At 45.2% G+C, this 144,179-nt stretch overlaps 1 protein-coding gene across 2 annotated transcripts; it reads left to right on the top strand.

Moving 5' to 3' along the window:
- The first annotated feature begins 47,557 nt into the window (after positions 1-47,557).
- LOC137304514 (adhesion G protein-coupled receptor E2-like) lies at positions 47,558-122,403 on the top strand. 2 transcript variants are annotated; one of them, XM_067973148.1, is made up of 20 exons: positions 47,558-47,627; positions 75,750-75,839; positions 77,434-77,580; positions 79,920-80,066; positions 81,593-81,739; positions 85,399-85,548; positions 87,399-87,539; positions 89,054-89,121; positions 92,326-92,460; positions 94,192-94,369; positions 96,198-96,317; positions 98,250-98,425; positions 100,744-100,914; positions 104,416-104,619; positions 105,952-106,172; positions 114,472-114,538; positions 116,997-117,088; positions 117,209-117,377; positions 119,645-119,773; positions 121,514-122,403. In XM_067973148.1, the coding sequence occupies exons 1-20, from the start codon at positions 47,603-47,605 to the stop codon at positions 121,544-121,546; spliced, it is 2,610 nt and encodes an 869-aa protein (XP_067829249.1). In that variant the 5' UTR covers positions 47,558-47,602; the 3' UTR covers positions 121,547-122,403. The 2 variants fall into 2 exon arrangements, with proteins under 2 accessions (XP_067829249.1, XP_067829250.1); XM_067973149.1 differs by lacking the exon at positions 77,434-77,580.
- The last annotated feature ends 21,776 nt before the right edge of the window (positions 122,404-144,179 follow it).

Raw genomic sequence — 144,179 nt, 5'->3', positions numbered from 1 at the left:
TGATATCCCCATCATCGCAGAAGTCAGTCTTCAGCCAATTCGATTCACTCCATGTGATATCAAGAAACGGCTGAGTGCACTGGATACAGCAAAGACTATGGGCCCTGACAACATCCCAGCTGTAGTGCTGAAGACTTGAGCTCCAGAACTAGCCGCGCCTCTAGCCAAGCTCTTCCAGTACAGCTACAACACTGGCATCTACCCGACAATGTGAAAAATTGCCCAGGTATGTCCTGTCCACAAAAAGCAGGACAAATCCAACCGAGCCAATTACCGCCCCATCAGTTTACTCTCAATCATCAGCAAAGTGATGGAAGTTGTCGTCGACAGTGCTATCAAGCAGCACTTACTCACCAATAACCTGCTCACCGATGCTCAGTTTGGGTTCCGCCAGGACCACTCGGCTCCAGATCTCATTACAGCCTTGGTCCAAACGTGGACAAAAGAGCTGAATTCCAGAGGTGAGGTGAGAGTGACTGCCCTTGACATCAAGGCAGCATTTGACCGAGTGTGGCACTAAGGAGCCCGAGTAAAATTGAAGTCAATGGGAATCAGGGGGAAAACTCTCCAGTGGCTGGATTCGTACCTAGCACAAAGGAAGATGGTAGTGGTTGTTGGAGGCCAATCATCTCAGCCCCAGGACATTGCTGCAGGAGTTCCTCAGGGCAGTGTCCTTGGCCCAACCATCTGCAGCTGCTTCATCAATGACCTTCCCTCCATCATAAGGTCAGAAATGGGGATGTTCGCTGATGATTGCACAGTGTTCAGTTCCATTTGCAACCCCTCAGATAATGAAGCAGTCCATGCCTGCATACAGCAAGACCTGGACAACATCCAGGCTTGGGCAGATAAGTGGCAAGTAACAATCGCGCCAGACAAGTGCCAGGCAATGACCATCGCCAACAAGAGAGAGTCTAACCACCTCCCCTTGACATTCAATGGCATTACCATCGCTGAATCCCCCACCATCAACTTCCTGGGGGTCACCATTGACCAGAAACATAACTGGACCAGCCATATAAATACTGTGGCTACAAGAGCAGGTCAGAGGCTGGGTATTCTGTGGCGAGTGACTCACCTCCTGACTCCCCAAAGCCTTTCCACCATCTACAAGGCACAAGTCAGGAGTGTGATGGAATACTCTCCACTTGCCTGGATGAGCGCAGCTCCAACAACACTCAAGAAGCTCAACGCCATCCAGGACAAAGCAGCCCGCTTGATTGGCACCCCATCCACCACCCACAGGATGCACTGCAGCAACTCACCAAGGCTTCTTCGACAGCACCTCCCAAACCCACGATCTCTACCACCTAGAAGGACAAGGGGAGCAGGCACATGGGAACAACACCACCTGCATGTTCCCCTCCAAGTCACACACCATCCCGACTTGGAAATATATCGCCGTTCCTTCATCGTCGCTGGGTCAAAATCCTGGAACTCCCTTCCTAACAGCACTGTGGGAGAACCTTCACCACACGGACTGCAGTGGTTCAAGAAGGCGGCTCACCACCACCTTCTCAAGGGCAATTAGGGATGGGCAATAAATGCTGGCCTCGCCAGCGACACCCCCATCCCATGAACGAATAAAAAAAAAGTTCCGGCCAATATTTATCCCGAAATCAACATCACTAAAACAGATTATCTGGTCATTATCACATTACTGTTTGTGGGATCTTGCTGTGTGTAAATTGGCTGTCCTGTTTCCTACAGCAGTGACTGCACTTCAAAAGTACTTCATTGGCTATAAAGTGCTTTGGGACGTCCTGCGGCCATGAAAGGCGCTATCGAAATGCAAGTCTTTATTTTCCTTCTTATTTGTGGTTTATTTTTCCCTTGTTGTATCCTCACCGTGTTGAAATTAAGACAGACTCTTACGTTAACTCATTATTCTTTCTACCTTCAACCTTTCCTTCTGCTATCAATCGACAGGCTTATAAACTCTCCCAGTCACTACTTCATGGTTTAACTTGCATTCCCTCTACCTTCAAGTCTGTTGGTGTGCCGCAAAATAACACTGATCCAATCTATTTGGTTGAGTGAGTAATGAATACCATATCTGTACACTCTATAACTGGTGAACCCCCTTTAATATATTAAAATCTTATGTCTGCGCTCACTTACTGTCTATAACAACCTCACTTCTGGTTGTCAAGTGTCAAAATTTTGTGTCAGCTTTTTCCATGATAAATTGCGATGCCCATATTTGGAATGGGATCTTCCTCTGCAAACTTGCCATGCTGTAATTGTAACCTCCTGCCAGTGGTGGCACTGTAGCGCTTCCGTTTTGCGTCTCCCTTCCCTTCAGCTCGTACAGCGGTGAACCCCCAATGCGCCAATCGACTGATTCCCAAATTGCCCAAAGCTTTGCCATTTATTATAAAACCAAAGTGTTATATAACAACAAGGGCAGAATGTAAGATTTTAAAAATGGGGAATGAATTCACCTGCACTCCTTTAGATTCATCAACTCACAGAAAGGTTACAGCATGGAAGGTGGCCATTCGGCCCATTGAGTCCATGCCGGCTCTATGCAAGAGCAATCCAGCCAGTCCCACTCCCCCGCCCTATCCCCGTAGCCTTGTAAATTTTTTCCTTTCAAGTACTTATCCAGTTCCCTTTTGGAAGCCATGATTGAATCTGCCTCCACCACCCCCTCGGGCAGTGCATTCCAGATCCTAATCACTCGCTGTGTGAAAAAGTTTTCCCTCATGTCACCTTTGGTTCTTTTGCCAATCACCTTAAATCTATGTCCTCTGGTCTTGACCCTTCCACCAATGGGAACAGTTTCTCTCTATCTATTCTGTCGAGACCCTTCATGATTTTAAATACCTCCAGCAAATCTCCTCGCAATCGTCTCTGTTCCAAGAAGAACAATCCCAGCTTCTCCAGTCTATCCACATAACTAAAGTCTCTCATCCCTGGAACCATTCAAGTAAATCTTTTCTGCACCCTCTCTAAGGTCTTCACATCTTTCCTAAAGTGCGGTGCCCAGAACTGGACACGACACTCCAGTTGCGGTCGAACCAACGGTTTAACCCTTCTTCACTGAAAACTACACTTATTCCTGACTCCCCATGCACCAAGCCAGGGGAGATCGACTAGTAACCGAGTTAAAACGAAGGCTCTTTTTGCTATTTACAAGATTGTGGGTCCACTGCCCACCAAGAAGGCAGATACTTATCAAAACACTGAACTGCGAGCACTTTCTCTGTGCATGTTGGCCTGCGTAATTGGTTCTGTTAATGTGCCATTTAATGTTGCAAGGCCTGCTGATTATCGCTGTATTTCTGTGGTGGTATAGGGTAATAAATGTATCTTATGGTTCTCAGAAGTGGTGATGTTATGAAGACTATTGATGGCTATCAGCTTGCAGGCTGCAAACAGCCACCTAGAGCTGTACTATGAGAGCTGAGCTACGCCCTGGGGAGAGGAAGGGTTTGCAGAAGGAATCTCTCCGTCAGGCCACTCGTTGGTGAGGGAGTCTCTCCATCCTGACCCTAATTGTAGAGGAATCTCTCGATTAGACCACAGGTTAGAGAAAGAGTGTCTCCATCAGGACCCCAATTACAGAGGGGATCTCTTGATCAAAACCCACAATTACAGAGGGAGTCTCTCCATCTAAATCCTTATTAACATATGTAGCGATACGGTCAGTAACCTAGGGTGCTGTCTGGGCTGTTTTTCTGAGCCTGACAGTGTGTGGGAGCTTGGTCAACATCCGTTAAGATATAGTTTGTAACACCGGGTAATTTGCTGATTGCATCATTTTTCCTGTGTACACTAGTTCAACTTTTCTGCACTGACACACTCAGTGTCAGTAACTTCCCACCACATTCGCACTGTACTGATGATCAGTGATTAATTACACTGCCTGTGCAGGAAGCAGAGCCCAGGACCAGGAGACATCTCCCTATGTTTGAGACGGATCATTTTAGGGATTCACAGGCCCTGAGTCAGGATATCTTGCCCATTGCTCATGAAGTCAGGATGCACGGCAGCTCCCCAGGGATGCAGCTGGGCATCAGAAATTGTTTCAAGTTCTCTCTGGACAGTCTCCAGGATTTGGGAATGATTAATGAGCCTGTTAAACTGAGAGGGTTAGAAACATCTTAGTACAGTCTGTGATCAAATATCTATCGATCAATCCATCTATCATCTACATATCAATCTACCTATACATTGATCCATTTGTCTGTTTGTCTTTCTATCTATCAATCTATCTATATCTATCTATCATAAAAGATTATTGCTCAAGATAAAGAATCACTGGATTGGGGGTAATATTCTGGCATGGGTGGAGGATTGGTTATCCAACAGGAAGCAGAGAGTTGGGATAAATGGTTCATTCTCGGACTGGCAACCAGTAGCCAGTGGTGTTCCGCAGGGGTCGGTGCTGGGTCCCCAACTCTTTACAATCTACATTAACGATTTGGAGGAGGGGACCGAGTGTAACATATCAAAGTTTGCAGATGATACAAAGATGGGAGGGAAAGTAGAGAGTGAGGAGGACATAAAAAACCTGCAGGGGGATATAGACAGGCTGGGTGAGTGGGCGGAGATTTGGCGGATGCAATACAATATTGGAAAATGTGAGGTTATGCACTTTGGCAGGAAAAACCAGAGAGCAAGTTATTATCTTGATGGCAAGAGACTGGAAAATACTGCAGTACAAAGGGATCTGGGGGTCACAGTGCAAGAAAATCAAAAAGTTAGTATGCATGTGCAGCAGGTGATTAAGAAGGCCAACAGAATGTTGGCGTTTATTGCTAGGGGGATAGAATATAAAAACAGGGAGGTATTGCTGCAGTTATATAAAAGGTATTGGTGAGACCGCACCTGGAATACTGCATACAGTTTTGGTCTCCATACTTAAGAAAAGACATACTTGCTCTCGAGGCAGTACAAAGAAGGTTCACTCGGCTAATCTCGGGGATGAGGGGGCGGACATATGAGGAGAGGTTGAGTAGATTGGGACTCTACTCATTGGAGTTCAGAAGAATGAGAGGCGATCTTATTGAAACATATAAGATTGTGAAGGGGCTTGATCGGGTGGATGCGGTAAGGATGTTCCCAAGGATGGGTGAAACTAGAACTAGGGGGCATAATCTTAGAATAAGGGGCTGCTCTTTCAAAACTGAGATAAGGGGAAACTTCTTCACTCAGAGGGTGGTAGGTCTGTGGAATTTGCTGCCCCAGGAAGCTGTGGAAGCTACATCATTGAATAAATTCAAAGCAGAAATAGACAGTTTCCTAGAAGTAAAGGGAATTAGGGGTTACGGGGAGCAGGCAGGAAATTGGACATGAATTTAGATTTGAGGTTAGAATCAGATCAGCCATGATCTTATTGAATGGCGGAGCAGGCTCGAGGGGCCGATTGGCCTACTCCTGCTCCTATTTCTTATGTTCTTATGTTCTTATGTTATCATCTACCTATCAATTCACCTATCTATCTATCTATCTATTAGGAACATAGGAAGATAGGAACAGGAGTAGGCCATTTAGCCCCTCGAGCCTCAGTGAAATCATGGCTGACCTGTGTCCTAACTCCATTTAGCCTCCTTAACCCTATATCCCTTAATACCTTTGGTTAACAAAAATCTATCAATCTCAGATTTAAAATTAACAATTGAGCTAGCATTGACTGCCGTTTGCGGAAGAGAGTTCCAAACTTCTACCACCCTTTGCGTGTAGAAGTGTTTCCTAACTTCACTTCTGAAAGACCTAATTTTTAGGCTATGTCCCCTAGTCCTACACTCCCCAACCAGCAGAAATAGTTTCTCTCTATCGACCCTATCAGTTCCCCTTAATATCTTGAAAACTTTGATCAAATCACCCCTTAATCTTCTAAATTCCCATGAATACAACCCTAGTTTGTGTAATCGCTCCTCGTAATTTAGCCCTTGGAGTTCAGGTATCATTCTAGTAAATCTGTGCTGCACTCCCTCCAAGGCCAATATACCCTTCTTAAGGATCATCTATCTATCTATCTCTCTATCAATCTATCTATCTATCTCTCTATCAATCTATCTATCTATCTATCATCCATATCATTAAAAATCTTACATCAGCTTGCACTGCAGAGAAACTGTTGCTCCACCTGACTTAACTTCTCTGCTGCGTAAATTGCTGTAAGCTTTAACCGTAAATAATAATATACAATCAAAGTATTATAGAAAAATAAGGACAAAAATGTAGGAATTTAAAATGGGACTGAATGACATTTGCACTCCCTGGTCTAATTATCCTCTAACCCTGCTTTGCCTGAAGACTACATCGATTTTGACATCTCATGTCCAATGCCTCAAGAGATTGACCAGTATTATATTAAATGTGCTATGGATAGTAAGTATTAATTCCTGCAAATTAGTACTTAGCCGTTTCCTCCCATTTATTGCACTTTCTCTGTCACATATTTTCTGTCACCTATTAACCTTAATTATTTAACTTTTATTGAGTCTTCCCAACTGTGTTCCGAGGTAGGTGGTATCTGGGGCGGGGGGGGTGGTAAGAATCATGACTGACACCCAAGGCAAAGACCCTGACCTTTCCGCCGCCTATCCGCACTCTCTGTCCTCATGTTTCCACTTTCCCAGAGAGCCAATCTGCCACTTCCTGGTCTTCCATGCTGCCACTTTCGCCACTATCAGGGCTCTCACTCAACCGTGCCCGCCTCCACTCATTGCCATCAATGCCAGTCCGTCAGTTGGACCTTCCTCGGCCTGATGGGCCTCGCTGCCACCCACTGCCACCAGCACCTTCACCTCAGACGGCTGCCCCATCTCGGATCACCAATATCGGACCTCTAGCCCCATCGGACACAGATGCCAGTTTAGCACTGAGTGGGGAAGTGGCCGTTCATTGTTTTAAGAACTAATACTGTATTTGCTGACTTTTTAAAAATTCATTCTCGGACGTCGCTGACAAGGCCGGCATTTATTGCCCATCCCTAGTTGCCCCTTGAGAAGGTGGTGGTGAGCCGCCTTCTTGAACCACTGCAGTCCGTGTGGTGAAGGTTCTCCCACAGTGCTGTTAGGGAGGGAGTTCCAGGATTTTGACCCAGTGACAATGAAGGGTTGGTGATATATGTCCAAGTCGGGATGGCGTATGACTTGGAGGGGATCTTGGAGGTCATGGTGTTTCCCATGCGCCTGCTGCCCTTGTCCTTCTAGGTGGCAGAGGTCACGGGTTTGGGAGTTGTTGGTAAATGCAGTATAAGCACTCTCAACAAGTAATATAACAACTGGATCCCAGTTCAATGCTGGAAAAGTGGAATTCCAAATCATTTCCAGTGCTCCTAGACTCTCTTTTCCAGTGTTCCCAGACCGTGTAGGTCCCCTCACAGTTTCCCAGCTGAAAGGTTGCTCCTCCCCCTGCTCTCAGACCTCAGGATCCCCGTCCCAGCATTGGCCCAGCGACCCCTCCCTCCCCAGTACTCATCCCTCTGTGAAGTGTCTCTAGACATTTTACTACATTAAAGTTGCTGTAAAAGTGCAAGTTGTTGTTGTAGTTCAGGACATCATTAACAATCTTAGAACATTCCATCCATCACAATCTTTGGTCACGCTTTTATATCAACATTCAACACTGAAACTGCCTATGTAAACATTTAGAATGGAGATCCTGCATGTAAACAGTTGCCTGTAACAGCGCCATTACAGGCTCTGGTCCTGGGGAGCAAATTTTTGAAGTTTACCTCCCAACTCTGTCACCAAATACAATCATGGAATCACAGAATGGTTACAGCACAGAAGGAGGCCATTTGGCCCATCGAGCCCATGCCGGCTCTTTGTAAGAGCAATCCAGTTAGTCCCATTCCCGTGCTCTCTCGCCGTAGCCCTGCAATTTTTGTTCCCTTTGTATTTATCCAATTCCTTTTTGAAAGCCACAATTGAATCTGCTTCCACCTCCCTTTCAGGCAGTGCATTCCAGATCATAACTACTCGCTGCGTAAAAAAGTTTTTCCTCATGTCGCCTTTGGTTCTTTTGCCAATCACCTTAAATCTGTCTCCTTTGGTTCTCGACCCTTCTGCCAATGGGAACAGTTTCTCTTTATTTACTTTATCTAAACCCTTCATGTGAACACTTCTATCAAATCTCCTCTTAACCTTCTCTGCTCTAAGGAGAACAACCCCAGCTTCTCCAGTCTATCCACGGAACTGAAGTCCCTCATCACTGGAATCATTCTAGCAAATCTTTTCTACACCCTCTCTAAGGCCTTCACATCCTTCCTAAAGTGCGGTGTCCAGAATTGGACACAATACTCCAGTTGTGGTCGAGCCAGTGTTTTATAAAGGTTCAACATAACTTCCTTGTTTTTGTACTCTATGCCTTTATTTATAAAGCCCAGGATCCCGTATGCTTTTTTAACTGTTTTCTCAACCTGTCCTGCCACCTTCAAAGATTTGTGCACATATACCCCCAGGTCTCTCTGTTCCTGCACCCCCTTTAGAATTGTACCATTTAGTTTATATTGTCTCTCTTCGTTCTTCCTGCCAAAATGTATCACTTCGCACTTCTCTGCATTAAATTTCATCTGCCATGTGTCCCCCCATTCCACCAGCCTGTCTATGTCACCTTGAAGTCTATCATTATCCTCCTCACTGTTTACTACACTTCCAAGTTTTGTGTCATCTGCAAATTTTGAAATTGTGCCCTGTACACCCAAGTCCAAGTCATTAATATATATCAAGAAAAGCAATGGTCCCAGTACTGACCCCTGGGGAACACCACTGTATACCTCCCCCCAGTCTGAAAAACAACCGTTCACACTACTCTCTGTTTCCTGTCACTTAGCCAATTTTGTATCCGTGCTGCCACTGCCCCTTTTATTCCATGGGCTTCAATTTTGCTGACAAGCCTATTATGCGGCACTTTATCAAACGCCTTTTGAAAGTCCATATACACCACATCAACCGCATTGCCCTCTCTGTTACCTCATCAAAAAACTCAATCAAGTTAGTTAAACATGATTTGCCTTTAACAAATCCATGCTGGCTTTCCTTTATTAATCCACACTTGTCCGAGTGACTATTAATTCTGTCCTGGATTATCGTTTCTAAAAGCTTCCCCACCACTGAGGTTAAACTGACTGGCCTGCGGTTTATCCTTACACCCTTTTTTGAACAAGGGTGTAACATTTGCAATTCTCCAGTCCTCTGGCACCACCCCCGTATCTAAGGAGGACATATTTAAAATTCTATATTTGTTAATTGATTGTGATCAACACTATGGACAGTTGACTTGCAGATTTTTTGATGTCCAGTGTACATTCTAGAAATTGCTCAAAAACGCATTTTAAAATCGGATTCTCTAGTCATAACTAGAAACTAATACCCACTACAAACAGAATCTGACAGAAAGAAAAGATAATTTACATTTATATAGCACCTTTCACCATCTCAGGTGTTCCAATGTGTTTCACAGCCAATGGGGTACTTTTGAACTGTAGACACTGTTGTAATGTCAGAAACACACCAGCCAATTTGCACACAGCAAGATCCCACAAAAAGCATTGTAATAATGACCTGATAAGGTATTTTTTAGTGATGTTGGTTGAGGGACAAATATCAGCCAGGACACCAGGGAGAACTCCCCTGCTCTTCTTCAAAATAGTACCTTGGCATCTTTTCCATCCAATTAAGAGGGCAGGTTTAACACCAGAGCTTAGGGCCTAGGCAGCTGAAGGCATGGTGGCTGCCAATGATGGAGCGATGAAAATCAGGGGATGCGCAAGAGGCCAGAATTGGAGGGGCGCAGAGATCTCGGAGGGTTGTAGGAGGTTACAGAGATAGGGAGGGGGCGAGGCCGTGGAGGGATTTGAAAACAAGGATGAGAATTTTAAAACTGGGCCGGGAGGTCACAGCACAAAGCAGCTGGCCGGGAATGGAATTAGTGGTCATGAGATGACACCTCCAACAGTGCAGCACTCCCTCAGTACTGCACAGCCTAGACTTTAATGCACAAGTTCCTGGAGTGGGGTTTGAACTGACAACCTTCAGACTTAGAAAGCTAGTGTGCTACTCACTGAACCATGACTTTAATTGGCTTATAAGCACTGTCAACAAGGTGCAAGTTGTTGCAATGTTGGATGTGTAGTAGCACACACCAGAAAGTCTTATCTTTCACACATTAACGCCTGTCTATTGGTGTTCAGATAGGGTTAATATTGTTTTGATGAACACTCGAAATTCAGTTCAAATGCACCAACGTTACCATTTTGCAACATTGAGGTAACGTCAAGATTAGTCGGGGGGGGGTGGGGTAGAGATGATCAACGCAAGGAGACATGTTCTGGAGTGGAGGTAAAACTCAGTCCAAGTAGGAAATGGGAGAAAAAAAACTGGTGACAGGAACCAGGAGAAAGAGACAAGCAAAATGTCACACTTCTCTCCTGCGAGTGGGGAGATGACTGTCTGAGGTGAGTGAGGGCAATGCTAACAATTTGGAGGTTAAATGTGGTGTTAGCTTTTTTTTCTATGTGGGTAAGAATGAGGCTTGGTTAATGTAATCTGCCTGGAATGACGAAAGATTGTAGTTTGAGATGTGGCCTAGTTTTCAATGTCAGAAACAGATATTTCTTTCTTCCCCCCTTCAGTTTTTCTTCCTTCTGATTTTCTCCTCCTTCTCCCGCCCTCCTGAAGACGTCAGCTCACTCTGGGGTACATTTCCACAGACGGAATAACGGGGATGGGGAGGGGGTGGGAGGGGCCTTCCAGTATTCTGCATGTACGTCCATTCCTGAACAGACCATGCTTGATACTGGGGATTGTTTTCCCCGCGGAGTTATTGATATATGGAACATATTCAGTAACAAAAACTTGCATTTATATAGCGCCTTTAACGTCCCAAGGCGCTTCACAGGAGCGATTATCAAATAAAATTTGACACCGAGCCACATATGTAGACATTAGGAAAGCTTGATCAAAGAGGTAGGTTTTAAGGAGCATCTTAAAGGAGGAGAGAGAGGTAGAGAGGCGGAGAGGTTTAGGGAGGGAATTCCAGAGCTTGGGGCCTAGGCAGCTGAAGGCACGGCCGCCAATGATGGAGCGAAGAAAATCGGGGATGCGCAAGAGGCCAGAATTGGAGAAGCGTAGAGGTCTCGGAGGGTTGTAGGGCTGGAGGAGGTTACAGAGATAGGGAGGGGCGAGGCCGTGGAGGGATTTGAAAACAAGGATGAGAATTTTAAAACCGAGGCATTGCTGGACCGGGAGGTCACAGCAAAAGCTTCAAAAAGGAGCTGGACAAATATCTGGTTGGGAACGGGAATTAGTGGTCATAAGAATAGGCATAGTCTTAGATAATCATTCATACTTTGAGCTTGATGGCACCTGGATTGCTAGGCAGGAGGAAGGCAGCAGGCCTTGGAGATGGGAGAATGAATGGATTGTCTCAAGTATTTCTGCGGAATTTACCCTCAGAAGATTAGTTAGGTGTGGTAGAGTTTGTGATGGGGTCGATTGTACAGTGGCCTATGGAAGGCCTTTGGTGGGTTAGCAATGGGTTTGGAAGAACACCTTCAGGAGGGCTTTTCTGGAAGAAATTTAGCACTAGGCCCCAAAAACTCCTGGCTTCCTGTGTACATTGCAAATATAGAGGTAGCACCAAGCAGGCTCTATTACTCTGCTGCTTGAAACTGTGTCACCTCTTATCAGGCCTTTTTTTCTGAAACACAATCAGGAAGGGTATTGAGATCTCCTAGAGTTGATTGCCTCCCCTATGACTACAATGGTCATTGGCGGTCATCTTATGAAGTGAACTGAAATTGCAGGAAGGCAGGCTGTGTACGAGAAGTTTTAATCGCAGCTTGGGGAGATAGTGTGAGATAATGCCGCCTGCTCAGTGAAGGCCTTTCTCCCTTGTCGCAAAAAACAGGATTCTCTAACATTGCTGCAGTACTGAGAAACATAAATGGCATTTTTATAGCGCCTTGCACAACCTCAAGACGTCCAAAGCGCTTTACGGCCAATGAAGTACTTTTTGACATGTAGTCACTGGTGTAATGTAGGAGACACAGCAGTTGCGTACAGCAAGGACCAAATAATTGGTTTTAGTGGGATTAAAGGATTGGGAGAGAAAGATAGCACTAGAATAAGAAATAGTATCGTATTGGGTGGGATCAGACTAAGACAGAGTACAAGAAAATCTAAGATTGGTTTACAGTTCATGTAAACGCACAAAGTGTGTTAAATAAGGTTGGTGAGCTGCAGGCGCAAATAGCCACATGGGAATACGATGTCATGGCGATAACGGAGACCTGGTTCATAAAAGGGCAGGATTGGGTACTAAATATTCCTGGATACAAGGTGTTCAGGGAAGACAGGGAAGGAAAGAAAGGAGGGAGGGTGGGTGGCAGTATTGATTAAGGAGGATATTGCAGTGCTGGAGAGAGAGGATGTCCTGGAGGGGTCAAGGACAGAATCTATTTGGTTAGAGTTAAGAAACAATAGAGGTGCCATTACACTACTGGGTGTATTCTATAGGCCACCAACTTGTGGGAAGAAGATAGAGGAGCAAATTTGCAGGGAAATTACAGAGAGGTGCAAAAGCCATAGAGTAGTGATAATGGGGGACTTCAATTATCTAATATAGACTGGGGTAGTAACAATATAAGGGGCAAAGAGGGGGAGAAATTTTTGAAGTGTGTTCAAGAGAACTTTCTTGACCAGTATGTTTTCAGCCCAACAAGGAAGGAGGCATTGCTGGATTTGGATCTGGGGAATGAGATGGGCTAAGTGGAGCAAGTGTCAGTGGGGGAACATTTAGGGAACAGCGATCATAATATCATAAGGTTTAGAATAGCTATGGAAAAGGACATGGCCCACTCTAAAGTAAAAATACTCAATTGGAGGAGGGCCAATTTCAGTGGGATGAGAACAGATCTGGCCCGGGTAAATTGGAATCAAAGATTGGCAGGCAAAACCGTATTTCAACGGTGGGCGGCCTTTAAGGAGCAGATTGTTCGGGTACAGTCTAGGTACATTCCCACAAGGGAGAAAGGTAGGGCAACTAAAGCCAGAGCTCCCTGGATGACAAAAGAGATAGCGAGTAAGATGAAGCAGAAAAAAGGGGTCAGGTTGATAACACAAGTGAGAACCAGGCTGACTATAGAAAGTTGAGAGGGGAAGTGATAAAGGAAATGAGGGGCAAAGACAGAGTAGGAGAGTTGACTGGTGGCAAACAAAAAAGGGAATTCAAAAGTCTTCTACAGGCATATAAACTGGAAACAGGTAGTAAGAGGAGGGTGGGGCCGATTAGGGACCAAAAAGGAGATCTACTCATGGAGGCAGAGGGGCTGGCCGAGATACTAAATGAATACTTTGCATCTGTCTTTACAAAGGAAGAAGATGCTGCCAAAGTCACAGTAAAGGAAGATGTAGATGAGATACTGGATGGGCTAAAAATTGATAAAGAGGAGGTACTAGAAAGGCTAGTAGTACTTAAAATAAATAAGTCACCCGGTCCAGATGGGATGCATCCTAGGTTGCTGAGGGAAGTAAGGGTGGAAATTGAGGAGGTACTGGCCATAATTTTCCAAACATCCTTAGATACGGGGGGTGGTACCAGAGGACTGGAGACTGGGTCGGTGCTGGGACCACTGCTTTTCTTGATATTTATTAATGACTTGGACTTGGGTGTACAGGGCACAATTTTCAGATTTGCTGATGACACAAAACTTGAAAGGGTAGTGAACAGTGAGGAGGATAGTGATAGACTTCAAGAGGATATAGACAGGCTGGTGGAATGGGCGGACATGTGGCAGGTGAAATGTAAAGCAGAAAAAAGCGAAGTAATACATTTCGGTAGGAAGAATAAGGTGAGGTAATATAAACTAAAGGGAACAACTCTAAAAGGGGTACAGGAACAGAGAGATCTGGAGGGTATATGTACACAAATCGTTGAAGGTGGCTGGGCAGGTTGAGAAAGCAGTTAAAAAAGCATATGGGATCCAGGGCTTTATAAATAGAGGCACAGAGTACAAAAGTAAGGAAGTCATGATGAACCTTTATAAAACACTGGTTCGACCACAACAGGAGTATTGTGTCCAGTTCTGGGCACCGCATTTAGGAAAGATGTGAAGGCCTTAGAGAGGGCGCAGAAGAGATTTACTAGAATGTTTCCTGGGATGAGGGAGTTTAGATATGTGGATAGACTAGAGAAGCTGGGGTTGTTCTCCTTGGAACAGAGACGGTTGCGAGGAGATTTGATAGAGGTATTCAAAATCATGAAGGGTCCAGGCAGAGTCAATAGAGAGAAACTGTTCCCATTCGCAGAAGGGTCAAGAACCAGAGGGCATAGATTTAAGGTGATTGGCAAAAGAACCAAAGGTGACATGAGGAAAAACATTTTTACACAGTGAGTGGTTAGGATCTGGAATGCACTGCCTGAGGGGGTGGTGGAGGCAGATTCAATCATGGCCTTCAAAGGGGAACAAGATAAGTACTTGAAAAGAAAAAAATTGCAGGGCTATGGGGATAGGGCGGGGGAGTGGGACTAGCTGGATTGCTCTTGCATAGAGCCGGCACGGACTCGATGGGCCGAATGGCTTCCCTCTGTGCTGTAACCTTTCTATGATTCTAGTGATGTTGGTCGAGGGATAAACCTTGGTCAGGACAGTGTGAGCTCCCCTGCTCTTCTTCAAAATAGTACCATGGGATTTTTTATACATCCACCTGAGAGGACAAACAGGAATTATAGTCCAATTTTCAGATTCAGAGGCGTAATTGTTATGCATTGAGCTGTAGCTGACACCTAGGTAAAGAACTGGGAAACATCATGCAGGACACCAGCGAGGTTGGAAAGAGTAGGAAAGAAAGTGAGGTCAATCAGCCCGCAGGCTGAAGGAGGAAAGGAAAATCCAAGAGAGGTGAAGATTTCTACAGTCTTGAGGCCCAGGGGATGAATCAGCTGGAATGGGAGATGATGCGACGACTCTCGATTTCTATACAGGGAAAATAGAGAGGGTTAAGAAAAAGTGGCACAAATAAAGATACATACAGAGGATAGAAGAGTCAGAAGAAAGGCAGAGAAACCAGGGATAGGGTAAGTGTCTGCAGGCTCACAGAGATGGGATGGGCGTGTATGGAACTGTTTTTGCAGTATTTTCAGTAGGGGAACACTAAACGAATAAACCATATAATATTTAAGAGTTCAGTAAACCCCACACACAACAATTTTTAAACACATGTCACGGCTGTAAATCTTGGTCTCTGAAGAAGGGGTGAACTTTTTGGACCTTTTACTTTTAGCTTTCTCTTGTTCGCAATTCGATCTTTCGATCGTCAATATTTGACACCAGCGGGAACCCATGCTAGTGTTAAAATGGCTGATTGGAATGTCTGGGAGCTTTTATTCCATGTCTTACATAGAATTTACAACACAGAAACAAGCCATTCAGCCCATCTAGTTCATGCTCCACACCAGCCTCCATCCACCCCTCTTCATCTAACCCTATTAACTTATGCCTTAAAAAATAATCTTTCAGAAAAAGGATTTAACTATCTTTGAATATTTTTCAGGCTATGTAACCTTAAAAGTTGGTTTGCAATAGATTGGTATTTCAACTCCAAACCTCAAGTGCCCCTAACGGCCTTTGCGCACAAAGCCAGGCCTTGGACACTTCAATTGGGCCTGAACAATTCTTCAATGAGATACTTTACTGTTATTTGGAAGGATCTTGGTGTCAACTTTGGCTCAGTGATAACTCTTTCATCTCTGAGCCCCGATGGTCATGGATTCAAGTCCCACTCTAGAGACTTGAGCAATAAATCTAGGCTGACACTCCAGTGCAGTACTGAGGGAGTGCTGCACTGTAGAAGGTGCCGTCCTTCACAGGAGATGCTAAACTGAGGCCCCGTCTGCCTTCTCAGTTGGACTTAAAAGATCCCATAGCACTATTTCGAAGAAGAGCAGGGGAGTTCTCCCCAGTGTCCTGGCCAAGATTTATCCCTCAACCAACATCACTAAAACAGATTATCTGGTCATTATCTCGTTGCTGTTTGTGGGATCTTGCTGTGCGTAATTTGGCTGCTGCGTTTCCCCAGTGTCCTGGCCAAGATTTATCCTTCAACCAACATCAACAAAACAGATTATCTGGTCATTATCTCATTGTTGTTTGTGGGATCTTGCTGTGCGCAAATTAACTGATGCGCTTCCTCCATTACAACAGTGACTACACATCAAAATACTTCATTGGCTGTAAACTGCTTTGGGACATCCTAAGATCGTGAAAGGCGCTATATAAATGCAAGTCTTTCTTTCTTTCTATTAATTGGGTAAAGACCACTAATAGCTGGCTATATCTGTGCTTGACTGGCCCTGTCTGGATTTTTTTAATAGTAGTTTTAATGTAACCAGGGCACTTGCGTAGCTGTGGGGAAAAGGGTAGGGAGCAGAGGGAGCAAAATAATGTCCAAAATGAGTTTTAAAGTAGTCAGAAAACATGAGGAATATTGCAAAGCACCTAACGGTGTTGCTCTATTCCTATATGCCTTGTTCCTCCAGGGGAAGCAGGTGAGATGTTGGCTGTCCAGAGCCAGTAATACTGAAAGCATTCATTCAGTATTTCAACTGTGATTTCACACATGGGCCTTCACCGATAGCCATATGCAGGAGGAAACTTTTAAAAAATGAGTACTTTTTGAGCATATTACAAAATGCCAGATCTGTTAACCAGAGACATGTCAAAATTATATGGTTATCACCAAGGCAATATAGCTCATACGACAGAGACCCAGAGTTCACTGGCCATTTATCAGGATATATAAGTATATATATATATATCGATCTGTATGAAGAGACCAATTGCAATGGATCAGGGAAAACCAGTATCTTTCTCAGGGCAGAATTAACTAAATAAAAACATTGAAACTGCATAATGGAAAAACAGAGCATATTGGATTGTAACTGAGCGTAATTGAGAAACATCAAAACCGCATCTGGTTGCATCAGTTCTGTCTCAATGGTATTAATTCTCCATTGCTCTTCATTCTGCTTGTTCTTTGCATTATATCTTCCTACTGTAGCACTTTTCAGCTCTGTTCTTTGACTTTGGAAACACACAGAGGGAACAGTAACAATCAGAAACGGGCAGGGAGAGGAAACAGTAACAATTGGGCAGGGAGAAGGAATAGTAACAATTGGGCAGAGAGAAGGAACAGTAACAATTGGGCAGGGAGAAGGAACAGTAACAATTGGGCAGGGAGAAGGAACAGTAACAATTGGGCAGGGAGAAGGAACAGTAACAATTGGGCAGGGAGAAGGAACAGTAACAATTGGGCAGGGAGAAGGAACAGTAACAATTGGGCAGAGAGAAGGAACAGTAACAATTGGGCAGGGAGAAGGAACAGTAACAATTGGGCAGGGAGAAGGAACAGTAACAATTGGGCAGGAAGAAGGAACAGTAACAATTGGGCAGAGAGAAGGAACAGTAACAATTGGACAGAGAGAAGGAACAGTAACAATTGGGCAGGGAGAAGGAACAGTAACAATTGGGCAGGGAGAAGGAACAGTAACAATTGGACAGAGAGAAGGAATAGTAACAATTGGGCTGGGAGAGGGAACAGTAACAATTGGGCAGGGAGAAGGAATAGTAACAATTGGACAGAGAGAAGGAACAGTAACAATTGGGCAGGGAGAAGGAACAGTAACAATTGGGCAGGGAGAAGGAACAGTAACAATTGGGCAGAGAGAAGGAACAGTAACAATTGGGCAGGGAGAGGGAACAGTAACAATTGGGCAGGGAGAAGGAATAGTAACAATTGGACAGAGAGAAGGAACAGTAACAATTGGGCAGGGAGAAGGAACAGTAACAATTGGGCAGGGAGAAGGAACAGTAACAATTGGACAGAGAGAAGGAATAGTAACAATTGGGCAGAGAGAAGGAACAGTAACAATTGGGCAGGGAGAAGGAACAGTAACAATTGGGCAGGGAGAAGGAACAGTAACAATTGGGCAGGGAGAAGGAACAGTAACAATTGGGCAGGGAGAAGGAACAGTAACAATTGGACAGAGAGAAGGAATAGTAACAATTGGGCAGAGAGAAGGAACAGTAACAATTGGGCAGGGAGAAGGAACAGTAACAATTGGCAGAGAGAAGGAACAGTAACAATTGGGCAGGGAGAAGGAACAGTAACAATTGGGCAGGGAGAAGGAACAGTAACAATTGGACAGAGAGAAGGAATAGTAACAATTGGGCAGAGAGAAGGAACAGTAACAATTGGGCAGGGTGAAGGAACAGTAACAATTGGGCAGGGAGAAGGAACAGTAACAATTGGGCAGGGAGAAGGAACAGTAACAATTGGGCAGGGAGAGGGAACAGTAACAATTGGGCAGGGAGAAGGAACAGTAACAATTGGGCAGGGAGAAGGAACAGTAACAATTGGGCAGGGAGAAGGAACAGTAACAATTGGGCTGGGAGAGGGAACAGTAACAATTGGGCAGGGAGAAGGAATAGTAACAATTGGACAGAGAGAAGGAACAGTAACAATTGGGCAGAGAGAAGGAACAGTAACAATTGGGCAGGGAGAAGGAACAGTAACAATTGGGCAGGGAGAAGGAACAGTAACAATTGGACAGAGAGAAGGAATAGTAACAATTGGGCAGAGAGAAGGAACAGTAACAATTGGGCAGGGAGAAGGAACAGTAACAATTGGGCAGGGAGAAGGAATAGTAACAATTGGACAGAGAGAAGGAACAGTAACAATTGGGCAGGGAGAAGGAATAGTAACAATTGGGCAGAGAGAAGGAATAGTAACAATTGGGCAGGGAGAGGGAACAGTAACAAATGGGCAGGGAGAGGGAACAGTAACAAATGGACAGAGAGAAGGAATAGTAACAATTGGGCAGGGAGAAGGAATAGTAACAATTGGGCAGAGAGAAGGAACAGTAACAATTGGACAGAGAGAAGGAATAGTAACATTTGGGCAGGGAGAAGGAATAGTAACAATTGGACAGAGAGAAGGAATAGTAACAAATGGGCAGAGAGAAGGAATAGTAACAATTGGACAGAGAAAAGGAATAGTAACAATTGGGCAGGGAGAAGGAATAGTAACAATTGGACAGAGAGAAGGAACAGTAACAATTGGACAGAGAGAAGGAATAGTAACAATTGGGCAGGGAGAAGGAATAGTAACAATTGGACAGAGAGAAGGAATAGTAACAAATGGGCAGAGAGAAGGAATAGTAACAATTGGACAGAGAGAAGGAATAGTAACAATTGGGCAGGGAGAAGGAATAGTAACAATTGGACAGAGGGAAGGAACAGTAACAATTGGACAGAGAGAAGGAATAGTAACAATTGGGCAGGGAGAAGGAACAGTAACAAATGGACAGAGAGAAGGAACAGTAACATTTGGACAGAGAGAAGGAACAGTAACAATTGGACAGAGAGAAGGAACAGTAACAATTGGACAGAGAGAAGGAACAGTAACAATTGGATAGAGAAAAGCAATCACACCAATCAGGGACTCAGATAAGGAGAGGGGATGGCAACAATCGTATAAAGTCAGGTGTTGAAGAGGTAACGCCAATCAGAGACCAGGAAATGGAGATATTGGAAATCGCCCATGTACCTGTGTGTGGACTGAGTGACTCAGTAAGAGGAAGGGAGCATCTCGAACTAAAACTCTTTGACAGAATTGGATAGAATCAGGAAATATATCAATAGAAACCCCGGAATCCTATGGAATAAAAATAGAATTTGACTTATTTAAGTCATCGTGAACCAATGATCCTCGCCAGCTGTTGGTGCCAAAAAGGTCTGATGAATCCTTGCTCGCCCTGTAACTGGGATGGAATGGGCTGACACAGCTGCTAAAATAAGACTATTGGACAAGGTCAAACACCCGCATCATCAACAGAACCGCGCTAGGTGTGAAAGACACCCATGGTAATGAAAAAATTGATAAGAAACTACAAATGTTATTGACAGTAGCTGCAGGACGTGCGAAACACACCTTGGGCTGGGTGTATCTACAACACAATCTGATTAATGCTTACACTTTATGTTTTTGATTGGCTGGCAAAGGGTTTTTGAAAGACTACCTTTCACAACCTCACGATGTTCCATAAGTGCTTTACAGCCAATGAAGTACTTTTCAAGTGTAGTCACTGTTATAATGGAGGAAACAATTTGCGTGCAGCAAGGTCCCGCAAGCAACAATGTGATAATGACCAGATAATCTGTTTTAGTGATATTGTTTGAGGGATAAATTTTGACCAGTACACTGGGGAGAACTGCCCTGCCCTTCTTCGAAATAGTGACATCACGTCCACCTGCGAGGGCAGACGGGGCCTGCGGTTTAGCATTTCATCCAAAAGATGGCACCTCCGGCAGTGCAGCACTCTTTTAATACTGCGCTGGGAATGTCAGTCCAGATTATGTGCTCAAGTCTCTGGAGTGGGACTTGAACCGTCTAACTCAGAGGCAAGAGTGCTGCTAATTGAACTATGGCTGACACCGAGAGTAGGGTGTTATGCTAAGTAGTAGTACCAGGGACCCTAATTTATCAGCATTGGGGATGACCCAGGGATCATTGGGAAGGGGTCCATGGGTAGTGGGACTACATAAGAACATAAGAAATAGGAGCAGGAGTAGGCCAATCGGCCCCTCGAGCCTGCTCCGCCATTCAATAAGATCATGGCTGATCTGATCCTAACCTCAAATCTAAATTCATGTCCAATTTCCTGCCCGCTCCCCGTAACCCCTAATTCCCTTTACTTCTAGGAAACTGTCTATTTCTGTTTTAAATTTATTTAATGATGTAGCTTCCACAGCTTCCTGGGGCAGCAAATTCCACAGACCCTCTGAGTGAAGAAGTTTCTCCTCATCTCAGTTTTGAAAGAGCAGCCCCTTATTCTAAGATTATGCCCCCTAGTTCTAGTTTCACCCATCCTTGGGAACATCCTTACCGCATCCACCCGATCAAGCCCCTTCACAATCTTATATGTTTCAATAAGATCGCCTCTCATTCTTCTGAACTCCAATGAGTAGAGTCCCAATCTACTCAACCTCTCCTCATATGTCCGCCCCCTCATCCCCGGGATTAACCGAGTGAACCTTCTTTGTACTGCCTCGAGAGCAAGTATGTCTTTTCTTAAGTATGGACACCAAAACTGTATGCAGTATTCCAGGTGCGGTCTCACCAATACCTTATATAACTGCAGCAATACCTCCCTGTTTTTATATTCTATCTGGGAGTGGGGTCTCAGGGTCTCGCTGTATTTAGGAGATATGTTCACATCTTCAGCACCTGAAATGAAAGAGAGGGACAAGGGTTAACTATTGGTGTAAAGGGAGAGCAGAGAGAGAAGTAGCTGGTGAAAGCCTATGCAGTTTGTCGTGCAGAGTGAGATCGAAGTTGTAAGTGGAATTGCAAGTTGTGACAGATGTTGGGAAGGTGAGTGAGCATGGTAGAGGAACTGACTGAGGCGATCCAAGGGGTGACACACTGCGGAGATGGAGGGGTTACTTCTTCTGATCACAGGACCTGCAACTGCATGGCTTGCGATTCTGAATGTTTAGTTCTATTTTTGGTGAGCTGAATGTGTGACTTCGCAGAAATACGGTGCGCGAGAGGCTCCAAACTAAATTAGTGAGAAATCCACACTGTTTGCCTGGTGTAGTGTGCACTATAGTCCCAGAAAAACGATGGTGATTGTAAAGTATGTGAATATCTAACTGTAGCGACAGCTGTCGGTGGTTTGCTGAGAGTCTCCCTGCAGATATTAAGGCAGTGCCCCTTGCACTGTGTGCTCAGTAAGCCTGCCAATATCATCGCCTGCACTTAATGTTTATGCAGTTTTCTTCTAAATAAACAGAAGGTCAAAAAGAAAATTAACAACAGAGGCGTAAGTGATGAACACAACTTATTCTATCTGCTCCGAATATTAAAAAACAGGTCAGCAACAGAGGAAGAGTTCAGGGTCCCTTTGAAGAGTCTTCTTGTGTCAGCTCTGGCTCAGTTGGTAGCACTCTCACCTCTAAGGCTACAAGTCCCACTCCAGAGACTTGAGCACAAAATCCAGGCTGGCACTCCCAGTGTAGTGTTTCACTGGGGGAGGCTCCGTCTTTTGGAAGAGCGTTAAACCGAAACCCCGTCTGCCCTTTCAGGTCGACGTCAAAGATCCCATGGCACTATCTCAAAGAACAGCAGGGGAGGTTTCCCTGGTGTCCTGGCCAATATCTATCCCTCAACCAACATCACTAAAACAGGCTACGTCTTTCTTCTTTGGCAGTCCCTCAGGGTCGAGGATGACTCGCTTCCACTCCGGGAGGGCGGGCTCTGCGGTGGCTGAATAGTCCAATCCTGGAGCCGCAGACTCTGCCACAGGCGGGGCAGGTAGTGTTTAATAAGGCGGGGGGGGGGGTGAGGCGCTCTGGATTCTGCCCGCTCTTTCCGCTGCTTCGGCTTGGCCTCCGCGTGCTCCACTCGGTGACGCTCGAGGTGACTGGCGCCTCCGCGGATGCTTCTTCTCCAGTTTGGGCGTTCCAGAGGCAAGCGATTCCCACGTGTCGGTGGGGATGTTGCATTTTTTTAGGGTGGCTTTGAGCGTGTCCTTATAGCGTTTCCTCTGCCTTCCTAGCGATCGCCTGCCATTGCGGAGCTCGGAGTAGAGCACTTGTTTAGGGAATCTTGTTTCGGGCATGCGGACAATATGGCCCGCCCATCGCAGCTGGTTGAGCGTGACCAGTGCCTCGCTACTGGGGATGTTAACTTGGGAGAGAACGCTCACGTTGGTATGCCGATCCTGCCAGTGGATTGGCAGGATTTTGCGGAGGCAATGTTGGTGATATCTCTCCAGGGATTTGAGATGTCTGCTGTACATTGACCATAGGCTATGTGGTCATTATCTCATTGTTGTTTATGGGACCTTGTTGTGCGTAAATTGGCTGCTGCATTTCCTACATTACAACAGTGACTACACTTAGAAAGTACTTCATTGGCTGTAAAGTACTTTGGGACGTCCTGTCGCTAAATAAATACAAGTTCTTTCTTTTTTTAAAAATCCTTATGTTTATTGCTTTCATGCCAAAGGGATTTAAATGTTTCATCCTACAGAGCAATAATACTTGATAGATGATCCCTCCCTCAGCTTCAGGCTCCAACCTCTCTCTTTCCCCTTCATGCCTTTTCTCATCTCTGTCTATTTTATCAATACTAGTCACAACCATATATATAAAGAAACAGGAGCGGTCAACAGGGCCAATTCCAGGACTTTAAACAAAGGACCGAGAGGGACACAATCTATGCCAAAACAATGTTAGGACATGTCCCCCCTAATCCATCCATATGTAGTCCACGCTACCCTCATCTCTTGTTGCTTTTAAGCGTAAGACGCACCATCTCCCACGCACTTCTGCCTCCCTGCACAATCACTGCGTTGCAATTCAGACTGACCACACCATCTTCAATCTAACATATTCTTTCTGAGGAACTTAAAATTGTGGTATTTCTTATCTCCCTGTCTTTCCTTCCTCCTCCAACCTACAAGCTTTTAAATGTCAACCTTGGGAGTTACCGAACCATTCGTTCCCGACATAATTCAACTTCTCTCTCAACTCTTTCCAATTTTGTTAGAAATCTGGCTCTTGGCCCTCTCCAAGGCCCCTCAGTAAAGGAAGAAAAGAACAATTTGCATTCATAGCTTGTCCAAACTTTCTGTACGGCCAATTAATTACTTTTGAAGTGCAGTCACTGTCGTTATGTGCCCAAACACGGCAATCAATTTGTGCATAGCAAGATCCCACAAAAACCAATAAGTAGATAATCAGTTATTTGACGGGGGGGGGGAGGAATGTCAGCTGGGACATGCCCGCCTTTTAGGCACACAGGAGTGGCAGTAGGCCATTCAGCCCCTTGAGCCCATTCAGCCATTCTATTAGATCTTAGCTAATCTGTACTCTCACCTCCATTTACCCATCAAAGAAAGAAATAAAGACTTGAATTTATATAGCGCCTTTCACGACCTCAAGATGTCCCAAAGTGCTTTATAACCAATGAAGCGCACTCACTGTTGTGATATGGGAAACATGACAGCCAACTTACATACAGCAAGCTCCCACAAATAGCAATGTGATAATGACCAAATAATCTGTTTTTTAGTGATGTTGGTTGAGAAATAAATATTGGGCAGGACACCAGGGAGAACTCCCATGCTCTTCTTCAAAATGGAATCTTTTATATCCACCTGAGAGGGTTTGGTTTAACATCTCCTCCAACCAACACTCCCTCAATACTACACTGTGGTGTCTAGAGCCCACGACCTTTAATGTTAGAGGTGAGCACACCAGCCACTGAGCCACAGCTGACATATTATATTCTCACTATCTCATGCTACTCTCACTTAACGAAAAGTTTACCGACCTATGTCTCAAAAATTGCAATTAACCCCGCATCCACAGCCCTTTCTTTGAAAAAGTGCCATGGGATTTTGACCTCCAGCTAAAGAGGTAGACGAGGCCTCAGTTTAACATCTCATCCGAAAGACAGCACCGCCGACAATGCAGCACACCCTCTGCATTGCTCTGAAGCGTCAGCCTCGTTTTGATGCTCGGGTCTGAGGAGTGGGGATTGCCAAAAGGCCTTCTGACTCAGAGATAAGGGTGTCACCACTGAGCCAAGCTGGAGGACTAAAGACAATAAGATGTTAATGGCTTGTGATTCATCCACTTCTATTGGAATTACTGGCACAACTGGGAACAAAAAGAGAGACTGTTTGAATAAAGATGGTTATTTTTAGACACGCTCGTTGTGTCTCGTTGAGTGTTGCTCTGACTGCCCCATCACTTGGATTAACTGCCGGCTGTTGGTAAAAATACAGAAACATTATTGTTGAGCTTCCTTTCTTCCCAGGGTTGGATCAAAATTAATAACATGTCTCTATATTCAGTGTGGCAACCTCCCTCTCCCTGATTGTGTGTTCGCCACAGATACGGACTATTTGGCACTGGGTGGTGAAAGGATCGAGGGTATATCAGAGAGTGTTACAGTGAGAGGTGTGGGGTATATCAGAGAGTGTTACAGTGAGGGGTGTGGGGTATATCAGAGAGTGTTACAGTGAGGGGTGTGGGGTGTATCAGAGAGTGTTACAGTGAGGGGTGTGGGGTATATCAGGGAGTGTTACAGTGAGGGGTGTGGGGTATATCAGAGAGTGTTACAGTGAGGGGTGTGGGGTATATCAGAGAGTGTTACAGTGAGGGGTGTGGGGTATATCAGAGAGTGTTACAGTGAGGGGTGTGGGGTATATCAGAGAGTGTTACAGTGAGGGGTGTGGGGTATATCAGAGAGTGTTACAGTGAGGGGTGTGGGGTATATCAGAGAGTGTTACAGTGAGGGGTGTGGGGTATATCAGAGAGTGTTACAGTGAGGGGTGTGGGGTGTATCAGAGAGTGTTACAGTGAGGGGTGTGGGGTATATCAGAGAGTGTTACAGTGAGGGGTGTGGGGTATATCAGAGAGTGTTACAGTGAGGGGTGTGGGGTATATCAGAGAGTGTTACAGTGAGGGGTGTGGGGTGTATCAGAGAGTGTTACAGTGAGGGGTGTGGGGTATATCAGAGAGTGTTACAGTGAGGGGTGTGGGGTATATCAGAGAGTGTTACAGTGAGGGGTGTGGGGTATATCAGAGAGTGTTACAGTGAGGGGCGTGGGGTATATCAGAGAGTGTTACAGTGAGGGGTGTGGGGTATATCAGAGAGTGTTACAGTGAGGGGTGTGGGGTATATCAGAGAGTGTTACAGTGAGGGGTGTGGGGTATATCAGAGTGTTACAGTGAGGGGTGTGGGGTATATCAGAGAGTGTTACAGTGAGGGGTGTGGGGTATATCAGAGAGTGTTACAGTGAGGGTGTGGGGTATATCAGAGAGTGTTACAGTGAGGGGTGTGGGGTATATCAGAGAGTGTTACAGTGAGGGGTGTGGGGTATATCAGAGAGTGTTACAGTGAGGGGTGTGGGGTATATCAGAGAGTGTTACAGTGAGGGGTGTGGGGTATATCAGAGAGTGTTACAGTGAGGGGTGTGGGGTATATCAGAGAGTGTTACAGTGAGGGGTGTGGGGTATATCAGAGAGTGTTACAGTGAGGGGTGTGGGGTGTATCAGAGAGTGTTACAGTGAGGGGTGTGGGGTATATCAGAGAGTGTTACAGTGAGGGGTGTGGGGTATATCAGAGAGTGTTACAGTGAGGGGTGTGGGGTATATCAGAGAGTGTTACAGTGAGGGGCGTGGGGTATATCAGAGAGTGTTACAGTGAGGGGTGTGGGGTATATCAGAGAGTGTTACAATGAGGGGTGTGGGGTATATCAGAGAGTGTTACAGTGAGGGGTGTGGGGTATATCAGAGTGTTACAGTGAGGGGTGTGGGGTATATCAGAGAGTGTTACAGTGAGGAGTGTGGGGTATATCAGAGAGTGTTAGTGAGGGGTGTGGGGTATATCAGAGAGTGTTACAGTGAGGAGTGTGGGGTATATCAGAGAGTGTTAGTGAGGGGTGTGGGGTGTATCAGAGAGTGTTACAGTGAGGGGTGTGGGGTATATCAGAGAGTGTTAGTGAGGGGTGTGGGGTATATCAGAGAGTGTTACAGTGAGGAGTGTGGGGTATATCAGAGAGTGTTACAGTGAGGGGTGTGGGGTATATCAGAGAGTGTTACAGTGAGGGGTGTGGGGTATATCAGAGTGTTACAGTGAGGGGTGTGGGGTATATCAGAGAGTGTTACAGTGAGGAGTGTGGGGTATATCAGAGAGTGTTAGTGAGGGGTGTGGGGTATATCAGAGAGTGTTACAGTGAGGAGTGTGGGGTATATCAGAGAGTGTTACAGTGAGGGGTGTGGGGTATATCAGAGAGTGTTACAGTGAGGGGTGTGGGGTATATCAGAGAGTGTTACAGTGAGGGGTGTGGGGTATATCAGAGAGTGTTACAGTGAGGGCTGTGGGGTATATCAGAGAGTGTTACAGTGAGGGGTGTGGGGTATATCAGAGAGTGTTACAGTGAGGGGTGTGGGGTATATCAGAGAGTGTTACAGTGAGGGGTGTGGGGTATATCAGAGTGTGTTACAGTGAGGGGTGTGGGGTATATCAGAGAGTGTTACAGTGAGGGGTGTGGGGTGTATCAGAGAGTGTTACAGTGAGGGGTGTGGGGTATATCAGAGTGTGTTACAGTGAGGGTGTGGGGTATATCAGAGAGTGTTACAGTGAGGGGTGTGGGGTGTATCAGAGAGTGTTACAGTGAGGGGTGTGGGGTATATCAGAGAGTGTTACAGTGAGGGGTGTGGGGTATATCAGAGAGTGTTACAGTGAGGGGTGTGGGGTATATCAGAGTGTGTTACAGTGAGGGTGTGGGGTATATCAGAGTGTTACAGTGAGGGGTGTGGGGTATATCAGAGAGTGTTACAGTGAGGGGTGTGGGATATATCAGAGTGTTACAGTGAGGGGTGTGGGGTATATCAGAGAGTGTTACAGTGAGGGTGTGGGGTATATCAGAGAGTGTTACAGTGAGGGGTGTGGGGTATATCAGAGAGTGTTACAGTGAGGGGTGTGGGGTATATCAGAGAGTGTTACAGTGAGGGGTGTGGGGTATATCAGTGAGTGTTACAGTGAGGGGTGTGGGGTATATCAGAGAGTGTTACAGTGAGGGTGTGGGGTATATCAGAGAGTGTTACAGTGAGGGGTGTGGGGTATATCAGAGAGTGTTACAGTGAGGGGTGTGGGGTATATCAGAGAGTGTTACAGTGAGGGGTGTGGGGTATATCAGAGAGTGTTACAGTGAGGGTATGGGGTATATCAGAGTGTGATACAGTGAGGGGTGTGGGGTATATCAGAGTGTGTTACAGTGAGGGTATGGGGTATATCAGAGTGTGATACAGTGAGGGGTGTGGGGTATATCAGAGAGTGTTACAGTGAGGGGTGTGGGGTATATCAGAGAGTGTTACAGTGAGGGGTGTGGGGTATATCGGAGAGTGTTACAGTGAGGGTGTGGGGTATATCAGAGAGTGTTACAGTGAGGGGTGTGGGGTATATCAGAGAGTGTTACAGTGAGGGGTGTGGGGTATATTAGAGAGTGTTAGTGAGGGGTGTGGGGTATATCAGAGAGTGTTACAGTGAGGGGTGTGGGGTATATTAGAGAGTGATACAGTGAGGGGTGTGGGGTATATCAGAGAGTGTTACAGTGAGGGGTGTGGGGTATATCAGAGAGTGTTACAGTGAGGGTATGGGGTATATCAGAGTGTGATACAGTGAGGGGTGTGGGGTATATCAGAGAGTGTTACAGTGAGGGGTGTGGGGTATATCAGAGTGTGATACAGTGAGGGGTGTGGGGTATATCAGAGAGTGTTACAGTGAGGGGTGTGGGATATATCAGAGTGTTACAGTGAGGGGTGTGGGGTATATCAGAGAGTGTTACAGTGAGGGGTGTGGGGTATATCAGAGAGTGTTTCAGTGAGGGTGTGGGGTTTATCAGAGAGTGTTACAGTCCGTAGTAAGCTGATGATACAAAAATTGGTAGGGTGGTAAATAGCGAGGAGGATAACCTCAGTCTGCAGGACGATATAGATGGGTTGGTCAGATGGGCGGAACAGTGGCAAATGGAATTTAACCCGGAAAAGTGCGAGGTGATGCACTTTGGAGGGACTAACAAGGCAAGGGAATACACAATGAATGGGAAGACCCTAGGCAAGACAGAGGGTCAGAGGGATCTTGGTGTGCAAGTTCACAGATCCCTGAAGGCGGCGGAACAGGTAGAAAAGGTGGTAAAGAAGGCATATGGGATACTTGCCTTTATTAGCCGAGGCATAGAATATAAGAGCAAGGAGGTTATGATGGAGCTGTATAAAACACTGGTTAGGCCACAGCTGGAGTACTGTGTGCAGTTCTGGTCGCCGCACTACAGGAAGGATGTGATCGCTTTGGAGAGGGTGCAGAGGAGATTCACCAGGATGTTACCAGGGCTGGAGCGCTTCAGCTATGAAGAGAGACTGGGAAGATTGGGTTTGTTTTCCTTGGAGCAGAGGAGGCTGAGGGGGGACATGATTGAGGTGTACAAAATTATGAGGGGCACAGATAGGATGGATACTAAGGAGCTTTTTCCCTTCGTTGAGGGTTCTATAACAAGGGGGCATAGATTCAAGGTAAAAGGCGGGAGGTTTAGAGGGGATTTGAGAAAGAACTTTTTCACCCAGAGGGTGGTTGGAGTCTGGAACTCACTGCCTGAGAGGGTTGTGGAGGCAGGAACCCTCACAACATTCAAGAAGCATTTGGATGAGCACTTGAAATGCCATAGCATACAAGGCTACGGACCAAATGCTGGAATATGGGATTAGATTAGACTGGGCTTGATGGCCGGCGTGGACACGATGGGCCGAAGGGCCTCTATCCGTGCTGTATAACTCTATGACTCTATGACTCTATGAGTGTGGGGTATATCAGAGGGTTTTACAGTGAAGGGTGTGGGTTTTATCAGAGAGTGTTACAGTGAGGGGTGTGGGGTATATCAGAGAGTGTTACAGTGAGGGGTGTGGGGTATATCAGAGGGTTTTACAGTGAAGGGTGTGGGGTATATCAGAGTGTTACAGCGAGGGTGTGGGGTATATCAGAGAGTGTTACAGTGAGGGGTGTGGGGTATATCAGAGAGTGTTACAGTGAGGGGTGTGGGGTATATCAGAGAGTGTTACAGCGAGGGTGTGGGGTATATCAGAGAGTGTTACAGTGAGGGGTGTGGGGTATATCAGGGAGTGTTACAGTGAGGAGTGTGGGGTATATCAGAGAGTGTTACAGTGAGGGGTGTGGGGTATATCAGAGTGTTACAGCGAGGGTGTGGGGTATATCAGGGAGTGTTACAGTGAGGAGTGTGGGGTATATCAGAGAGTGTTACAGTGAGGGGTGTGGGGTATATCAGAGAGTGTTACAGTGAGGGGTGTGGGGTATATCAGGGAGTGTTACAGTGAGGAGTGTGGGGTATATCAGAGAGTGTTACAGTGAGGGGTGTGGGGTATATCAGAGTGTTACAGCGAGGGTGTGGGGTATATCAGGGAGTGTTACAGTGAGGAGTGTGGGGTATATCAGAGAGTGTTACAGTGAGGGGTGTGGGTTTTATCAGAGAGTGTTACAGTGAGGGGTGTGGGGTATATCAGAGGGTTTTCCAGTGAAGGGTGTGGGTTTTATCAGAGAGTGTTACAGCGAGGGTGTGGGGTATATCAGGGAGTGTTACAGTGAGGAGTGTGGGGTATATCAGAGAGTGTTACAGTGAGGAGTGTGGGGTATATCAGAGAGTGTTACAGTGAGGGGTGTGGGGTATATCAGAGAGTGTTACAGTGAGGGGTGTGGGGTATATCAGAGAGTGTTACAGTGAGGGGTGTGGGGTATATCAGAGAGTGTTACAGTGAGGGGTGTGGGGTATATCAGGGAGTGTTACAGTGAGGGGTGTGGGGTATATCAGGGAGTGTTACAGTGAGGGGTGTGGGTTATATGTGAAATTGTAACAGTGAGGGACGTGGGTATGTTGGAGTGCGGGGTCTGGAGTAGATCAGTGTCTTGTCGTGACCGCTGTGGTATTTTTTAAAGACTGTGCAGTGCAGCATATGGCAGAAAATTATATGCTTGCCATTTCAGTAAATGCGGCTGGCATCTGTTCTTTGATTCTGTACCCAACACAGAAAGCCAATGATTTCCTTAAAATCCTTACCTACAGCCTAATGCAGCCACAAAAACTCCAGCAATTGCTCTTACCAAGGTTGAGTGTGATCAGAAATAAAGCTGAACAGAAATTGTGAGCGCAGAGATTGGGGAGGGTGAGAAGGAAGAAGTGTAAAAAAAAGAAGCAAGAGAGAGAAGGAGAGAGAAAAGACAGAGAAGGGGAAGGAGAAGGATTTTTTCCCTCCCTGTGGTCAGGATTCAGCATACTTTCTGTCCAAATTATGTTCAGCTAACTCGAGTCACTGAATTTCAGTATTACACACATTACACATGATGTGACATTCTCGTGGTGCAGACCTAGGGCGTTTCAAAGAATTTAATATCATCTTTCAGTAATGTATCACTGGAGGCAGTTACCTCCTCAGTAATGCAAGGAGTGTTTGACCAGACGTGCAGGTAAGGTAGCGCAGTGGTTATATCATTGGGCTTGAAATCCAGTGAAAATTAGTTTAAATCCCACTGTGACAGTTTAGGAATTTAAATTCAGTTAAAAAAAATTCTGGAAATGAAAATCCCAGTAAAAGCGATCATGTTGGATTGTTGTTAAAAAAAAAAGGGTTCTTTAATGTTGCTCGGGAAGGCCTGGTCTATATTTGACTCTTGTCCCACACCCAATGTGGTTGACTCTTTACTGCCCTCTGAAGTGGCCGAGCAAGCCATTCAGTTGTATCCAGAGATGGGTGATAAATGCTGGCCTTCCCAGTGACGTCAGCATCCTGGTTATTTAATTCACTGCTGTTTGTGGGATCTTGCTGTGCGCAAATTGGCTGCCGTGTCTCCTGCATTACAACAATGACTACACTTTAAAATTAATTGGCTGTGAGATGCTTTAGGATATCCTGAGGTGCAATTTAATGGTAGTTCTTTCCACCTTGCTTTGAATTTGGGACAATTTGCGGTAGAACCATCCCCCTTTTTATCCGGGTTGGATTGTAACCTAGAAATGAAAGGCCAATATATAACTCACACTCAATCTTCCCTTACCAAAAAAGAGGAAGCAGTCTGTCTGAAAATGGTTCTTCCTTCACTTTTCATCCCTCGTGAGATCTGTGCGCTTGGTATTTTTATTTATTACATGAAACCAAGAGAAGAAGGAACTTTGGATTGGCCACAGGCCTAAGTTAACCTCAAGCATTCTACTGAAGAGGAGTCAAATCCAGAGATACCAAGAAAACAACCGCCAAACAAGGTTCAGTGAATTTTGTAAAGGCACGGAAAAAATACAGGGGAAGGACCAAGGAAGTGCAGGGAAATATCATTCGTCTGGAGGAGAAATCCGATCTATATACAGCAGCGCTTGTGATACGAGGGTGTTCTGTTGAAATAAGACAGCCACGACCATTCCCCCTCCCACCCTGACCACACTGAATCACCGAGTCTTCACTGTGTTGAGAATTTACTTCTGCAAAAAGCTGAATGTGACTCTGTACTTTTGCTTTGTGACTCCTGCACACCTCCGAAATGATTCTCTAGCCACAAAGATAAGAACATGTGAGGGAGGCCATTGGGCCAATCTAAGGAGTAGGCCATTCAGCCCCCCTCCCCTCCGAGCCTGCTCCGCCATTCAATTAGATGATCTGCATCTCAACTCCATTTACCCTCCTTAGCTTCATATCCCTCGATACCCCTACCCAACAAAAATCCATCGACCTCAGTCTCGAAAGCTCCAATTGTCCCCCAGCGTCCACCGTCTTTTGGGGAGAGAATTTCAGATTTTTACCCCCCTTTGTGTGAAAAAGTGCTTCCTGATTTCCCTCCTAAATGGCCTGGCTCTAATTTTAAGGTTATATGCCCTTGTTCTTGATTCCCCCACCAGAGGAAACAATGCCTCCTTCCACAGAAACCCAAAGCGCTTTACAGCCAATGAATAATTTTGAAGTGCAGTCACTGTTGTGATGTAGGAAACGCAGCAGCCAATTTGCGCACAGCAAGATCCCACAAACAGCAATGAGATAAATGATCAGGTCATCTGTTTTGGCGATGTTGGTAGGGGGATAAACATTGGCCCAGGATACCAGGGAGAACTCCCCCGCTCTTCTTCAGATTAGTGCCTTGGGACCTTTTACGCCCACCTGAGAGGGCAGGCAGAATCTAGGTTTAATGGCTCATCCAAAAGACAGCACCTCAGACAGTGCAGCACACCCTCAGTACTGCACTGGAAGCTTCAGCCTGGATTTTATGGTCAAGTCTCTAGAGTGGGACTTGAGCCTGTAGTCCATCTAACATCAGAGGCAAGCGTGCTACCAACTGAGCCACAGCTGACTCACAAGGGGGTTGGTGTTGTGATCCTTCTCTGCATGGCTACCAGGAGACTGACTTTTCTCCCTTCTGGAACTGGACAATGTATACAAGGTGCAACCTGACCGGACGACCCTGCGGTTTCAGCGATGACAGCGTTAGACGTAGGGATGGAATTACTCAGACCCTGCAGCACCGATGGGGCCTCAGACGCAGCGCGCAGTTTATCGGAAAACTGCCTCGGAGATTTTCTACAAGCCATTCCTGCTCGTGAGGCCTGGCCAGGGGCCTGGGGCCTGAGAAAGTTTGCCCTTTGAACTCTACCGGTTTGGCAATGTGGCTCATCATGCTCTTTGCTTTGTTGATTGCTGCTGTTCTGCAATGACAGAACGTGGTAAGTTTGGGGTGGGGTGGATTTGACCAATTTCCATTGGTTTTCCGAAATTGCAACGATTCAATCAGAGAGCTGGAGGACCTCTTCTACGTCACTTGAGGAAAATAGGTACGATTAAAATGAACATGCTCCCCACACTGAATACCCTCCAGCGGGCGATAAAGTGTTTTATTTTGTCTGATCTTCCATTTTAATTCACTGTGATTGTTCTTCAGGGCCATTTTCATGCATTTGTATGTGCGTAGTGGGCAGTGTACGAGACCCCGCACTGTTGGGGTGTGTGGACGGAGCAGGAGCCTGATTCTGGAGGGAGAGCTGCACTGTTGGAGTGCAGGATTCTGTTGGCTTTTGGTTGCACCGCCGCTGACTATGGGTTTACCACTGATGGGTAGAGTTAAATCAGGACTGTGGTCAGATGGCAGTGTGGGCGTTCCGAGATTGTGAGCTATCCGGTTGGGTTAGTAAGCAGGTGAAATCAGTGGGAAAGTAGAAGCTTCTCGCTCCACTTTGCAATAGTTTCTTTTCTGCTGGGCTCGTCTTTCATTCTTACTCAGTCCCTACAACGTTGAGCTTTCTTTTCGTTCTACGAAAGGCGGGAGTCTCACACATTCAGGCAAACCACGGTCATATTACAATAGGACCGCACCACAATCTCCACACTGAGGTAAATGGGGTTCCCAGGGAGGCAACTGAAACCTGGTCAGCCGACCAAAGTCTCAAACTTTCCATTGTGTGGCCAGGAGGGGACAGAAGGTTGTGGAGGTAGGAACCCTCACAACATTCAAGAAGCATTTGGATGAGCACTTGAAATGCCATAATATACAAGGCTACGGACCAAATGCTGGAATATGGGATTAGAGTGGACAGGGCTGATGGCTGGCGCGGACACGATGGGCCGAAGGGCCTCTATCCGTGCTGTATAACTCTATGACTCTATGACTCTATGACTCCTCTGGGCCCCACAAGGAAAGAATAGGCCTCCCCTGCCCGGACTTCATTTATCTATTGCCCATCCCTAATTGCCCTGAGAAGGTGGTGGGGGCCGTCTTCTTAAAGCCCTGCAACTGGTTGATACAACGGAATGGTTTGCTAGATCACTTCACAGACAACTACGTTGGTGTGGGAACTTGAGTCACATATAGGCCAGACCGGGTAAGGACGGCAGGTTTCCTTCCCCTAAAGGACATTAGTGAACCAGTTGGGTTTTTAACGACAATCCAACATCATGGTCACTTTTACTGATAACATCTTTTTATTCCCAGATTTTTTAACCTGAATTGAATTATCAAATTGCCCTGGTGGGTTTTGAACTCACGTTGTCAGGATTACCAGTCCAGTAATACATAACAGTGACGGCCCTTCAGAATAATTTGCTTGTAAGTGTAAACAATTTTACAACACCAAGTTATAGTCCAGCAATTTTATTTTAAATTCACAAGCTTTCGGAGGCTACCTCCTTCGTCAGGTGAACGATGTGTAAACTTCACCTGACGAAGGAGGTAGCCTCCGAAAGCTTGTGAATTTAAAATAAAATTGCTGGACTATAACTTGGTGTTGTAAAATTGTTTACAATTGTCAACCCCAGTCCATCACCGGCATCTCCACATCATGCTTGTAAGTGAAGTGAGACTCGATAAGACACTGGATGAATGCGCTCTATTTCTTAGTCAAGTACAGAGCACATCAGAGCAGAGCATGGACCCGTCCTCACCGTGGAGAGGTGGGAACCCAAGCTGACCAGCTCAGTACAGAGGCTTTTTGTTTTATTCGTTCACTGGATGTGGGCGTTGCTGGCAAGGCCAGCATTTATTGCCCATCCCTAATTGCCCTTGAGAAGGTGGTGGTGAGCCGCCTTCTTGAACCGCTGCAGTCCGCGTGGTGCAGCCTTACGATGGCAGCACCCTACTGCCATTGTGTCTGAGAACACAAAGTGGGAATCGAACCTGGGATCTTCCCATCCTGTATTGGCGATGTTAAGTGTAAACCTCTCTCTCTCTCGACTGATTTGTGCTGTCGATACAAATCCGTCTTCAAGCTGCCTGTTTAGGAGGGAACGCAAGTGGCTGACAGGCCAGCGACCAGCCAGCTTATTGAAAGCACGAATGGGGTGAATTTCCTCAGACCTCTGCTGCTGATTCATCAACTTAATTTCGAGGGAAACTCCATTTACTGCAGTTACAGCACTGGAGGAAATTCACATCTTAAAAGTTACTTATATTCTTAAAGGAAGAAAAACTTACATTTATATAGCGCCTTTCACAACCTCAGGACATCCCAAAGTGCTTTACAGCCAATGAAGTACTTTTGAAGTGAAGTCACTGTTGTAATGTAGGAAACGCAGCAGCCAATTTGCGCACAGCAAGATCCCACAAACAGCAATGTGATAAGGACGAGATTATCTGTTTTAGTGATGTTGGTTGAGGGATAAATATCGACCAGGACACCTGGGAGAACTCCCCTCCTCTTCTATCAAATAGTGCCATGCGATCTTTTAGATCCAACTGAGAGGGTAGAGGGGGCCTTGGTTTAACATCTCATCTAAAGGCGGCACACTCTGACAGTGCAGCACTCCCTCAGTATTGCACTGGAGTGTCAGCTTAGATTATGTGCTCAAGTCTCTTGAGTGGGACTATGAACCCAAAACCTTCTGACTCAGAGATGAGACTGCACCCACTGAGCCACATTCTTAGTACCATAAAAACAGGTTCAGGCCGGAGAAGACTGTTGGTCCATATCATGGTCCATATCATGGGAACTTAGAATCTTGCAGCACAGAAGGAGGCCTTACAGCCCGTCGTGCCTCGTTGACAAAAGGCTCGAGAGGAGGAAACCTGACTAGCTTTGGGCCAACTTGCCTTGTGGGGGGTGAGCTAACCACAATGCTGAGTGTGGCACAGGACCACTAGGCATGACTGAGATCTCACACTATTACTGTGACTCCATGTCTGCCACATGCTGTCGAACACAAGGTGGGGAGAATTCTCACGGGGGCTCTCCCCGATCTGCCGCTGTTTGTGCCAAAGTTGTGGCCGAGAGCTCGGGCGAGCCCCCTCACAGAAGTTAGAGGCGTAGCTCTCGTAAGATGTGCCATGATGATTAACAAGAGTCAGCCTTCTCTCTGCTTGCCTTCGGCTGTCAAAACACTCTCGATTGCAACACCTCCAACTCCCTGACACTGACTCAGAAATCTCATTCTATTTTAACCTTGAGTGTGATTTTCAGGCTCTCATTGTCTCTCATTGTGCATCAATGCCTCATCCATTCCAGTCACTTAACAGCCTGATTTCCTCACATTGCAATCTCACTGCCATTATCTGATTTGATTTATTAGTCATAATTTTAACATGACTTTACATTTCACTGTAATGTCTGTTTGAACAAATTGATACAAGGCAAAATGCCTTTGATGTTACCCAAGTAACTCAATCAGCAAGGGACACGGTCCCATATGGAGTTATTGCTCTTATTCAAAATAATGCCATGAGATCTTCTAGAAGATGGGGCCTCAGTTTAACACCTCATCTGAAAGGCTGCACCTCCAACAGTACAGCACTCCCTCAGTATTGCACTGGAGTGTCAGCCTAGATTTTACACTCAAATCTCGGAGTGAGCCGTGAACTCACGACCTTCTTGAACTTAGAAGCAAGCGTGTTACCCAATGAGCCACGGCTGACACTTAAAAAAGCGCACATGTGTGGACAGTTGGGGGAGAACACGATCGGGCTGGAGTGTGATGCCCTCCACAGTTGAATGGCCTGATGACATTCACATTCAAAGCTTGGATGTGGGTTACTGGTGCTTTAGAATTCTACCTCAGTAAGTCAATCCCTTCAGGAGAAGAGGGGGAAAAGCAGAAAAGCACTGTTTACCCTCTCTTAATTAAAATGCTTCTGATTTCACGACAGCTCAACTCTAAAAATTCTAAGGCAAGATAATGCAACAGTGTTAGGTTTAATTAGAGCAACGGATATGTTTTTCTCTAGCTTGACACTTAGGAGGTGTTAAGATTTATCAGTATGATATCAACAATAGCTCACACCCAAATTGAAGTACGATTAAAGTAGTTCAATCGCCCCAGCTCGCTAGAAAAGAGCTGTGGGTCAGGACAATTCCAGTGTTCTCACTGACATCCTGTTTTGAGGTGCAGGCCGCATTGCTCTTTGCTCCATTTTTCACCAGTTTTCAGATGAGACGTTAAACCGAGGCCCCGTCTGCCCTCTCAGGTGGACATAAAAGATCCCATGCGCTATTCGAAGAAGAGCAGGGGAGTTCTCCCCGGTGTCCTGGCCAATATTTATCCCTCAATCAACATCATTAAATCAGATTATCTGGTCATTCATCTCATCGTTATTTGTTGGCAAATCAACTGCTGTGTTTCCTACATTACAACAGTTACTATACTTCATTGGTTGTAAAGCACTTTGGGACGTCCTGAGGACGTGAAAGGTGCTATATAAATGCAAATTCTTTCTTCTTTCTTTACCTGTTACCTTCCTAACCTGTATCATCCAATTTCTTTCTCTCCATCGCTACCTATTTGATCAATATTGCAGTCAATGCTCCTTTGAATATAAGAACATAAGAAATAGGAGCAGGAGTAGGCCATACGGCCCCTTGAGCCTGCTCCGCCATTCAATCAGATCATGGCTGATCTTCGACCTCAACTCCACTTTCCCGCCTGATCCCCATATCCCTTGATTCCCTTGGAGTCCAAAAATCTATCAATCTCAGCCTTGAATATACTTAATGATTCAGCATCCACAGCCCTCTGGGGTAGAGAATTCCAAAGAGTCATAATCTTCTGTGTAAAGAAATTCTTCCTCATCTCAGTCTTGAATGGCCGACCCCGTATCCTGCGACCATGCCCCCTAGTTCTAGACTCTCTAGCCAGTGGAAACAACCTCTCAGCATCAACCCTGTCAAGCCCCCTCATAATCTTATATGTTTCAATGAGATCACCTCTCATTCTTCTAAACTCCAGAGAGTATAGGCCCATTCTACTCAACCCCTCTTCATAGGACAACCCTCTCATCCCAGGAAGTAACCTAGTGAACCTTTGTTGCACCACCTCTAAGGATAAGGAGAATAAAGTTGTACTCAGTACTCCAGGTGTGGTCTCACTAAAGCCCTGTACAACTGTAGTAAGACTTCCTTACTCTTATACTCCAACCCCCTTGCAATAAAGGCCAACATGCCATTTGCTTTCCTAATTGCCTGCTGTACCTGCATATTAACTTTTTGTGTTTCTTGTACGAGGACACCCAAGTCTCTCTGAACACCAACATTTAATCATTTCTCACCATTTAAAAAATATTCTGCTTTTCTATTCTTCCTACCAAAGTGAATAATCTCACATTTCTCTATATTATATTCCATCTGCCACGTTCTTGGCCACTCACTTAATCTGTCTACATCCCTTTGCAGACTCTCTGTGTCCTCCTCACAGCTTACTTTCCCACCTTGTTTTGTATCATCAGCAAACTTGGATACATTACACTCGGTCCCTTCATCCAAGTCATTAATATAGATTGTAAATAGCTGAGACCCCAGCACTGATCCTTGCAGCACTCCACTAGTTACAACCTGCCAACCTGAGAATGACCCGTTTATCCCTACTCTCTGTTTTCTGTCCTTTAACCAATCCTCTATCCATGCTAATATATTACCCCCAACCCCATGAGCCCTTATCTTGTGTAACAACCTTTTATGTGGCACCTTATCGAATGCCTTTTGAAAATCCAAATAAACTACATCCACTGGTTCCCCTTTATCTACCCTGCTAGATACATCCTCAAAAAACTCTAATAAGTTTGTCAAACATGATTACCTTTCATAAAAATCCATGTTGACTCTGCCTAATCCTATTATGATTTTCTAAGTGCCCAGTTACCAATTCCTTAATAATGGATTCCAGCATTTTCCCGACGACCGATGTCAGGCTAACTGGCCTGATAGTTCCCTGTTTTCTCTCTCCCTCCCTTCTTGAATAGCGGGATTACATTTGCTACCCTCCAATCCGCTGGGACTGTTCCAGAATCTAGAGAATTTTGGAAGATCACAACCAATGCATCCACTGTCTCTGCAGCCACCTTTTTTAGAACCCTCGGGTGTAGGCCATCAGGTCCAGGGGATTTGTCGGCTTTTAGTCCATTCTTGTCCAACTTTTCATTCTTGTTTCTTCTAATACCTATCTTGCTCCCTTTATCCTCACTTATTCTGAAATCAGGGCTCTTTGCCCTGTGTCTAAGTTTTAAAAATTCACACCTAACCACAACATCTAAATTTATTTCATTTTCTCTTTTATTCATTTCAATCTTACCAGCATCCTGCTCTAAGGGCCTTGGCCATTCTCCAAAAATATTTAACCATCAAGAGCATGAAGACGGAATCCGTTTTTACTGGATAACTTTCAGTGCCAATTGAAGAAATTACCAATATAATTTGAGCCATTCATCCAGTTGGAACCAACGTAAAGCATTCGATGGCCATCAGCTCATTGAAAGCAGCTTTGGCACCGTTTGAGAGATGTGGGCGAGGCCAATTTTGGGGGCAGCCTCCTTTGGAACCACCACCTCCCGTCTGTTGGGTAAAATCCATGAGAGGAAGCCCTTCCCCCATCCACGATTCCACCCTTCCCCCCAACCCCCCCCCCCCCCCCAACCTCTCTCCAACCCTGGAACCACTGACTCTCACGAGGTGATGGTCCTATAGATGCTGACAAAATTGGAAGAAAAGAAAGTGGGAAAAAGACAAATGGGAAGAGGCTCAACTATGATGGAGCCTCATCCCTGGCTTGGGCGAGGAGTTGGAGGGTGACCAGACCCAGTTTTTCCGTACCCCAGCAAGAGTCAACACCACCAGAAGAGAAGGACAGAAGAAAATTGGAACGACGAAAGAAATAGAGGTGATTATCTTCAGGATTTCTGACGCAGATTACAGTTACAAAAGAGACACAGAGCTTTAAAGAGACGTCTCCCAGATCGGACACTCAGTGTAACAGTATGCCGGGCCAGCAGTTCACTGTTATCTCTCCCCTTCATCCTTCGTCATTGAGTTTTCATCCCGTCTGTGAGATTTTCTCCTTAATCATTCCAGCTTTTTTTTTTGCTTGTGGAGTCCTCATCCTCTTCCTGTCTGGGTTCTATTTATTTAATTAGCTGGAGCGATCGTCATCTCTGTTCCTGGCACTGGGCCAGCAAAGCCGACCAGATGGCTTGAATCATCGGCGTCCAGTTCTGGCCACCGAGAGACACAAGGGTGACATTCAGGCCCAGGGGGCCGTGCAGTGAAGAGCCATAAGCAATCTAGAACATGGGAGGCCATCATCTGAAAATTGGAACTGTCAATCTCACTCAGAGACGCCCACAGGATAGATGGGGTAAATCTTCACCTTCACCCCTTGGGCAGTTATCTGGAGGGGCGGGTCGCCTGTCCGTTGTATAACCCGCCCGATTTTCATCCTATTCGTTGGGTAGATTACTGCCCAGCTGTAAATAACTCCCATGTGGTGGGAAATGGGAAAAATGCCACACTGCAGCTGTAGAGGTTGGCGCTGGGATTGTCGGGACAGATTATAGGGTGGTTAATTTGTATCTAACCCGTGGTATACCTGACCTGGGAGTATTTGATGGGACAGTGTAGAGGGAGCTTTACTCTGTATCTAACCCGTGCTGTACCTGAGCTGGGAGTGTTTGATGGGGCAGTGTTGAGGGAGCTTTACTCTGTATCTAACCCGTGGTATACCTGCCCTGGGAGTGTTTGATGGGACATTGTAGGGGGAGCTTTACTCTGTATCTAACCCATACTGTACCTGCCCTGGGTATGTTTGATGGGATGGTGTAGAGGGAGATTCACTCTGTATCAACCCGTGCTGCACCTGCCCTGGGAGTGTTTGATGGGACAGTGTTGAGGGAGCTTTACTCTGTACCTGCCCTGGGAGTGTTTGATGGGGCAGTGTTGAGGGAGATTTACTCTGTACCTGCCCTGGGAGTGTTTGATGGGGCAGTGTAGAGGGAGCTTCACTCTGTACCTGCCCTGGGAGTGTTTGATGGGACGGTGTAGAGGGAGCTTCACTCTGTATCTAACCCGTGGTATACCTGCCCTGGGAGTGTTTGATGGGGCAGTGTAGAGGGAGCTTTACTCTGTACCTGCCCTGGGAGTGCTGGTGCTTGAAATGGAAACTATTCAATTCCCCAAAAATCCTCACATTGATGAACATAGTGATTCACCGATTCTTCTTTTAACGAAGAGCATTTTTGATGGTTGTGGAAATATACGAATCAAATATCTTTTTACCCTGAAAGCTTTGTCAGAGTATTGGAGAAACAATATCCAAACAGAGTATCACATGACGATTATACACTGTCTGACATGTCTCACTTCTCCACAGTAAAGTGGTGGGAAGGGAACAGACTGGCTTCTGAATGCTCCGAGCATCAGGGAAGATCCAAAATCGGGGGCGAGGAATGGTTCAGCAGCCTTTCCTCCATATCCTGTCCTTAGCATGGAGGCTTTCTCTCACCTATTTTCACTCCTGCGCGGCTACTTGCCGGGATACAGATCCCATGGCACCAGTTGCCACCCAGTTTCCCATCCCAATTGTCACGGTTCACACACGAGCCTTGGTGGTGAGCATCGGCAGGCTATTCTCCCATGGGGGCGGCATCGGAGCCAAGCCCGACCCTATCCTCACTCGCCGTTGGTCCTTGTGCTATCCAGCAGGTGTCATGGGGTTAGTGAGCAGTAGCAGGATCCCTGGCTAGTATTAGCCCATCCCCAAGGGGGCTGAGGCTCACTGTAGCTGTCACCGTGGTTGAGAACATCACAGACCAGGGGTCAAACATATGTCCATACAATAAACTCATTGAACCATCCTCAGTATTTCAGCTACCTCCCAGCCTCCGTCCCTGCTGCTGAAACCCTCATCCGTTACCTCCAGACTTGACTATTCCAATGCTCTCTTGGCCGGCCTCCCACCTCCCACCCTCCATAAACTTCAGCTCATCCAAAACTCCACTGCCCGTATCCTAACTCACACCAAGTCCTGTTCCCCCCTGTGCTCGCTGACCTACATTGGCTCCCTGTCCGGCAATGCCTCGATTTTAACATTCTTTCCTCCCTGGCCTCACCCCTCCCTATCTCTGGAACCTTCTCCTGCCTGACAACCCTCCGAGATCTCTGCACTCTCCAATTCTGGCATCTTGGACATCCCCGATTATAATCATTTCACCATTGGCGACCTTGCTTTCAGCTGCCTAGGCCCTAAGCTCTGGAATTCCCTCCCTAAACCTCTCCGCTTCTCTACCTCTCTCTGCTCCTTTAAGACGCTCCTTAAAACCTATTGTCCTAATATCTCCTTCTGTGGCTCGGTGTCTGACTACGCTCCTGTGAAGTGCCTTGGGACGTTTTACTACGTTAAAGGCGCTATATAAATGCAAGTTGCTGTTGCGCTTTTGAGGTTGAATATTTGGTACTGAGAAACACAGACTTGATCAGAGTCCGGCCAGCCACATGAAAGACCTTATGAAAAATTGGCGTCTTAGGGGTTAAGCTGGATTCTGGTTTGCCTCAACTAGGGCGGTGACAGCTCGCTGGAAACCACAGCTGACAGAGATCCTAATCAGAATCTGAAAGTTAGAAGAGTAGGGTTTAAGTGCTTTTTGAATACATTGAATTGATTTGAAGGCCTAAGCAAGGACAACATGATCTAAGATAAGCTGAACTCCTTCTTTTCCTGAGCTTAGTGTTACATTTAATAACGGACCAGTGTAAGAAGAAACACAGCCATCTGCGTTTAGAATTACATAGGAACATAGGAATATAGGAACAGGAGTTGGCCATTCAGCCCCTCGTGCCTGCTCCGCCAATTGATAAGATCATGGCTGATCTGTGATCTAACTCCATATACCTGCCTTTGGCCCATATCCCTTAATACCTTTGGTTGCCAAAAAGCTATCTATCTCACATTTAAATTTAGCAATTGAGCTAGTATCAATTAATTAAAAAATAAGAATTAAAACACTCAGCTTCATGAGACTAACTGTGATTGTTCTATTTTTTACGAGAATTCAAAAGTTTTATTTATTCACTGGGCCAAAGATGCTCATCCCTTTTTTTAAAAGAAACTCCACTACCCCCATCTTATCACTATATCCCACAATCCCTCTTTTCAGTTCAGTTGAACCTAATTGAAAATAAATGCATAGTTTGGTGGTAGCACTCTCGCCTCTGAGTCAAAAGTTTGTGGGTTGAAGTCCAATTTCAGAGTCTTGAGCACAAAATCTAGGCTGACACTCCCAGTGCAGTGCTGAGGGAGTGCTACATTGTCGGAGGTGCTGTCTTTTGAGAGAAGTGTTAAACCGAAACCCCATCTGCCCTCTCAGGTGGACTTGAAAAATCCTATGGTACTACTGGAAGAAGAGCAGGGGAGTTCTCCCTGGTGTCCTGGCCAACATTTATCCCTCAACCAACATCATTGAAACAGATTATCTGGCCTTTATCACTTTGCTGTTTGTGGGACCTTGCTGTGCGCAAACTGGTTGCTGTGTTTCCTACATTACAACAGTGACTACCCTTCAAAAAAGTACTTCATTGGCTGTAAAGCGCTTTGGGACATGCTGAGGTCGTATAAGGTGCTATATAAATGTTGGTCTTTCTTTCTAGATGTCTTGGTAACTCTTTGAGGAGAGGTCCTACTGAGTATGATGGATCTAGAACAGATCTTATCTACCATGCGGGTCTTCACTCTAATTATATTTGGGTGGAGTTTTCAGACTATTTTCCCATTCACGATGGAATACATTTGGCCTGTCCCCTTTCAGAAGCATAAGTTTAGTTGGCTCAAGTGGGGTCTATGATTTTGGGCATAAACATTTGCTCGGTCTCTGAGACCACTGTGTTGGACAATGGAAATAAAGAACTTACATTTACATTGAGCCTTTCACGACCTCAGGATGTCCCAAAGCGCTTTACAGCCAATGAAGTACTTTTTTGAAGTGTAGTCACTGTTGTAATGTAGGAAACACAGCAGCCAATTTGTGCACAGCAGGATCCCACAAACATCAATGTGATAATGTGTTTTGTGGGGGATAAATATTGGCTAGGACATCAGAAGAAATCCCCTGCTCGTCTTTAAATAGCGCCTTGGGATCTTTTATATCCACCCGAGAGGGCAGATCGGCCCTCAATTTAACACCTCATCTGAAAGACAACACCTCCAACAGTGCAGCACTCCCTCAGTGCTACACTGACATGACTGTCTAAGTTGTGCGGCCAAACCTATGGCTTGAGCTGACAATCTTCTGACTCAGAGGCGTGAGTGCTATAATTGAGTCATGGCCGACACCTAAAATACAATTGTATTCCTATTCTGAAGTTGTAGTTTAACACCACATCAGCGACTTTTCTCTTGCCTCATTACTGGCTTAAATCTGTTGTGTTCAGGCATTTTACCTCAGTCGAACTTCACATGTGTCCCACTCAACTGGACTGAAACAGAAGGAGTGACTCTTCCTTCAGTGGGCACTGGGCAGATTGTAAGATCATTTGAACTGTTTGTGTTTTATGCAAGAGACAGAGAAATAACCACACTGGCAGACTTGGGAACAAGAAGGCATTGTTTGGGGCACAGAAGATCCATCATCCGGAGATGGGTTCCGAGGTGGTGGGCGATCACCGTTGGAAGTAATACAAAGCTTTCTCGAAATGAAAGGGAAGGGAGGCAATGCCCCCCTTAATAATTAGTCTTTGGTAAATGAACACACGCATCACCCACATATGTTTTGCGACATATGAAATTGCTGTGGTTCACACCACGTTTGGGAGTCATTGGGATGAGTGACTTTAGAACTTAATACTGTAAACAATTACAAACCATCCGCACTGACAAGGTAAAAGGAAGAATAATATACATCCTAATTGGAAATTGGTCTGTGCCCAGTTACTTTTGTGATTTATGTGACAAGACATCAAACATCTTGGCATCAATATTAACCCCCCACCCCGCCCCATGACGGGTGAGAGGAGGTCAGGGGGGTCAAACCCTAAAAAAATGGGGAACACGCCCCCAACCCACTGCGTACGTGCCCGTAAAAATCACCATTTTTACGGTGATGGGTGTCCTGCAATTAGCCCGGCTTGGAGAGGCGGGACACTTCATTAACATATTCAAATCAGGCTCCTCCCGCAGTCCAATTGGGAGCCTGATTTAAATCTAACAGCTGCCGGCCGGGTTTCCCAGGGCTCGGAAAACTCGGCAGCGAGCTGGAGGCGAGGGCTGCCGGCCCCAGTAGCTAAGTGCCTTTTACAGCACTCCTTGTGGGCCAGGAGGAGCAGGAGTGTCCTGGGCCCTCAATTAAACCTTCGGCACCCCCCCTTCTGCCGATTGCGGTCTCTCTCTAGCCCCGCCGCGATCGGGAATAACGGGAACTATGTGTGGAATTTGGTCATACTATAATTACACCCTCCCCCCACTGGAGGATATGCACAAAGGTTCACAATCAGCCAGGGTTCACTAATCCTGAACACTCTCCAATGATTCCTGCTGGAAGTGCCAGTATGGAAGGCAGGAGGGGGCAGGGTTTCTCCCTGCCAATCCCTCATCGTCTAGGCTCATGAGAAAAGAAAGACTAGTACTAATATCATGCCTTTCACGACTTCAGGATGTCCCAAAGCGCTTTACAGCCAATTAAGTACTTTTCAAGTGTAGTCACTGTTATAATGTAGGAAACATGGCAGCCAATTTACGCACAGCAAGCTCCCACAAACAGCAATGAGATAAATGATCCGATAATCTGTTGTTTTAGAGATTTTGTTTGAGGGATAAATATTGGCCAGGACTCCAGGGAGAACTCCCCTGCTCTTCTTTGAAATAGTGGCCATGGGATCTTTTATGTCCACCTGAGAGGGCAGACGGGTCCTCAGTTTAATGTCTCATCCAAAAGACGGCACCTCCGACAGTGCAGCACTCCCTCAGTACCGCACTGGGAGTGTCAGCCTGACTTTACACTGCGTGCAATGCTCAGCAGAAGTGTAGTAAGACTTCGTCCTCCAACAAGAGTCAGCCCGCCAGTTCAGGGTTTACACTGCAAATTTAGTGTCGATGCAAGGCATAACATCTTGTGCCTGTCCTGTGAGTAACAAAATGACATGTCATACAAGAGTTTCCTGCTCTGACTGGATATGTGCATTGTGGAAACAACTTTGCACCAATACATAAAGTGTAATTTTAACCTAACTCTCTGGGAGGGAGAACATAAGAACATAAGAAATAGGAGCAGGAGTCGGCCATACGGCCCCTCGAGCCTGCTCCGCCATTCAATCAGATCATGGCTGATCTTCGACCTCAAACTCCACTTTCCCGCCCAATGCCCATATCCTTAATTTTGAATCTTTAGAGTCCAAAAATCTACCAATCTCAGCCTTGAATATACTCAACGACTCAGCATCCGCAGCCCTTTGGGGTCGAGAATTCCAAAGAGTCACAACCCTCTGAGTGAAGAAATTCCTTCTCATCCCAGTCTTAAATGGTCGACCTTTTATCCTGCGATTATGCCCCCTAGACTCTCCAGCCATTGGAAACAGCCTCTCAGCATCTACCCTGTCAAACCCCCTCAGAATCTTATATGTTTCAATGAGATCACCTCTCATTCTTCTAAACTGCAGAAAGTGTAGGGCCATTCTCCTCAATCGCACCTAAAGCCCGGGACTGACACCAATGGAGAGTAAAATCGGACGGAATGTAAAACCAACGTTGCACTCCGGTTTCTGACGGGCGAATTAGGTTAAAATAGCCCCCATAATGTAAGTGCTTCCTTCGGTAATTGGTTAGTGAAGAAAGTCATTCTGCAAAGCAGAATTTTGTAAGCTGCTGGACAGCTGTTGAATGCGAAGTTGTTTAAAGGTGCAATAAATCCAATCGTCATTCCTCACTACAATTACACATTAAAAGGTCGATCCTTTCCTCAAAAAATTCGATTGACGTTTGGAGTGGGTGGTCAGGATATTTAATGAACCCAATGCATATACAGTCCAAGCCTGAAGACCTTTTCATCTAATCTTCCATGCTGATCGCTTCGCGGCAGAGATTTAATCCCACTGCTTATTCATGATTCAATCACAATCCAAGACATGATTCAAAGGAAGATTTTTTTTAAAAAAATATTTCAAGCTCCGACCTTGCCTTCAGCAGCTTCCTGACTTTGACGTGGTTATAATCAGCGGATGTGGCTCGCTATATTCTCACTCAGCACAGTTTCAGACCCTGCATATTAACTCTGTCCACACTGTGAGTAACATGGCACTCAGGAGACACTTACTGGGTAAGTACGCTATGGTGGAATTTGTTTGACTAACCATGAGATTTACTGTAATCCAATGCCCCAGATGACTGTCTATTGGGTTATACCTTTCAGTTCTCATTTTATCAATGCGTATTCCATTGAAGTTTTCAGAATTAATTCTTTTCCCGTTCCTCTTTCTTATTCATTGTTTTTTTTCAATGTTACACGGCCTCTGTAATGACTGCAATTTGCTTCTCGATCAGACTGTTAAAAATTATGAAGTGTTTTGATAGAGTACATAGGGAGAAACTGTTTTTCCACTGGCAGGAGGGTCGGTAACCAGAGGACACAGATTTAAGATAATTGGCAAAAGAAGCAGAGGGGAGATGAGGAGAATTTTTTTTTTAAACGCAGCGAGTTGATACAATCTGGAATGCACTGCCTGAAAGGGCGGTGGAAGCAGATTCAAAAGTAACTTTCAAAAGTGAATCGGATAAATACTTAAAAAGGAAAAAAAAATCCCGGGCTATGGAGAAAGAGCAGGGAGAGTGGGACTAATTGGATGGCTTTCTCAAAGAGCCGGCACAGGCACGATGGGCTGAATGGCCTCCTTCTGTGCTGTATTATTCTATGATAATCACGTTTTCCACAGGCTCTTTGTGCTCTCTATTTGAATGTGTCCTCCGATAGATGGAAGAGCAGTCTTTAGAGTGATATCAATGAGCTGTGTTTTAACCGATAAGCTGCATTGTAGTTGAGTCTGATTTGGGATTTTTAAAGTAAGGCTATTTTGTACTTTGCTAAGTTTTAATACAAGTATTACACTCCTGATAATTAAGTCATCTTTCGTGCTTAAAATAGATGAATTAACCAATAATTTGAATTAAACATAAATAACGTAGAGGCAAATTAGTGCTAAAAAACTGAATTATCAATATTCTTAGAGTTAAGCAGCTTTACATTAAGAGAAGCAGCCTGTATGCACACCATTCTGAGTCAGACAACGATGAGGTGCTGATCTGACCAAGGTACTTAGTGTATTGACATTGTGGTTAGATTTATTCTGGTTTACTAGTGGTGCTTTACCAGTAGTTCATTGGAATACACCTGATAGTTAGTGAGTACTGGTCACTGTGGTACTGAGCCACAAAAAAACTAGGAAGATCTCAGGTTTGATCCCTGCTCTGTTGCTGAGGTTTGCGGGCAAGCGTGTAAATAGAATTGGGCGGCTGCTGTAAGTATCATAGTATGTACAGCACAGAAGGAGGCCGTTCGGCCCATCGTGCCTGTGCCGGCTCTTTGAAAGAGCTGTCCAATTTAGTTCCACTCACCCTGCTCTTTCCCCGTAGCCCTGTAAATATTTTACCTTCGAGTATTTATCCAATTCCCTTTTGAAAGTTACTATTGAATCTGCTTCCACCACCCTTTCAAGCAGTGTATTGCAGATCGTAACAACTCGCTGCATGTTTCCTCATGTCGCCTCTGGTTCTTTTGCCAATCACCTTAAATCTGTGTCCTCTGGTTACCGACCCTTCTGACACTAGAAACAGTTTCTCCTTATTCGCTCTATCAAAACCGTTCATGATTTTGAACACCTCTATCAAATCTCCCCTGAACCTTCTCTGCTCTAAGGAGAACAATCTCCAATCTCCACCTTGGCTTGACACACACAGACGGCCTGATTGGAAGCTGGGTAATTATTTCAGTACTTCATGGAGATGAAGTTGTTAATAAAATGACGGGGTTGGGGGGTGAAGGGGAGAGAGTTCCTGTAAGAGACGATGGTGAGAGTTGAGCTAAAGTGCCTCAGTCCCCGCGGTGTCCTTAGACAAAGTGAAGAGAGCCCACATAAATATCTTAAGACTGTTGTGAGCTGATGGATTGTTGGTTGTGTAAACATACATTGGAACGTGGTACTAAACCACAAGAAAGTCCCGAATTCAATCTCCAGCCTGTTCTGGGTTAGCTGATCTCAAACGGGGCAGGGGTTAGATCATTGCAATTGGTTTCGGACCCGCCCTGGGCTAGGGAAGGCTCTATCTGCCCGAGGGGGTGGTGGAGGCAGATTCGATCATGGCCTTCAAAAGGGAACTGAATAAATACTTGAAACGAAAAACGTGCATGGCTACGGGGATAGGGCAGGGCAGTGGGACTAGCTGGATTGCTCATGCATGGATCCGGCGCGGACTCGATGGGCCGAATGGCCTCCTTCCGTGCTGTAACCTTTCTATGATTCTATCAGACAGAACTTCTGCTTGCTATCCAGTAACTATGCAGAAAGAGCTCATGGTGAGGGCACAACGAGGCTCGACTCCAATGGTTTAAACAATCAACAAAGTCTAGGTGCTACTTTGGCCAAAGGAATCTCAACCCCAGCATGAGTCAGCACCTTCAGGAGGTGAGGGGGGCGATAGCTGGGGAGTGGGGGGGTGGAAGGAAGAGAGAAAAAAGATTGTTTGAATAACAACGATCAGATATGTAGATTTTGTTGGTCCCATCTCGCTTCGGTTTGTATCAGATTACACTGTTGGTATGTAACGTCTTTGTTGGATTCAGGCGCCGCACACTGGCTAAAACTGTAATTGACTGTATCGAGGCTGATTGGGGCTCTTGCTAGACAGGGACCAGAAATTACATTTAAGAACACAACGTAAAGGGGCAATTTTCTGCTTCCTTTTAAACCCATGTTTGATTTAATGGGGGTAATTTTGACTTTTGCCGATAATGTAAAAATCGGTCGCGATCGAATCAGCTCCCCCCATTGTACATCTCACCTGAAGTTCCATCCCATTGAAGTCATCGGAGATGAAAATGGGGAGAGATGTATAATGGGGGCTGAATCATTAGTGCCCATTTTACACTATCGCCCAAAGTCAAAATTACCCCCAATATTTTAGGGGCTCCAGACTCTAGTTATCATTCACAAAATTAAATGATGCAACTAAATGAGCCACTTGGTGCCAGTCCAAAATCTCTGAATTTATAAATAACTGGCATTGTTTTTTGGGGGTAAGTTAAATCGGTCGAGGAGAGATGGGCGGCATCTAAACAGGGAGATTAAAGTAGGAGTATTGAGAACCATTATGGGGGTGAAGAGCTGCGGGTAAGAGCTCGGAGGCTGGTCAAGAAAGATGAGAAGGTAACAGAAGAGAAAGTAAACAGATGCAAAGAGACCAAACAAACTAAGAAAGAATTAAAGATAATTGTATTCCTATATCTTAATGCTAAAAGCACTGAGAATGTGATAGTTCAATCAGAGGCACATGTTGCTAGGATACTGGGGAATGAGTTAGGATACCGGAGGGATTGGTTGCGGGACTGGGGAGATGGACTAGGGTGCTGGGAATAAGCTGGAACATTGGGGGATGAGCAGGGGTATTAGAGGGGTGAGCTGGTGTATTGGGGGATGAACTTGGATATTAGGGGATGAGCTGGGGTACTGGGGGATGAGCTGGGGTATTGGGGGATGAGCTGGGGTATTGGGGGATGAGCTGGGGTATTGGGGGATGAGCTGGAGTATTGGGAGATGAGCTGGGGTATTGGGGGATGAGCTGGGGTATTGGGGGATGAGCTGGGGTATTGGGGATGAGCTGGGGTATTGGGGGATGAGCTGGAGTATTGGGAGATGAGCTGGGGTATTGGGGGATGAGCTGGAGTATTGGGGGATGAGCTGGGGTATTGGGGATGAGCTGGAGTATTGGGAGATGAGCTGGGATATTGGGAGATGAGCTGGGGTATTGGGGGATGAGCTGGGATATTGGGGGATGAGCTGGGGTATTGGGGGATGAGCTGGGGTATTGGGAGATGAGCTGGGGTATTGGGGGATGAGCTGGGGTATTGGGGGATGAGCTGGGATATTGGGGGATGAGCTGGGGTATTGGGGGATGAGCTGGAGTATTGGGGGTTGAGCAGGGGTATTGGGGGATGAGCTGGGATATTGGGGGATGAGCTGGGGTATTGGGGGATGAGCTGGGGTATTGGGAGATGAGCTGGGGTATTGGACGATGAGCTGGGGTATTGGACGATGAGCTGGGGTATTGGGAGATGAGCTGGGGTATTGGGGGATGAGCTGGGGTATTGGTGGATGAGCTGGGGTATTGGGGGATGAGCTGGGGTATTGGACGATGAGCTGGGGTATTGGGAGATGAGCTGGGGTATTGGGGGATGAGCTGGGGTATTGGGGGATGAACTGGGGTATTGGGGGATGAACTGGGGTATTGCGGGGTGAGCTGGAGTATTGGGGGATGAGCTGGGGTATTGGGGGATGAGCTGGTGTATTGAGGGATGAGCTGATGTATTGGGGGATGAGCTGGTGTATTGAGGGATGAGCTGGGGTATTGGGGGATGAGCTGGGGTATTGGGAGATGAGCTGGGGTATTGGGGGATGAGCTGGTGTATTGCGGAATGAACTGGTGTATTGGGGGATGAGCTGGGGTATTGGGGGATGAGCTGGGGTATTGGTGGATGAGCTGGGGTATTGGGGGATGAGCTGGGGTATTGGGGGATGAGCTGGGGTATTGGGGGATGAGCTGGGGTATTGGGGGATGAGCTGGGGTGTTGGGGAATGAGCTGGGGTATTGGGGGATGAGCTGGGGTATTGGGGGATGAGCTGGGGTATTGCGGAATGAACTGGTGTATTGGGGGATGAGCTGGGGTATTGGGGGATGAGCTGGGGTATTGGGGGATGAGCTGGGGTATTGGGGGATGAGCTGGGGTATTGGGGGATGAGCTGGGGTATCGGTAGACTAGAGCAAGGAGATGGCCGCAGCAACGAGTGATATTGGAGACCGACAACGGAGGAAATCCTTGCCTGGCAATGAAGAGCAAAAAGACGAGTGAATTTCAGGATGGGAGACAATTGGTTTTGTACACAAGATTTTGATATTTCTGACTGGCAGTTTAATTTTTTTCAATGCACAGTGTTGCCACATTGACAAATCCTGGAAGTTTGGAAGTATTTTGTTTGAATATTTGAATCAAACAAAACGTTTAAAACTTGGTTTCCTACATTTTTAATTTTTGCCTGTGAACCGCGAACATTAAAAAAGTAAAATAAAATCCCTAGGATCATAGGATTTGATGGGAGGATCACGAGCATTTGCAACGCTAAGTCATAAGTGTATCAAAGAACAAAAGTATAAGATGTCAAGTTATCCACTGTTGATTGCTGAATCATCTGCAGCCCAGTCACTGGTGTGCCTCGACCCCCTTCTGCTAAAGGTTGGAACCGCCTGCCCTAGGGTATAGGAGGGATGTAGTGAGGTACAAAAGGAATCATCGATGGGTGTCCAAGATACGCCCCTGCTAGTTCCTCCCATCACTGACTGCTTATCGGCAGAACTTTGGGAAATTGGAGTTGAGGTGGTAGATCAGCCATGATCTTACTGAATGGCAGTAAGATGGGCTGAATGGCCAACTCCTGCTCCTATTTCTTGTGTTCTTTTGTTCTTAACTGGAGTCATTCTTTTCTCAGTTTGAGGTCTTTGGTCACAGGCTTGAAGGGCTGGAAAAGGTCACTCACTGATTGGCACATTTCGACCAATCGGGGAGCAGCCTTCTGAGGCCAATCAGGAATCAGCCTTTACCGGTCCCCCAGGACCGGAAGGTTTGAGCAGCTCAAGCTGAAGCTCCCATTTTGACTGCAGATTATTAAAAGTATCCAAGAGGGGTAATAAACTCTGGGCCGCCCATAGCGAGGTGCTAAAGTGTCCATCGCCTCACCTTCCCCTCCAATGAAGATTGAAAACCAGGCAATGCCTAGTGTTCAATCTTCATAGGAGGGGAAGGTGAGGTGATGGACACTTTATGTTGTCATGACTTCATGATATTCCGTACCAACTGTAATCACAAATACAGAGCAAAATACAACTAGTCTGTAAAACAGCACATAATGTAAAACAGAACAGGTAAAGGGATGATTAGGTTGTAACCTCATCTAATCATCAGCATCAACAAATCCCTCAGAGTGAGAGTGTTGGAGTGATCAATACTGGATTGGGAGAGTATTAGAGTGATCAATACTGGACTGTGAGAGTTGGAGTGATCAATACTGGACTGGGAGAGTTGGAGTGATCAATACTGGACTGGGAGAATGTTGGAGTGATCAATACTGGACTGGGAGAGTGTTGGAGTGATCAATACTGGACTGGGAGAGTGTTGGAGTGATCAATACTGGACTGGGAGAGTGTTGGAGTGATCAATACTGGACTGGGAGAGTTGGAGTGATCAATACTGGACTGTGAGAGTTGGAGTGATCAGTACTGGACTGGAAGAGTGTTGGAGTGATCAATACTGGACTGTGAGATGCTGGAGTGATCAATACTGGACTGGGAGAGTTGGAGTGATCAATACTGGACTGGGAGAGTTGGAGTGATCAATACTGGACTGGGAGAGTTGGAGTGATCAATACTGGACTGGGAGAGTTGGAGTGATCAGTACTGGACTGGGAGAGTGTTGGAGTGATCAATACTGGACTGGGAGAGTTGGAGTGATCAATACTGGACTGTGAGAGTGTTGGAGTGATCAATACTGGACTGTGAGAGTTGGAGTGATCAATACTGGGCTGGGAGAGTTGGAGTGATCAATACTGGACTGTGAGAGTGTTGGAGTGATCAATTCTGGACTGGGAGAGTTGGAGTGATCAATACTGGACTGGGAGAGTTGGAGTGATCAATACTGGACTGGGAGAGTGTTGGAGTGATCAATACTGGACTGGGAGAGTGTTGGAGTGATCAATACTGGACTGGGAGAGTTGGAGTGATCAATACTGGACTGTGAGAGTTGGAGTGATCAGTACTGGACTGGAAGAGTGTTGGAGTGATCAATACTGGACTGTGAGATGCTGGAGTGATCAATACTGGACTGGGAGAGTTGGAGTGATCAATACTGGACTGGGAGAGTTGGAGTGATCAATACTGGACTGGGAGAGTTGGAGTGATCAATACTGGACTGGGAGAGTTGGAGTGATCAGTACTGGACTGGGAGAGTGTTGGAGTGATCAATACTGGACTGGGAGAGTTGGAGTGATCAATACTGGACTGTGAGAGTGTTGGAGTGATCAATACTGGACTGTGAGAGTTGGAGTGATCAGTACTGGACTGGGAGAGTGTTGGAGTGATCAATACTGGACTGTGAGAGTGTTGGAGTGATCAATTCTGGACTGGGAGAGTTGGAGTGATCAATACTGGACTGGGAGAGTTGGAGTGATCAATACTGGACTGTGAGAGTGTTGGAGTGATCAATTCTGGACTGGGAGAGTTGGAGTGATCAATACTGGACTGGGAGAGTTGGAGTGATCAATACTGGACTGTGAGAGTGTTGGAGTGATCAATACTGGACTGGGAGAGTTGGAGTGATCAATACTGGGCTGTGAGAGTTGGAGTGATCAATACTGGACTGGGAGAGTTGGACTTGTCAACTAGCTCCGTCAGAGTACCCACTCCTAATCATTATGCCATTAGAAAGCACCATTGGTAGTTTTGTGAGGGTCTGACAGTGCCCAGCAATGATGCTGCCTCCAGTCAGTCTCCGCACTCTCTAAGCCCATACTCAGAAATGAAGAATGGTCACTTATTAATGCGGGAGTTGGGAGAGATGCTGAAGCATAGCTCCAGCAAGAGCCAGAAACAAGTGGCACCATGTTGCAGGATACACTGGGCTGAGCAGTACGCTATCCTGGTCACTGCTCACCTCCTCGTTCACTCTCCCAGTTGACTTGTTTCCCATTTGGCTGGTGTCTCTGTTGATCACGTCACTGTTTACAGGGCTGGCGCTCAGCATGCAACGTGCTCTCAATTCTCAGCAAGTCGTTTAGTCCCTAGAGCTCGTTTGGAGACGAATGTTTATTTTCTCACGCTGTCCATAAAGGTACTCCTCTCCTCATGAGTCCCGCCTCCCCACAATCACACAAATGTGCCTACGTAACACCACTCCCAATGCTCCATTAACTGAAGTCGCTATCTATGAAAATTTCCCCTGTGCAATGTGAGATTTAAGAAAGGGCTCATTTACAATTGCAGCGCAAATATCACCCAGAGGAAATCTGCTTCCTTGATTAACTTTGCTCTGGAGAGAGTGCAGAGAAGATTTACAAGAATGTTGCCAGGGCTTGAAAATTGCAGCTACGAGGAGAGATTGGATAGGCTGGGGTTGTTTTCCTTGGAGCAGAGGAGGCTGAGGGGAGACTTGATTGAGGTGTACAAAATTATGAGGGGCCCAGATAGAGTAGACAGCAAGTACCTGTTTCCCCTAGTGGAGAGTTCAAGAACTAGAGGACACAGATTTAAGCTGATTGGCGGAAGGATTAGAGGGGACATGAGGAAAAGCTTTTTTACCCAGAGGGTGGTGGGTGTATGGAATTCGCTGCCCAAATTGGTGGTAGAGGCAGGGACCCTCAACTCTTTAAAAAGTACCTGGACCTGCACCTAAAGTGCTGTAAGCTGCAGGGCTACGGACCGGGTGCTGGAAGGTGGGATTAGAGTGGGCACCTGGTTGTTCTTCGAGCCGGCACGGACACGACGGGCCGAATGGCCCCCTTCTGTGCTGTATCTTTTCTATGGTTCTATGGTTCTAACTTTCTCTGAAGGTTTTTAGTGTTTATACTGCAATGTGAAGGCCTGGAGTGTTGTGAGCAGAGTGTAGTGGAGGATATGCTCGGGTATACTTATCTTTATCAACACACCTTCCAGTTGTATACTGTCTTAGTCAGACCCCGTCTGAAGTATTGCGTTCTGATTTGGGCACCGCACCTCAGGAAGGATGTATTGGCCTTTAAGGGGGTGCAGCGGAATGATACCAGGGTATAGATGGTTAAATTATGAGAACAGATTGCATAAACTTGGCTTGTATTCCCTCGAGTATACAAATTCGAGGGGTGATCTGATTGAGCTGCGTAAAATGTTAAAAAGATTCGATAGGGTGGATACGGAGAAACTATTTCCTCTGGTGGGGGAATCAAGAACGTAATTTTAAAATTAGAGCTAGGCCATTTAGGAAGGAAATCAGGAAACAATTTTTCACACACATAGTCGTAGAAATCAGGAACTCTCTTCCCCAAAAGGCTGTGGATGCTGGGGTACAATTGAAGCTTTTGAAGACTGAGATCGATAAATGTTTGTTTGGTAGCGGTATCAAGGGATGTGGAGCAAAGGCAGGTAAATGGATTTGAGGTACAGATCAGCTATGATCTAATTGAATGGCGGAACAGGCTCGAGGGGCTGAATGGCCTCCTCCTGTTCCAATGTTCCTCATTTGATGCTTAATGTTCATTCATATATAGTTCCTATTTTGACAAAATTTCTCCTCATCATAAAATCAAATATTAATGCGAGCTCTTAAGAAATCCCTAGACCCTCCGATAAATTGAATCCAATATATAATGTGCAGTAACACCCACTTCTAAAATTGTCTCCGCACGCATTAGTTGTTATAAACAGCAGCGCACCAAGAAACCAATGGTTCATTATACTGGAAGGGAGCAAGGAGCCCATACAGAGTGTGCCTTGTGTCAGCCGTGACTCAGCGAGTAGCACTCTCGCTTCTGAGTCCAAAGGTTATGGGCTCAAGTCCCACTCCAGAGACTTGAACACATAATCTAGACTGATACTCCAGCGTAGTATTGAAGGAATGCTGCACTGTCAGAGGTGCCGTTCTCCAGGTGAGACACTTAAGTAGGGCCCCGTCAGCCCTCTCAGATAGATGTAAAACATCCCATGGCACTATTTTGAAGAAGAGCAAGGGGAGTTCTCCCCGGTGTCCTGGCCGATATTTACCCCTCAATCAACATCACTAAAAGTAAAGATTATCTTGTCATTATCACATTGCTGTTTGTGGGATCTTGCTGTGCACAAATTGACTGCTGCGTTTCCTATATTCCAACAATGACTACACTTCATTGGCTGTAAAGTTTCATGAGGTCATGAAAGGTGCTATATAAATGGAAGTCTTTTTTCTTTCTCTGGAGGCAATGGCCACTCTATTGTTGGCTCTGTTGCTTGCTTTTCCCATTTGTCTTTACATTGCTCACCTTCCCTCGAGCCAGTGCTGACTCACGCCGGGATACAGTTACAATACGCCAATCGGGAAATCTAGGCTCGAGTCTCAGTAGGATTTTGGACAGTAGTAGGCTCCATAGCTGAACCCGGGCTCTTCTCTGCCCAATGTCCACACACACGCGCACCCCAGCAGGGATCAGGGACAGGAACGGGAACTCTGACTTAGATGTGACCAATTTTAGAACGCAAAACGCTGCCCCAGTTAAGAACAGCGAACGCAGGCAGGCCAGGAATTGAGCCTGAGGCCTTCTGAGAATGGCTTAGAACCATATTTAACCATTGAGTTACCATGGAAACTAGCTGTATCCTTGTAACAATGCTCCGTGCTGAATTTTACCCTGAATGCAGCGAAAGCATTGCTGGAAGGGCATTAAAATGGAACAAGGCTGTGGTTGAATCGTCTGCAGGAAAGTTAGTGAAATGTCAATCATTGGCAACAAAAGGGCATGCTAAAAAAAGAAAGAACTTGCATTTATATAGCGCCTTTCACGACCTCAGATCATCCTAAAGTGCTTTACAGCCATTTAAGTACTTTTTTTTAAAGTGTAGTCACTTGTAATGTGGGAAACTGTGGCAGCCAATTTACGCACAGCAAGATCCCACAAACAGCAAGAGATAAATGTTCAGATAACCTGTTTTCTTCACTGATGCTGTTTGAGGGATTAAATATTGGCCAGGACACCAGGGAACTCCCCTGCTCTTCTTCGGAATGGTACCATGGGATCTTTTATATCCACCTGAGGGGGCAGACGGGGCCTCGGTTTAATGTTTCATCCAAAAGACAGCACCTCTGACAGTGCAGCACTCCCTCAGTGCTTCACGGGGAGCGTTGGTCTAGATTATTTGTTCAAGTCTCTGGAGTGGGACTTGAACCCATATCCTTCTGATATGAGAGACAAGAATGCTACCCACTGAGCCAGGGGTGACACCTAAAACTCTTAAATAAAGGGGAGGTCAGACAAAGTCTAGAGTTTTTGGCTCAAGCACAGTTTAAGACTTTGATAAACATAACTCAATATAAAAAGTGTCCGACATCCTTCCTGCTTACACTGGACTGGGTCCAGGAACCTTGGTGGCTGCTGATCATGTTGTTCTATTGGATGCACTTTTCCTCTTTCACAATCCCTGCCTCTTGAGGATTTTGTCCCTTGCAAGCCATAAATTACTCCAAATCTACGGCCAATGAGCTGGGGATTGAATTAAAAAAGGCAAAATAAAAATAGAATGTGCTGGAGATGACGGCAGGTCTGACATAGGAGCTCAAGAAAAGGGGATGTGGGTCAGCAGTGCTGTTGACCCAACGGGTATGAGGAAGGATAAGATCACTCATACATGGACCCAAAAAGCAGTGTGTGTAATATCCTGCAAACAAACAGCCCAACCAAACCCCAAATCATGGCCATTCCCAAAGTACGACAGGTTTGAGATGTTAAACCGAGGCCCCCGTCTGCCCTCTCAGGTGGACACAAAAGATCCCACGGCACTATTTCGAAGAATAGCAGGAGAGCTTTCCTGGTGCGCTGGGCAATCTTTAAGACAGATTCAGTCTGAATTTTTCTAGCTTCTAAAGAAAGAACTTTCATTGATATAGCACCTCATCACATCCTCGGGACTCCTCAAAGTGCTTCACCACTAATGGATTACTTTTGAAGTGCAGTCACTGTTGTTATGTAGGTACAAATGACATCGAGCTTCAGCACAGCAAGATTCCACAAACAGCAATGAGATGAATGACCAGTTAATCTATTTTTTGATCGCGGTTGAGGGATAAATATTGGCCAGGACACCAAGGGAAGTCTTCGAATAGTGCCATGGGATTTCTTTCATCTATCTGAGCAGGCAGATATGGTCTTGAGTATAGCTTCTTCTCCAAAGGAGTTATCTCCTTCCCTAAACCAATTTCTAATTCTTTGTTGATACTGGAACCTCAAATCTCCTTTCCTCTGTTTTACTTGCTGTCCTACCTCAGCCCCGGGATCTTTAGAAGATTGAGGGATAATCTGATCAAGTTGTTTAAAATGTTAAAAGGATTCGATAGGGTAGATACGGAGAAACTATTTCCTCTGGTGAGGGAAATCAAGAACGAGGGGACATAACCTTAAAATTAGAGCCAGGCCATTTAGGAGCAAAATCAGGAAGCACTTCTTCACACAAAGGGTAGTGGAAATCTGAGATTCTCTCCCCCAAAAGGCTGTGGATACTGCAGGACAATTGGAGCTTTCAAAACTGAGATCGATAGATTTTTGTTGGGTAAGGGTATCAAGGTGATATGGAGCTAAGGCAGGAAAATGGAGTTGAGATACAGATCACCTTTAACCTAATTGAATGGTGGAACAGGCTCAAGGGGCTGAATGGCCTCCTCCTGTTCCAATCTACCTTGCAGTAAATTTCTTTCCCCAGCTGCCTTGTGTTGGTGCTGTGTTAAGTAAGGGGTTCTCCTAAAAGCCAAAAGAGCAGCGGACAAATAACAAGGAACTGAAAATGATGCCATCAGACAGGAAGTAAGTGAACACAAAGAAAATAGAAACAACAGAGGAGCTGGTGTATAAAGAACTTTATATAAAGAATGTTAAGGAATGAGTGCAGCAAATCATGTATAGGATTGACTGTAGTATCAAAGATGGCTGACTGCTCGGGGGAGGGGTCACAGAGTAGGAGTAAAGTAATAAGCTGGAGGTCACAGAGTGAGAGAAGAGGGGATCTCACTCAATATATTGATGACTTCCGATCTCAACTGGGCCATTTCTTGGGCAGGAGCAATCTTAAATCCCTCACATCAGCTCCTATCGTTGTAGCAAACCTCCTTACTGCACTGGCCCATTGCTCTGTTTGACTCGGTGCAGTCGGGAGCTTTTCCTGTGAAGATGCGAGTTGGGAACGGACACAGGTAATTCCCAATTCCCGCGGGAAGCTTGTGAAGTATGAGGAGGAATGTCGAGTCAAGTCAAGGATATTCAGGCGAAGGGAGTCACTGAATAATGATGGGGAGCGGGAATCCAGTTTGATATTTTCACTCCGTCCTCTAACTCAGGGCACTGAGAAAAATTGTAGAACCCAAGCATCACGCTGACTGAGATCACAGGTACCTCGGCACTGACCGAGAATCAAACTCAGGACCTTCTAGCCTGAATGGGTTACTGCTCTTGAGACCGTTGAAGATAATGCTTGCTACACACATTGCCTGTAACTCAAAAAGTTATCTGCCTTTAATGTCCACGTGGACCCAGTAATTTCAATGGGACCATATTTTGGGAAGAGGGCTCCACCAGCCCATCCTACACTCTGTCTTTGTGATAATAAAATTGAACTTCATCGTGCCAGTAGGATGTGTGATGGACAACAGCTTCCACTATTCAAATCTATCTTTCTATGTGGACTTTCATGTCTACGAGGCCCATTGTTGCAGGATCCAAATTGATCCAACAATAACATCGATAACAACCCTGGCAAACTGTTTCCCCTTTCTGAACAGTTCAAACACCAGAGGACACAAGTCAAGAAATCAATAAGTTAGAAGTAATAAGATATGTCATATTAAGTAGCAACTTGGTTCAGTTGTTGCCTGTGAGTCAGAAGGTTGTGAGTCCAAGCTATACTCCAAGACTTGAACACATAATCCAGGCTGACACTTCACAGCAAGGGAGTGTTGCTTTATTGGCAATGCCACCTTTCCCACATTGAACATTATCTAATGGGGAACCAGTGATTATCTAATGGGGAATCAGTGATTATCTAATGGGGAATCAGTGATTATCTAATGGGGAATCAGTGATTATCTAATGGGGAACCAGTGATTATCTAATAGGGAATCAATGATTATCGAATGGGGAATCAATGATTATCTAATAGCGAATCAGTGATTATCTAATAGGGAATCAATGATTATCTAATGGGGATTCAGTGATTATCTAATAGGGAATCAGTGATTATCTAATAGGGAATCAATGATTATCGAATGGGGAATCAATGATTATCTAATAGGGAATCAGTGATTATCTAATAGGGAATCAATGATTATCGAATGGGGAATCAGTGATTATCTAATGGGGAATCAGTGATTATCTAATAGGGAATCAGTGATTATCTAATGGGGATTCAGTGATTATCTAATAGGGAATCAGTGATTATCTAATAGGGAATCAGTGATTATCTAATGGGGAATCAGTGATTATCTAATAGGGAATCAATGATTATCTAATAGGAATCCAGTGATTATCTGATGGGGAATCCAGTGATTATCTAATAGGAATCCAGTGATTATCTAATGGGGAATCAATGATTATCTAATAGGAATCCAGCGATTATCTGATGGGGAATCCAGTGATTATCTAATAGGAATCCAGTGATTATCTATTTGGGAATCATTGATTATCTAATGGGGAATCGAGTGATTATCTAATAGGAATCCAGTGATTATCTAATGGGGAATCAGTGATTATCTAATGGGGAATCCAGTGATTATCCAATAGGAATCCAGCGATTATCTATTGGGGAATCATTGATTATCTAATAGGAATCCAGTGATTATCTATTGGGGAATCATTGATTATCTAATAGGAATCCAGTGATTATCTATTGGGGAATCATTGATTATCTAATGGGGAATCAATGATTATCTAATGGGGATTCAGTGATTATCTAATGGGGAATCAATGATTATCTAATGGGGATTCAGTGATTATCTAATGGGGAATCAGTGATTATCTAATGGGGATTCAATGATTATCTAATAGGGAAGCAGTGATTATCTAATAGGGAATCAGTGATTATCTAATAGGGAATCAATGATTATCTAATAGGGAATCAGTGATTATCTAATAGGGAATCAATGATTATCTAATGGGGAATCAATGATTATCTAATAGGGAATCAGTGATTATCTAATGGGGAATCAGTGATTATCTAATCGGGAATTAGTGATTATCTAATGGGGAATCAGTGATTATCTAATAGGGAATCAATGATTATCTAATGGGGATTCAGTGATTATCTAATGGGGATTCAGTGATTATCTAATGGGGAATCAATGATTATCTAATGGGGATTCAATGATTATCTAATGGGGAATCAGTGATTATCTAATAGGGAATCAGTGATTATCTAATAGGGAATCAGTGATTATATAATAGGGAATCAATGATTATCTAATAGGGAATCAGTGATTATCTAATAGGGAATCAGTGATTATCTAATAGGGAATCAGTGATTATCTAATGGGGATTCAGTGATTATCTAATAGGGATTCAGTGATTATCTAATAGGGAATCAATGATTATCTAATGGGGAATCAATGATTATCTAATAGGAATCCAGTGATTATCTGATAGGAACCCAGTGATTATCTAATGGGGAATCAGTGATTATCTAATAGGAATCCAGTGATTATCTAATAGGAATCCAGTGATTATCTAATGGGGAATCAGTGATTATCTAATGGGGAATCAATGATTATCTAATGGGGATTCAGTGATTATCTAATGGGGAATCAGTGATTATCTAATAGGGAATCAATGATTATCTAATGGGGAATCAGTGATTATCTAATGGGGAATCAGTGATTATCTAATAGGGAATCAATGATTATCTAATGGGGAATCAGTGATTATCTAATGGGGAATCAATGATTATCTAATGGGGAATCAGTGATTATCTAATGGGGAATCAATGATTATCTAATGGGGAATCAATGATTATCTAATAGGGAATCAGTGATTATCTAATAGGGAATCAATGATTATCTAATAGGGAATCAATGATTATCTAATAGGGAATCAGTGATTATCTAATAGGGAATCAGTGATTATCTAATAGGGAATCAGTGATTATCTAATGGGGAATCAGTGATTATCTAATAGGAATCCAGTGATTATCTAATAGGGAATCAATGATTATCTAATGGGGAATCAATGATTATCTAATAGGAATCCAGTGATTATCTGATAGGAACCCAGTGATTATCTAATGGGGAATCAGTGATTATCTAATAGGAATCCAGTGATTATCTAATAGGAATCCAGTGATTATCTAATGGGGAATCAGTGATTATCTAATGGGGAATCAATGATTATCTAATGGGGATTCAGTGATTATCTAATGGGGAATCAGTGATTATCTAATAGGGAATCAATGATTATCTAATGGGGAATCAGTGATTATCTAATGGGGAATCAGTGATTATCTAATAGGGAATCAATGATTATCTAATGGGGAATCAGTGATTATCTAATGGGGAATCAATGATTATCTAATGGGGAATCAGTGATTATCTAATGGGGAATCAATGATTATCTAATGGGGAATCAATGATTATCTAATAGGGAATCAGTGATTATCTAATAGGGAATCAATGATTATCTAATAGGGAATCAATGATTATCTAATAGGGAATCAATGATTATCTAATGGGGAATCAATGATTATCTAATAGGGAATCAGTGGTTATCTAATAGGGAATCAATGATTATCTAATAGGAATCAGTGATTATCTAATGGGGAATCAGTGATTATCTAATGGGGAATCAATGATTATCTAATGGGGAATCAATGATTATCTAATGGGGAATCAATGATTATCTAATAGGGAATCAGTGATTATCTAATGGGGAATCAATGATTATCTAATGGGGAATCAATGATTATCTAATGGGGAATCAATGATTATCGAATAGGGAATCAGTGATTATCTAATGGGGAATCAGTGATTATCTAATAGGGAATCAGTGATTATCTAATAGGAATCCAGTGATTATCTAATAGGGAATCAATGATTATCTAATGGGGAATCAATGATTATCTAATAGGAATCCAGTGATTATCTGATAGGAACCCAGTGATTATCTAATGGGGAATCAGTGATTATCTAATGGGAATCCAGTGATTATCTAATAGGAATCCAGTGATTATCTAATGGGGAATCAGTGATTATCTAATAGGAATCCAGTGATTATCTAATAGGAATCCAGTGATTATCTAATGGGGAATCAGTGATTATCTAATGGGGAATCAATGATTATCTAATGGGGATTCAGTGATTATCTAATGGGGAATCAGTGATTATCTAATAGGGAATCAATGATTATCTAATGGGGAATCAGTGATTATCTAATGGGGAATCAGTGATTATCTAATAGGGAATCAATGATTATCTAATGGGGAATCAGTGATTATCTAATGGGGAATCAATGATTATCTAATGGGGAATCAGTGATTATCTAATGGGGAATCAATGATTATCTAATGGGGAATCAATGATTATCTAATAGGGAATCAGTGATTATCTAATAGGGAATCAATGATTATCTAATAGGGAATCAATGATTATCTAATAGGGAATCAATGATTATCTAATCGGGAATCAATGATTATCTAATGGGGAATCAATGATTATCTAATAGGGAATCAGTGATTATCTAATAGGGAATCAGTGATTATCTAATAGGAATCAGTGATTATCTAATGGGGAATCAGTGATTATCTAATGGGGAATCAGTGATTATCTAATGGGGAATCAATGATTATCTAATGGGGAATCAATGATTATCTAATGGGGAATCAATGATTATCTAATAGGGAATCAGTGATTATCTAATGGGGAATCAATGATTATCTAATGGGGAATCAATGATTATCTAATGGGGAATCAATGATTATCTAATGGGGATTCAGTGATTATCTAATTGGGAATCAATGATTATCTAATGGGGAACCAGTGCTCACTTTTATTCCTGCAAAGCTCATAAAGCTCAGTACAGGCCTGAGTCAGTGTGGGTATTGGAGTTTATTGTTCAACTGTATTGTTCTACTGGAAAGTAGTGGTCTAAACATATTAATTAATGAGAAGCTGAGTCAGATGTGCCCAACTGGGGAAGGGAACATTTGCCTTGTCATTTGCTTGTGGGATTTCTAGCAGTTGTAATAGTCGATGGTAAGCCTTTGGCCAATCAGTGATTGCTTACCAGAATTCCAAAGATCACTGTTAAGGTCGCAGAGCTCTGAGATATATATGACATGCACTCTTTGGCCAATTTAATGTACACAGCTGATACCTTGTCATGAGCCTCTAGTGCAGACTGTCTGAATTCCAGTAATGAAGTAACAGCATTGTACCTCGAGGAGCAGCACCAGTGTTTTTTTTTATTCATTCATGGGATGTGGGCGTTGCTGGCGAAGCCGGCATTTATTGCCCATCCCTAATTGCCCTTGAGAAGGTGGTGGTGAGCCGCCTTCTTGACCCACTGCAGTCCGTGTGGTGAAGGTTCTCCCACAGTGCTGTTAGGAAAGGAGTTCCAGGATTTTGACCCAGCGACGATGAAGGAACGGCGATATATTTCCAAGTCGGTATGGTGTGTGACTTGGAGGGGAACGTGCAGGTGATGTTGTTCCCATGTGCCTGCTGCTCTTGTCCTACTAGGTGGTAGAGGTCGCGGGTTTGGGAGGTGCTGTCGAAGAAGCCTTAGCGAGTTGCTGCAGTGCATCCTGTGGATGGTACACACGGCAGCCACAGTGCGCCGGTGGTGAAAGGAGTGAATGTTTAGGGTGGTGCATGGGGTGCCAATCAAGCGGGCTGCTTTGTCCTGGAGAGAATTGAACAGGCCGGACAGGAGCCTGCTAGATCCAGAGAGATGTGTGTTCTCCAAGAGTCTTGATAAAATGGGTCGAGTAAATGCAGTTGTAGTCTGATAAGGGTCTTGTTTTCATAGAACCGTATTTACTTGCCGACTGGGGGTGGAGGGCAATTGAGACATGCAAGCAAAGATCCCATGTGGTTATATATTGACCCAGACTGAATGGGGAGATAAACCTGTTTTGCTTCTCAACAAAAGCGTTACTAACTGAGCCACGCTGACACTTCAGTGATGATGGCCCTTGCTTTATAAACCTAAGTTTCTTTAAACTGGGTGGCAGAATACCAGAAATACGATCTCCATTTGTGACGCACCTGAACTTTACATGCACTGCACCGAGCCACTTTAAAAAGAAAAATAAAGGCTTGCATTTATATAGCGCCTTTCACGACCTCAGGATGTCCCAAAGCGCTTCACAGCCAATGAAATACATTTGAAGTGCAGTCACTGTTGTAATGTAGGAAACACAGCAGCCAATTTGCGCACAGCAAGATCCCACAAACAAGCAATGAGATAATGACCAGATAATTTGTTTTTAGTGGTATCGGTTGAAGGATAAATATTGGCCAGGACACCGGGGAAAACATCTTTAAATAGTGCAGTGGGATCCCCAAGATCCACCTGAACACATTTTTTTCTTAGCTCAATGCCCTATAGTGCCGGGGATCAGCCTGTATAGGGAGGGAGGTTTGCTTCACTATAACTGTGGTATTCGCTGTCAGGGGTGTCCATTATGAAGGAATGTTCCTCCGGAGCACAGTGAGGACATGAATTGTGGTGTGATTCAACGTGATCCAAATGTAGCCAGCCCCCCTGCTTCCTGTTTACACAGGCAACAGTGGACACCCTGCTGTCAGCACAGACCAGGCTGACTAGTGGCAGGAACCCTCCCTAATACACAGCGTGTGGTTAGGATGTGGAGATGCCGGTGATGGACTGGGGTTGACAATTGTAAACAATTTTACAACACCAAGTTATAGTCCAGCAATTTTATTTTAAATTCACAAGCTTTCGGAGGCTACCTCCTTCCTCAGGTGAACGATGTGGAAATCTGGAATGCACTGCCCAAGGGGATGGTGGAGGCAGATTCAATCGTGGCCTTCAAAAGGGAACTGGATAAGTACGTGAAAGGAAAACATTTGCAGGGCTACGGGGAAAGGGCGGGGGATTGGGACTGACTGGATTGCTCATGCATAGAGCTGGCGCGGACCCGATGGGCCAAATGGCCTTCTTCTCTGCTGTAACCTTTCTATGATTCCATGAAATCACACTGCCTCAGGCAGGTGACGAAAGAGAGGATAGGGAAAGACACAGAAATGGAGAGAGGTAAAAGAGAAAGACAGGGAAAGGGCGATGAGAGAGAAGACTATATTAATGGTGTTTGACCTACATGCTAGATGCAGCTTGTTGCTCTTATGCATGGTTATGTTTTAGGCAAAGGTCAAAGGTCTCAGATTGAGCATCTGAACAACATTGACACTCAGGCAGCTGCAATCTCCGCCATTACAGTGCAGGACAGTTTTATTGTTTGAACGATTTGCAATCAAACAAACTGAACTTTGCATGCGGTGGGAAGAGCTCATTATCTTTGTGTTACCGATTCACCACACTTGCAGATTACATCGGTGATGCAGTGACTTTAGCCCCTTGAACTGACACGAAATCTTCTGCAGCCACCACTGCTACTAATTCCAGTCACGCAGTGTCGGTGCTGTTCAGGTTTGGGCTTTAGAAGGTCGACAGATCGGATCTACACAAAATTTTACATTCAGCCGGTATTAAGTGTGATAATCAGGCCAATTCCAAGGTGTCCAACACCATGACGGAATCAGCTTAGGGTATTGAGCATGATAGCTCATTCGAAGGGCATACAACAGGAAAATAAATTTAAAACAGAAATAGACAGTTTCCTGGAAGTAAAGGGAATTAGGGGTTACGGGGAGCGGGCAGGAAATTGGACATGAATTTAGATTTGAGGTTAGGATCAGATCAGCCATGATCTTATTGAATGGCGGAGCAGGCTCGTGGGGCTGATTGGCCTACTCCTGCTCCTATTTCTTATGTTCTTAAATTAGACCAATTCAAGCAGAATTGGAGATGATGATTGGAGAAATATTCAAGATGATGTGTTTGAAAGAGTTAATGAAACATGATTGATGCGCGTTCTCAAAAGAAATGTTGTTTACAACAGAATCCATTGCTACTGCATACGGACCTCTGCCATGCTGCGTTCCAGAGAATTGGACTGAACTAGTTGATACACTGGGCTGGTCCTGTGAGATGATACGACCACATTGAGGAAGCTCAGTCAATAACAGGTTAAAGCGACCATATCAGATTCTCTTCCATGGCATTCAAAAGACATTAAAGGCCGAAACTAGAAAAGTTTGAGGGGACCAGTTTCCTCTCATGTCAAGGTTGCTATGGGAAGAACTCTACTTGTTAAAATGCCAAGCATACCCTACTCACCACAAGCACCAAAGCACAACGTTTGTTGATTAGGCTGCCTGTTTTTAATCAGCCATTTCCCAGTACAGGAAAAAGATCAGCCATGGCGAAGGAACAGCAAAGATTCACTGGGCCAATACCAGGTTCTAGTCATGAGAAAAGGCTCAAGGAAGTGAGGGTTTTCCAGCTGGCTGTTTCCAGTCACGAGTAAATCGGTAAGAAGTGGACATAGACTGGGAATGGTCAGCCGAAGAATGGTGGGAGAAGTTAGAAGAAATGTTTAGATTTCCTCTCGTGTGGCGTAACGACGCTCGCTAGTCGGCTACAATCCGTCGTTCCTTGTGCCCAGCGTTGCTATGGTAGTAACGACGGAATATGTGACGTGTATCGTCTCTCCGTCATTAGATCCCTATTTGATATGACCGCCCATAACGGGCGGGAATATTCGACACTGTGGTCACTTCTGGGATTCTCCACCGGAATGAGAGACATAGGAACTTAGGAACAGGAGGCCATTCAGCCCCTCGAGCCTGTTCTGCCATTCAATGAGATCATGGCTGATCTGGATCCTAACTCCATTTACGGCGGACGATGGAACACCTCAGCCGATTTAGGAAAGCTGGTCAGGCACGTACGGTTTATGAGGAGCAGGGGGGACACAGTTTAAAGATAATGGGAGGGGAAGTCAAAGGAACAAGGAAATTTGGACAATTATTTTAGTCAGGAGGTGATAGAATTGTGACAGATTATCAGTGGGGCTGGTTGAGCAGGGTTAAAAAAACGATTGGATGGATTCCTGCTTGGAAGAGGCTGTAAGTTTCAGAATCACAGTAAGGACCCTGATGGGTGGTGGAAGGCTAGGCTAGATAGATTGATGGACCTGCCCAAAAATCTGTCCAAGAACTGTCAAAATCAGGAAAATACTAATAATGAGATGTACGTAGCTCTCAAGCCCACTTATTTGTGAGTGGCTGTGTTAATCTTTCCATGCGCATCAAAGCAGAATGCTACTGTGGTTCTGTAAAGGTTCAAGTATAACCACTCGAGACCTTGAACAGGGAACTACGCCTCCGTGAATAAAATGTTTGGTGAGCCCTTTCTTCCCTTTCCTTCGGGAAGACACGATGAAATGTTCAAAGTCAAGTCAAATTTCGGCGTGCCTCTGATATCACCGCGACCAAATGGCATAAAGCTCGCCCATCCGCAAAGAAAAGAGGTTACCTTAATGCCGATGATGTGCTTTTTTACAAGAGGCACCAACCTCATGACGCAGGATTTGGAAACCACTCCTACTTTTGTGATTAAATTTCCTATGACCTCCCCTACTATAGTTCCATTGGTGCCAATCTCTTCCAGTTACCTCTCCCGAGAGCCTCTGATTGTCATAGTAACAAGGGCCTCGATTGTAACCCTCCTGGCCCAAGAAGAATTGTGCGGGGGGAGGGAGGAAGGGGTTAAGATTAGGCCCAGTCCACTCAACAGCCTGAGGTCGCTCCGTTCCCACCTGGCACTATTTCACCTTTGCCGACTTTCAATTAGACCGAGGCTCCCGCCACAGGCAGGCGGGGGGGCTGGGGGGGGGGGCCTCCTTTACTCTCAAAAGGCACGGCCCAATAATGTTAACTAAGGGTCAGGGGGAGTCCCGCACTGTGCGGAACCTGACAGCAGAACCAAGGCGAGAGAAGCCGATCGGCCAGAAGAGGCCAAGGTAAGCTTTGCGGAATTACTTTTGTGAGAGCTCCTTGTGGGCCAAGAGGAGCAGGAGTGCTTCTCCCTTCGCCAAGGCCCGCAAAGAGCCCTTGAGCTAGCCCAGGCCAGGGCCTTTGCCTCTCCCTCTGCATGCTGGCATCGGCTGCCAAAGCCCTTGCCCGGCGGTGAGGCGATTCCGAGGACCGTTCCTCCTGACCCGAAATCCCACTCCTGCCGCCGGCCCTGGTGGCAGTCCTGCCAGTTTCGGGCGGAAGACATTGCCGGAATATTCAGCAAGGCCTGGGATTAAAATGGTCCAGGCCTCACGCTGAGATCCCCAAGGGGTTTCCCTCCCGCCCGTCCAAAACGCACCCCCCCCAGTAAAAATCGAAGCCTTAGTAATAGTTTCAGGCAGGAGAAGACCTTCGGTCCATCTAGCCTACTAGATGCAGGGAGGATGTTCCTGATGGCTGGGGAGTCCAGAACCAGGGGTCACAGTCTCAGGATACGGGGTATGTCATCTAGAACCGAGATGAGGAGAAATTTCTTCACTCAGAGGGTGGTGAACCTGTGGAATTCTCTACCACAGAAGGCAGTGGAGGCCAAGTCATTAGATGTATTCAAGAAGGAGATAGATATATTTCTTAATGCTAAAGGGATCAAGGGATATGGGGAAAAAGCGGGAACAGGGTACTGAGTTAGACGATCAGCCATGATCATTTTCAGAAGAGCCGAATGGCCTACTCTTGCTCCTATTTTCTATGATTCTATGTTAGCCCAGCTATCCACAATATTCCTTTGGCCCATTTCCAATAACCCTGAATCCCATTTGCTGACAAAAACCTGTCCAGTTCCTTCTTGAAACCCATTAAGGCTTCTCATTCCACCTCCCATGCTAGTAATCTGTTCCACACACTCGCTACCTTTTAATAAAAAAAAGTTCCTCCTAGATTTTGACTATTTGACCGTGGGAGGGCATCGCAGCCGACCTTATGCTGTGCTCACCACACGTGCACACTTTGCAGGAGGAGTCGCTGGGCAGTGGTCGGTGATTGGTAACTGGGTTTGCTCCCTCCCTAGCTCAGGGGCACTGTGCAGCCCCAAATGCAACCTCAGGTGAGTTCAGCCAAATGTGCAGATGATTGGGCCCGGGAGCTCTGACTCAGCACCGCAATAGGCACTGAGGAGACATTATTTGTGTACCTCAGCACGACATTGTGGATATTACATTGAAATGCATCACCATCCCTCCGTGTAATGTCACTTTGTAAAACCAAAGATGGCTCTTTGGCCATTCTCCCAACCCCAGTGGAAAAAAATAAAAGTTCACCAACCATTCTTCTATTAAAAGACACTGCCCGTTTAATTCTCTAAACAGATGGTAACGATTTCCCCTTCTTTCAGAATTGAAACTCTTGTGTTGTTTGAGGGGATTTCAGATCGCACGAGTTTGCCAAGAGTCTTTTTTTTCTGGGCACATCGATTTTCTCTCCTTTTGTGTAGATGGAACCGTTGACCTCTCACCGGGGTGCAGCTCCAGGGTCAAGGTTCACGCCCCCACGGCACCTCACCAAATTGGCTGTTATTCTCATGGCAGCCTTGGCAACGGGTGCGGATTGGCTACTTTACCACATTGGGCAGCCCGGCCAAGCCTGACATCTACATATTTCAGCTGGGCCTCCTGGGTTGTGATCAGGAGTGAGAATGCTGGCCGATTTTTCCCCTCCACACTAACAACAACATCAACAACTTGCATTTATATAGCGCCTCTTACATGGTAAAACGTCCCAAGGCGCTTCACAGGAGCGATTATCAAACAAAATTTGACACTGAGCCACATAAGGAGATACTATATTAAGGATCCTGTATAAGGAGATATATAGATTCCTTGGCTTTATAAATAGAAGCATAGACTACAAAAGCAAGGAAGTTGTGCTAAACCTTTATAAATCACTGGTTAGGCCTCAGCTGGAGTATTGTGGCCAATTTTGGGCATCCCACTTTAGAAAGGATGTCAAGGCCTTGGAGAGGGTGCAGAGGAGATTTACTAGAATGGTATCAGGGATGAGGGACTTCAGTCACATGGAAAGATTGGAGAAACTGGGGTTCTCCTTAGAGCGGAGAAGGTTAAGGGGACATTTCATCGAGGTGTTCAAAATCATGAAGGGTTTTGATAGAGTAAATAAGGAGAAACTGTTTCCAGTGGCAGAAAGGTTGGTAAGCAGAGAGCACAGATTTAAGGTAATTGGCAAAAGAACCAGAGGTGACATGAGGAAAGAAAATTTTTGGCAACAAGTTGCTACGATCAGGAATGCACTGCCTGAAAGGGTGGTGGAAGCAAATTCAATAATAACGTTTAAAAGGAAATTGGATAAATACTTGAAGGAGAAAAATTTGCAGGACTATGGGGAAAGAGCAGGGGAGTGGATCTAATTGGATAGCTCTTTCAAAGAACCGGCACAAGTACGATGGGCCGAATGGCCTCATTCTATGCTGTATCGTTCTATGATTAGGGCAGATCAAAGGGGTACGTTTTAAGGAACATCTTAAAGGAAGGTCTTAAAGGAGGGCAGAAAGATAGAGAGGTGGAGAGGTGTAGGGCGGGAATTCCAGAGATTAGGGCCCAGACAGTGAAAGGCACTGTCAGCAATGGTGCAGCGAAGGAAATCGGGGATGCACAAGAGGCCAGAATTGCAGGAAACGCAGAGTTCTCATAGGGTCATAGGGCTGGAGGAGGTTATGGAGATAAGGAGGGGCGAGGGCATGCCCAGGTTGCACTAAGGCCAACTGAGGCAATGGATATCTGCGTGTACCAGATACATGGCTCGCCAAAAAAAAAATGCGTGTCTACTTTCAAACCATTCGAGACCGGATCACTCAGCAAAGGTAGCAAGTGTAAATGTTCCAAAGCTTTTAGCTTCGCTTCCTCGTTAGACCAATGATTTAGTTTCAACAGTAACAGATGGTGACCAGGCTGATGTTCATTGTAACCTGTGTATGTTTCTTGTGCGTTGTTTGGGTTTTGATGTGGCACCTCCTTCCTGTGAATCCAAGCATCATTATTGATACAACATGCTTTTGAGAAGGGTTGATTAAACCTGAAACTGCTTATTTTATCTCTGTGAAACCACCCAGAAGCACAGTTTTTAATCTGGCTGAGGACCGACTATCTCACTTCCATCTTGCGATCATGTTTCAGAAAATGTTGTGGTCTGAGGTCTTTGAGCTGAACATTGGTACAATCATAATCGTCAGCTTAGTGTTTCATTTGGAGAATACTGCGAGCTAAATAGGGATTCTCGACACAGTCTCAGCGCACAGGATTCCTTTCAAAGAGCAAATCACCCCATCGGCACACACTATCCCATGTCCCATTGTCAGCTGTGGCTCAGTTGGTAGCGCTCTCCCCTCTGAGTCAGAAAGTTGTGGGTTTAAGACTTGAGCACAAAATCCAGGCTGACACTCCCAGTGCAGTACTGAGGGAGTGCCGCACTGTCGGAGGTGCCATCTTTCGGATGAGATGTTAAACCGAGGTCCTGTCTGTCCTCTCAGGTGGACGTAAAAGATCCCATGGCTCTATTTCGAAGATGAGCAGGGGAGTTCTCCCGAGTGTCTTGGCCAATATTTATCCCTCAGCTAATATCACCAAACAACAAATAATCTGGTCATTATCACATTGCTGTTGTGGGATCTTGCTGTGTGCAAATTGGCTGCTGCATTCCCTACATTACAACATTGACTACACTTCAAAAAAATGTACTTCAATGGCTGTAAAGTACTTTGAAAGGGGCTATATAAATGCAAGTTCTTTCTTTTATGATTGGAAGGGGCAACCTCACCATCAGGGTCATTTGTAAAACAAGTGTGTCTCATTATAGGGACGTGATATATGGTATTGATCTGGACATCTGGAACATCAAGCTGGCTCTCCCTTCAGAAGGTGGTCCTTGTTTTACTGTGTAGGTCCTTCTGTCTTGTTGAAGGCAGATGTTTTCTAACCGATGAAAAAACTCTGAGACTTGGGCTGACCACTGTTGGAAGGCTGGAACACTGGCCCATATATTATAAAACCATGAACTCCTTACCTGGGCTTGTATTCCCTGGAGTACAGAAGATTGAGGGGTGATCTGATCGAGGTGTTTGAAATGTTAAAAGGATTCAATAGAGAAACTATTTCCTCTGGTGGGGGAATCAAGAACGAGGGGACATAATCTTAAAATTAGAGCTTGACCATTTCGGAGGGAAATCAGGAAGCAGATTTTCATACAAAGGGTTGTAGAAATCTGGAACTCTCTCCCCCAAAAGGCTGTGGATGCTGGTCGCCAATTGGAGCTTTCAAGACTGAGATCGCTAGATTTTTGTTAGGTAAGGGTATCGAGGGATATGAAGCTAAGGCAGGTAAATAGATTTAAGGTGCAGATCAGCCATGATCTAAATTGAATGATGGAGCTGACTCAAGGGCCTACTCCTGTTCCTATGTTCTTAACCTGTGACCTTCTTGGTCTCTCTGACTAAGTATCACATACCCACTGAGCTATCAAGGGATCTTAGAACTTTTGAACATTGTAATCCGACCACTTTCCCCTCAGGAAGTAGTCTTCATATTTCCCAGCAGCTCTACTGGGAGATTCATCTCCATACAAACTAACAATAACCTGATGGAAATGAAGCAGGAATGGGATGTTTCAATGGGGACTCAGTAAAATTGAGAAGACATGGATTCCAACACTACTGGACTCCGGTGGCTGAAGATTGAAATTGGCTCAGCGGATCTGCTCAGCTCCTTGGGAGAAGAGGAGGCCTTGAGATGACCTAAGAAGATGCACGAAGGTTACTGGCAAAGCTGATCTCAGAAAATTGTTCCCTATGGGGAAGTGTTCAAATACCAAGGACACAATGTACAAATTAGAAAGTGAGGAGTAAGGAGGGAAGAGAAGGTAAATCTTTTCACTCAAAGTGTCACAGAATTGAAGAAGAAGTTACCAGGGAAGGCAGCAAGGAATCCTAACAAACCAGAAATATAAATCTCAATGTTTTGGAACAATGTCTTTACAATGGTAGGATTTACATTTGATTGGCCATTGAATTACATAGAATTCACAGCGTAGAAACAGGCCATTCGGCCCAACTGCTCTATGCTGATGTTTATGCTCCATGTGAGCCTCCTCCCTCCCTACTTCATCTAACCCTATCAGCATATCTTTCAAGTTCATCATTAGTGATTAACCAATTCAACTCAGATACTTTTCACTGTGTTCTCTTGGTGAGGCAATTGGGAAATGTCTAAAATAATTATATATCAATGAATGATGCATTATGTTTGTTTGTTTGTTTATTTTCCTCTCCAGTGATTTGTATCTATTTCACTTGGGATCAGTATGTCAGTGGCCTGACATGTGCACATGGGTACACTAAGAGCATCAATGGAACATGTATTGGTGAGTTTTATGTTTGTTTTTAACTATACGATTAAAACACTGAGACTTAACTTTCCTTTAATGTTCATTACATTTTTTTACCATTTCCAGTCTTCCTCCATTTTGTTCCTTTTAATTTTTTTTTGGCTTTAACCTCTCTGTTTAACCTTAGTTCTAAGTTTTGACTTTGACCGGTATACTTCGATATGGCGTAGCCTTATTAAAAGACTACCCTGTGCGTTGAGTTCTTATCTTATAGTTCTTGCCTGTAATCTCAGTCTCGAGTTACAGTGTTGCTTGGACTATCTCTAGAGAATGAAGTTCGCCAATCTCACCCAGTGTAACTGAAGTCCATGAGGGAGTGACGCCAATCATCCCAATATTTCTGCAACAGAGAGGCCAAAGACAAAAATTAAAGGGAGGGGAAAAAGGAGGAAGACTGGAAATTGTAAAAAAAACCAAGAGATATAAGAAGAAAATGAATTATGAAGAAAAATTGAGGAAAGTGCTGGTTTTCTTTGGAAAAAGAGGAGGCATTAGAAGATGGACAAAGGTTACTGACAAAACTAATCTAGGAAAATTGTTCCCTACGGGGAAGGTTTCAAATATCAAGGACATAATGTACAATTTAGAAAGTGAGGAGTAAGTGCCATAGAGTTGAGGAAGAAGTTACCATGGAAGGCAATGGAAATTGGCAGTATGAATGAATTCTACAACAACTTGCATTGATATAGCACTTTTAACGTAGTAAAACATCCCAAGGTGCTTCACAGGAGTATAATCAGACAAAGAAATTGACACCGAACCAAAGAGGAGACATTACAAAAGTTGACCAAAAGCTTGGTCAAAGACATAAGTTTTAAGGAGTGTCTTAAAGGAGGAGAGAGAGGTGGAGATGCAGAGAGGTTTAGGGAAGGAATTCTAGAGCTTAGGGCCTAGGCCACTGAAGGCACGGCCACCAATGGTGGGGCGAAGGAAGTCGGGGATACACAAGGGGCCAGAATTGAAGGAATGCAGAGTTCTCGAAGGGTTGTAGGGCTGGAGAGATAGGGAGGGGGCGAGGCCATGGAGGGGTTTGAAAACAAGGATGAGAATTTTTAAATCGAGGCGATCAGGGACCAGGAGCCAATGTAGGTCAGCAAGCACTGGGTTGATGGTTGAATGGGACATGGTGCGAGTTAGGATACAGGCAGCAGAGTTTTGGATGAGCTCAAGTTCATGGAGGGTGGAAGAGGGGAGGCCGGCCAGGAGAGCATTGGAAAGTCGAGTCTGGAGGTAACAAAAGCATGAATGAGGGTTTCAGCAGCAGATGGGCTATGGCAGATGTGGAGACAGGCGATGTTATGGAGGTGGAAGTAGGTGGTCTTTGTGATGGAGAGGATATAGGGTTGAAAGCTGAGGTCTCTTTCCTTGAGATCAATCTTATCTACTCAACCTGCTCTTTCTGGGCCCAATGGCCTTTTACTGTTCCTGAAGATTCTGATGACCAGACAGAAAGAACTATCATCCCACCAATCTGGGTTGAGTTAAAGCTAGATCCCAACATGTAAAGGTTACTATCTACTCCATTCACAACCCAGTTTCCCCTGCTTATGACATTGTCTCTCTATTGCAGATGATAACGAGTGTCTTGCTAACCCATGTGGACCCTATACAATCTGCCACAACAAGAATGGAGGGTTTCATTGCATCTGCCAGAGAGGATTTGTCTCTGTATCTGCAGATCGCCAGCTCGATGGTAAAACAGTGTCCTTCTGTGTAGGTCAGTATAATTACAAACCTGATCATTGTTCTTAGACATGCTGGGACAATGTGCTGCAGGTGCATCGCATGTGAAGCCAAATTGGCAAACTTACATATGGAGTGAGAAGGTATTAGAACTCAGGAGAAGTCTGAATGCAGTAGCTGAGGACCTGCTTGGAGGTGCCAACACTTGAGACAAATCCTCTCTGGCAAATGCAGTGAAACCCTCCGTTCTTCTTGTGGCAGATTATATAGGGTCCACACGGGTTAGCGAGACACTCGTCCTCATCTGCATCAACGACCTATGGAAGGCACAGGGAATCAGGACGCTTGTATGCAAACTTTCGGGAGCATGACCAGGTGTTACAGTTTCGGCCATACCTTAGACGTTCTCTCGGGCACAGTCAAAATTAAGTAAAGAGAAAGTGTTTCCACTGCCAGGAGGGTCGATAACCAGAGGACACAGATTTAAGATAACTGGCAAAAGAACCAGAGAGGAGATGAGGAGAAATTCATTTTACGCAGCGAGTTGATATGATATGGAATGCACTGCCTGAAAGGGTGGTGGAAGCAGATTCAATAATAACTTTCAAAAAGGAATTGGTTATATATGTGAAAAGGAACAATTTGCACTATTACGGGAAAGAGCAGGGGAGTAGGACTAATTGGATAGCTCTTTCAAAGAGCCAGCACAGACACAATGGGCCGAATGGCCTCCTTCTGTGCTGTAAGATTCTATGATTCTATGATCGTCGTGCGTTTATGTGCTCTGAGTCTTAGGTTTCAGGGTGTGTCCATACTGTCCAATACCTAACTACATAACCCAGGGGTGTAACAGTAGTGATCTGAACTGGATACTTGTGTCTTTTGGACATTTGCTTCTTCAATTTCTTTGAAGGCAGATTGAGAAAACACTTGGTGAGACACAGCAAGGTACAAATTCTTAAGCTGCCTTATGTCGCACTAAATGAGCACACGGAGCAATTGTTATGGTCGGATATTAGTTCAATCAGAACAACTTGGCTTTGCGTAGTGGTACAAAATAACGAACGTGCTATGCTTCCTCACGTCAGCGGGTTGTTTTGCTTCAGTTAAACAAAACCGTTTCAAACTACTCCTCTGCATTCTAAACCTCGCAGCCTTTTCTGGGGCTGGCTGCTTTGCAATATTGTTTTATTGATTAAAAAGAAGACTGATTGCCTGTATCTCTGGGTAAAATTCAACTTCAGCAGGGGCTCCAAACGGGCAGTAGCGGATCAGCTGCCCATTATACGACTGACTTCAACAAAATTAATCAGGGCGTGTAACAGGCAGCTGATATTCTACCATCTGCTTTGCACCCCCTACCATAGTAGAATTTGACTCCTTCTGCCTCTGTATTTTATCTCCCGATCTTCAGCCAGAAAGGAACCAGAGACTTCCCAACACAATGGGAGTGAGGTTTTTATCAATTGTCGAGACAGGCTAATTTAATTGCGTATTATTTACAATTTATGGGCAAGCAACATCAAAGCTAGATTATTAACTTTTTAACCACCTATTGTCTCAGCGATTTTTTACAACTTGTACAAACACACAATGGTTTGAAACACAATATTTAACTCTTTTTACAAATTCTTTCTGTGGAAAAATGGTCAGAATCCTGAAACGTGACACTACAACTGACAGAGGCTTTGAATTTGCCAGGATTTTGTGAAAGCCAATTATTGATGCCTAATATCTTTGAGCACAGACACATAATCTTATATTCTATGGTAATCAAAACAGTTGCTGAAAAGAATGCCATTAATGTGGCATTGCAGATATCCCACAGTGATATTATGATTTGGGCCTTTTCTAAATACCTTTGAATTGTTCAGAGAAGAAGTTAGTTTCCATATGCAGACTGAGCTTTTTATTAAGGTATAATGAGCCAGTCACCAAATGCAATACCCGCCACCCTCTCCTGTCCACTCTTAAAGGTACTAAGTATCATGCTGTCAGAATGTTACATTCAGGCTAACATGACCAGTCAAATTTATTTTACAAGGCAATTACACAGAAGCAAACTCCAAAGTTTAATCACTATCACAGTGGTGTGAGACTTTTAATTTCCAACTCTAACCATCCTTTGGCTTTCCAGCCTGAGATTCCTATTTAAAGGTCACTTTAGTGAGATAATTCTTTTGTGGGTCTTTGCCCATCAGGGTCTAGGTTGAGATGCCTCATTCTCATTTCATAAAAAACCTTCATTTCTAGCAAACAGAGGCAACAGTCATCCCGTGAGCATGGGCTGGATTTGAACTTAGGTTACAAGGCTAATGTTGAACCCACTGTACCACCAGTTATACCTGGATCATCACTATTCTTATGTTGCAGATATGAACGAATGTCTCACTGACCCATGTGGGCCCAAAGCATTATGTCACAACAGCGAAGGGAGTTTTTACTGTACTTGTGGCAAAGGATTTTACTCAGAGTCCGGAGATCACTTAATTGCCAGTCAAGTTGAGTCCCACTGTAGAGGTGAGTACAGTTACGGTAACGGCCATTATTCTTAAGCGATATTTTTGTCCGTAGAGCGATCTTCGTGGCTCCCTCCTTACTCTAGCACTGGTCTCACAATATGCTGCAGTTTCTCCTTTATCATCATCCCTGCCCTCTCGCTCCCTTCACCCTCTCAATTCATCTCCTATTGCTCAACTGGTGCTCCTTGGTCCAATATCGTTAGCTACTCCCTCCCCTCCAGCACTGCAGTCATCAACCATCCCTTAAAAAGCCTACCTTCAAACCCTTCTGTTGCCTCAAACGTTATTGCAGCTCAGAATCAGCAGGATTAAAGGGATAGTGGTAGGGATCTTGTCTTTATGCGATCGTATAAAACGAGTGATAGTGAGTCGACTGCCCATTTTACATCTCTTTCAATTTTTATTTTCTATGACTTCAATGGTAATAAAAAGAGGGAGAGATTTAAAATGGGCGGCCACCTCACTATGACCTGCTTTACACAATCGCACAAAGTCAAAACCCATCCCATTATGTTTGGCTTACACCATATTCTCTGTACCTTAAACCGTGATCTCATTCCTTTCCTGGCTGTTCACTCAAGCTCCACCCGACTACGGACAACCTCAGTGCTCTTTCTGCTTGAACCTCAGTTGTGCTAAAAATCATCAACAAACCTTTACTAAGTCCATCTACTTTCACCTATGAAATATCCCCACCTTGGCCCTCCACTACCCTTAAGGCTCTCATTCATACCTGTCACCTACAGGCTCTACTTTTCCAAACCTCTCCTTGTCAGTCTCCTGGTTCCCCTTTAAATAAACTCCACCCACACCCAATGCTGAACAAGATCCCTCTCATCTAATTCAACTGTCCTCAATGACTTCCATTAGCTCCTGTCCTTCAGGGCATCAATTTCAAAATTCCCATTCTCATCTACACAAAACCTTCTACAGCTTCATTCCACCCTATCTCTGTAAGTTTCACCAGACCTGCGTCACTGCTCTTCCATCTCTAGTCTACTATACATTCCCATCTCGCTCCACCTCCACCGTCAATGGAAGAATCTTCACCCATCTTGCCCCACACTCTGAAACTCTGTCACTAAACCTTTCCACCTTGCTACATTTGTCCCACCTTCAAAAGCCTTTTTGAACCATGTCCCCCACCCTCTCCTGTCTACTGATAAAGGTGCTAAATATCACAATGTTACATTCAGGCTAACACAACCAGTCAAATTTATTTACAAGGCAATTACACAGAAGCAACCTCTAAAGAATAGTGGTGTGTGATTTTTAATTCTAACCATCCTTTAGCTTTCTCTATTTGAGGGTCACTTTAGTGGCAGAATTATTTTGAGGGTCTTTGCCCATCAGGGTCTACATTGAGATACCCCAAAATCATTTCATGGAAGATCTTTAATTCTAAGCCACTGTCATCCCATGGGTGTGGGCTGGATTTGGACCTACGTCCCAAGGGTGAAAGGTTAGTGTTGAACCCACTGCACCATCAGTAATCCCCAGCTTATCACTCTTCTTATGTTGCAGATGAGGACGAGTGTCTCACTAACCCATGTGGGCCCAATGCCTTCTGCCACAACACTGAAGGGAGTTTTTACTGTACTTGTGGTAGAGGATTTTACTCAGAGTCCGGAGATCACTCGTTTGCTGGTCAAACCGAGTCCTACTGTAGAGGTGAGTACGGTTACAGTAATGGCCATAATTCTTAAGCAATATTTTTGTCTGTAGTGCGATCTTTCATAGTTCACTCCCTACTCTAGCTCTGGTCTCACAATATGCTGCAGTTTCTCCTTTATCATCATCCCAGCACTTAACAGATGCATCTCTTTGATGAGACTCACCACTCGCTCCCTTCACCCTCTCAATTCATCTCCCTTTCCTCAACTGCTGATTCTTGGCCCAAGGCTCACCAATATCATTAGCTACTCCTTCCCCTCCAGCACTGTTCCTTCCCCTCAAAGCTTCAGTCATCAACCATCCCTTAAAAAGCCTACCTTCAAACCCTTCTGTTGCCTCCAACTATTGGCCCATCTTCAATCTCACCTCCTCTAAGAGGTCTGGAATGAATCACTGTCACCCAACTCAGTGTCCATCTCTCCCACCACTGCCTGTTCAAATATGTTCAATCTGGCTCCTGTCTCACCCCCAACACTGAGACTGCCATGGACAAAATTACCAACCACATTCTGTGTGACTGTTTGCAGTGCATCATCCTCCCCCATCTTTCTCAGTCTTTATAAGGTTTTTGATACAGTCAATTACACCACCGTGATCTATTGCTTCTACTCCATGGTCCACCTCCTTGGCACCATCCTCACATTGTTCCATTCCTACCTGTCCCAAGAGAGGCATCACATCTCCTGCAATGGCCTCCCCCCCTGTGCTCAATGGCCACCTCCCAAACTTTTATCCTTGGCCCCCTTCTACTTCTCATCTACATGTTTGCCCAAAGCAATATTGTCCTTAAGCAACGGTTAGACTTTCTTATATATGTAGATAATATCCAGTTATACCTGTCCATCGCCACCCTCGATTGTACAACTACTGTCGTGCTGTCTGATTAATTGTCAAACGTTATTGCAGCTCAGCATCAGCAGGATTAAAGGAATAGAGGTAGGGATCTTGACTTTGTGCGATAGTGTGAAATGAGTGATAGCGAGTATACTGCCCATTTTACATCTCTCCCCATTTTTATTTTCTATGACTTCAATGGAAATAAAAAGGAGAGATGTAAAATGGGCTGCTGACTCACTGTCACTCGTTCTGCACAATGGCACAAAGTCAAAACCTATCCCCGTTGCCTTCGGCTCCCACCAAATTCTCTGCACCTTAGGCCATGATCCCATTCCTTTCCTGGCTGTTCACTCAAGCTCAACCTAACTACGCACAACCTCAGTGCTCTTTCTGCTTGAGTCTCAGCCATGCTTCAAATCACCATCAAACCTTTACCAAGTCCACCTACTTTCACCTCTGAAATATCCCTCAACTTTGGCCCTCCACTGCTCCTATTGCTCTCATTCATACCTCTGTCACCTACAGACTCAACTTTTCCAAACCTCTCTTTGTATGTCTTCCTGGTACACCTTATACAAACTCCACCCACACCCAATGCTGTATAAGATCCCTCTTATCTAATTCCCATGTACTCAATGACTTCCATCAGCTCCTGTCCTTCAGGGCAGAGACTTCAAAATCCCCATTCTCATCTGCACAAATCGCTCTACAGCTTCATTCTGTCCTATATCTGCAGCTTTGAGTATATTCAAGGCTGAGATAGATAGATTCTTTGACTCTAGTGGAATCAAGGGATATGGGGATCGGGGGGGAAAGTGGAGTTGAGGTCGAAGATCAGCCATGATCTGACTGATTGGCGGAGCAGGCTCGAGGGGCCATATGGCCTACTCCTGCTCCTATTTCTTATGTTCTTTCACCAGCACCATATCTCTGCTCCTCCATCTCTCATCCATTTTACATTTCTACTTCGCTCCACCTCCACCGTCAATGGAAAAATCTTCACCCATCTTGCCCCACACTCTGAAACTCTGTCCCTAAACCCTTCCACCTTGATACATCTGCCCCCACCCCCCCTTCAAAAGCAACAAAATCTCTTCAACCGTGACTTGGGCCATCTCCCCTAATTTAAGACCCCCTCCTGCTTAGTTCTGACCCAGAACTTTGAAATGCATTGGGATGTTTTGCTCCCTTAAAAAGTTATATCAATGCGAGTTGTCCTAGTTGTCCAGGTTTACTATTCTATACCATATTTGAGGTCACAAAGCAAAGATTTTTTTTGAGGGGGGAAATGAGTAGTGCAATTTTCCTTCAGTAAATCCTCTTGCTGTCAAAAGCCCCCATTAAGGGTTCTCAACATCATGTACAGTGAGATTGCACGTCACATTTATAAGAAAAAGAAAGAGTTGCATTTATATAGCGCCTTTCACAACCTTGAGAGGTCCCAAAGCGCTTTGCAGTCAATGAAGTACTTTTGAAGTGTAGTCACTGTTGTAATGTAGGAAATGCAGCAGCCAATCTGTGCACAGCAAGGTCCTATAAACAGCAATGACTAGTTTTAGTGATGTCAGTCGAAAGATAAATATTGGCCAGGACACCGGGGAGAACTTCCCTGCTCTTCTTCGAAATAGTGCCATGAGATCTTTTACATCCACCTGAACTGGCAGACGGGGCCTCGGTTTAACACCTCATCCAAAAGACGGCTCCTCCGACAGTGCAGCACTCCACTAAAGTGTCAGCCTAGATTTTGTGCTCAAGTGTGACTTAAACGCAGAACCTTCTGACTCAGAGGCGAGAGGGCTACCACTGAGCCACAGCCGAGACCTGTATGATATGACTACTTTGGCGCATTGATCAAAAAATTGTAAAAGTGTTATCTAGAATAAGCTACCAGTCCAGTTTATTACATTTCAGTATTTTGAGGGAAATTCGAGCCCAGGGCAAGGGCTGCAGAAGTATATTGAGCGCAGTTGGAAAATGCACTTGGGAGGTTGTCAAGCATTAGCACTCAGGAGAAGCCTAAGTTCAGTAGCTGATGTGGATTCAATGAGAGGGACTTCTCAAGGTCACAAGATGGGTTTGCATGTAGGAGGCGCTTTAGCCCATTTGATTTCATCCTTCCAGAATGCCAACCTCATGTCTTGCAGTCCTATCTGAAAGTATTGTTTCAGGTTTACTTTATCTCACTAAATATATTGTAAATTCTATAATATCCCCTCTAGGGTGTCCTTTTTTGAGGCGAGTTTATCAAGTTGTCCTCTACTTGGCAGCAGCAGAATTTGAAGATGGAAAATGATATCCCTCCTCAAAAAAACCTCTCTGTTTTCTGGCTGGAATGGTCCAGATACTGGAAAAGTGCCAACCCAAAATAGGGCGCGGGTGACCTTCAAAAGGCACTGGGGGGTCAGGGAGCTTTACGAGGAAATTAGCAAGATGGGGCAGTCTTTGATTTTACCCGGAAATTGCCAGGGTTCAATGAAAGGCCACTTGCTGATCCTCAAAGATTGCAAACACTCACAGCTTATCTTGTGAACTACACTAATCAAAAAGGAAAACTTATATCAGACTGATAATGTACCCTATGGTTCCTGGAAATCACAATTTGACATCAGTAGCTCTACTCCATCTTGTGAAGCTGTACAAAAGACAAAATATAGTTGATCCAGAGCTTAGTGGCTTGGTTTCTCTGTTCACTGAAGACTCACATTGTAAGACTTTACACTTTCATCCAGCCAATGGTTATATACATTATACCAATCAATGAAAAAAAGCTGGAGAGATTGAAACTAAAGACTATTTAATGTTTCTATATTTTGATGCAGATTACAATGAGTGTTACACCACTACAATAATATGTGGCAGTGATGCAACCTGTCACAATACTGAGGGGAGTTTCTACTGCATCTGCAACAAAGGATTCGCTGGGATTTCTGGAGAAACGAATTATACTGGATACAGGAAACGATGTGAAGGTAAAGGCATCAATCGGGGTCTCGTTGGGTCCATTTTGGACGCACATCTTTGGTGATGAACAATGTGACAGCGAGATTTTGTGAAACTCCTTTTTAATGAGGTGTTAGTTAGCAAGTGAAATCTTTATTTCATCCAGAACCAATCAATGACTATGACTTCAATAAGAGGGAGTCACTTCTAAGCTCTTGCCTGTAAACAGGTGCTTCAATGTGACAGGGTAGTCTGTGTTATGGGTTGTTATAACCCCAACATCACTCGGGTCTAATCTTGAGGAACAATTTCAAGAAGGCATTTTCTTCGGTTGATCTACTTTGACACTCTCTAGTTGAGAGACATTTTTCTTCCGAAATCCTCGTCCTCATTCTCATCCTTGTCCTCCAATGAGATTCCCAGAGCGCAATGGGCTAGGCAGACAGAAAAGGAAGAACGAAAGAAGGAACTTGCATTTATATAGCGTCTGTCACAACCTCAGGATGTCCCAAAGCGCTTTGCTGCCAATGAAGTACCTTTGAAGTGTAGTCACTGTTGTAATGTAGGAAATGCCGCAGCCGATTTGCGCACAGCAAGCTCCCACAAACAGCGATGAGATAATGACCAAATAATCTGTTTTAGTGATTGAGGGATAAATATTGGCCAGGACACCGGGGAGAATTCCCCCGCTTTTCTTTGAAAAGTGCCATGGGATCTTTTATATTCACCTGAGAGGGCAGACAGGGCCTTGATTTAATGTCTCATCAGAAAGACGACACCTCCAACAGTGCAGCACTCTGACAGCACTGCATTAGAGTGTCAGCAAAGATTTTGTCTCAGGGGTGAGACTTGAACCTACAACTTTCTGACTGAGAGGCAAGAGTGCTGGCCACTGAGCCACAGCTGACACTTTAATATAGCAAAATGTTCATACCACATTTCCTCCCGCAAAACCCCTTGACGTGACGAGTGCTTCAAATTATCTGCAAATCACTTGCAACAGCAATACAAAAAGTTGCATAAGTAGCAGGAATCAGCTACTGAGCTCTTTTAAACGCCTCTTATCTAAAAAGACTGCCTGACTCATTCAACATCGTAGGTTTGGAGGTGTCAGCAGCAGCAGCCACACCAAATTACATTAATGTCAAAATACGCTTTCCCCTCATCGTACTAACAAAGCTCCTAGCTGGTTTCGGATGGGAACTTAGACCTCCTGCCCCAGGAAATAGTACGAGGTGCGCAAAGGGCAGAAATCAGGCAGTATTGAGTTCGACTCAATTTATCGCAAGACTGTGCTCTTTTGCAGGGTGTAATGGAGATTGAAATTCGCCCCATTGATTGTTGGATTGGTTTATCAGGTGATTTCATATCACTTATATAAACGTGTGTACATATACACATGCTGTAATGGGCGTCAGTTGTTCACAGCACGCAATGTGATCACGAAAGGAGGCCATTTGGCCCATCGAATCCGCATCGGCTCTATGCAAGAGCAATCCAGCTAGTCCCACTCCCCCGCCCTATCCCCGTAGCCCTGCAAATTTTTTACTTTCAAGTACTTATCCAATTCCCTTTTGAAGGCCATGATTGAATCTGCCTCCACCACCCCCTCGGGCAGTGCATTCCAGATCCTAACCACTCGCTGTGTAAAAAAGTTTTTCCTCATGTCACCTTTGGTTCTTTTGCCAATCACTTTAAATCTATGTCCTCTGGTTCTTGACCCTTCCGCCAATGGGAACAGTTTCTCTCTATCTACTATGTCTAGACCCTTCATGATTTTGAACACCTCTATCAAATCTCTTCTCAACCTTCTCTATTCCAAGGAGAACAATCCCAGCTTCTCCAGTCTATCCATATAATCTCCAGTTCTCTGTTACAGATATCGATGAATGTTCTTTGAACCTGTGTGGCCCTAACGCAAACTGTACCAACACAGTGGGGAGTTATACCTGCACCTGTAACCCTGGCTTTATATCAACTTCTGGAGGCACCAGACTGAATCACAGTGATAAATGTGTTGGTAAGGACTTTACATTTTATTCCTCTGATTTCCATCTGTTTGTTCTCTCTTCTCCATAGCAAGGCTGAAACTCCCACTGCAGTACTGAGGGAGTGCTGCACTGTCGGAGGTGCCGTTTTTTGGATGAGACGTTAACCAAGTCCCATTTGCCCTCCCAAGTGGGCATAAAAGATCCCATGGCACTATTCGAAGAGAAACAGTGGAGTTCTCCCGGTGTCCTGGCCAATATTTATCCCTCAACTCACATACTAACACTGGTCATTGCTGTTTGTGGGATCTTGCTGTGTGCAGATTGGCTGCTGCATTTCCTACATTACGACGGTAACTCCACTTCTAAAATAATTCATTGGCCGTAAAGCGCTTTGGGATGTATGAGGTCGTGAAAGGCGCTATATGAATGCAAGTCTTTAATTCTTCCTTTCCTTCTTTCTTGAGCGATTGAATGAGCCTCCTTCACGCTGCCTCCTTCAAGCAGGAGAGCACTGAAGTGAGCCACACCATGAGTCCATTCTGCTTAAAAAAATAAGTCCTTGAGGCATCAAACTTTGCATAACTTCAATACCGTGCTTTGCCCCAGAGGGTAACAACAACAACAACTTGCATTTATATAGTGCCCTTAAACGTAGAAAAACGTCCCAAGGCTTTCGGGCCTTTTCCACTTGCCCGCCAGATTTTACTGAGCGGAGCATCCGCGTGGCCCGCTTTGCCCAATAGGTCGCTAAAATTGCATCGGGGTCCTCTGTTCGTCACAGGACCCCAGTTTGCAAAGATTCACGCGGCTCCCACCTGATTCAGGCAGCTGCCCCGGCCGCCCAATGGAAGTATGGCAGGAGGACGGGAACGGGGCGGTGAATTGACCACACTGACTTTCACTCCGATACCATCCCCTTTCCCGGAAGGGGTTGTAAATCCTCCAACTTCTTTCCTTCGACTCAGCTCTTCCTGTGCGAGCCACCTGCGCAAGCATTAGAAAATATGTACATTTGAAAAAGCAGCAGCAGCCAGACCAGTCATGTTGGCAGAGGAAGCTGTTCCAAGCCTCAGTTACTGCCTGGTTCACCTTGTACGTTGTTCAGTTCCAAATGTACCGCTGCTGCAGAAAGTGTTGGTCAGACCTCATCTGGACATTGTGTGTAGTTCTAGCCACCTGATCAAAGGTGTGGAACCAAAGAATGTACAACACAACAACTTGCATTTATATAGTGTCTTTAATGTAGTAAAACGTCCCAAGGCGCTTCACAGGAGCATTATCAGTCAAAATTTGACACCGAGCCACATAAGGAGACTTGGCCAAAGAGGTAGGTTTTAAGGAGCATCTTAATGCCCCTTTCTATGATGCGCTTTTTCAATGTCTTGAACAAAAATACTCCAGAGTTTATTTCTTAGGAATGAAAGTATTCGATTTGCATGGCTCCCTGATCTTGTTGTAGATTACTTTCCTGATACTTCTGGATATGAGAATTTACTGTAGAAAAATGATAAAGTATGGTTAATTTGTCTGTATTTCTCCCTAGTATTTGACTGCCCATCTGCTGATTTCACCAAATGTTCATCAGTAACCATGGAGACGGGGTCAGTGCAGGTAGGCCATCTGCCTTTGTCATTCACTTTGGTACTTTTCATCTTTTCATTCGTTCTCGGGATGTGGGCATCGCTGGCATTGCCCATCCCTAACTGCCCCTTGAGAAGGTGGTGGTGGGCCTTCTTCTTGAACCACTGCAGTCCGTGTGGTGAAGGTTCTCCCACAGTGCTGTTAGGTAGGGAGTTCCAGGATTTTGACCCAGCAATGATGAAGGAACGGTCGATATATTTCCAAGTCGGGGTGGTGTGTGTGACTCGGAGGGGAATTTGGAGATGACGATGTTCCCAGGCACCTGCTGCCCTTGTCCATCTAGGATGGTGGAGGTCGCAGGTTTGGGTGGACTTGGCCTTCTTGATATTTCCCAAAGCCACACTCACATCCCGGTCAGTGATGAGCAAGAGGTGTAGCTGTTATTTGTTGCACTCCACTTGCGTCCATTGCAGAATTAATAACGAGAGAGTCAGCTCCCCCCTTGATGTCTCAGTGGGTGATTGCACCGCCCGCTTTGTGACTGTGCCAATCTAGCATGGAAAGTCCCATTTCGAAACCCCAACCTGTGTTGAGTTAGATAATCTCAGTCAGAGTGAGAAAAAAGGCTCAAAAGTTGGCCCTGAGCTCGAGAGCTCGTAAAGAGGGTCCCTTTCCGGATCAGTATCCAATGACCCGTGATAGAAAGTGCATGAGATGGATACAGAATCGGGTTTGGTTGTGATATGCGCCACAGTCATAGAATCGGCTGACTCTTAATGTCAAAGTTCAACGTGAGTACTGAAGGGTTACCTGAACCCAGGGAGTCCTATCTGGTCATGGATCAGAGCCTTCAGGGGAGAAGGTGCTGCTATCTAACCAGGGACGAGGAGCTGCAGGTTGTGGGTTGACTCTATGGGAGGGGATTTTAACCACCGGTGGGTTTCTGGCGGGAAACCGCTGGTTTCAGTTAATTTCCCGCCTGCCCGCGGCAATATGAGGCCATGGCGATTTTAACCGCTGGGCCTCGTTAAAGTGCCGCCAGTCCACTTCGCACCGGGAACAGGTGGACAGGAAGTGGCTGCGACCTCTGGAAAATTGGGCCCGCCAACAATCAGGAAAGTGTAGGCCTGAAATAGGTAATGCTGAAAATAGTAGGCCAGGTGAACAACAAAGCTCAGTCCAAATGTCATTTCTAATGATGTGGTTTGAAGGTGTGACGTATTTTGACTTTGAATCAAAACAGAGGTGGCTGGTGTCACGAAAGTAATGAGTGTTATGCAAATTTGAACATTTAACATAGGCTTTTTAAGGAGTCTGATTCTCACCCATTGATAAAAATAGCACCTGTGTTTCTGACATATATTTTTAAAGACAGGTTAACAAGTGCTTCTGTTTAAATAAAAGGGACAGCTCAATAATTATCACCAGATACAGGGGATTTCATTCATGTGATATCCGTGGAACTGTTCAGGTATTGGCATAAAGCAAGTTTCAATTACCCTGTCTATGTTTCAATGGCTCTTGATAAAAATCCAGATTTTTCAATGAAGTACATTTTGAATAACAGCAACTTGCATTTATATAGCGCCTTTCACTTCGTAAAATGTCCCAAGGGACTTCACAGGAGCGTTATCAAACAAAATTTGACACCGAGCCACATAAGGAGATGTTAGGATGGGGTGCGGGGGAGGGGAGCGAGGCCATGGAGCCATTTGAAAACAAGGATGAGAATTTTTAAATCGAGGCGTTGCCAGAATGGGAGCCAATGTAGGTGAGTGGGCTCAGGGGTGATGGGTGAACGGGACTTGGTGCGAGTTAGGATACGGGCAGCAGCGTTTTGGATGAGCTCAAGTTATAAGAATTAAGCAGTGACGCAGGCCTGAGCCATCCTTCTCCCCCATGTTGCATGCACAGATTCATTTATTTGTTTATACGACTGCACTACATGAGGGGAATAAATTTATTTCTATACTAGCAGATGTCCTGTGGCATTGCTCATGGCGAGTCCGAGGATATGGTGTTTTATAACGACAGGGGTGTTGCCAACAAACTCTGGGAGGGTGTGACAGGGCAAGTGTGACAAGAAGTAAGTGTGACACTTGCAGGAAGTGCACGCTATACACAAGGTTTTCTCAACTGGATTGTCGTCAAAAGCCAACTGGTTCACTAATGTCCATCAGGGAAGGGAATCTACCATCCCTACCCGGCCGAGCTTACTTGTGACCCCAGTCCCACAATAAATGCCCTCAGGGCAACTAGGGATGGGCAATAAATGTTGCCTTGCCAGTGCCACCCACATCCCAAGACCAAAGAAAACGTTCATTCGTAAATGGAGGTGTTGTCAACAAAGTGTGACTGGGAAAGTGTTACAGGAAGTAGGTGTAACATTTACATGAAATGCACATTCTATGCAAGACTTTTAAAGTATTACAGATGTATTTGTCTGTCTGCTGTGGGCAAACCAAATACTATTTACTTATTAATTAATTTGTCCAGGAACCAGTCAAAAACACTTGCTTCATGTCTCCGAACACATCTTTCACAAACTTCTCTCCAAACACTCTCAGCAAGAATGTGCATTCCCACTTCCCCACCCCTCCTTGCAATAGTGAAACCCCCAACTCACCACGCACCGTACCACAGGACAGCCACTACAGCAATAAAATGATTTTATGCAAAGAATCAGGATGATCCCTATCACATGAGACAGTAATGTTGTCCTTGACTATCACACATGTCAGTCATGTTGTCCCTGACTATCACACGTCAGTCATGTTGTCCCTGACAACACACATGACAGTAATATTGTCCCTGACAACACACATGTCAGTAATGTTGTCCCTGACAACACACGTCAGTGATGTTGTCCCTGACAACACACATGTCAGTAATGTTGTCCCTAACTAACACACATGTCAGTAATGTTGTCCCTGACAACACACATGTCAATAATGTTGTCCCTGACAACACACGTCAGTAATGTTGTTCCTGACAACACACGTCAGTAATGTTGTCCCTGACAACATACATGGCAGTAATGTTGTCCCTGACTAACACACATGACAGTAATGCTGTCCCTAACTAACACACGTGTCAGTAATGTTGTCCCTGACAACACACATGACAGTAATGGCTACCGCACATGGGAGTAATGTTGACCATGTGCCAAGTAAATTCAGTCCTTGTATTTTCCAGTGTAATAACTTGTACTGATTTCACTCTCTCTCTTTCCAGGCGAGCGAGTCGAGTGCTGAGCCTGGACACGATGCTGGCGATCCATTCTGTTCGGTCATCGGCTTTTTCCGTGATTACAACGTGTGTGAAAAGTTGCACAGTGAAGACGGTTTTGATTCTGAGCAGCATCTGATGGTGAGCAGTGTGCTGAGGGCGTATTGAACTAACACGGACTGGGGTCTTCCTAAACAGTCGTCACAAAGAGAAATTATATCTTCGCATGCCAGCCTAGATTGTGTGCTCAAGTCTCAAGGAGTGGGACATGAACCCGCAACCTTCTAACCCAGAGGCGAGTGTGCCACCATGGAGCAGCTACATTTAATCTGCATACCGATACAATTCTCACGTATAACACATGTCTGTTTTTTGGGCATATTTTCCAATGTAGCATTGAGACCAGTGGATGGTAAATCCTGGGCAGTACACCTGTAATGTTCTGATAAGCTGCCTGCTATTTGTAAGGCCTCATCGGTTGTGCTGATCTCAAGAAAATGTTGCCCATAGTCTGAGTTATACGCAAAACAAAATATATAACCAGGTAGGTGTTGGCCGGGTGTCGGGGCTACTTTTAGCAGATCTGTGTAATCTGACCCATTGTGTATTCAGTATACTGGGATGTAATGTTTTCCGTGGCTAACCTGTCTGAACACCAACGACACCTTTGATTGCTGTGACCGTCTCCCAGCCTAATATATGCGATGCGATTTTAGAACCTCATTCACCTGACGAAGGAGATAAGCTCCGAAAGCTTGTGATTTTCAAATAAAGCTGTTGGACTATAACCCGGTGTTGTAAGATTGCTTACAAAAAGACTAATGGAATGTTGGCCTTTACCTCAAGGTGGATGGAATACAAAGGGAAGGATGTGCTGATTCAGTTGTTTAGAACCTTGGTCAGATCCCCATCTGGAATACTGCGTTCAGTTCTGGGCACCGCACCTCAGGAAGGATATATTGGCCTTGGAGGGGGTGCAGTGCAGATTCACCAGAATTATACCAGGCCTTAGAGGGTTAAACTATGAGGACAGGTTGCATAAACTTGGCTTGTATTCCTTTGAGTATAGAAGATAAAGGGGTGATCTGTTCGTGGTGTTTAAAATGTTAAAAGGATTCGATAGGGTAGATATAGAGAAACTATTTCTCCTGGTGGGGGAATCAAGAACAAGGGGTCATAATCTTAAAATTAGAGCCAGGCCATTCAGGAGGGAAATCAAGAAGCATTTTTTCACACCGAAGGGCAGTAGAAATTTGGAACTCTCTCCCCCAAAAGGCTGTGGATGCGGGGGGACAATTGGAGCTTTCAAGGTTGAGATCGATGGATTTTTGTTGGGTAAGGGTATCGAGGGATGTGGAGCAAAGGCGAGAAAATGGAGTTGAGGTGCAGATCAGCCAAGATCTAATTGAATAGCGGAGCAGGCCAGAGCGGTTAAATGGCCTACTGCTAATGTTTCTAAGGAACAGAAAGAAAAAGTAACCCACTAGTGCTCCAACTAACCCCAGCCCAAGACCAACTCAAGCTAGCCCAGTGCCCAATCCATTCCAACCCTGCTATTACAACACAAGTGCTCCTCCAGTCTACTCCTTATGGTTTCCATTGTGTTACTTGCCATTGTTAATGGGCCTGACATTACCTAGGCCTCATTTTGTCCCCTTTTAAATATACGTTTCCAAATCTGTCCAATCTCTCCAGTACAGAATGAATCTTTTGCAATCATAGCCCACGTAAAACGTACCTAGTGTTTAATAGAGACTGTGCTCCTGCATGTGAATTAATCTAGTTTTTAGGGTGGGAATGTGGGACAATTGTTAGTGACCCTGAAGTAAGATAGGTTGTAGCAGCACTGACGGAACTGTTTGAATCCCGCAGAATATCACGACGTTGACAAATGAGCTGCTGGGAAATCATTCCCTGATGGAAAACATGGATGTACAGGAGCGGCAGAATGCACTTGCAGTGTCTCTGCAGACCATAGAGAATTCAGTGATGGCTGTGGCATTCACGTTGCCCGACCAGGAAAAGAAGAACATGTCTTTTGGCAATATAGGTAAAGCACTTGAGAAAACGGGCAGCAGCATCTCAGCGGTTTTGTGTTGTGGTCAAAGAGGCAAAACTGCGCTCTGTGTCTTAAATTGAGAAACCTGGATGAAGGGGCTACGGCCCGTCATGCAGGGCACCGCCGACGGGCTGAAGTACGAGATCAATTAAGAAATAGTGAATAGGTACCACCAAGCTTGGGTTTTAAAAGTATACAGATTGGGGGAATGGAAGAATTGTATTTATATAGTGCCTTTCATGACCTCAGAATGTCCCAAAGCGCTTTACAGCCAATGAAGTACTTTTTTAAAGTGTAGTCACTGTTGTAATGTAGGAAACACGGCAGTCAATTAGCGCACAGCAAGATCCCACACACAGCAATCTGATAATCTGCTTTAGTGACATTAGTTAAGGGATAAATATTGGCCAGGACACCGGGGAGAACTCCCCTGCTCTTCTTAAAAATAGTGCCATGGGACATCTACATCCACTTGAGAGGGCAGATGGGGCCTTGGGTTAACGTATCATCTGAAAGACTGCGCCTCCGACAGTGCAGCATTCCCTCAGTGCTGGATTTCTGTGCTCAAGCCTCTGGACTGGGGCTTGATCGGAGGAAGAGAAGACTGAGCGAGGTGAGGGGGTTCCACAATTTTGAGGACTTGGAAAGGAATGGTGATTAGGTCCATCTGGACTTGAATGCTCCTGTGGGTGAGAGTTGCAAAGCCTCATTACCAGTGGTCAACATATTAACTTCACTGCCACAGGCATCTCCAACTGTAGAAGATCATCCACCCGTTTTACATATTGAAATGTTCCACCAGTTATATTTCATCATGGCATTTTATGCCACATTCACTGAAGGAAGAGGTGATTGAAGAGGAGACCGGCCTTGTGAGTGACAGCACTGCCTGCCGTAGTGCTAAGCACCACGTTCAACTCCTAGTTTCTGCTGAGTTAGCTGATCTGAGGCAGGTTGCAGTTGAGGGTACTACAATTAGCCTTAGTGCCCCTGGGCTACAGAAGGTAAAAAATTGTTCCGGTCCCTTGCTCTTGGTCACTATCAACTTGGGCAGACTTGGACTTGGTTGCTGAGTCTCACTGTCTAGAATCATGTGTAAAGAATGGCCACTGATACCAGAAGTTTGCCTGCCCGCTTCGAACAGTAACCCAGCAAGATATTCAGAATGATACCAGGGCTAAAAGGGGACATGTTGCTTGTACTCCCTTGAATATAGAAGATTAAGGGATGATCTAATTAAGTTGTTTAAGATGATTAAAGGATTTGATAGGGTAGATAGAGAGAAACTATTTCCTTTGTTGGGAGAGTCCAGAACAAGGGGGCCTAACCTTAAAATTAGAGCTATGCCATTCCAGGGGGCTATCGGGAAGCACTTCTTCACACAAAGGGCAGTGGAAGTCTAGAACTCTCTCCCCCAAAAAGCTGTTGAGACTGGGGGTCAATTGAAAATTTCAAAACTGAGATTGATCGATTTTTGTTGGGTAAGGGTACTAAGGGATATGGAACCAAGGCGGGTAAATGGAGTTAAGATACAGATCAGCCATGATCTAACTGCATAGGCTCGAGGGGCTGAATGGCCACCTCCTGTTCCTACGTTCTGAAGAGCCATCACGTTTGGGAAGGAGAAAATTGGAAAAACACAATTTTTTTTTGAAAAAGCCTAAGAGATTTATTTCAAACACTCAGTCATATAAAAAAAGCCTCTTTTTATTAGGCAGACAGTTCCAAGACATGTCTGATACACACGCAGACGGTTAACTGTAGTTTCCATCGCTGTGCTGTCACAAATGTTTACCACCTCTTGTCTTCTTTTTAATAGAAGTTCAAATGGAAGTTCTACGAGATCACAACATTTCAGATGCAAAAACAGTGTCACTGTCAGCAAAGGGGAACCAGATGGACATTCACTGGCGGGCGGTCACTGCAGGAGACGACCCTGGTAATCATCTGCCTCTTATTTCAAATTCTTGCAACTATTGCTGTGCCATAATTTGTGAGGTCTGTTATGTGGGATCCGTTCGTCTCAATTCATGGTAACCTCACCCCGCTCAGTTTGTGAGCTAAGCTCATGATGATGCAGTCGTGCTATTCAATTATTGATTATGTCCTCTATCTCTTTCATTTACTTAATCAGAGAATCATAGAATCATACCGCACAGAAGGAGACCATTCAGTCCATCGTTACTATTGGACCTGCTTCCCCCACCCTTTCAGGCAGTGCATTCCAGATCATAACAACTCGCTGCGTAAAAAAACATTCTCCTCATCTCCCCTCTGGTTCTTTTGCCAATTACCTTAAATCTGCGTCCTCTGGTTACCTTCTGCCAGTGAGAACAGTTTCTCCTTATTTACTCTACCAAAACCCCTCTATTAAATCTCCCCTTAACCTTCTCTGCTCTAAGGAGAACAATCCCAGCTTCTCCAGTCTCTCCACATCCCTGGTAACATTCCAGTAAATCTCCTCTGCACCCTCCTTAAGGCCTTGACATCCTTCCTAAAGTGCGGTGCCCAGAATTGGACACAATACTCCAGATGAGACCTAACTAGTGATTTATAAAACTTTCTTGCTTTTGTACTCTGCCTCTATTTATAAAGTCCAAGATCCCGTGTGCTTTTCTTAACAGCCTTGTCAACTTGTCCTGCCACTTTCAAAGATAAATGTGTGTGAACCCCCAGGTCTCTCTATTCCTGCGCCCCTTTTAAAATTGTACCATTTCATTTATATTATCTTTCCTCATTCTTCCTTCCAAAATGCATCACTTCACACTTCTCTGCATTAAATTTCATCTGTCATGCGTCTGCCCATTTCACCAGTCTGTCTCTGTCCTCTTAAAGTATGTTACTATCCTCCACATTGTTTACCAAATTTTTGACTGTTGTGTCATCCACAAACTTTGAAATTATACCCTTTAGATAAAATTAAATTAAACCCAAAATCCAATCAAAAATGCAATCTTTCTTTCCAAACCACACAAATTTTCCTGGCAGACCTGCTCCTAGTTGTTCTGAGACGTGGCCTTGTGTCCAAATCTTTCCCAATATTGCCCCAGTAAATCTCCATATTTGACCGGCTGATGCAAGGACCTTCTGTCCTTTAGAGTTTATAATTGATTTTCATAAAACAATCTATCAAATGTTGAAACTTTTCTCCAAGCTTTGTTGCTTCGGCAGAGTTAACCATTGAAATAAGGCCAAAAAAAGGAAACTATAGATAGAAGTAACCTGAATTTATATAGTGCCTTATCGCTTTCTCAGAAGATCTGAAAGCATTTCATGTTCAATTACTTTTGAAATTCAGTCAGGCAGGCAAATGCGGTAGCCAATTAATACACGACAGGCCCCTTCGGACAAGAAATAAGATGACTGCCTAGTCAATCTGTTTCTGGTGGTGTCGTCTGAGGGAGTAATATTGGCCAGGACACCAGAAGAACACCCCTGCTCTTCTTCGAATAGCGCCATGGGATCGTTTACGTCCACCTGAGAGGGCAGACGGGGCCTCGGCTTAATGTCTCATCTGAAAGACGGCATCTCCGACAGTGCTGCACTCCCTCAGTACTGTGCTGGAGTGTCGGCCTAGATTTTGCGCTCAGGTTTCTGGACTGAGGTTTATTCCCATGACCTTCTGACTCAGAAGTGAGAGAGCTACCAACTGAGCCACAGCAAAGCTATCTAATCCATACCTGCAATAGGCCTTAAACGTTGTTTGGCCTTTGTTCTATTAAATACAGGACCCAAACCTTTTGTGTGGGGCTACGCCTTGACTAGGCCGGAAAAAAAGTAACGGGCTGCAGAGAGCTTGGGGTGGGGGAGGTTTTGCTATGGAAATCGTGCCGCCGGGATGGGGTGATGACAATCCGCTTTGCCATGGCAGGTTTTGCGGGTGTGGCGCTGATCGCCTTCTCTCAGATGGACTCCGTGCTAAACGGCTCCTTGAAACATGAGGGGGAGCATCTGCGGCTGAACTCGCACGTACTGACCGCAACCTCGACGCGTAAAAACGGGGACGCCCTCGTCGAGCCCGTCAATATAACATTCCGAAATGAGAAGGTTAGTTGAGCGTCACCACAACTTAAGGGTTCAATGTAGGAGCTGTATCTGCGAGTAGCCCATCATTCACCCTCGTTTCTCAGTTGGTAATCATGACGACCAGTGTGGAACAGAGCTATACAGGTTATCCCGGTTCAGTTGCCACTCTGTGCTGATCTGAACTGAGGCATTGCATTTGGCTGCAGTGCCCCTGGGCTATGAACAGGGAAACCGACCGAGACCCCGCACTTATAATTGCCAGACAGGGACACCTGCTGGAAAAATTACATAGAGTTGCATAGAGTGTACAGCACAGAAACAGGCCATTCGGCCCAACAGGTCTATGTCGGTGTTTCTGCTCCACACGAGCCTCCTCCCTCCCTACTTCATCCAACCCTATCAGCATATCCTTCTATTCCTTTCTCCCTCATATGTTTATCTAGCTTCCCCCTAAATGCATCTATGCTATTCACCTCAACTACTCCTTGTGGTAGTGAGTTCCATATTCTAACCATTCTCTGGGTAAAGAAGTTTCGCTTGAATTCCCTACTGGATTTATTACTGACTATCTTCTATTTATGGCCCCTAGTTCTGGTCCGCAAGTGGAAACATCTTCTCTACGTCTACCCTATCAAGCCCCTTTCATAATCTTAAAGACCTCTATCAGGTCACCCCTCAGCCTTCTCTTTCCTAGAGAAAAGAGCCCGAGCCTGCTCAACCTTTCACAAGGCATGTGTGTGAACATGTTGAATGAGGAGGGATCGGGTTCAGCTAAGATGACCCCAACAGTTCAAGGGATATGGGGATGGTGCAGGAAAATGGCGTTGAGGTAGAAGATCAGCCATTGTTGAATGGCGGAGCAGGCTCGAGGGGCCGGATGGCCGACTCCTGCTCCTATTTCTTATGTTCTTATGTAACAGGCCATAGGCACTCAATGACTTGACTCACGTGACTAGACAGTTGAGCGGGTGACGGGTGACGGGTGACGGGTGACTGGTGATGGGTTACGGGTGACGGGTGACGGGTGACGGGTGACGGGTGACTGGTGACGGGTGACGGGTGACGGGTGACTGGTGACGGGTGACTGGTGACTGGTGACGGGTGACTGGTGATGGGTGACGGGTGATGGGTGACGGGTGATGGGTGACTGGTGACGGGTGACGGGTGACAGGTGACGGGTGACGGGCGATGGGTGATGGGTAGCACCTGTGAAACATTCTCCCACCCAGCAATTTTTCCATTGCTTAGTCGGGACACAAATAGAAACTCAGCACATGTTCCAATTCAAGTTCCTGAAAAATCCATAGCCTCGATATCAACACCCCACCCCCCCGCCCTATAACGGGCGGGAGAGGGTCGGGGCGGGGGGGGGGGGGTTAAAATTGAAAAAAATGGGGAACACGTCCCCAAATCACCGCATGCACGCCCATTGCTGTTTATATGGCGGTGCGTTTCGAGGCGTTTGAGTGTTTCACGGTGGAGAAACCAGGACACTTCACTGACATATTTAAATCGGGCTCCTGCAGTGCAATTGGGAGCCAGATTTTAAATTTCACTGTTGCTGCTACGAGTTTCCCAGGGGCCGGGAAACCCAGAAGTGAAAGGGAGGCGGGAGGTGCTGTTTATGGGCCAGGAGGGGGCAGGAGTGCTCCCTCCCCCACCCCTCACAGGCCCCTCAAGGAAGCCTTTGGCCTCCCTTCTGCCAATTGCGGCCAATACCATCCCCCGCCCAACAAACTCCCAATGCTGACCATCCCCCCCCTCCAGATTGCCGGGGCTGCGGCCTCCTACCGCTGGTTTTCCCGCCTCAATTTGGCCGACTTCCAGGCGGGAAACGGAAGAAAAAATTCTAATGAGGCCCTGACGTTAAAATTGGCAAGGCCTCTGGCCTTACCAGGCTCCTTGGCCGTTTTCAGCCTCCCCCTCACCCTCCCCACCTCCCCATAAGTATCGAGGCCCGTGTCTCTGGTTGCTTAAAATGGAGTGCACACCTCCTCCCCATTGGAACACATCCACTTAACTAAGTTCAGCGGAGATGCAGGCTAGCAGAGCCAAGGTTTAAAGGACCCCCAAAGTGTGTGCTGGGTTTTAACCAGCCAAAACTGCACAATTGACCAGCTCAGAGCACCGATAACCCTCCTGCTGCTTGTTTAACCAGGACCACCCTACCACAACGTCCGAAAGAGAAAAGATAGTCACGTTGTGAAAGATAGAGCGGAGAGAGACCAGGTGCTGTTGCCGGGGAAGTCAATCTTTGCGTTAAGGCGACTGAATGCTGAATTACTCTGCTGAATGAAAGCTAAAAAAGCGAAGGTTAACTTATCGTCTCCTTGATCCAGGAAAGGAAGCCTCGAGCCGAAGTGGTGTGTGTCGCTTTAAACCGCACAGGGATCGGAAGTCGTTGGACCCGCCAGAGCTGCACTGTGGTGGAGTCTAACGCTACACACACTGTGTGCAAGTGCACGCACCTAACCAGCTTCGCTGTGCTGATGGCATTGTACGAAACACAGGTATAGTACACACCGGGACAGAGGGGCTTTGTTACCAGCAGAAGGCTGGTAACAAGAAGAATGTTTTATTTTACTAATAAATTGCCCAAGGTATTTTTCACGGCCTGTTGATAAATATATTTTATATATGCACATATATATGTTAAAGATGGCGATAGAATTGGGAGAGGGGCATCAGAAACTCATTCCACGTGCCACCTATTGGCCGGAGCCTGTAACTACATTGTGACAGACAACTGTTTACATACAGGATCGCCATTCTAAATGTTTACATAAGGCGGTTTCAATGTTAAATGTTGACATAAAAACGTGACCAAAAGTCAGGACAAGTCAAGTCAAGTCATGACATGAGGTTAGACAGGATGTACATGCATACATAAGATTGTTGATAATGAGTAGATAATTAAGACACTGGAATTATACCAGCGTTGGTATAATTGAAACAGGGAGGCAGTCTTTCCAAAGAACCATAGAACCATAGAAAAGATACAGCACAGAAGAGGGCCATTTGGCCCATCATGTCCGCGCTGGCTCGAAGAGTAACCAGGTGCCCATTCTAATCCCACCTTCCAGCACCCGGTCCACAGCCCAGCAGCTTACGGCACTTTAGGTGCAGGTCCAGGTACTCTTTAAAAGAGTTGAGGGTCCCTGCCTCTACCACCAATTCGGGCAGTGAATTCCATACACCCACCACCCTCTGGGTAAAAAAGTTTTTCCTCATGTCCTCTCTAATCCTTCCGCCAATCAGCTTAAATCTATGTCCTCTAGTTCTTGAACTCTCCGCTAGGGGAAACAGATACTTCCTGTCTACTCTATCTGGGCCCCTCATAATTTTGTACACCTCAATCAAGTCTCCCCTCAGTCTCCTCTGCTCCAAGGAAAACAACCCCAGCCTATCCAATCTCTCCTCGTAGCTGCAATTTTCAAGCCTGGCAACATTCTTGTAAATCTTCTCTGCACTCTCTCCAGAGCAATTACGTCTTTCCTGTAATGTGGTGACCAGAACTGCGCACAGTACTCCAGCTGTGGCCTTACCAGTGTTTTATACAGTTCCATCATTACATCCCTGCTTTTGTATTCTATACCTCGGCTAATAACGGAGAGCATTCCGTATGCCTTCTTCACAACTTTATCTACCTGTACTGCCACCTTCAGGGACCTGTGCACATGCACTCCAAGGTCTCTCATTTCCTCTACCCCTCTCAATATATTCCCGTTTACTGTGTATTCCCATTTACTTGCCCTCCCTAAGTGCATTACCTCACACTTCTCCGGGTTGAACTCCATTTGTCACTTTTCCGCCCACTCTACCAACCCATTGATATCTTCTTGGAGTCTACAGCTACCCTCTTCACTATCAACTGCAGGGCCAATTTTTGTGTCGTCTGCAAATTTGCCAATCATGTCCCCTACATTCAAGTCCAAATCATTAATATATACCACAAACAGCAAGGGACCCAACACGAGCCCTGTGGCACACCACTGGAAACGAATTTCCATTCGCAAAGACATCCATCGACTTTTACCCTTTGTTTCCTGTTACTGAGCCAATTTTGGATCCAATTCGCCACATTTCCCTGTATCCAATGGGCTTTTACCTTTCTGACCAGTCTGCCACATGGGACCTTGTCAAATGCCTTACTAAAATCCATGTGGACAACATTCACTGCAATTCCCTCATCAATCCTCCTTGTCACTTCCTCAAAGAATTCAATCAGATTTGTAAGGCATGACCTTCCCTGAACAAATCCATGCTGACTTTCCCTGATTAAACCATGCCTTTCCAAGTGATAGTTTATCCTATCTCTCAGTATTGATTCTAATAGTTTGCCCACCACCGAGGTAAGACTGACCGGCCTATAATTGTTCGGCCTTTCCCTCGTACTCTTTTTAAACAATGGTACTACGTTTGCAGTCTTCCAGTCCTCCGGTACCTCCCCTGTATCTAGTGAGGATTGGAAAATGATCCTCAGAGCATCCGTTATTTCCTCCCCGGCTTCCTTCAGTAGCCTAGGAAACAATCCATCCGGCCCTGATGACTTATCAACTTTCAAGGATTCCAGTCCCTCTAGTACTTCCTCTCTCGTTATGTTTACCTGATCCAATATTTCACACCTCTCCTCTTTAACTACTATTACCGGATCATTCCTTTCCTTTGTGAATACGGAGACAAAATATTCATTTAAAACCCTACCCACGTCCTCTGCTTCTACACACAAGTTACCCTTATCATCCCTGATAGGTCCCACCTTTTCCTTAACTATCCTCTTGTTCTTAATGTACTGATAAAACATCTTTGGGTTTTCTTTAATCTTACTAGCTAATATTTTCTCATGCCCTCTCTTTGCTTTCCTTATTTCCTTTTTTACTTCATCCCTGTACTTTCTGTACTCCTGTAGGCTTTCTGCAGTATTTAGTTTTCTGTGACAGTCATTAGCTTTCTTGCCCCGTTTCTTTCCTTCTTCCAATTTTCTCCCCTCATTTCCTGAAGGTGCTGACTCATGCTCGGGTTACTGTACTGTTCTCCAGGTGTCGGCAACCTTCCAGCATTTTGCCTAAGTCGCCACCCTTTCTGTATGAGGCTCGACGGTGACGGCATGGTTTGTTGTCTCGCAACCTCCTTGACCTCTCAGTTGCCCTCGACACTGCCCACCGCTCCATCCTCTTCCAGTGTCTCTTCTTCACAATCCATCTCTACGGCACTGTTCTCACTTGGTTGCATTCGTAACTGTCACAATGAAGACATCTCCAAAGGTCTCTCCTTCTGCGCCCATGTGGTCACCTCTGGTGTACCCAAGGGCTTTATCCTGCTTTCAAAAGTCTTCGAAGAACTCTCCACTTCTGAGCTTTTGACGTGGCCTTCTAACTCCTTCCCTGGTTTTCCATGGTCTCTTTATTTCTCTCTGCTCTGTAAGGTGTTTTGAGGTGTCTTCTTGTTCATGCGGACACTACACATAAGTAAGTTGATAAGTAGGCTATCCAATCATGAGGGCCTTCACAATTGAGCCCAATCATGTCCTTACCCAATGTCTGCACACACAGATTGACCAACAGGAATGACTGGATAATGAATAGAAGTGGAAACCATGGTTGATTTCCTCTTTTAACTGGGTTGCTGAGGTCCGTTGTAGCCTCGCAACAACCTCCCAACTGAGGTCAACAATCCCGGCCCAGATCGGAATTGAACCTGAGATCTTTTGGTCTGCACTGCTCAGATAACAAACATTTGCTCACCAGGTCATTGGATGAGCTCAGAGAATCTTACCTGAGATTCTCAACCAGAGGATTGAAAATTCCAAAGGAATTCTTGGCCCTCCCTTGTGGAATAGACTGGGGAACCGTCCGGTGTGGTTCAGATTGGCAAAATAATGGATTGCAAGACATAAAGTGGGATGAGCAAAATTGAAGTGAGCAGCGATCTGAAGGTGTTTGAGATCTGTGTTGAAATGTTCTCTGGGCTATCAGGTGGTTACAATGGTCCTCCACCTTCTTCTCCTGCAGGATCCCTGGCATCTGTTGAACCTCAACCTGATTTCGTACATCGGAATAATTATCTCCCTCGTGTGCCTCTTCATTTCCTTTGTCACGTTCCTGGTGTGCCGGGCAATTCAAGGCACCCGGACAACCATCCACACCCACCTGTGTCTGTGCCTGTTCCTGGCAGAGCTGTTATTCCTCGTTGGCATCTCTCAGACCAGTAACAAGGTAACCCATTGCTGAGTATCGCTGGCTAGTTTGAGTTGTAACATCCGCGGACACCCGATAAATAGCAGAGAATTTGACCCAGAGACCAAAGGTTATCGCTGTATTATCATTGTCTGTCTAACAATGGCTGATTCTGAGTTCATGGAGGATGACACATGGGCCCCGAGATTAAGATAGAGGCCCTGCCGATCGTTAGCATATTGTAGGGCCAACTCAGGCATGGCAGCCGGCCAAAAGGACAGCCTGACCGGTGGGTGGGAGGTAACACTAGTGGCAGGAGGCCGCAGCCGGGGACCCTTGGGAAGGGAGCATCAGCGATCGGGAGGGCTGGGGGAGGCCGAAGGCTTCCTTGAGGGGCCTGGGGGGAGCATTCCTGCTCCTCCTGGCCCACAGGGGTGCTAAAAGAGCCACTTACCTTGGCGAGCCGGCAGCTCCTGCCTGAGTTCAGCTGCCGGGAATCCCATAGCTCGAGCCTCCCGTTAACTCACTATTAAATTTAAGTCGCAGCACCGATGATGTCATCAGACTGCGGCATTGGTAGGTTAATTAGGCCCCCGCCTGCCTTTTGCAGGACCATCGTCCATGGCCTGATTTCTGCACTTTAAAATTTAAAGTGGGGGGGGGGGATCTTTGGCCCATCTCCCTTAATACCTTTGGTTGCCAAAAAGCTATCTATCTCAGATTTAAATTTAGTAATTGAGCTAGTTTCAATTGCTGTTTGCGGAAGAGAGTTCCAAACTTCTACAACCCTTTGTGTGTAGAAATGTTTTCTAATCTCACTCCTGAAAGGTCTGGCTCTAATTTTTAGACTGTGCCCCCTACTCCTAGAATCCCCAACCAGCGGAAATAGTTTCTCTCTATCCACCCTATCTGTTCCCCTTAATATCTTATAAACTTCGATCAGATCACCCCTTAACCTTCGAAACTTTAGAGACTACAACCCCAATATGTCCTTCTGAAGGTGCGGTGCCCAGAACTGCTCACAGTACTCCAGGTGCGGTCTACAGAAAGAGCTTTTTCTTTTAACTGAGAAACCTAAGTGAAGGGTCAAACCCTGAAAGGCCCGCAGTACAGGAGACCGACAAAGCTGATTAGAGTAGGAGAGGGGATGAAGCACAATGTAGTGGAATAAGTTCTTCTGAGATTGGGGCTGAGGTACCTTCTTGAGCTAGAGTAGTGGAGCTCCACATTGTAATCATCCTAACCCAGGCCCATCCCTGACATGTGAATGAATCACTCCTCACAGGACGGTCTCCCTCTCCTATTGATGGGAACAAACACCGAACAGAAGCCAACATTCGATAAATGATGGCATTGATCTTTTTTTTCCAGATCGCCTGCGCCATCATCGCTGGGTTCCTGCATTACTTCTTCCTGACGGTGTTTGCCTGGATGTGTCTGGAGGGGACACAGCTCTATCTGATGGTGGTGAAGGTTTTCAACGCAGGGTGCCTCAGAAAGCGACACATGTTCCCAGTTGGATATGGGCTTCCTCTCCTGGTTGTTGGAATCTCAGCCGCCGTGTATAGGGAGGGCTATGGGACAAGCAAACAGTACGTACCGCAGTCCTGGGTTTTAAATGGTTTCATAGATTTACCAGAATTAAGGTTATGCAAAAGTGGCTGCACTGTCCCATGTGATGGAAATGTTGGATGGAATCCCATGGCGGATGACAATAGAACATATGAACATAAGAAATAGGAGGAAGAGTAGGCCATACGGCCCCTCTAGCCTGCTCCACCATTTAATAAGATCAGGGCTGATCTTCGACCTCAATTCCACTTTCCCGATCCCCATATCCTTAATTTTGAATCTTTTTTGCACCCTCTCCGATGCCTCTCTATCCTTTCTATAATATGAAGATCAGAACTGTGCACAGTACCCCAAGAGCGGTCTAACCAAGGTTCTACACAAGTTTAACATAACTTCTCTGCTTTTCAATCCTATCCCTCTATTACTGACACAAATGAGGAACAGCCAATCAAATAATCTGCTGGAGAGGTGCTGCTAACTGTGGAGGCAGCACCTTAAGGGAAAGAGGGAGGGGGAATTAAAGTCCCTCAGAGTCCAAAAATCTATCGATCTCAGTCTTGAAAATACTCAACGACTGAGCATCCACAGCCCTCTGGGGTAGAGAATTCCAAAGATTCACGACCCTTTGAGTGAAGAAATTTCTCCTCATCTCAGTCTTAAATGGCCGACCCCTTATCCTGAGACCACGCCCCCAAGTTCTAGACTCTCCAGTCATGGGAGACAGCCTCTCAGCATCTACCCTGTCAAGCCCTCTCAGAATCTTATATGTTTCGATGAGATCACCTCTCATTCTTCTAAACTCCACAGAGTATAGACCCATTCTACTCAATCTCTCCTCATAGGACAATCCCCTCATCCCAGGAATCAATCTGGTGAACCTTCGTTGCACCACCTCTAAGGCAAGTATATAAGTATATCCTTCCTTAGGACACTTTCGATTCTAATTTCTCCTCCCTCTTTTCCTTAAGGTGCTGCCTCCACAGCTAGCAGTTTATTTGATTGGCTGTTCCTCATTTCTGTCAGTAACAGAGGGATAGAATTGAAAAGCAGAGAAGTTATGTTAAAGTTGTCTCGAACCTTGGTTAGACCGCACTTGGAGTATTGTGCACAGTTCTGGTCTTCATATTATAGAAAGGATGTAGAGGCACCGGAGAGGGTGTAAAAAAGATTCACAAGGATGATACCAGAACTGAGAGGATATACTTATCAGGAAAGGCTGAACAGGCTGGGACTCTTTTCTCTAGAAAATAGAAGGCTGAGGGGTGACTTGATAGAGGTCTTTAAGATAATGATAGGATTTGATACGGTAGATGTAGAGAAAATGTTTCCACTTGTGGGGGAGTCCAAAACTAGAGGTCATCAATGTAAGCTAGTCACTAATAAATCCAATAGGGAATTCAGGAGAAACTTCTTTACCCAAAGAGTGGAAAGAATGTGGAACGCATTACTACAAGGGGTGGTTGAGGCCACTAGAATAGATGCATTTAAGGGGAAGCTAGATAAACACATGAGGGAGAAAGGAATAGAAAAGTTTCCTGATACGGTTAGATGAAATTGGGTGGAAGGACGTGCTTGTTGAGTATAAACGCCGGCATAGACCAGTTGGGCCGAATGGCCTGTTTCTGTACTGCAGTTTCGATGTAACTCGATAATGTAATCAAGGGGGAGGGGTTATCACCCTGACACCGACCCTGTCCCCACTGATGTCCGCACGTGATGACTTTCCAACAAGAGTCACTGGAAAATGATCAGGAACAGGACCCCTGGCTCATTTGGCCCCCTCCCTAGCCCAGAGGCGACGAAATCAATCATGACAACCCAGCTGAGATCAGCACAAACTAGGCAGTGTACTTGGGGCCATCTTAGTCTGCTTGGCTCAGTACCAAATAATTTCCCACCGGAAAAACTGTAGGAGATATTAATTCAAGCTGCCGGCTTTCCTGCCATTTCGTAGCATCTCCATCCCCTGGTTGGATGGCTCAAAATAATAGACTTATACAGCACAGAAGGAGGCTATTCGGCCCATCGTGCTTGTGCCGGCTCTTCGAAAGAGCGATCCAATTAATCCCACTCCCCCTCTCTTTCCCCTTGGCCCTGCAAACTTTTCCTTTACAAGTTATTTATCCAATTCCCTTTTTGAAAGTTACTATTGAATCTGCTTCCAACGCCCTTTCAGGCAGCGCGTTCCAGATCGTAACATCTCGATGCGTAGGAATATTGGAGATTTCCATCCCACATTACCTCAGGGCAATATACATGACAAACATTTACATTTCCCAATGACAGTCGTTGGGCTGGATATTAAGAGAGCGTTGGGTGGGGGGGCGCAGGGAGTTTCCGATGGGAAAACCGGAGGTAAGGGTTTCCTGCACGTCGTGACGATTTTGAAGGAAGGTCGGGGTGGGAGGGGGGGTTTTGGAAAGTCAAACATCATTGAGGGGGCAGGGGGGATGTCGGAGATCGCGGGGGCCGATCGCGAGGTGTGTAAATACGTTTGCTTCGGGGGTCCTGGGGGGGAATGCACTCCTGCTTCTCCTGGCCCACAAGCAGTGCTGTAAACGCACTTACCTCATGGACCCGGCCCTTCTCGCCTCCTCTTACCTGCCGGGAATCCCGCGGCCTCGGGAAAGACGCACTCCATTGGTTAAGAATAAAAATTTTGGTACAATGGAGGCACGGGGCCACCTAAAAAGGCTTCACTGACCGACCCGCCCCCGTTAAACTGAGGCCCCATCTTCCCTCTCACTAAAAAAACAGATGTCTGGTCATTATCACATTGCTGTTTGTGGGATCTTGCTGTGCGCAAATTGGCCTCCGTGTTTCCTACATTACATCAGTGACTACACTTCAAAAGTACGTCATTGGCTGTAAAGCGCTTTGGGATGTCCTGAGGTCGTGAAAGGCGCTATATAAATGCAAGTTCTTCTTTCTTTCTTAGAAGTTGGAGTCGGGTTGCAAATTTCTGCAATTTTTACTTCCCACCCCAATCCACCGGTTCCTGCGGGTTAAAATTCCCCCCAACGTTTCTAACCTGGCGTCTGCTTCTCGCTGTGAAAATCAGCCTTGGGTTTAGCCTGTCCACGCTGCGTTAAAGTCACCCCGGAATACTCTGAGGTTTAGCCCCTCTGCACGTGCCCAGATCTTCAAAACATTTCTGGCCATGTGATAAGGCAGCAGTGGTTCCCTCATACGTTCATTTATGAGGCACCCATTGCGTAAGCACGACACAGTGTTAGAATAAGAAAAGAAATCCGTTCTCTAAGAAATAGATATGACTACAAATTATAGCCGCATTCTGACCGAGTATTTAAGGGAATAATCAAGGCGTAACGCAAGAAAATGCTTTACAGCACATTTCATGTCCTCAGGATGTCCCAAAGTGCTTCACAGCCAATGAAGTACTTTTGAAATGAAGTCACTGTTGTAATGTGGGCAAGCACAGCAGCCAATTTGCGCACAGCAAGATCCCACAAGCAGCACTGAGGTTAATGACCACTTATGGTGGATGTCGGTTGAGGAATAAATGTTGACCGGGTCACTCCCCTGCCGTGGAATCTTTAATGTCCACCTGAACAGGCAGACAGGACCTCAGTTTGACGGTTCATCCACTGGACAGCACCCCTGACAACGCAGCACTCCCTCGGTACTGTCGCTGTAAAGTGTCAGCCTAGTATATGTGCTCGATTCTTGGAGTGGGGCTTGGCTGACACGTCACAGCGAACAAGTAGATTTTTCCAGGCATTTAAAAATTGAACCATGTCAATCTTTTAAATGTTGTTCCCCGAACTGGTTGAATTCATTTAATTTGACAATGCAAATATTTTCTAAGCTTTGTTTCCTGGTTAGATTCCAGAAACGGTCAATTTCTCCTTCAGAATCTCCGCTTCTTAAGCTGTGGGAATCCATCGCAGTTCATTTTTATTAGAACTTATAAAGTCCTTGTTGTCAAATGTGACTTTTCTGTGCCCATTTGTGGTGCCTTCTTCATTCACTTCCCAACTTCTTCACCAGTGTGGGCACTAGAACTGGACCAGATTGACAGTAGAGTTTTATCAGTGTGGGCACTAGGACTGGACCAGATTGACAGTAGAGTTTTATCAGTGTGGGCACTAGAACTGGACCAGATTGACAGTAGAGTTTCACCAGTGTGGGCACTAGAACTGGACCAGATTGACAGTAGAGTTTTATCAGTGTGGGCACTAGGACTGGACCAGATTGACAGTAGAGTTTTATCAGTGTGGGCACTAGAACTGGACCAGATTGACAGTAGAGTTTCACCAGTGTGGGCACTAGAACTGGACCAGATTGACAGTAGAGTTTTATCAGTGTGGGCACTAGGACTGGACCAGATTGACAGTAGAGTTTTATCAGTGTGGGCACTAGAACTGGACCAGATTGACAGTAGAGTTTTATCAGTGTGGGCACTAGGACTGGACCAGATTGACAGTAGAGTTTTATCAGTGTGGGCACTAGGACCGAGCCACATAAAAGGAGCATCTTGTCTTTATAAAGAATGAAAGTTGCTTGGTGAAGTTTATTTTATTTGTTGAAGAAGAATCAGATAAACCATGCAATAATTTTTATCACAATAAGTTACAGCCACTGGGGCAATGGAGGGGGATGAGCCCTCTCAAATTGTGTTTAACATGGGCTAGGTTCCCCTGCTACCACCCCTCCACTCCATGTCCTCTAACTGCCTCTGATTTCCCCAACTCTTTGTACATGGTTTCACCTCTTGAGTTTATATTGGGCGGGGGTGGGGGAGAAATATGGAGCTAGAAGAAAAGTACCAAGTTGAGCAGCACAGATGTCAAGACTATACCACATCATTAAAAGACAAAAATTAGACCTTTGGTTGAGGTACACGCAGCTGAGACTCACACTCAGGGCTACCGCAAGGTTTCATTGAGACTACCAACACCAGAAACTTGTCATTCAGTTTGATGAAACCACATGGCAGACGGAACTGACCTAGATCTCTCTTTCCCCGCATGACAGGCCTCCGTTCTTCATTTAAATGTAACATTTCCTAAATGACATCCTGTGAGTGGAACATACCGCAATCAAGGGCAAACGACCATGGGTTAACTCTACCCTTGCCACAGGCAAGCTATCTCAATCGGCACAATGCGGGCCCTGGTGCCTTGGACGAGATAGTTCATCCAAACTCAGCGATCTTGGGTCACATTCGGGATAACTAAACCCTCCGCAGGGAGCAATCATCTCCAATCAGGGAGCAATCATCTCCAATCAGGCACGCACTCAATTTACGGGCCTTGTGACTTTTTCCATCCATTAACATTAAAAAAAAAGAAGAAAGAGCTTGCATTTATACCACATAGAATTTACAGCACAGAAACAGGCCAATCGACCCAACTGGTCCATGCCGGTGTTTATGCTCCACACGAGCCTCCTCCCTCCCTACTTCATCTCCGCTATCAGCAAAACCTTCTATTCCTTTTTCCCTCATGTCTTTATCTAACTTCTTAAATGCATCTATACTATTCACCTCAACCACTCCACGTGGTAGCGAGCTCCACATTCCAACCACCCTCTGAGGAAAGAAGTTTCTCCCAAATTCCTTACTGGATTTATTAGTAACTATCTTATATTTATGGCCCCTTTGGGACATCCTGAGGACATGATAAGGCACTATATAAATGTAAGTTCTTCCTCTTGCTGTAGATTCACTCGGTTAATCCCGGGGATGAGGGGGCGGACATATGAGGAGAGGTTGAGTAGATTGGGACTCTACTCATTGGAGTTCAGAAGAATGAGAGGCGATCTTATTGAAACATATAAGATTGTGAAGGGGCTTGATCAGGTGGATGCGGTAAGGATGTTCCCAAGGATGGGTGAAACTAGAACTAGGGGGCATAATCTTAGAATAAGGGGCTGCTCTTTCAAAACTGAGATGAGGAAAAACTTCTTCACTCAGAGGGTCTGTGGAATTTGCTGCCCCAGGAAGCTGTGGAAGCTACATCATTAAATAAATTTAAAACAGAAATAGACAGTTTCCTAGAAGTAAAGGGAATTAGGGGTTACGGGGAGCGGGCAGGAAATTGGACATGAATTTAGATTTGAGGTTAGGATCAGATCAGCCATGATCTTATTGAATGGCGGAGCAGGCTCGAGGGGCCGATTGGCCTACTCCTGCTCCTATTTCTTATGTTCTTATGTAGATAGATTGCTGTGAGCTACCAAATTCCAGCTGTGATCTTTCAGTGTCCTTCTAGCCTCTACTTTTTTTCTTCAAGAACTTGGAAAAGCACAGTGAGGGTAGCGGACAGGGCAGAGTAGGAAGGTCAGCAAGACTGAAGCATATTTACAGGCCTCGGCAGCTTCATTTTGATTAAGCTTTCCTGATAAGAATCATCATCTCCCTCACGACAGCAATGCTTCTTTGCCGAGCCGTGCCCTTCCTGCCCTGGTATTCACCTCTTTCACCAGACACTTACTAGTTTTTAATTTTGTTTATATTGTCCGATATTTTTATAACTAATAAACAGAAGTGTTGAAAGAAAAGTTTTTGAAAACACAATTTTTTTAATGCCCCTATGATTTTTCTTCTGGGTTTGCTTGCAGCAGTGTCCTGGAGATTAGTCTTTAATTCCTGGAGACTCCAGGGCAATCCTGGAGGGTTGGCAACCCCGATGTGCTACTAAAGTGGACATTCACAAGGGGCCTCTCATCACCCTTTGTTGCTGGTGCTTTGTCACCACTGTTTATAGTTGAAGGATGGTCTGTTGGAACATTGTTTTTCGGAATGGAAAAGTTCCATTCGGCCCAAAAAGTCTACTCTTTTTTTATAGGCCAGTTAGATGGACTGCAATGGTCCTGTGTGTTCCTATATTGTAACTCCACTTACCCACCTTCTCACCATAACCCTCTGTCCCTCCTCATCTCATTGTTTGTTGAACCAGCTTATACCGTACCCTTCAAGAACTGAAATACCATATAAAGGGAGATGCTTGTGCACTGAGTAGCCCCTCTCACTGATCCTTTACCACTCTGCTTTAGAACTGCTGGTTAAGGACATTTTGAGTAGAACCCCTCCCCCCCCCTCATGTGACATCATATAGAGCACAGGATTGTGGGATTGCTCGATCCTCCATCCCCATTGGTCTGGACCATGAGTTATATTTGATGATCCATGGAGTTCAGGTATGGTAACCCACTGTTATCACATTTTTAGGCGGATATTAGTTTGCAGCACAAAGAAGACAATTCAGCCCATCGGATCTCTTTATTAGAACAATCAAAAGCTAAGCCAGCCACCCTGCTCTCTCCCCATACAACCCTGTTTTATGTTCTTCATTGAATTCTGTCTTTACTGTTGTTCATAATGTTAATCAGGTACATTGTCGTGGCTTGAAAAGTCCATTGTATTTGTACGGTGTCAAACTGTTTACAAGTGCTGAATCCTTTGGCTCCCAATCATCTCTCAGGTGTGTGTCTTTCTATAACTACATGAGGTTTCAGCCACTTGCTCACCCTGTGATGATAAACCTTGCTTTCAGAATTGTGAATTTAGGGTTGGAAAACTTTGGAATTCTCTACCCCAGAGGGCTGTGGATGCTCAGTCGTTGAGTATATTCAAGACTGAGATCAATAGATTCTTGTACACTAAGGGAATCAAGGGATATGGGGATCGGGCAGGAAAGTGGAGTAGAGGTCGAAGATCAGCCATGATCTTATTGAATGGCGGAGCAGGCTCGAGGGGCCGTATGGCCTATTCCTGCTCCTATTTCTTACGTTCTTGTGTTCCACCCGCAACCCGGTACCTCCTAAACCCGCGACCTCCGCCACCTGGAAAGACAAGGGTAGCAGGCACATGGGAACACCATCACCTCCACGTTCCCCTTCAAGTCACACACAGCCTCCCGACTTGGACATATATCACCATTCCTTCATTGTCGCTGGGTCAAAATTCAGGGACTCCCGACCTAACAGCAGAGTGGGCGCACCTTCACCACACGGACTGCATTGGTTCAAGGAGAAGGCCCACTACCATCTTCTCAAGGGCAACTAGGGATGGGCAATAAATGCCGGCCATGCCAGAGATGCCCATATCCCATTAATTTTTAAAAACCCAAGTCAGACCAAGGACTGGCCTGTTGGCAAAGGTGGCACACAACACACTCCACACCTGTACCACCACAACTTTATAACTTGTCTTTCAGTTTGTCTGGGTTATTGGCAGATGGTTCCCAATGTGTTAAATGAGAGGCCTGCAGCATCCACCAAAGTTTTAGACATGATGAGCTCTGATTCTCACTATCAACCCCTTGCTAATAATCTGTCTCTTTCCACTTGCAGTTGCTGGCTAGATCTGAAAAACCATTTCATTTGGAGCTTCCTGGGGCCGGTCTGTGCCATTATAATGGTGAGAACCACACAAAAATCACACGGTTGTGAATGGAGCTGACCCAGGCCAATTATTAAGCGTGGTGAAGAGCTTAATAATTAGCGGGACACACGAGTTAAAAATGAGGGAGTCGGGTGCACCATTTTCAACTAGTGGGTAATAGAGCTGTGGAGTAAGCTACCAAGGGAAAGGGACAATCTGGAGCGGGAAGAGATTAAGGTGGTGAGTGGGTGGATAGGCGAGATTAATCTCTGAAAAAGATATGGGCTTCTGGGATTATGGCCCTATCCTGTTCCTTCAAATTTTCATATTGAAGTAAAGGGAATTAGGGGTTACGGGGAGCGGGCAGGAAATTGGACATGAATTTAGATTTGAGGTTAGGATCAGATCAGCCATGATCTTATTGAATGGCGGAGCAGGCTCGAGGGGCCGATTGGCCTACTCCTGCTCCTATTTCTTATGTTCTTATAATACACTCACACCGCGCATACAAGACAACCAATCAGTGTTGCTTTATATTCCTTTATCAATCTCAGTTGACGTTCTTATGAAATGTGAGGATATCAACACCAGAAATGGAAGCTTCTTCCCACTTTTGGTATCTCGTCCCAATGACAAATATTCCCGAATACGCCCTCTCTATTCTGCTTCACCAACTTACTTCTTCAGGGAGGAACTGAAAAAGGTGTAGAGAAACTGTTTCCATTGGCAGGTAAATCAAAGGCTTGAGTTCATGATCCCAAGATAAATGTGAGGTGATGCATTTTGGTAGATCGAATCGGGCCAGGACCTACTCCGTTAATGGTAGGGCGTTGGGGAGAGTTATAGAACAAAGAGATCTAGGAGTACAGGTTCATAGCTCCTTGAAAGTGGAGTCACAGGTGGATAGGGTGGTGAAGAAGGCATTCGGCATGCTTGGTTTCATTGGTCAGAACATTGAATGCAGGAGTTGGGATGTCTTATTGAAGTTGTACAAGACATTAGTAAGGCCACACTTGGAATACTGTGTACAGTTCTGGTCACCCTATTATAGAAAGGATATTATTAAACTAGAAAGAGTGCAGAAAAGATTTACTAGGATGCTACCGGGACTTGATGGTTTGACTTATAGGGAGAGGTTAGATAGACTGGGACTTTTTTCCCTGGAGAGTAGGAGGTTAAGGGGTGATCTTATAGAAGTCTATAAAATAATGAGGGGCATAGATAAGGTAGATAGTCAAAATCTTTTCCCAAAGGTAGGGGAGTCTATAACGAGGGGACATAGATTTAAGGTGAGAGGGGAGAGATACAAAAGGGTCCAGAGAGGCAATTTTTTCACTCAAAGGGTGCTGAGTGTCTGGAACGAGCTGCCAGAGGCAGTAGTAGAGGCGGGTACAATTTTGTCTTTTAAAAAGCATTTGGACAGTTACATGGGTAAGATGGGTATAGAGGGATATGGGCCAAGTGCAGGCAATTGGGACTAGCTTAGTGGTATAAACTGGGCGACATGGACATGTTGGGCCGAAGGGCCTGTTTCCATGTTGTAAACTTCTATGATTCTATGATTCTATAAGTGCTAGAGGGCAATTGTAGAAACTTATTGAGATGCTTTGAGATGTTGAACCAATTACAGCATCCAAAAATGTACTGACTAATTACTTAAAGAAAAATAATATAAAGGGGGTTTGGGGAGAAAGCAAGATTATGTAAGATTAGCCTCTGAAAGGGGTGTAAATTCAACGCAGGTAAGGAGGGCTGAAATGTCCTTGCTCTTAAATTAACTCCTCCGACAGTCCCTGTGCGCTCTACTCTATCATGGACTCCAGTCCATCAATTCAATCTCCTGAGGAGAGGTTCACTGATCCACCAGATCTACCCAGAACAATCTTCTATCCTCGCATCTCCACTTCACCCCCGACCTGCTGCCCTCCACGGAGAACAGCCCTCCACTGCCACCCTGCCATCCCCCACCCCCCCTCTCCATCCCAGCAGCAAATGACATTGTAGACTCGGAGGAAGAAATGAAGTGACCCAGTCGCCATGGTTACTCCTTTCTCCAATATCATTACGCGAGATTAAAATGTACACCCATGAACGCTGTGACATGAGGATAAGGGAGTCAGTGTCAGTTCTGTAAACGAGGGGGAGCCAGTTTCACATGTATGCTGTCTCTGGATCTCCATACAAAAGCACAGCTCGATCTGCCTGAGATAGGTTCCACACTCAGACAAAAATAAGAGTGCGCAGAATGTAGATCACAGTCTAATAAACATCTTAACTAAGGTCACTCCCCTTCGATCCTGTGCCGTATCTGGGACAGTGTAAGAAAATAGCACAGATGGAACTTTGCTCTGTGTCCACCCCATGCTGTACCTGGCCTGGGAGAACTTAAGATGACATTCATCTTAAACTAAGTTCTTGAATTGTTAAACGAATTCTGACAAGACTGTGATGTCCCTTGGCTCTGACCGTAACTGAACCTTGCCACTGTTTTCAGATCAATGCCGTTTTTTATTGTATAACTCTGGGCAAGCTGGCAAAGAAGATGTCCACTCTGAAGAAGGACAAACCTAAATTGAAGAAGATCAGGTATGTGTGCTGCCGAGATATCTTGCTGTTGGAAGAGACCTGCGATGTCTTTTTAATACAATTTGTCGGTGAAATCCACAGAGATTTGACTCCTCTCTGCTTTCCCTTCCCCACTCCCAGATCTTTCATTCTTACAGCAATCGCTCAGCTTTTTCTCCTGGGCTGTACATGGATATTTGGGATTTTCCATTTTCAGGAGGAAACCATCGTCATGGCCTACATATTCACCATCGTCAACAGCCTACAAGGGACGTTCATCTTTATCCTGCACTGTCTCTTGAACAAACAGGTAGGAATCAATAATGGTGAGAGTGTAGCTCATGCTGAGGAGTGCCAATCAGTGCAAAGCCTGGTGCTGTTCTTCCCTCATACTGAACCGTAAGATGGAATCAACTCTCTGATATACCCCACACCCCTCAGTGTAACACTCTCTGATATACCCCACACCCCTCACTGTAACACTCTCTGATATACCCCACACCCCTCACTGTAGTACTCTCCGATATAACCCACACCCCTCATTGTAACTCTCTGATATACCCCACACCCCTCACTGTAACACTCTCTGATATACCCCACACCCCTCACTGTAACACTCTCTGATATACCCCACACCCCTCACTGTAACACTCTGATATAACCCACACCCCTCACTGTAACATCTCTGATATACCCCACACCCCTCACTGTAACACTCTCTGATATACCCCACATCACTCACTGTAACACTCTGATATACCCCACACCCCTCACTGTAACACTCTGATATACCCCACACCCCTCACTGTAACACTCTCTGATTTACCCCACAACCCTCACTGTAACACTCTCCGATATACCCCACACCCTCACTGTAACCCTCTGATATACCCCACACTCCTCACTGTAACACTCTCTGATATACCCCACACCCCTCACTGTAACACTCTCTGATATACCCCACACCCCTCACTGTAACCCTCTGATATACCCCACACCCCTCACTCTAACCCTCTGATATACCCCACACCCCTCACTGTAACCCTCTGATATACCCCACACCCCTCACTCTAACCCTCTGATGTATCCCACACTCCTCACTGTAACCCTCTGATATACCCCACACCCCTCACTGTAACCCTCTGATATACCCCACACCCCTCACTGTAACCCTCTGATATACCCCACACCCCTCACTCTAACCCTCTGATATACCCCACACCCCTCACTGTAACCCTCTGATATACCCCACACCCCTCACTGTAACACTCTCTGATATACCCCACACCCCTCACTGTAACACTCTCTGATATACCCCACACCCCTCACTGTAACACTCTGATATACCCCACACCCCTCACTGTAACCCTCTGATATACCCCACACTCCTCACTGTAACACTCTCTGATATACCCCACACCCCTCACTGTAACCCTCTGATATACCCCACACCCCTCACTCTAACCCTCTGATATACCCCACACCCCTCACTGTAACACTCTCTGATATACCCCACACCCCTCACTGTAACACTCTCTGATATACCCCACACCCCTCACTGTAACACTCTCTGATATACCCCACACCCCTCACTGTAACACTCTCTGATATACCCCACACCCCTCACTGTAACACTCTCTGATATACCCCACACCCCTCACTGTAACACTCCCTGATATACCCCACACCCCTCACTGTAACACTCTCTGATATACCCCACACCCCTCACTGTAACACTCTCTGATATACCCCACACCCCTCACTGTAACACTCTCTGATATACCCCACACCCCTCACTGTAACCCTCTGATTTATCCCACACTCCTCACTATCTGGCATTTTGCTTCATCCCCCACATCCATTCCATTACCAAAGTCACTTTAATCCACCTCTGCATCATTGCCGTGCTTCTCCCGATCGAAGGGTAGCCTTTTGCCACTGTTGACTTGTCCAATGCCCTTTGAGGTGGCCTTCCCTCATCAACCCCCATAATATATCCAATCAACTCATCTAAAATACCATATCCCGCGACCTCACCCACACTAACCCCAGAATTCCATCAGCCCTTCCTCTCCAACTTCTCCTCACTCCTCTAACACTGGGCTTCTGCTCACCCCTCACTCCCTCCACTCCTCCAACTTCTCCTCACTCCCTCCATCACCTCACTCCTCTAATACGATACTTCTTCTTGCCTCTCGCCTCCTCCACTCCATCACCGGCAAACTCTCATTCAGCCATTACACACCTGCCTTTGGAATTCTCTGTCCAGATCCCTCGGTCTTGCCACCTCCCTGTTTCTAAAATCCTCCTCAAAACCCTCCTCTTTGATCATGCCTTTAGTTTCCTGCCCTCGTCTGTCCTTTACGCTCCCCCTTTCTCAATGCTCGGTATCCACTGTATCCCATTCCTTCTTACTGAAAGGCACTCTGAGACACCTTCCTGCACACAAGGAATCTTTGTAAATGGCAAATTCTTGTTCTCCCTCTCCTCTGTCACCGTTAGATGCGTCTGACCCTCTAGAACTTTACATATTGGCGTAATCGGTCCGTTAATTAACTCTAACATTTATTTTTAAAGGTGAGGGATGAATATCGGAAATGGTTCTGTCGTATCTGCTGTTTAAAACCCATTATTTACTCCGAGTTCATCATGAGCTCCTCTGTGCCAATGAGCAGCTTGCGAATGAGGAATATCTCAACTTCTCAGGTTTGTTTCTCAGTTTTTTAAATTACATATTCTCCGCTTTTTTTTAAATCCCTCTTTAAGTCGTCCTGCACAGCAGTCCCTCACACAGGGCAGAGGTTGGGGGGGTTAACATGCTCCTAAGCCCCAGGCCCATCGGAAAGTGATGGGTAGCGGCCCGGGTTCCTTTATCACCTGTCCACGGTGTCAATCATGCGTCAGTGGGTAAGCACTCTCGCCTCTGACTCAGAAGGTTGTGGATTCAGAGACTCGAGCGCAAAATCCAGGCTGGCAATCTGGCTCGAAACACGCGGGTCGATCAGTCACCACTCCTTCGCTAATTGACGAAAGGATTCTTTCAATGCTGTGCCTGTGGCTTCTCCTCTGTGGTCACAGGAAGCATATAAATAGGTAGGATTCTCGAAATGAGGACGGGTATTTCCTGAGCCAGGTACTGAAGGTGTGAGCTGTGGCTCAGTGGGCAGCAGTCTTGTCTCTGAATCATGAAGGTTGTGGATCCTAAGTCCCACTGCAGAGACCTGTACACAAAATCTAGGCTGACACTCCAGTTCATTACTGACGGGGTGCCGTCTTTTGGATGAGACGTTAAACGTCTGCCCTCTCAGATGGATGTAAAAGATCCCATGGTACTATTTCGAAGAGCAGGAGAATTCTCCTGGCCAATATTTATCAATAAAACAGATGATCTGATCATTATTGCTATTTGTGACCACGCCTCAAAAGTCCTTAATTGGCTGTTACGCGCTTTGGGACGTCCTGAGGTTGTGAAAGGCGCTATAGAAATGCAAAGTCTTTCTTTTCCCACAACAACAAGAAAAATGAAAATTGGATGTGGGGTTAATGTTGTGCTGACAAACCTGACTGCTTGTCAGTCAGTATGGACCCTTCCCTGGAACCTGTCAGAAGGTCCTTAATGCCAACACTAGGAGTTTGGGAGAGCCAATTTACGAGAATCCGGAATCCTATAACCAGGAGCCCATCCCGATTCAGCTTTCAGGGATTCAAAATTGGATGTAGGGAGGTAAAATGGGGAATAAAAAAATAAGGAGAATTTGCCTCATATGGGAATAGTACTTCTTCAGTGTGTTAGTGACATCTACTGGCTGAACATTAGTTTTGTTTTAAGTTAACCTTTGTTTTCCTTTCTGACTGCACCGCTCAGATTGTCTATCTGGTGACCAGTCATAATCATCCCTGAATAATATCTGGTCAATAATAGCATTCCACCAATATGGCTGAAATGTCATACACGAAACGTGGCTCCCGATGTGAAGGCTCATTCGTTGGGAGTGCACATCAAGAATTCTGATGCCGCTTCCCGAGATCTTTCTGTCCATTAAGTTTAATGAACAAAAAAAAAACTGTGGGCAGCAAACAACTCTGTGCACTCCTAATGGCCGAGGCTCCTGGATTAGAACCAGATTCCGTGAAGCTACCCTTGTAACACACCTATCAATCCTGAAGCTTGGCAGGGTGACTAAGGCTATAACTGGTTCTAACTCAGAACCTTTGAGAAATTTCCCTCACTGGGAACGTCAGCCTAGATTTTGTGCTCAGGTCTCTGGAGCAGGACTTGAACCCACAACCTTCTGACTCAGAGGCGAGTGTGCTACCAACAGTTACAGCTCTTGCGCGTAACGGTTGTGACTGAGACTAGGCTTCTGAAATACAACAAGGTGAGGTTTTAGAGTTGGAAGCTGAGATTGCGTTCTCTAACTCCCGTGTGTTTCTTGGATGATCCAGGAGAGAAACAACAGCCTTCGAACCAAGCAGTGAGCATCTTCCGACAGAGCTTCAAGAATTGGGCTGCTAACGCACTTTATCGAGATGATTGTGCCAGGAGGACACCCCGGTGAATCTCACAACGGATATCATGTGGAATTTTGGCTATTGATTTATGGAGATTTTGTTTCTGATCCTTCCCAATGGTCATGTTAGGCCCATACGATGGCTGAACTGGTTTCTGGACAATGACTTGTGTTCTGTATGCTGTCAAATATACTCCATTTCTAAAGTACAGAAATTCAAAGAGCATGAGGCTTGCTCTCCCAGCAGCGCAGGGATTGTGTCTCAGAAACTCTTCTCTTTTGAGGATTTCTTGCAGCTTTGAACCACCATTTTTTCACTGGAAACCTAGGTGAAGGCCCAAGGGCCTTAGTGAAGGACACGAAGACTGAAAAACGTAGGAAAGAAGACAAGGCAAATGAAAATATAGTGACAGAGTGATCCTAAACTGGGGTTTCAAGTAGCTGCAGGTTGTAGAAGGATGGAAAGATTGAAGAGAGTACAGAATACAATAGTTTTAAGATGACGGGAGAGAATGAGTTCAAGCAGGAATCTTAATTTTAACACAGCGAAGATGCAGAGAGGATGTGTTTCTGTGCAAATGAAAAGATTACCCGCACAGGGAATTTTATGGGTAAATAAGCAGGGATTGGATCATGATGCATAGGCAGTGACGTCACCCTCTTTGGCTGGTTCCTGATTAGTGATAATGCTGTTTGTGCAATACATGGGGAAATATTTACCCAAGAATGGACAATACTGGGAAGGAAAGCCAGCAGGTAACTGGATAAATGTAGGAGGTCTTCCTGTTGACTGGTTTGCCCTGTAAATACAGTCCTTTATTATAATTGCCTGGTCTTGATTGTTTCTTTTCACTGAGGACAGGCTGAGAATCTAATTGACGGGCCCATTAACTGGATCCCAGGGTGCGATTGGCAGCACTGATGTACTATAGAAGCCCAGAAGCCCCTTGGTAAAATAATCATCTACCATCCCAAACCTTGATGGATTCTCCCAACAGTGGGTCATGCTCTGCGTCTTCTTCCCTCCTGATTATGAGGTTTATGGCGTCTTCCCTTTCATCAAATTTTCCTCCCTCCTCTCCTCAGAGGGGGTGTTGCTCTCACCACGGCCCCGATTTTAACTCCCCCCCACCAGCGTGGCGGAAACCGGGCGGGGGAGGAAGTTAAAATGAGGGGGAAGACTCCGATCTCGCTGCCGTTCCCGGGGGGGCCGAATATTAACCCGCTCTTTTGAGCGGGCCACCCGCAGGAAAGCAGCGAGGTCCTTCTTTAAATATGCAAATCGGGGCCCGATCTGGTACTTTAGTCCGAGGCCTGAGCGGGGGAGCAGTGACAGGCCTTCTGTGTCAAGCAAGGCCTGTCAGGAGGGGGGATTGTGGGCCAGAAGAGGTAAGTTTTTGCATTTATTTTTAGGTTTCCTTGTGGACCAGGAGGGGCTGGAGTGCTCCTCCAGGCCTCACATGGAAGCCTTGGGCCTCCCTTACCCCGGGGTTTCTGCCCCCTTCCCCGATCACATTTGCCCCCTGAGCCCCTCAAACTACTTACCTGACCACCGGGGATCAATCCTGCGGGTCCCCGGTTGCGGCCTCCTGCCTGCGATCTTTCGTTCCCACCTGCCGGTCAGGTAGGGGATCTGGCTGGGTCCGGGCGGGCGGCCGACGAAGGTTATGGTAATGAGGCTCAGACGTTAAGACTCCCCAGGTTCCCACCCACTTTGGGACTCGTGCACACCATACCTGCCCCCCTTTAACATCAGGGCCAACGGGTCAGTGCAAGTGGCCATTGTTTGTCTCTGAGCCTGCATAATGTCCAACCACAGGAGTCTTACAACCCCACCCAATCCTGTCTTTATCTGATGCCTGCACAAGTTGACTTTCCAGCAGCTATCATTAGATATTGGATCAGAGTGCGAATCCTGTCTGATTCTCTTTCTCCCTCCCCACTGGGGGACACACTGAGGCCAACTGTAGCACCCACAACAGAAAGAAAAAAACTTGCATTTATACAACACCTTTCATGACGTCCCAATGGGTTTCCAGCCAGTGAAGTACTTTTGAAGTGTGGTCACTGTTATAATGTAGGAAACATGGCAGCAGCCAATTTGCGCACAGCAAAGTCCCATAAACAGCAATGAGATATAGGCTCAGGTAATATGGTTTTTATTAATGTTGGTTGAGGGAGAAATATAGGCCAGGACAACAGGGAGAACTCTCCGACTCTTCCTTAAATAGTGCCATCGAATCATTTACACCCACCTGAGAGGGCAGAAAGGGCCTCGGTTTAACGTCTCATCCAAAAGCCACACCTCCGACAGTGCAGCACTCCCTCAGTACTGCACTGGAGCGTTGGCCTGGATTTTGTGCTCAAGTCTTGGAGTGGGACTCGAACCCATGACTATCTAACTCAGAGGCAAGAATGCTACCCACTGAGCCACGGCTGACACCAATGCTGTTTAAGCTGAGATTGGCAAACTCAGCACAGGCCATGGGCAGTCTCAGAACAGTTTTTAGCGAACATAGCACAAAACTGCCTGGGATATGTCACTACAGTATCAGTAATTGGTTAAATTGCCAATCTCACTCCAAGAGGCCACAGGTTGACTGGTGTGAGGAGACAAAATATCAGACTGGGGCAGTAAGGGTGTTCTTCTGAGGTTGGGGCTGAGAAGTATTGTTGGGGCAGAGTAAAGGAGGGTTTTTCACTTCATCTAAACGTGCTAAACCACGCGTTACATCAAGCAACACTGTGTACCTGAAATGGAAAATGCTTCACTCACCAAATTCAGTCAATGTAACAACAATCCTTACATTTCAATAAAACCACGACAACCACCACATTAGGACACTGTCAGCAATAAACTGCTTCAAATAAACTGGACGATTTGTATACAGGGTAACAGATAATTGACATTGAGTTACAGACTGGAATCTAATCGAGGGGTTCAGATGGTTTACATCTACCTATGGATACCCAGGAGTGGGTTACAGGTTGGAATTTAATCGAAAGGTTCGGGTGATTTATATATAGAATAATGAATAATCAAGAGCGAGTCGCAGAATGAAATCTAATCGAGGTTCGGACAGCTTAGACTGAGTTACAGGTTTAAATCTCTTTGATGGGTTCATATTTGGAACAGTGAATAGCCAAGAATGAATATAGAATAACTGATACAAAGGAGCAGGACTAGACCATTAAGCCTCTCGAGCCTGTTCCACCATTCTATTCGACCATATCTGATCTGTACCTCAACTCCATTTACCTGCCTTTACTCCATATTCCTTGTTATTCTTACCTAACAAAATCTATCGATCCCAGTCTTGAAAGCTTCAATTGACCCCCAGCACCCACAGACTTTACAGAGAGAGTTCCAGGTTTCCAGTACGCTTTGTGTGAAAAAGTTCTTCTTCATTTACTCCTAAATGGCCTAGCACTAATTTTAAGATTATGCCCTCTTGTTCTGGTTTCCTTCACCAGAGGAAATAGTTTCTCTGTATCTGCTCTATTAAAACCTTCTATCATTTTAAAGACCTTGATTAGATCACTGCTCAACCTTCTAAACTCAATGGAATACAAGCCAAGTTGATGCAACCTGTCCTCGTAATTTAACCCTCTAAGCCCCGATATAATTCTGGTGAATCTGCGCTGTACCCCCGCCAAGGCTGTATCCTTCCTGAGCTGTACCCCCGCCAAGGCTGTATCCTTCCTGAGCTGTACCCCCGCCAAGGCTGTATCCTTCCTGAGCTGTACCCCCCACAAGGCTGTATCCTTCCTGAGGTGCGGTGCCCAAAACTGAACGCAGTACCCCAGAGGGGGTCTGACCAAGGCTCTGTACAACTGAAGCATAATTTCCTCACTTCTGTATTTCATCCACCTTGAAATTAAGGCCAACATTCCATTAGCCTTTTTGATTACTTTTTGTACCTGTGCACTAGCTTTTAGTGATATGTGTACTTGGACACCCAAATCCCTTTGCTCCTCCACTTTGTAGCTCCAACAACACTCAAGAAGCTCGACACCATCCAGAACAAAGCAGCCCGCTTGATTGGCATCCCATCCACCACCCTAAACATTCACTCCCATCACCACCGGCGCACCGTGGCTGCAGTGCGAACCATCCACAGGATGCACTGCAGCAACTCGCCAAGGCTTCTTCGACAGCACCTCCCAAACCCGCGACCTCTACCACCTAGAGGGCAGCAGGCACATGGGAACAACACCACCTGCACGTACTCCTCCAATTCACACACCATCCCGACTTGGAAATATATCGCCGTTCCTTCATCTTTGCTGGGTCAAAATCCTGGAACTCCCTTCCTAACAGCACTGTGGGAGAACCTTCACCACACGGACTGCAGCGGTTAAAGAAAGCGGCTCACCACCACCTTCTCAAGGGAAATTAGGAATGGGCAATAAATGCCGGCCTTGCCAGCGACGCCCACATCCCATGAACGAATAATTTTTTTAAAGTTCCTCGCCATTAAGAAAATATTCTGAATTTGTCTTTGCAATTCTCTCCTGGTTATCTGCTATTTTATGTAGAAATCTAAATCTACTTGATGGGTTTTGATGGTTTATATATACTGTGACAAATGGTAAGGTTTGTACAGCTTTATTTATAGCATAGATAAAAAAAATACTGCCAGTATTCTTCAAAAAAAGGGTTAAATAACTAATAAAAACAGAAAATGCTGGAGAAGCTCAGCAAGTGAGGCAGCGTCTGTGGAGAAAGAAACAGAGTTAACGTTTCAGGTCGAAGACCTTTCGTCAGAACTGGAAGATGTTAAAGAGTTAAAGTTTTTGAGCAAGTACAGAGCCAGGGAAAGGGGGAGAGAGGAAAGAACAAAAGGGAAGGTCTGTTTAGGGTAGAGGGCACGAGTGAGTGAATGACAAAAGGGATGATGGTACAAGGCAAGGAGGGTGGTAATGGGACAGGTTAAGAAACAAAAGATTGATCAGGAGTAGCTGTAAATGGCTGAAGCAGAACCATTACCGGCACTTGCTGACCAAAAAAATGGGAGCAGTGTTTTATGATCTGAAGTTATTGAAATCAATGTTGAGTCCGGAAGGTTGTAAAGTGCCTAAATGAAAGATGAGGTGCTGTTCCTCGAGCTTCTGTTGAGCATCATTGGAACAGTGTAAGAGGCCGAGGTCAGAGTGGGAGTGGGAAGGGGAATTAAAATGGCAAGTGACCGGCAGGTCAGGGTCACGATTGCGGACAGAGCGGAGGTGTTCATAACAGTGTTGATTCTTGGAGAAACCACCTTAGGTAATTAGGTTACAATACCAAGTATAACTGTCAACTGTTAACTTTAACAGGTGTGAATGAGATGTGACTCTGTAAACCAGTCTCAGCCATTCAATTCACAATCGGGATCATCTTTATCTAACACCAGACTCCAGTGTGGTTTAACTATGACGGTGTGGTAAAGATGGGTGACTGGAATCTGTGAAAATAGCTGTGGATTCACCAACAGCTGCTTTTCTTCAATTAAACCGATAAATTAAATTGTAATCTGCTGTTCTTGGCAGAATCTGTAGTCTATTCCGACTGTTAGGGAATGGGTGTTTTTACTTATAAACTTATAAGTTATTCCACAATAAAATAGGGTTCAATGACATTTACTGGCTATCATAGGAATTAAGCAAACAATGATAACTATTATTACCAACAGTGACACATATACAATGATAACCATTACTAATAATAATTACACATATACTCAGGGTCACATGAGACAAATTACTGGAGAATTCACTGCCTCACAGGATTCGAGCTTGAGGGACTGGCTGGCTTGTTGAATTCTGAAGTATCTATTCTAACACTCCCCTTTATATACCTTTCTTTCACTTTGGCTATTTGAGAATCAACATGTTTCAAAGTATTACCTCATCCAAATAGCTGCCATAACTCCAGTTTTAACAGAAGTTGCTCCCCATACTCCATCTTGGCCTTGGAGGAGTTAATTCCCAGGAAGACACCTATGGGATGTCCATGAGGATGGGACAGAGAAAGCTTGTAGCCGAATGCTTATCAGCTAAAGTCTGGTAAACAAAACCTGACCTTTCCAACCTTCTAACAGAAACTCACATGGCAGGCGAAAGCTAAAAGTTAAGATTGAACCATTTCCTGACACAGACTAAAGTACTTAGGGATCTTGAGCTCGTCTTATTGAAGGCCATCTAAACATAAGAATATAAGAAACAGGAGCAGGAGTAGGCCATACGGCCCCTCGAGTCTGCTCTGCCATTCAATAAGATCATGGCTGATCTTCGACCTCAACTCCACTTTCCATCCCGATCCCCATATCCCTTCATTCCCTTAGAATCAAAAAATCTATCGATCTCAGCCTTGAATATACTCAACAACTGAGCATCCACATCCCTCTGGGGTAGAGAATTCCAAATATTCACGACCCTCTGAGTGAAGGGTATACAGGGTGGATAAAGGGGAACCAGTGGACGTAGTGTATTTAGACTTCCAGAAGGCATTCGACAAGGTGCCACATAAAAGATTATTGCTCAAGATAAAGAATCACTGGATTGGGGGTAATATTCTGGCATGGGTGGAGGATTGGTTATCTAACAGGAAGCAGAGAGTTGGGATAAATGGTTCATTCTCGGACTGGCAACCAGTAGCCAGTGGTGTTCCGCAGAGGTCGGTGCTGGGTCCCCAACTCTTTACAATCTATATTAACAATTTGGAGGAGGGGACCGAGTGTAACATATCAAAGTTTGCAGATGATACAAAGATGGGAGGGAAAGTAGAGAGTGAGGAGGACATAAAAAACCTACAGGGGGATATAGGCAGGCTGGGTGAGTGGGCGGAGATTTGGCAGATGCAATACAATATTGGAAAATGTGAGGTTATGCACTTTGGCAGGAAAAATCAGAGAGCAAGTTATCATCTTAATGGCAAGAAACTGGAAAGTACTGCAGTACAAAGGGATCTGGGGGTCCTAGTGCAGGAAAATCAAAAAGTTAGCACGCAGGTGCAGCAGGTGATCAAGAAGGCCAATGGAATGTTGGCTTTTATTGCTAGGGGGATAGAATATAAAAACAGGGAGGTATTGCTGCAGTTATATAAGGTATTGGTGAGACCGCACCTGGAATACTGCATACAGTTTTGGTGCCCATACTTAAAAGACATACTTGCTCTCGAGGCAGTACAAAGAAGGTTCACTCGGTTAATCCCGGGGATGAGGGGGTGGACATATGAGGAGAGGTTGAGGAGATTGGGACTCTACTCATTGGAGTTCAGAAGAATGAGAGGCGATCTTATTGAAACATATAAGATTGTGAAGGGGCTTGATCGGGTGGATGCGGTAAGGATGTTCCCAAGGATGGGTGAAACTAGAACTAGGGGGCATAATCTTAGAATAAGGGGCTGCTCTTTCAAAACTGAGATGAGGAGAAACTTCTTCACTCAGAGGGTAGTAGGTCTGTAGAATTTGCTGCCCCAGGAAGCTGTGGAAGCTACATCATTAAATAAATTTAAAACAGAAATAGACAGTTTCCTTGAAGTAAAGGGAATTAGGGGTTACGGGGAGCAGGCAGGAAATTGGACATGAATTTAAATTTGAGGTTAGGATCAGATCAGCCATGATCTTATTGAATGGCGGAGCAGGCTCGAGGGGCCGATTGGCCTACTCCTGCTCCTATTTCTTATGTTCTTATGTTCTTATGAAGAAATTTCTTCTCATCTCAGTCTTAAATGACCGACCCAATATCCTGAGATTATGCCCCTTAGTTCTAGACTCTCCAGCCAGGCGAAACGTCCTCTCAGCATCCACCCTGTCAAGCCTTCTTAGAATCTTACATGTTTCAATGAGATCACCTCTCATTCCTCTAAACTGCAGAGTGTATAGGCCCATTCTACTCAATCTCTCCTCATAGGACAACCCTCTCATCCCAGGGATCAATCTGAAGAAAACATTCACTGGGCCGGACTTTAATTTATTACAAGGAATTTTGTTTTAAATTGCAAGAATGATTTCTAACTGCTCGTGAGAGGTTTGATAGACGGAATGTTGAACTCTAGTATTAGTCTAGAGTCAAATGCATGTAATTGTAGAGGGAAAGTGTTGTGGAGATGGTGAGAAGGGAGAGAGAGGTGGAGTAGATCTATGAAAGTGGATGGACTCATTGGCCGAATGATCTTTCTCTGCTCCTAAAAATCCTCAGGTTCTTATGACGCCCTGGATGGACTATCGATTTTGACATTGTACGTACAGCACAAGAAGAGGCATTCGGCCCATCGTGCCTGTGCTGGCTATAAACCCGCCGAGTAATAATCTGACAATAATGACGGGAATATAATAGCCAGTGAATGTCAAAAAATCATACCTAACAGTACCTGTGATATATATCGCAGTTTATACATACCAACTGTGATTTAGAATACATAACACTCTGTATCTTGGAACCCTCAGATGACCAGAGAAAGACTGCATGATCATACCAAGGCAACATGCTGCTCAAATCCTGCCACAAACAGTGCCTTGTCAACCTTTTGATTCACCCTTCTTGCCTGACCTTAGTGTCCTCTCAATCAAGGAAAAGAATGCAGATTGGAGAATGAGGTCTACCTTGCCATTGCTGCCCTACGCCATCAGTAATTATCCTTGAAACGTGCTAGTGAAATGTGCAGGAGCTGGTCAGGTTCCTCCATGTCTCTAACTGCAATTTCCATTATCGTAAGCAATATAGAATCATAGAAACACAGAATGATACAGCACAGGAGGAGGCCATTCGACCCATCGTGCCTGTGCCGGCTCTTTGAAAGAGCTATCCAACTAGTTCCACATTGCTGCTCTTCCCCCAAAACCCTGAAAATTTTGCTCCTTCTATTCTCTATCCAATTCCCTTTTGAAACTTACCATTGAATCTGCTTCAGGCAGCGCATTCCAGATCATAACAACTCGCTGCGTAAAAATTTTTTTTTTCTCATCTCCCCTCTGGTTCTTTTGCCAATTACCTTAAATCTGTGTCCTCTGGTTACCGACCTTCCTGCCAGTGGAAACAGTTTCTCCTTATTTACTCTCAAAACCCTTCATGATTTTGAACACCTCTATTAAATCTATGCTCTAAGGAGAACAATCTCAGCTTTTCTTTTTATTCATTCATGGGATGTGGGCGTCGCTGGCAAGGTCGGCATTTATTGCCCATCCCTAATTGCCCCTTGAGAAGGTGGTGGTGAGCTGCCTTCTTGAACCACTGCAGTCCGTGTGGTGAAGGTTCTCCCACAGTGCTGTTAGGAAGGGAGTTCCATTTTTAACCCAGCGACGATGAAGGAACGGCGATATATTTCCAAGTCGGGATGGTGTGTGACTTGCAGGGGAACATGCAGGTGGTGTTGTTCCCATGTGCCTGCTGCCCTTGTCCTTCTAGATGGTAGAGGTCGCGGGTTTGGGAGGTGCTGTTGAAGAAGCCTTGGCAAGTTGCTGCAGTCCATCCTGTGGATGGTACACACTGCAGCCACGGTGCACCGGTGGTGAAGGGAGTGAATGTTTAGGGTGGTGGATGGGGTGCCAATCAAGTGGGCTGCTTTGTCCTGAATAACGTCGACCTTTTTGAGTGTTGTTGGAGCTGCACTCATCCAGGCAAGTGGAGAGTATTCCATCCTGACTTGTGCCTTGTAGATGGTGGAAAGACTTTGGGGAGTCGGGAGGTGAGTCACTCGCTGCAGAATACCCAGCCTCTGACCTGCTCTTGTAGCCACTGTATTTATGTGGCTGATCCAGTTAAGTTTCTGGTCAATGGTGACCCCCAGGATGTTGATGGTGGGGGATTCGGTGATGGTAATGTCGTTGAATGTCAAGGGGAGGGGGTTAGACTCTCTCTTGTTGGAGATTGTCATTGCCTGGCACTTGTCTGGCGTGAATGTTACTTGCCACTTATCAGGCCAAGCCTGGATGTTGTCCAGGGCTTGCTGCATGTGGGCATGGACTGCTTCATTATCTGAGGGGTTGCGAATGGAACTGAACACTGTGCAGTCATCAGCGAATATCCCCATTTCTGACCTTATGATGGAGGGAAGATCATTGATGAAGCAGCTGCAGATGGTTGGGCCTAGGACACTGCCCTGAGGAACTCCTGCAGCAATGTCCTGGGGCTGAGATGATTGGCCTCCAACAACCACTACCATCTTCCTTTGCGCTAGGTATGGCTCCAGCCACTGGAGAGTTTTCCCCCTGATTCCCATTAACTTCAATTTTACTAGGGCTCCTTGGTGCCACACTCTGTCAAATGCTGCCTTGATGTCAAGGGCAGTCACTCTCATCTCACCTCTGGAATTCAACTCTTTTGTCCATTTTTGGACCGAGGCTGTATTGAGGTCTGGAGCCGAGTGGTCCTGGCAGAACCCAAACTGAGCATCGGTGAGTAGGTTATTGGTGAGTAAGTGCCGCTTGATAGCACTGTCAACGACACCTTCCATCACTTTGCTGATGATTGAGAGTAGACTGATGGGACGGTAAATGGCCGGATTGGATTTGTCCTGCTTTTTGTGGACAGAACATACCTGGGCAATATTCCATATTGTCGGGTATGTCCTCTTGAAGACTGTTACTATCCTCCTCATTATTTACTACATTTCCGAGTTTCGTGTCATTAGCAAACTTTGAAATTATACCCTGTATACCCAAGTCCAGGTCATTAATATATATTAAAAAGAGCAGTGGTCCTAATACTGACCCTGGGGAACGCTGTATATTTCCCTCCAGTCTAAAAAATAACCGTTCTCCACTACTATTTACTTTTTGTCTCTTAGCCAGTTTCGTATCCAGGCAACCACTGCCTCTTTAATCCTGCTTCAATTCTGCCATCAAGTCTATTATGTGGTACTTTATCAAATGCCTTTGGCAACTCCATATACACAACATCAACTGCACTACCCTCACTACCCATCCCTGTTACTTTGGAGAAGTAGCCTGAGAGAAGATGTATACTTTATTCGAGAAGGACCTTTGTGCAAAAACGAGAAGTTGAAGAATCTCTGCAGACATAAATATTCGATCCGCTGAGTTACAGTCTGAGTAATATGTTAATGAGGAGATTATGTGGCTTCAGCTAAACCACAGAGCTGAAGTGGGCCTTTTAAAATACGTTGAGGTCACTCATCGCATAGGACAACAGTGAGAGCTGAACCAGCACTAAATGCCACACTAATCCAGCAAACCACAGGCAGATTTCCTGTCACGGCTCTTTCTGCCTGTTCTGACGAAGTTGCGATGGGGTTAAGATGAAACTGGTGTACCCAGGCATTGAGCAATTAGCTTGACATTGAGATCAACCACAGGCTGATCCCACTACATGAGATGGCAAGTGTTGGAACCATTGCATGGCCCAGGTGCAGTAACCTTTCAGTTATGCTGGCCGACCTTCTCACCACATCAGCGGGCGGCTGTTCTGCTCTAAACTGTTGTTTTTGGGAACAACTGAGACATTGTTCTGCTGAAAAGCTCTTCCAATATCGTGACAGTGAAAGAAAGTTAGACCTCTAAAAGAAAACAGCCAACATTGAAAGTGAAGATCAAATTGAAATACTCAATTAATGGTTTTTCATTATTCAGAAGAGGGACCTCACTTGGATTATTGGTCAATGACCCATAAAGAGATATACTTACATTGAAGAGGGATCTATTACAGCTCTTAGGAAAGATAAGATAAGATTGAGCTCCATAATCTAAAAAGCAGTTAATTAAGGGAAACTTTATTCAGGTAAATAAGATATTAGATGGTATGGATGAGGCAAACTCTGGTAACTATTTCAAAATGAAACAAAAGAGCCGGACCGGTGGGCATAACTGAAAATTATTGAAAAATAAATTTAAAACAGATACGAAGGGAAATTCCTTTAATCGATGCGTAGTCAATAGGACTAGAATCAATAATGTCGGCACAACCCTTGATTTTCTTCATTCCACCATTGGCAGCTGTACCTTCAGCGGCCTCGGCCCTAAGCTCTGGAATTCCCTCCCTAAACCTCTCCACCTCTCTCTCCTCCTTTAAGACGCTCCTGAGCGAAAGGCGACAGAGAGTAGGGATAATGGGAAGGTACTCACATTGGCAGGATGTGACTAGTGGAGTCCGGCAGGGATCTGTCTTGGGGCCTCAATTATTCACAATATTTATTAATGACTTAGATGAAGGCATAGAAAGTCTCATATCTAAATTTGCTGATGACACAAAGATTGGTGGCATTGTAAGCAGTGTAGATGAAAACATAAAATTACAAAGTGATATTGATAGATTAGGTGAATGGGCAAAATTGTGACAAATGGAATTCAATGTAGACAAATGTGAGGTCATCCACTTTGGATCAAAAAAGGATAGAACAGGGTACTTTCTAAATGGTAAAAAGTTAAAAACAGTGGAAGTCCAAAGGGACTTAGGGTTCAGGTACATAGATCATTGAAGTGTCATGAACAGGTGCAGAAAATAATCAATAAGGCTAATGGAATGTTGGCCTTTATAACTAGAGGACTAGAGTACAAGGGGGCAGATGTTATGCTGCAGCTATACAAAACCCTGGTTAGACCGCACCTGGAGTACTGTGAGCAGTTCTGGGCACCGCACCTTCGGAAGGACATATTGGCCTTGGAGGGAGTGCAGCGTAGGTTTACTAGAATGATACCCGGACTTCAAGGGTTAAGTTACGAGCAGAGATTACACAAATTGGGGTTGTATTCTCTAGAGTTTCGAAGGTTAAGGGGTGATCTCATCGAAGTTTATAAGATATTAAGGGAAACAGATAGGGTGGATAGAGAGAAACTATTTCCGCTGGTTGGGGATTTTAGGAGTAGGGGGCACAGTCTAAAAATTAGAGCCAGACCTTTCAGGAGCGAGATTAGAAAACATTTCTACACACAAAGGGTGGTAGAAGTTTGGAACTCTCTTCCGCAAACGGCAAGTGATACTAGCTCAATTGCTAAATTTAAATCTGAGATAGATAGCTTTTTGGCAACCAAAGGTATTAAGGGATATGGGCCAAAGGCAGATATATGGAGTTAGATCACAGATCAGCCATGATGTTATCAAATGGCGGAGCAGGCACGAGGGGCTGAATGGCCTACTCCTGTTCCTGTGTTCCTATGTTCCTATGTTAAAACCTACCTCTTCGACGAAGCTTTTGGTCACCTGTCCAAATATCTGCTCATGTGGCTCGGTGTCAAATTTTGTTTGATAACACTCCTGCGAAGCGCCTTGGGGTGTTTTACTACGTTAAAGGCACTATATAAATGCAAGTTGTTGTTGTTAAAATACAATTAGATGCCATGCTGGGAGAGTTGGTGTCCTGACTAATATTCCTCCCTCAACCAGCAGGTTAACTGGTAATTCATTACATTGCTGTTCGTGTGTGTTTTGTGGAAATTGGCTGTTGCGTTTGATTACATTTCAACAGTTCAACATTAGGTTCTCTGATTGTGAACTACTTTGGGACATCCTCAGGCCATGACAGGCACTATAAAAATTCAAGTATTTTTCTTTCTTTCCCTTAGCTGGGTGCAGAGAGTAGCCCAGCTTCTATTAGCTTTGTTAATCTCTTTTCTCTCGCCCTCCCCTCCATCCCCCCCCCCGTCCTCCTCCCCTCACACACTCTGTAGTACTGGTAGAAGAGTTGATTGGCGCACTCTCAAAGTCTTCCTGGATTCTGTAATATTTGTAGCTCCTAAAGGGATACAACTTCCACCAATAACGTGGCCAAAGTCCCCTTTGAAGTTGTCCGGTCTAAACTTAAGCCTTAACCTGTTCAATGGGGAGTTAGTACTGTTCCTACTACTGATAACAAGCCCAGCCATAGTGAGTGTGGACTGCAAGGGATGGATTGAAGTTTGCATTTCCTTGTTGGGGTAGTGGAGGAAAGCAGCACATTGAATCTTTTGCAATTTATTCATCATGTCAAGGGATGCTCAACATCGTCACTTGAAGAGAAACGGAAAATATTCCTCTTTCTATCATTGACATCATTCATCTTGATATAAAGTACAAACACTGTCTCTATCTCTCTCTCTCTCTCTCTTTTCCCATACACACTCACACTGTCTCTCTACCTTGATTCCTTTCCACTCTCCAATGTTTCTGTAGTTTCTCTCCACTCTCTTTCCACTCTGTTCACTATACTCTTTCCCTCTTCTCTCTCTCTATCCTTCTCTCTACTCGATGCTGTCTTTCCAACCTCTTTGTCCATTGTCTTTCATCAAATTCTAGTCCTTACCAATCTCTGTTAAGAAGATAAGAACATAAGAAATAGGAGCAGGAGTAGGCCATAGAGCCCCTCGAGCCTGCTCCGCCATTCAATCACATCATGGCTGATCTTCGACCTCAACTCTACTTTCTTGCCCAATCCCCATATCCCTTGATTCCCTTAATGTCTAAAAATCTATTGATATCAGCCTTGAGCATCCACAGCCCACTGGGATAGAGAATTTCAAAGATTCACAACCCTCAGAGTGAAGAAATTCCTCCTCATCTCAGTCCTAAATCGCCAACCCCTTACCCAGCAACTATGCCCCCTTGTTCTCGACTCTCCAGCCAAGGGAAACAGCCTCTCAGCACCTACCCAGTCAAGCCCTCTCAGAATCTTGTATGTTTAAATGAGATCACCTCTCATTCTTCTAAACTCCAAAGAGTATAGGCCCATTCCACTCAATCTCTCCTCATAGAACAACCCTCTCATCCCAGGAATCAATCTAGTGAACCTTTGTTGCACCGCCTCTATGGTAAGTACATCCTTTCTTAGATGAGGAGACCAAAACTGTACATAGTACTCCACTGTTCTCCATTGTTTCGTTCTGTCTCTCTCCACTTTTTCTACTGTATGCACTGTCTCCTTATATTATTTGCTCTCCACTCTTTCTCTCTCGCTACATTCTCCTTCTACTGTCTTTCTATTGCAACTTTGCACTCTGCTCCTCTCCACTGTTTCTCACACCATTCCCTTTCCATTCTCTCTGCCTCTACTCTCTGCTGTCTTTCCACTGTCTCTCCACTTTCTGCTCTTTCTCTTTCCGCTGTCTCCTTCATCACTCTCTCTACTCTCCGCTCTCTCCACCCTCTGCTGTCTATCCACACTTTATCTCCACCGTTTCTCTGCACTCTCTCACCATTGCGTCTTTACACACCTCTGTTACTTTCTCCAAGTTGAATCAAGTTCCCCAGAGCAGTTCTATCCCAGGGTCTAACGGATGGAACACTTTACTGCTGAAGGTTACCTGGCATTATTAGTTATTACGAGACCCCAGAACCAAAATTTTGTTTTGGCTTAAAACCACTAGGAAACCACAGGATGCTGTTTCAGTGAAAAAAAGCAAGTCTGAGACATCCACCAACTCATCCAGAAAACCACAGGCGAGGTTGTTGCCACAACAGAAGAGTTTAAGAGAAAAGTCTCTGATATCCAATGAACTCTCATAGTTAATAAAGTTCAGTCACCCATTCAGCTATTGATTACTAGACAACGTGAGTAAACATACTTTAAAGACTCTCTTGATATTCCATGTTAAATGTACATCCTGGGCTCCTCAAAGGCTCAGTGGTTCGATGCCCTGTCCAATGTGATACCGGAAAGAAAGAAGAGAAAGAATTTGCATTTATATAGCGCCTTTCATAAGCTCAGGGCGTCCCAAAGCGCTTTACAGCCAATGAAGTACTTTTTGAAGTGTACTCACTGTTGTAATGTAGGGAAACGCGGCAGCCACTTTGCAAACAGCAAGGTCCCACCAACAGCAATGTGACCAAATAATCTGTTTTAGGTGTTGGTTTAGGGTTAAATGTTGGCCAGGACACGAGGAGAACGCCCCTGCTTTTCTTTGAAGGTGGGACCTCGGTTTAACATCTCATCTGAAAGACGGCACCCACAACTGTCTGAGCGCAAATTGGCTGCTGCATTTCCCACATTACAACAGTGGCTACACTTCAAAAATTCTTCATTGGCTGTAACGTGCTTTGGGACATCCTGGGGTCATGAAAGCTGCTATATAAATGCAAACCTTTCTTTCTTGTTGGTCATTGCCTAATAGACGTAAAAGATCCTCTGCGTTTTGAAGAATTGTCCACTCCCGTAATGTTAACTGGTCTTTTCTCCCCTCAGATGCTAGCTGATCTGCTAAATGTTCCCAACATTTCCTGTTTCTGTTTTTGCTTTAACAGAGGCTATTTGTTGGTTAAGCTGAAGCTGATTTCAATCCTGTCCTTTTAAAGCCACAGAACCTAATTGCTGCAATTAGGCAAATTAGATGCTGAGGGAAGTTTTGTTGTAGACTGGAACTAGTTGTAAATCCCTATCTCCTTCCACCGGGGAGGAGGGATTAAATTATCAGTGTTGGAAGAAACTCCACGGCCAGAAATTATTTCCTCCTTTTTTAATATGCTCCTTGAGGATTCCCTCCATTGAGGATTCCCTCCATTGTGGATTCCCTCCATTGAGGATTCCCTCCATTGAGGATTCCCTCCATTGTGGATTCCCTCCATTGAGGATTCCCTCCATTGAGGATTCCCTATCCATTCAGCTGTGATTCATTGTTGTTTCATGAATGATATTTGATCTAATCAAGTGAATGTATAACACTTTCAAGTGAGACAGATGCACTTAGAATCATAGAATCGTAGAAAGAGTACAGCACGGAAGCTGGCCATTCAGCCCATCGAGTCTGTGCCGGATCAAGAGCAATCCAGCTAGTCCCACTCCCCCGCCATATCCCCATAGCCCTGCAAATTTTTTCCCTTCAAGTACTTATCCAGTTCCCTTTTGAAGACCATGATTGAATCTGCCTCCACCACCCCCTCGGGCAGTGCATTCCAGATCCTAACCTCTCACTGTGTAAAAAAGTTTTTCCTCATGTCACCTTTGGTTCTTTTGCCAATCACCTTAAATCGATGTCCTCTGGTTCTTGACCCTTCCGCCAATGGGAACAGTTTCTCTCTATCCACTATGTCTAGACCCTTCATGATTTTGAATATATCTAGCAAATCTCCTCCTTGAAGCAAAACGCTTACAGATATATGATTTTATATATATATATATATTCCCTCTTACTATTGATGGCTTGATCTTTACCGTTGGATTCTAGCCTGATATTCACCATTGTCTCTTTAATCTTTACACAGACTTGTGGTTCATGCTCTCCCCAACAAGATCATATTTTTTAATTCAGAAACAGGACGCCATTATGGACCAACTTAGGCCCAACCAACTTCAGCTCCTTCATCAATGACCTTGCCTCCATCATAAGGTCAGAAATGGGGATGTTCGCTAATGATTGCACAGTGTTCAGTTCCATTCACAACCCCTCAGCTAATGAAGCAGTTCGTGCCTGCATGCAGCAAGACCTGGACAACCTCCAGGCTTGGCCTGATAAGTGGCAAGTAACATTCGTGCCAGACAAGTGCCAGGCAATGACCATCTCCAATAAGAGAGAGTCTAACCACCTCCCCTTGACATTCAACAGCATTACCATTGCTGAATCCCCCACCATCAACATCCTAGGGGTCACCATTGACCAGAAACTTAACTGGACCAGCTACAAATACTGTGGCTACAAGAGCAGGTCAGAGGCTGGGTATTCTGTAGCGAGTGACTCACCTCCTTACTCCCCAAAGCCTTTCCACCATCTACAAGGCACAAGTCAGGAGTGTGATGGAATACTCTCCACTTGCCTGGATGAGTGCAGCTCCAACAACACTCAAGAAGCTCGACACCATCCAGGACAAAGCAGCCCGCTTGATTGGCACCCCATCCACCACCCTAAACATTCACTCCCTCCACCACCAGCACACAGTGGCTGCAGTGTGTACCATCCACAGGATGCACTGCAGCAACTCGCCAAGGCTTCTTCAACAACACCTCCCAAACCTGCAACCTCTACCATCTAGAAAGACAAGGGCAGCAGGCACATGGGGACAACACCACCTGCACGTTCCCCTCCAAGTCACACACCATCCCGACTTGGAAATATATCGCCGTTCCTACATCATCGCTGGGTCAAAATCCTGGAACTCCCTCCCTAACAGCACTGTGGGAGAACCTTCACCACACGGACTGCAGCGGTTCAAGAAGAAGGCTCACCACCACCTTCTCAAGGGTAATTAGGGATGGGCAATAAACGCTGGCTTTGCCAGCGACGCCCACATCCCATGAATGAAATGGTGCCATTGGGTTAGCGGCTAAAGATTGTCCGAATTTTACCGAGCAGCCTGTTCGTTCTCGCCCTGCCCTCCATTGCCCAGAGAAAGCTGCTCAACTGTAATGATTCATAATCTCTCCTAGGTGGCAGTCTTTCCCTCTACCCAAACATCAACTTTTGATGAACAGAGCTAAGTCAAGGAAGAGAGATGGTGAAAAGTGAAATACTGCGGATGCTGGAAATCGGTAATAAGAACAGAAAATGCTGGAAATACTCAGCAAGTCAGGCAGTATCTGCGGAGAAAGAAACAGAGTTAACCTTTCAGGTCAAGGATCTTTCGTCAGAACTTTCGCCATTTGGCCCAAATGAAGCTCATCCTTCTGGCACCTTAACCCTTGCATTATAGCAACCAGCTGCATTGCGACTGTCCCCGGCAGATTATCCAAACATTTATCACTCTTTGAATAAAATATTTCTTCCTATAATCTGCCTTAAATTTAATTTTAACCAACGTACATTTATGTTCCCTGGTTTTACTGCCCTGACTAACTTTGAAGTAATATTTTGGGATTACCTTATCCATACTGTATAATATTTAATATCCCTTGATAAGGTCTCAACAGAGATGCTGAAGCCAATTGCAGTGACTTCTACTGCTGCCCCGTGGACACCTCAACATAAAGCCATATTTGCATTTGATGTGTCCTGACACCATCAAACACATCATGGCCCATAAATCTATCTCATGCAGCTGTGAAGATCCACAAATGATGGCACAAGGGACACAGAAAAGGAGGCAAGCATGGAGCCCTACAACACACAACAACTTGCATTTATACAGCGCCTTTAACGTAGTAAAACGTCCCAAGGCACTAATCAGACAAAAAATTGACACGGAACCAAAGAAGGAGATAATAGGACAGGTGCTTGGTCACAGAGGTAGGTTTTAAGGAGCGTCTCAAAGGAAGAGAGAGAGGTAGAGAGGTTTAGGGAGGGAATTCCAGAGTTGTCGGATGGTTGTAGGAATGGACGAGGTTACAGAGATAGGGAGAGTTGAGGCCATGGAGGATTTGAAAACAAGGATGAGAATTTTAATTTGAGGGTTTGCTGGACCGGGAGCAAGAGACGATTGTGTGGGGACGGCAGGAGAGGCTGTTACAGGAGATGTGCTGGTTTGATTGGGATAGATTGGCATCAAATAAGCTTGGGCGGTGCCACAGAAAGAAACAACGAGGGAGGATGGAGTGGCCAATGGTAGTGGGGTACAGTAACCTAGTGATAATGATAGTGGGATACGGTAGCCTAGTGGTTATGATAGTGGGGTACAGTAATCTAGTGGTTATGATAGTGGGGTACAGTAACCTAGTGATAATGAGAGTGGGGTACAGTAGCCTAGTGGTTATGATAGTGGGGTACAGTAATCTAGTGATTACGATAGTGGGGTACAGTAACCTAGTGATAATGAGAGTGGGGTACAGTAGCCTAGTGGTTATGATAGTGGAGTACAGTAGTCTAGTGATGATAGTGGAGTACCGTAGCCTAGTGGTTATGATAGTGGGGTACAGTAGTCTAGTGATTATGATAATGGGGTACAGTAGCCTGGTGATTATGATAGTGGGGTACAGTAACCTAGTGATTATGACAGTGGGGTACAGTAGTCTAGTGATTATGATAGTGGGGTACAGTAGTCTAGTGATTATGATAGTGGGGTACAGTGACCTAGTGATTATGATAGTAGGGTACAGTAGTCTAGTGATTATGATAGTGGGGTACAGTAGTCTAGTGGTTATGATAGTGGGGTACAGTAGCCTAGTGGTTATGAAAGTGGGGTACAGTAGTCTAGTGGTTATGATAGTGGGGTACAGTAGTATAGTGGTTATGATAGTGGGGTACAGTAGCCTAGTGGTTATGATAGTGGGGTACAGTAGCCTAGTGATTACGATAGTGCGGTACAGTTGCCTAGTGATGATAGTGGGGTACAGTAACCTAGTGATTATGATAGTGGGGTACAGTAGCCTAGTGGTTATGAAAGTGGGGTACAGTAGTCTAGTGGTTATGATAGTGGGGTACAGTAGTATAGTGGTTATGTTAGTGGGGTACAGTAGTCTAGTGATTATGATAGTGGGGTACAGTTGCCTAGTGATTATGATAGTGGGGTACAGTAACCTAGTGATTATGACAGTGGGGTACAGTAACCTAGTAATTATGATAGTGAGGTACAGTTGCCTAGTGATTATGATAGTGGGGTACAGTTGCCTAGTGGTTATGATAGTGGAGTACAGTTACCTAGTGATTATGATAGTGGGGTACAGTTGCCTAGTGGTTATGAAAGTGGGGTACAGTAGTCTAGTGATTATGATAGTGGGGTACAGTAGTCTAGTGGTTATGATAGTGGGGTACAGTAGTCTAGTGATTATGATAGTGGGGTACAGTAGTATAGTGGTTATGAAAGTGGGGTACAGTAGTCTAGTGATTATGAAAGTGGGGTACAGTAGTCTAGTGGTTATGATAGTGGGGTACAGTAGTCTAGTGATTATGATAGTGGGGTACAGTAGTATAGTGGTTATGTTAGTGGGGTACAGTAGTCTAGTGATTATGATAGTGGGGTACAGTTGCCTAGTGATTATGATGGTGGGGTACAGTAGTCTAGTGATTATGATAGTGGGGTACAGTAACCTAGTGATTATGATAGTGGGGTACAGTAACCTAGTGGTTATGATAGTGGGTTACAGTAGCCTAGTGATTATGATAGTGGGGTACATTAACCTAGTGATTATGATAGTGGGGTATAGTAGCCTAGTGATTATGATAGTGGGGTACAGTAGTCTAGTGGTTATGATAGTGGGGTACAGTAGCCTAGTGGTTATGAAAGTGGGGTACAGTAGTCTAGTGGTTATGATAGTGGGGTACAGTAGTATAGTGGTTATGATAGTGGGGTACAGTAGCCTAGTGGTTATGATAGTGGGGTACAGTAGTCTAGTGGTTATGATAGTGGGGTACAGTAGTCTAGTGATTATGATAGTGCGGTACAGTAACCTAGTAATTATGAAAGTGAGGTACAGTTGCCTTGTGATTATGATAGTGGGGTACAGTAGCCCAGTGATTATGATAGTGGGATACAGTAACCTAGCGGTTATGATAGTGGGGTACAGTAGTCTAGTGGTTATGATAGTTGGGTACAGTAGCCTAGTGATTATGATAGTGGGGTACAGTAGCCTAGTGATTATGATAGTGGGGTACAGTAACCTTGTGATTATGATAGTGGGGTACAGTAGCCTAGTGATTATGATAGTGGGGTACAGTAACCTTGTAATTATGATAGTGGGGTACAGTTGCCTCGTGGTTATGGTACTGGGGTAGGAATGTAATGACCATGAGTTCAAATCCCACCTAGCCACTTGTCAAATTGAATCCAATAATTCTGGTAATTTATAGACTAGCACCCAGCTGGTTCATTAATTTCCTTCAGGGAATGGGACCTGTCACCTCTACCCAATCTGATCTGCATTTGGCTTTTGTCCTACAGATGTGGTTGACTCCAGGTTCCCTCTGAAGTGGCCCCATCACTTTCTCAGAGCAACCAGGGATGGAAAATAAATGCGGCTTTGTCAGTGTCACCCACATCCTGAGAATGAAAATGAAACAGACTGTATTAAACAGAGAGGTCAAGGTGCAGAGTCAGGGTTATTCAGGTGGGAGCTTTGGCAATGCGTGGGTTGAGGTCATCGGACATAGGTCTTGTGTAGGTGGGGGCCTAAGGTGAGATTGGGAAGGGGGGGGCCTGTCGAGTAATATGGGGTTGGCCACCCCTACTATTGCTGTAGATGAGATCAGCTAAATCAGCACAGATTGAGGATTATGCCTGGGAACTTGCCAGTCTCTGTGGCACAAAGACACTGTGCTGGAGTTTTACCTTGGACTGATCGGTCAGACTGTCCAATCTGTCAAAGTGACACAAAGCAAAACTTTGATGCTGGTAAATTACGGTCCTCGTCCTCGTCTCGAAGTTTCTCCAGTGCCTTACCTCGCTCTTCCTCTGCAAATTCCTCCAGCCGCATAACCCTTCTTTAAGCTAACAGCCGTGGCTCAGCGATAACACTCTCGCCTCTGAGTCAGAAGGTTGTGGCTGTAAGATTTTGGCTTCTGCCTTATCTTATTAATTATTAGGTCGACAAATCTCGAGTCAGCAACTTTATTAAGAAATACAAGATTTCGCCTCTGCTTTATCTTATACTGATCTATCACTCACAGTAAATATGTAAGTCATACACGTTACATCCTCATGTGTAGTCAGCCCACTGGATGGAACATTTGGGTACGCTCAGGTTTATCTACCAGTGACTTAATTTTAAGATGACCCCAGGCCGCTAGAATACACTTTATGCTTCTTCCATAACACACCGTCTTTGGCTACAACTAACCGCAGCTACATGTGCTCTTCATCGCATAACCTTAAAATTAGAGCCGGGCCGTTCAGGA

Source organism: Heptranchias perlo, chromosome 37, assembly GCF_035084215.1.
Source record: "Heptranchias perlo isolate sHepPer1 chromosome 37, sHepPer1.hap1, whole genome shotgun sequence".
In the NCBI taxonomy this organism is placed as follows: domain Eukaryota; kingdom Metazoa; phylum Chordata; class Chondrichthyes; order Hexanchiformes; family Hexanchidae; genus Heptranchias; species Heptranchias perlo.
Note: the sequence above shows the minus strand (reverse complement) of the source record. Positions and strands in the feature narration are given on the sequence as shown.

Coding starts and splice junctions, on each gene's coding strand:
- LOC137304514 (XM_067973148.1), top strand. CDS start 47,603: ATGGCACTCAGGAGACACTTACTGG. Junction 94,370..96,197: donor CATGTCTTTTGGCAATATAG/GTAAAGCACTTG, acceptor TCTTTTTAATAG/AAGTTCAAATGGAAGTTCTA. Junction 117,378..119,644: donor ACTGTCTCTTGAACAAACAG/GTAGGAATCAAT, acceptor TTATTTTTAAAG/GTGAGGGATGAATATCGGAA.